Source organism: Myxocyprinus asiaticus, chromosome 7 (assembly GCF_019703515.2).
Source record: "Myxocyprinus asiaticus isolate MX2 ecotype Aquarium Trade chromosome 7, UBuf_Myxa_2, whole genome shotgun sequence".
Lineage (NCBI taxonomy): Eukaryota > Metazoa > Chordata > Actinopteri > Cypriniformes > Catostomidae > Myxocyprinus > Myxocyprinus asiaticus.
Window position 1 is genome coordinate 5699369 of NC_059350.1, and position 113132 is coordinate 5812500.

Below are 113132 nucleotides of genomic sequence, written 5' to 3' on the forward strand. Positions count from 1 at the left end.
CAGCATGTGGAGTCTCATGCTACTCTCTACGATCCACACACAACTTACCATGCACCTCTCAGGAGCACTTTTACAAAAAACACAATTGTCTTCCATACTAACTTTGAAATGCTGTACCACAAGTGTCTTAACCGGGTATTCTCGATGGACAATCGTATATGAAACCTCATTCACTTTATTCGTAATGCAGTACCTGTGGGGTATCATCCATATTTTGCTCCAGTCAAACTGTTTTTTAAACAAAGAGTTCCATTTAGCAGTAACAGCAAGAATATCTTTTGTTTGTTGAAGGGAACATAAAAAAATATGATTACAACCAAAGCATGAAAAATCCTAATGCAGGAAGTAAATTCTTTGACTGACTTAAATGGCACATCGTTATCACTCTCTAAAAGCCTCAACATTTCTTTGGAAATTGCATGAAATACCATGAAATATTGATTAGGTTCAACTGGGAAATAATGATGAATTCAGTATAACTAGTATATAAAACAACCTCTGTTTAACTCAAGTAATTCCCTTTTTAAACCAATTTTCATAAAATATTGTTTTGTTTTTAACCCTTATATACTTATTGTTCCAAATGGTGCATTTTTGTGGGGAGACATTTTTTATTTTTGATATTATGATATTTTTTTTTACTATAAATCTCCACCTTTGACCAGTCCCAACCAGTGGATGAATGTGAAAGTGAAAGCATCTTCCACACCACAATGTGGAAGTGAAAGTGGAGATTTATAGAAAAAAAAGGACTTAAATATTGATCTGTTTCTCACCCACACCTATCATATCTCTTCTGGAGGCATGGATTTAACCACTGGAGTTGTATGGATGACTTTTATGCTGCCTTTATGTGCTTTTTGAGCTTCAAAGTTCTGGCCACCATTCACTTGCATTGTATGAACCTACAGAGCTGAGATATTCTTCTGAAAATCTCTGTGTTCTGCAGAAGAAAGAAAGCCATACACACTGTGGGATGGCATGAGGGCGAGTAAATGATGAGAGAATTTTCATTTTTGGGTGAACTAACCCTTTAATTATTCATTAATTTTTGAAAATAGTTCCCAAAGCTGAAAAATTCAAGGGTCTTAAAAATAAAACCATGTTCAATTGTGTCGAAGGCCTTATTTAATTAAAAGTTTTGAATAGCTGTTCTTACTTCCAGAATGGATATTTCTTTATCACAGATGGCTTTAAACTCTTCGTCAATACTTTCCATGTTATGTTTTAAGGGCCTCAATAATAACCTATTTTGTCTTCAGAACATGCATTGCTAGAACATAATTGACCATAAAAGTCTGAAACATATTTGGAAATTATAACAGAGTCTTGTGTTTCATGGTCATTAACATTAATTGATTAAATGAAATGTATTCCCGTCATCTGTGATGTTACAAATTGCCTTAATAATTTCCTCTTCTTTTGCTTTATTGGACTTTGCAATTTATTTGCCTCTTTAAATAGCAATAAGTCTTATCCTGTACTTCATAAAGTCCCAATTTTGACAATACAATTTTGTTCGCTTAGCTTGCTTCCTATAAGTTTGTATTCTTTCCTTAATTTCAAGTTTAAAGCTATCACTTTTCGATAATCTATTATTTCGTTTCCAATAGGTCTTAGAGGCCTTATAAACATTTTGATTGTTCCAGTTAAAAAAAATAAAAAATCATTTAGTGATCAGTTAACACAAGTTAGCTAATTGTCGCCATCTTGCAACTCAAACAGGCTACTGATTGGCAAAAATGGGTTCGCACCCAAGGGCGTAGATTTGTCTTGAACACTGATCATGGTATAAATATTGGGGGGGAACCTCACCTCCATCCCCCTTGAAATCTACGCCCCTGCTCGCACCACTTTAAAACTTTCAAATAAAATTAATATTTCCATTGATTTGTTTATTTGGTAAGTAGCCAGAGTTGCTAATGTATTCAATGTATGTGTGATTGGTAAATGAGGAAGCAGGTCTACGTGATTTGCTTTATCAATGTAAACGCGCACACATAGACTGTGGCAGATTTAGTATGGATTTGGCGTGTTAACATTCACAAAACACACATATATTTGAAACATAAGCTAAATTAGACGATAGACGTTAGAAATGAAATGTTTGTCAAGTCGGAGCCAGACAGTGAACATTTAATAAAAAAAAAAAAAAAAAAAAGAAGAAGAAGAAGTGTGAGGTGACGTCACATGCGCCGAGCGTCACGTGGCGAGGATCAGCTGATCGTCATCGCTTCCTCACTGAGATTCGGGATGTTTTGACGGAGATATCTGCGAAAATCACTACCGGATATTTCTTCATGTGAATTCTCTTACATTTAAAGGTATTTCTATCTTACCCTTCCGTATGCTTAGGGGTGTATTGGTTTACTTTTGACCAGGGAAGGAACTGCGTAACTTTAAGTTGTTATGTTGATAAGCCCGTGATTAATTCTCTGAGATGGGTTTAAAGAGCATTATAAGAAACTTCAAATTAATTAATTAATTTATTGAAGGGGTATAGCAGTTATTATAACCGGGGGAATAAATAAAAATAATAATAATAATATATGTTTAATAAAAAATGTCTGCATTTGACTCGCAGATTAATCATCATTATTTTTCAAAAATAATTTCTGCGTGTTTTATTTTTAAATAATCCACGTGCATAAAGTACTGTGCCACTGTCAAGGTATGATATGGTAATACCATACCACTATATGGTCATAATTAGGGTGGCACAGATATACAATTTTGTGGCCATTATCGATAGCTGAGAATTATTTGTATTTATTTTATTTTATTATACCGATATTATATATAGCAGGTTTAAAAATTATGAGATTTTTTTTGTGTTGTTTAAAAAAAAAAATGTGTTAATACTGAAGCTCCAATCTAAAATTTGACATGCATAAAAGATGCAGAGACTGATGCCGATAATAATAATATTGGCCGATACCGATATTGTCACCGATAAATTGTGCATCCCTAGTAATAATGTCATCGAATCCAGCTAGTTTCTTCCACACATTTTCTCGTCTTTTTAAATTAATTTTATACTTTTATTGTCGTACTTGTCTTAAATTGTTTTTATGTAGTTGTTTATGCTTGCTTTTCTCTAAATAGTTGGGTGTTCCTATCTGTGAATCACATTGAGCATTTATAAATGTGACATATTTTATATAGATATGTTATTGTATATATTATGCAGATATTCATGTATTATTATTTATGACCGTGGTATTATCTGATTACCATATTCATATACACTTAAAAAAGAAAAAAAAATGATTTGATAAAAATTTTTAATTGAGATATCTTTAACTCAACTGCATAACTTTTGTATTTGTAATAAAATACAAATATTTGAAGTTTTATCATTTTAATTTTGTTAAACAGTTCAATTCGATGGAATTTTGTAATGAAATTAAAATTATTTTAAATTGTATATGAATATGGTAATCAATTGAAATGCTTGAATCTAAAAAACTGATTTTTTTCGAGTGTACTTTGGTACTTAAATGATACTGTAAATCAGAGGTAGACCGATATATCGGTTGAACCGATAGTTGTTTTGGAACTATTGGTTATCGTCAAAAATCTTTACTGATAGTTGCCCATAGTTTTTTTTATTATTATTTGTTAATGATCGCATGTTGATCATGTGTTTGCTGTATCTAAATCTTTCATCATTAACAATGTTCATAGTTTTATCCTTCATATTTTATTATTTTGATTAGATAATCAATTGTTCTAAATTGAAGCGAGGGCATGCAAAGAAAAAAAGTGACTATATGGAAACATGCCAACTTCATATCTTCTGAATAATAATAATTATAAAAACCTTATCTGGTGAATATATAGGCTAGAAATATATTTAAATACTTAAATATAGAGCTTTGTAACGGGGTCAAGTCTCTGTCATTTTCAAATACGAGTCCCTTGTGTGTTACGGTTAAAAGTCCTTCGTTATCCACCAAATCTTTTATTTTATTTTTCAGATTATTATTGTGATTTGGGTTGAACAATATACTGCATCTGGGATTTTATTCATTTTGGACTTTTGTAGCCTCTATGTTTGTGCCCGTCATAGTATGGAAAGATAAAAAAAATTGTAACAATCTATAAATCGATTTTAAAAACTATCGGCTGATTAGTAATCGTTATCCATCTTTTCCACCACCTTAGTTATCATATCGAAAAAATCCATTATCGGTCGACCTCTACTGTACAGGGCACTTCAAAGAATACCATAGAATCACCATCATGGTAGTGTCCAAAAAAAAAAAAAAAAGGGATTTCCATTGTAGTACTTTTACGTCTGGCATGATGCATTTTGCAGCTCTGGGTGTTTTGGCTTCTGTCACATTCTCTTGATGAATACCTCGGACAGTGAAGAGGACTCTTACAACGAGAGGTCCGCTCTGGTCCAGTCCGAAAGCCCAACCATACCCTCGTACAGCCAAATTAATGACATGTCTCTCCCTCAGGACACAGAACCCAAACGAGTAAGTGGACAATTCTCCCTCCTTTTCTGCTGCCTTTGTGAGCAAATCATTCTTTGAGTCCGGTTCTTTACAATGAATAGATCAACTATGAATGGTTTTTAAAAATCCTTATCAAGGAATTACAAACGACTGGTGACGTTATGGAAATCCAGTCGTCAAAAATTGTAGTATGCCTGCTCTACAAAACCTTGTTTGTGTGTATCTGAATCAACATTTCCCATTTTCATCATCCTCTTCCTCACTCTTGATTCCCTCAGCGACGGCCGGTCAGCTCAGAGTCGGGCGTGGTAGGACAGGTGGAGAGAGAGAGAGCAGCCACTCCTGATGGAGAGGAAGAGGAGCTGACCCTCAAATATGGCGCCAAACACGTCATCATGCTCTTCGTCCCGGTCACGCTCTGCATGGTGGTCGTCGTGGCAACCATAAAATCTGTCAGTTTCTACACGGAGAAGAGCGGACAACAGCTGTACGGGCTTTGTTTTGTTACCTTTTCTAACTTTTCTTCCATAAAGGAATATTCTGGGTTCAATAGAAGTTAAGGTCAGTTGATCGCATTTTTGGCGTAATGTTGATTACCAAAAAATAAATAATTTAGACTTGTCCCTCCATTTTTTTAGGAAATGCAAAAATCACTACCACCCCTGGAGTCACGAGTTCGAATCCAGGGCGTGCTGAGTGACTCCAGACAGGTCTCCTAAGCAACCAAATTGGCCCGGTTGCTAGGGAGGATAGAGTCACATGGGGTAACCTCCTTGTGGTTGCGATTAGTGGTTCTCGCTCTCAGTGGGGCTCGTGGTAAGTTGTGCGTGGCTCGCGGATAGTAGCATGAGCCTCCACATGCTTTGAGTCTCCGTGGCGTCACGCACAGCGAGCCACGTGATAAGATGCACGGATTGACGGTCTCAGAAGCGGAGGCAACTGAGACTTGCCCTCCGCCACCCGGATTGAGGTGAGTAACCGCGCCACCATGAGGACCTACTAAGTAGTGGGAATTGGGCATTCCAAATTGGGGAGAAAGGGGGATAAAATAATAATAATTGAGGTTACTGTGAGACACTTACAATGGAAGTGAATGGGGCCAATTTTTGGAGGGTTTAAAAGCAGAAATGTGGAGCTTATAATGTTATAAAAGCACTTACATTAATTCTTCTGTTAAAACTTGGGTATTACTTGAGCTGTAAAGTTGTTTGGCCATAACTTTACACTGAAAAGTTTAGTTAGCGATTTTATCACACTAAAATCATGTTAACACATTGTTTACGTCTTGTGGCTCTACATTTGATACAGTGAGTATTTTAATGTTTACAGGTTGGCCCCATTCACTTCCATTGTAAGTGCCTCACTGTAATCCAGATTTTTGCTTCTCTTATAGAAAAAGAGGGATAAATCTAAATTAAATGTTTTGTAGTAATCAACATTATGCCTCAAATGCTATCAATTGAGCTTAACTTGTACTGAACCCGGAACATTCCTTTAAATGCCAGTGTATGCATAATAAACTATAACGATGATTACAAATGAAAAGAGCACAAATTTAAATACACAGAAATTGTCTGATTTTCTTTATGGAAAAATGGTTCTTTGATAAATGTGTTAGTTGATTTTGGAACATGAGCGCAGTTAATCAGCCGATAGAACTGGGTAAAAATATCGATTTTCAGATGAATCTCGATCTCGATATGGATTCTTACATCTCTAGATTGATCTTTTACTCTTTGTGGAAACCCTCTACAATGACAGTCAGTTGTTGATGAAAAAGACATTGAATTCTAATCATACATAGCACGGATGCTCTAAAAAAACTCACTGGCTGATGCCGGTAGTCTTCAAGAGATGGTACCAATTTAGCACGTGTTCAACATATCAGTTTAAAAACTTGTAAATAGCTAAAATGATGCAAGTAAGCAATGAACATGTAAAAAAAATAATTAAATGCATTATAATATTTGCAATTTCAAGACATTTATTTATTGAAAAGCTACAATGTGACCAATATGATGAAAAACTAATGCTAAAATATAATTTGTAGAATTAATATTTTCATTTGTACCTAGAAGGGTTACCTATAAGGTCCCTTTATAATTAACAGCATTAGCTGAGAGAGAATTTCTAAGTAAAATGGACATTATTACCGAAATGTACCCATATGAATCGAAATCAGAACTTTTTGCAGTTCTGTGTTGGTGGCACAGATATTACACACTTCACCTTTTAAAAAAAGAGGAATTTAAAGAAGCAATGTCATGGTTTGTGTGTGTTTTGCAGCATATATACTCCGTTTGAAGAGGACCCGAACTCTGTGGGTCAGAGGCTTCTGTACTCCCTCCTCAACACCCTTGTCATGATCAGTGTCATTGTCGTCATGACGATAGTACTGGTGGTGCTTTATAAGTATCGCTGCTATAAAGTGAGTTATAACTATTACCATAACACTACAGTCAGGTTCAAATTCTGCAGACTTTTTCTGCATTGGTTTAGGGTGGGAAATCTGGAGACTATAACTAGACAATTATGTTCAAGTTAAATATTTTTAGATAATGTTACATTATCTACATAATTATATTAGCTACGTTAAAACATTGTTTTGGTCCTGATATATGCGTGCATTATTATTGAAACATCATCTACAGTGTGCAGAGTTTGGATGGTCTTACCATGTCTAACCATTTACTCTGTTTCTGTGTGTGTGTTTGTGCAGTTTATTCATGGCTGGCTGATTCTGTCTTCTCTGATGTTGCTCTTCTGGTTTAGCTTCATGTATCTGGGGTAAGACACTGCTGAGCTTTGCTTTTAGATCATATTACGACGTAACTGATCTTACTTTTGAAATGGCTTAAAGGGGGGGTTTCTGTTAAATGGAAGTAGATAAATGTAGTTAAAAATAATCAAAGGGGGGGCCTGGGTAGCTCAGCGAGTAAAGACGCTGACTACACCCCTGGAGTCGCGAGTTTGAATCCAGGGCATGCTGAGTGACTCCAGCCAGGTCTCCTAAGCAACCAAATTGGCCTGGTTGCTTGGGAGGGTAGAGTCACATGGAGTAACCTCCTCGTGGTTGCTAGAATGTGGTTCTCGCTCTCGGTGGGGCGCGTGGTGAGTTGTGCGTTGATGATGTGGAGAATAGCGTGAAGCCTCCACACGTGCTACATCTACGCAGTAACACACTCAACAAGCCACGTGATAAGATGCATGGATTGATGGTCTCAGATGCGGAGGCAACTGAGATTCGTCCTCCGCCACCTGGATTGAGGCGAGTCACTACGCCACCACGAGGACTTAGAGCGCATTGGGAATTGGGCATTCCAAATTGGGGAGAAAGGGGAGAAAAAATAAAATAAATAATCAAGGCATATTTTTCACAGTTTTCACTATATGAACACAAGAAAGAATTAACACTTTTTAAAAAAATTTGTATTAATGCAACAATATAACAAAACAAAGTAATAAACTGATACATTTATCTGCATAATATATATTTTTAAAGCATGTAAAATGCTACTGTATGTGGAGACTTCAATAAACATTAGTACGTTATGATCCAAATGAATCAATTGAAATGGACATTTTGAAAGAACTGATTTGCTGAAATGAATAAAGGTTTCCAACTCTTTCAGAATTTTAATGAGGTTGTTTTTATCTTTTTTTTTTTTTTTTTTTTTTTTATAACCATCTTTAGAAAGCTTTGTGGCCAAAAAAATACAAAAAACACATTAAAACCAGTGTGATATCAAAATGAATTTCAGTAACTAATCTTTTGTTTTTTACTGGGGAAAAACTTACAGTATGTTTTCATTGCATAAATTATCTCTATTATTTAAAAAGATCAAAGAAAATTAAATTCCTCATGAAATTACCCCTCAACTCTGGGGCATTTTTGGGCTGCCGCCTGCAATTTTTCACACTCAAATTTAAAAGAAATGTGTCTAATTTTTTAGCACTCACAGATGTGTTCGACCATAGACATTCAGTCTAATTTTTAGTTCATGCACCACCACCATTGTTTCATTGAATATCTCGGCCTCTGAGTGGACTAGAAGCTCAGTCTAGGTGTCATTATAAAGCTGGGACCCTCCCTGATGATGTGTATCATTTTACCATAGATAATCAATAACATATATTTCCGATGGTTTGCTTAGCATGCTGCTGGACTGCATATTTTGTTTTGGACATCTAAGTTATAACATTGGATTATTCACACAAGCAAGCTCACAGACAAGTAAAAAATCGCAAGTTTTTAGACAACTGCCTAAGGTAAAAGCAGATATAACGTTTTTAGCTATTTGGGGCTTACAGCAGCAGTAATCGGCGCGTAAATGAGACGTTTGTATTTGATGTCTTACAGAAATCATATTTCACTTTGTGATACTTTTGAAAATCTTTTGAACTGTGGTATTAGAGCAACAGAATAAACTCATGAGAATGAGAGCTTCAATTTGATATGTGATTTGTCTATTTACGTGCTATTTGAAATAATTTATATTCATATTAATATTTCTACCACATGGCCTCTAGGTGGCGTTGATTTGCGACGCAAATGTTTTCAGGCCATATTTTGTTATTTTAAGTAACATAAATGCAGAAGTGATGGATATTTGTCTGATGGAGTTCAGATTCTAACCTTTTAAACGATACCACAAATGCCTGACTTAAGTATTTGGAGACTTTATTTTAAGCGTAAACTTTTTTTTGCGATATAGCGCCCCCTTTTGGACAGAGTTGAAGAACAGATCTGTTCCTATGAGTAAAGATCTGCTTTGACTCTTATGTTGCTTTGAATGTGTTATGATTATAGTTTTGTTAAATTGTGCTGAACGCTTTGCTTTCCAGAGAGGTGTTTAAGACATATAACGTGGCCATGGATTACCCAACGTTAGTGATGATCATATGGAACTTCGGCGTCGTGGGAATGATCTGCATCCATTGGAAAGGCCCTTTACGGCTGCAGCAGGCCTACCTCATTGTCATCAGTGCTCTCATGGCACTCATTTTCATCAAATACCTGCCCGAGTGGTCGGCATGGGTGATACTGGGAGCCATCTCTATTTATGGTACACTTGCCAGAAGATCGAATGACAAACCTTAAACCTTAACCAATCTGCTTGTTGTCATGCTCTTTAGCATTTGTTGTTTTTGTTCTGCAGATCTGATAGCGGTGCTCTCTCCAAAAGGCCCATTGAGGATGCTGGTTGAGACCGCTCAGGAAAGAAACGAGCCAATTTTTCCTGCACTTATATATTCATGTATGTACTGAAAAATAAAACCTAGCACTCCAAGCATAAAGCAGCAGAGCAGATGAGTTTGCGTATAACACTGCGTCCTAACTGGGCACGATGCGGCAAGCAATTTGAATGCAAAACTACTGCGCAATGTTTAAATCTTCTGCTTCCTCTGATATGCATCAATTTGTACTACTTCAGCGGATAAATAGTCTACTAGTTCAATCAATATAAGTCTGCTCAAGATGGGTCATGTGTACTAATAAAAGCACTGTTTCTCTTTCTCAGCTGCCATGGTTTGGATGGTTGGAATGGCTGATCATAGTAATCAGGATTCAGGTCAGTGAGTATTTCAGTACTTTATAGAAGACATTGAAAGTGAAAAATAATCCCATGTAACCCAAATTGTGGTGTATAAACTATTGTTGTTATCTCAGCTGATGAAAGGCAGCACCCTGAGGGTGGAACCCGGCCACCGGAAGGGGTGGAGTCAGAAGATGATTCATCTCAAGGAAGGAGGCGACGGTATTTGGCAGAAGAGGACCTTGAGGAAGACCGTAAGTGGTTTCCATTACCTCAACGTTCCAAAAGTCATAACTAGAAATCGGAGAGCTTGACTTGTAAATAAGGTTCATATGTATGCAATGTCCCTTCCAAGCAATGAAGGCAAACTTAACAAACAGGTTTTACATTTCACCATTTCAGTACAACTAGAGTTACAGTATGCTGAAATGCTTGTTGGTTGACCTTCTCACAGGAGGGGTGAAACTGGGGCTCGGAGACTTTATCTTCTACAGTGTTCTGGTGGGAAAGGCAGCAGCCACAGGAGGAGACTGGAACACCACACTGGCCTGTTTCGTGGCCATTCTCATTGTGAGCATTACAATACATTTGTCATTTTTATCAAGGGCAAGATTGTTTTTAAAACATAGTGAATGAAGTGTAAAAATGAGGAATACACCGATATTAGCCAGGCCGATTATTTGCCAATAACTGTGACAGAAATCATTCCACCTAGTGTCAGTTCCAAAATGTACCAACAGTTTTGTCAATGGATAACATTCATTTTTTTTTAGTGAATTTTGAGTAAATATTGTGTAAAATAGTTACATTCAGCACATTTTCAGTATCTTACTATCATTAGTATCTTACATATCAAATTTACTATAAATAAGAGTAAAAAGAGACAGCACCCAGAAATATTGGAAACATTTTATTTTTTATTAAATTGAGCTAATTCTGTTTTATTTTATTTTTAATTTGGAGTAAATGTTGTGTAACATAGTTTAAATAAATTCAGCAAATGTTCAGTGTTTTATTTGCTATCATTAAATTTACTATAAGCATAAAAATAGACAGCACCCAGAAATAGTGAAAATTGTATTATATTGAGCTGTTTCTATTTATAGTGCATTTTGAGTAAATATTGTGTAAAATATTTGTTCATTTAAATTCAGCCATTTTGTGTACATTATGCTAAAATGTTATTTTCTGTAAATAAGCATAGAAAAGGTACCCACAAATATTGGGAAAAATGCTTTTTTTTTTTTTATTATTGTAATGGATGTTAGGATTAAGGAGGAAATGTCTGGCTTGAGCCCAACAGGGGTGTCTGTAAGAACACAGTGTCCAGTAGTGCAATTCCATCTGACCACTTTATTAGTCCATTAACGCAGTCTGAACAAAGCAGATGAGGAGGGAGTACATAATGTGTGATTTATTTCTCATGAACACACACTACAAACATCAGAGAGCTCTAGAGTCTCTCAGTCTATTGTGCATCAGTGCAGGCATTTATAAATCAGGACTCATTAGCACAATGCTGCAGTAATTGGTTAATCAACAGAGGGCGTATACAAATCAATAAGCAGCTAATTGGAAAGAAACTAGAACTAATGAGCAAATGAAATTAGAGCATATTAGTAAGGCAAACCAGGAAAAGAATTGTAAGCAATGACAAAAATAAAAGGAAATAATAATCTTTAATACAGTTATATTGAGCTATTTCTAATTTTTAAAAATTGTGAATTTTAAGTAAAAGAACATTTGTAAAATGTGAGTGTATTTGAGTATATTATTTGAGTAAATATTGTGTAAAATATTAGATCATTTAAATTCAGCAATTTTGTGTACATCTAATTTGCTATAATTAAATTTACTATAAGCGTAAAAATACACAGCACCCACAAATATTGGGTAAAATATTACATTTGTAATTATATTGATCTATTTGTACTTTTTAAGTAAATATTGTGTAAAATAGTATTTTATTTAAATTCAGCAATTTCGTGTCCATCTTATTTGCTATCATTAAATTTACTATAAATTATCGTTAAAATAGACAACACCCAAAATATTGGATACAAATTTAATTGAATTTTATTGAGCTATTTGTAATTTAATAAATAGTGAATTTTAAGGATATATTTGGTAAAACAGTCATTCATTTAAATTCAGAGATGTTGTGTAAATCTTATTTGCTGTCATTAAATGCACTGTAATTGAGTGCAAAATAGACAGCACTGACACATATTGGGTAAAACAGTCTGTTTTTTTAATTAATATTATATTGAGCAACTTTTTATCTATACATTCCGGTATGAATTATAGATTATTTATAACTGCCTCCTCAACTATCTTGGATTAATTTTTTAACTGAGCTCATTATAATGCATTGTGGTTGTATAATGCATCCTTTTATGCAAAGGATACATGTGATTCTGCCTTAAAATTCTTGCCAAAAGAAGGATCTTAGCTATCCATCTTTCTTTTAGAACAGTATTTGTGTCAGGACTGTGTTTATGATGCCTTAAGACGCTGCCTACATAGACAGCTCACTAGGTTTTGGCACACAGCTGTAGTGTCTATTGTTGTGGTTGTTTTGCAGGGACTGTGTCTGACGCTCCTCCTGCTGGCCATTTTCAAGAAGGCACTGCCGGCTCTTCCCATCTCCATCACGTTCGGCCTCGTGTTCTACTTCTCCACAGACAATCTGGTACGGCCCTTCATGGACAATCTGGCTGCCAACCAATACTACATCTGACAGAAACCCTCTCAAACACCGAGGACTCTAAGACAACACAATGAGTGCCCTTCAGTCGTTGTTTAAATGAGATTCAAACTTTTTTTAGTTCTTATGAACCTGACCTGGTTTCAGTCTGAAATGAGGAGCTGCAGGTGAGGGACTGGAATGTTGAAAACGTATCAAAACAAGAAATGCTGGTCGCACATTTGCATTTTGGTCTAATTTGAGCAGCTTTTTTTGTACCTTCTGACATGGTAAATGAATGTGTGACCAGCATCCAGACAGGTGTTGGGGAACTGTTTTTATTTCAGAATAAAAAATGACTTTTACTATATGAAAAAACAGAATGCTGCTAGACTCCTAAGAAAGAAGCCTGTACTATATGTGGCCTACTCCAAGCAGACGTGAGGACTTACAGCTGAGGTGGTTACAGCTTCAGTGCATAATAAACTAACAACACCAATGGAGTTTCACCTTTAATAGCTTCATTTTTAGGACTGCCAACATTGTAGCAGGGAAAAAGGCCCCATAGATTCATTATGATTTTTGCAGATAAAGACATGTTTCTGGATAGGGCCGGGAGATATATCAAATATTTACAATGATTTTGCTGGCGATATAAAATTATTCCACTAATTTTAATGCACTTTTTATTTGGCCTTCAAATTTCAAATCAAGCACAAAATGTTTCACAGTGTTGCATTTTGGTTGCAGTTTGGTTACACAGCAGAACAGTGTTTTAGAAACCACACCTAAAATATAAATAAGGAACCAAAACATGCTGTTCAGTTTACATTTTTGGATTACCAAAAATGATCAGTATCCAACCATAACTGTAACTTTGACAGAAGTTTAATTTCAGTCACAAAGACTTTTTAAGTTTATATAAATGAAAAAAATACCTACCTGGTAGATTTTTCAATACACATAAAAAAAATAAATAATATTTGAGTTTATTTTTAAAATTAACGCATTTCAATTTCATTACAAAATTCCATCAATATGAATTGTGTAATGTTTAACAAAATTAAATTAAATTGAAATAAATTGTAATTATATTGAGCTAATTGTACTTTTAAAAATGTTAGCATTTTGAGTAAATATTGTGTAAAATAGTCATTCATTTAAATTTAGCCATTTTGTGTACATCTTATTTGCTATCGTTACATTCTCTGTAAATAAGCGTAAAAATAGCACCGACAAATATTGAGTAAAATAATATATTTTTAAATAATTGTTTTTAAAATAGTGAATTTTGAGTAAAAGAAAATGAGTAGTGTGAGTATATTCGAGTATATTATATATGACTAAAAATATTTTGTGCTTTTAAATTATTTATTTTATTAAAGATTACTCGATTCAATTTTTAAGTGAATTTTGATATGAAATTGAAATGCATAAATCTTACATCTTATATATATATATATATATATATATATAATTAGTATCGCCTCAAAATATCGATATAACATTTTCACTACAAAACTAAAAAACAAATTAGGAACTTTTTATAAGGTTTTAAAATAACTATAAATGTTTTGAAAATAAAAGTAAAAATAAAATGTAAGTAAAAATATATTTCAACCAATCAGATTATAGGGTTAGGCTTTGGGCTGCACAACATGCATCTTATCAACCTATAATTTTCCACTTATTTTAATTTAAATTCATTCAGGAACATGTCCTACTTGGCAGAATGACTATCAATGATATTTTTGATTACGTGGATGAAAGGCACATATCAGTTTAGACATTTGACCAGATCTTGTATTTTGTAATCAGTACACTGGGAATGATGAGTCTCAACAGTCTATTTACATGTAGAAATACTTCTAGGCTGACCCATGGCAGGGATGCCAGCTCATGTTAGTCGTTTTTCTGTGCCATTGAAATTGCAAAAGAGCGCACAAGAACCAGAACACTTGTGGCATGGATTGCAATATGTAATATGTGGACAATAGAAGCTAGTTTATGAGTTTATGTCAACAGCGATGTGTATTTTTTCTTATGTTTAAGGATATCCCAGCATTTTACATTAGACCACATTAAAGAAGCATATAATTACATTTGGATACAAAGAGATAATCACTTAATCAAAATATAAATCTCCTCTTTTTGAGAAGTTGCCTAGAGATTGAGTAGAAACTAATTCACTGTACGAAGATCCCCTCTCAGGATTTTAAATCTCTGTGTCCATTTTTATCAACTGAATGAAAACTTTGGGGGAAAACAATATCACACTTTTATATCACATTAAGGTAATAGACCTCTTATGGAACTGCTGTAGTTGATTCTTTAAGTTTTATACTGAAGGAAGAAATTATATTTATTACAAATTAAAAATTGGATTGTTTTTATATGTTCACAGTTTAAATAGTTTCTCTCTCTTTTTTGGTTTGTTTAATATTGTCATGTACAGTGCTTGGTGTTGTGTAATAAAATATCAAGCAAATTAATCTGAATGAAGGAATTTTTGTCTTGTATCATGTATCTATTAAATTGTTTTATTATTATTATACATGACCCGAGCCAGATTCGAAGTCAGGTCACTGGCACATAAGCATCAGAGCACTATCAGCCAAACCACGTCTGTGATTGAAGTTTGTGATTTTTTTTTTTTTTTTTTTTTTAAGTTTTAACTTGCAAACAATCTGTTAATTACCCATTAAAACATACATCTCTGCTTGAACATGTTTATTTGAGCTTAAAAAACTACAGTTAACATTGGCAAACAAGCAATGTGAAGAGTGTGACACCATTAAATTTAAATTCACAACAACAAAACAAAACAAAACTCTACAAGTGTTCCGCTGCAGTTTTTCCACGCTGTGTCTTTAATTCCGCTCCTCAAACTGAGACTTGTTCTTCAGTAAGAATGCCGCTAAAAACTCTATGGGATTTGGAGGCCTGAGGAAAGACAGATAGCAAAATTAGAGGCAGGGTTTTTATTGACTGAGGGATGTGGAACTTTGTACAAAAGGTGCAATAAGAAGCTTTTCAGACACATAAAATAGACACCGATCAGCCACAACATTAAAACCACCAGCCTAATATTGTGTAGGTCCCCCTTGTGCGGCCAAAACAGCGCCAACCCGCATCTCAGAATAGATATTTTTCTCACTACAATTGTACAGAGCGGTTATCTGAGTTACCATAGACTTTGTCAGTTCAAACCAGTCTGGCCACTGGATGTTTTTTGTTTTTGGCACCATTCTGAGTAAACTCTAGAGACTGTTATGTGTGAAAATCCCAGGAGATCAGCAGTTACAGAAATTCTCAAACCAGCCCATCTGGCACCAACAATCATCCATGCGTTTATCTAATCAGCCAATCGTGTGGCAGCAGTGCAGTGCATAAAACCATGCAGATACGGGTCAGGAGCTTCAGTTAATGTTCACATCAACCGGGGGCCTGGGTAGCTCAGTGAGTACTGACGCTGACTACCACCCCTGGAGTCGCGAGTTCAAACCCAGGGTGTGCTGAGTGATTCCAGCCAAGCTTCCTAAGCAACAAATTGTCCCGGTTGCAGGGGTGGGTAGAGTCACATTGGGTTAACCTCCTCGTGGTCGCTATAATGTGGTTCTTGCTCTCGGTGGGATGCGTGGTGAGTTGTGCGTGGATGCCGCGGAGAATAGCGTGGGCCTCCACACGCGCTATGTCTCCGCGGTAACGTGCTCAACAAACCACGTGATAAGATACGCAGACTGACGGTCTCAGATGCGGAGGCAACTGAGATTCGTCCTCTGCCACCCGGATTGAGGCGAATCACTATGCGACCACGAGGACTTAGAATGCATTGAGAATTGGGCATTCCGAAAAAGAAATTTTTTTTCTTTCACATCAACCATCAGAATGGGGAAAAAATGTGATCTCAGTGATTTGGACTGTGGCATGATTGTGCTGGTTTGAGTATTTCCGTAACTGTTGATCTCCTGGGATTTTCACACACAGCAGTCTCTAGAGTTTACTCCGAATGTCGGCAAAAACAAAAAACATCCAGTGAGCGGCAGTTCTGTGGACGGAAACGCCTTGTTGATGAGAGAGAGAGAGAAAAAAAAAAAGATGTGTTTGATTTACTTAAAATATATATGTAGCACTTTTGCATCACGTTTTTAAAGTAAATTGAGCTTATGGTCATTTTATCTCAGCATAACTAGAAAACCTTTGTTAGATATACACAAAAGTATCAGTTCATTCAACTTTATTTACTTAATCAGTTTGAACAACTAATAGCACTTTGTTTCTACTTAAATTAGGCAGGTGCTTTGTTTCTACCTAATTTAATTGGCTCAAAAGAAAATTGATAAACACTTGAATCCCCACAGAAGTGCAGATAAAACTGGGTATTGACCACAAACTCAGTTCTGTACTTGATCGTTTCGAGTTAGTAGTACTTAAAATCTTAATTTTATGGATTTGTAAGCCAAAGAAGTTCAAGGAGCTCACTACTATTCTTTTACTTCATGTATCACTCTAAAGCGCTGGTCTACTTCTAGTTTGACGTGAGCGCTCAGCAGCTGCGTCCAGTAGAACGTGAGCCAGTCAAAGTATACTCCATATAACTGTGCGCGCATACACAGGCAATTGGTGCATGCACGGTTAGGAAAATCAGGCTGCACGGATTCAGTGCTCGAGCACTCTGCTAATGACGAGATTTGTCACGCATCCTGAGCGTCCGCGTCTGACCAAAGTATACTTTGGGCTTAAGTTAACATTATAAATTAATATTTTGTGTTGTACACATTAATGCAAATTAAGTAAAGCTAAGAATGTTATAAATATGTACGTTTCGGAGTAGAAGCTATTTATTTTCTAATGTTATGGTTGTTGAGTCAACTAATCATTTTTTTTTTTTTTTTTTTTTTATCAGTGCAACTTAACCACGGGTTAACGTCTTTTTTAACTTCAGGTTAAGGCCACTTTTAACCGTGGGCTATGCAACGTTTCGCTTGCAATTTTGAATGGGGGTTGGTACAGCTTTTTTAAAGTAAAGAAAAGGTTTAAAAGATAAAAATGTTTACAAACTAGTCCCTTATGTTTGGAAAGAACTTATAGGCTCGTGCAGACCTTTCCTTGGCAAGAACCGACAAGCCCTGCAGGAGGATCGGAACCACAGTCTGGTCCAGATACGCTCGTGTCGGGAGGGTCTGCAGGGTCTGGGGGTCCACCTTCTGTTTGCTGACTTTCTCTGCAGTCGTTTTCTCATTTTCAACTATTCTCTGGAGAGACAGAATGCAAGCGTATAAGTTCAACACAATCATAGAAGTTAAGCCTCATTCACACTGCATAATTCCCAGTTTTAAATGCAATCTTCAAGACAGACTTTCCAGCGTTTGGCATTTTATAGTTCACTGATCTTAGATGTTATGCATGTTAAAACCAAACTTCCACTGATGTTCTACCTGAATGTTTTCAGTGAGGCCGTATTCTGCATGAGGATTTTCTGAGATCTAAAAATGAACAAGAAGCACAATAATAACAACTGATAAACCAAACCAACAAAAATACGACTTAATGAAACAGTGTTACTTACAGGAGTGTGTCCTTCCATGCTCTGCTCAGCATCAGTGTGCTCTGTGATCAGATATTAAAATGTGAAAAAGTCACTCTTACAAGAGTACCATGGCAATACTATCAATATGGAAATCATAAAGTACCATGGTATTAACCATGGTAAGTTCTTCACCAGGTTATGGACCCATAAACACCACTATATTACACATAAGTCGTGCATTTGTGCATATAAAGTCAACAAGTATGAGTCCACAGATCTTGCTGCAGTCAATGTCGGGATTCAATGGGCCATACTGCAATAATTTCATTATTCAGATGCATCTCAAAAGCTATAAAACTCAATACGGAATATGATCACGAATGAGGTCTTAAAGTAATACAAGTGCTATCTCTGCACAATCTCTGAATGTAAAATACAGCACAAAGGTGAGAGAAATCACTCACCATCTGCCATAGTTTGTTGTTGGTTTCTACGCAGTTGACGTAGCGCATGCGCAAAAGAGCCGCGCTAGAATCATATTCGCATGAACAGTGAGTTGTCTCAAATAGGCCTGATGCTGATAATAATTCTACTGAACTGCGTGTTGATCAGCCCAGTATCATAGCAGGTTTATCTCCTTAGTAACCTTCTAATCTGGGCAAAATGACGAAGTTGTCGGAAGTATAAAAGTACAATACTTAGAATTCCTAAGAGCATACCTAAGCATGAGAGCACAGTACAGTCATGTAGCATTTCTTAAATGGACCTGTATAAAAAAAAAAAATAAACGAAACATATGACTTTATATTGTAAAAATGTTTCCAGTAAGACAAAAACACCATGAGGATTCGACTTTCTGAGCCGTAGAGCGCCCCCTATTTAGCAGAGATGGACCACTTCTATTAAAATGAATGGGAGAAATTGGAACGCCAAACGGTCAGTAAGGAAGGATGAAGACAGGAAGTCCCGCCTTACAGGTAAAAGAGCCAATCGCCTTTTAGATACAGATATCGCCTGTCAATCAACTCGAGAACACGCATGCGCATTAGCTATAGAAGCCGGGAAAATTGCGTTTAAATTTTAAATTTAAATTATTTTTTTTAGCGTAATGCGAGGTAAACAAGCATAATTCATGACACCAGTGTTGTCAGATTTTACTGCTGATTTGAATCGTAATTTTGACCAACCGTTTTGGAGATTTTGGTCTTTCCCCATTCAAGTAGATAAGAGCTGCACTTTCGTGACTGGAAATAACCTCCCGAGAGCGTCCAAAGATGGCCACCAGTTGACTCGCTAGAGAGACTTTGAATTTATTCAATTTTATTGCCTTATTTTTCTTATTTTATTTCCTCATTTTGTTTTTCTAAATAAATATTTTTAAATCTTGGAATATTTACATACGGAAGCCCTGAACCGCAAGGTGAAAAAAATAAATCAAAAATCAAAAATAAAGTTGAAAAAAATAAAAATAAAAACAAAAATAAAAATAGTGTCTCAGTTCCTTCCTGAGCCTAAGTCTTACATTTTTTTCTCTCTTCCTAAATGTTTTTTTCTCTCTTCAAAAAAAAAAACAAAAAAACAAAACAAAACAAACAAACAAAAAAAAATATATATTTTTTTTCTCTTCCAAATTATAAATTAATTTTTGAAGAGAGAAAAAAGAAAAAAAGACGGTGTGGTTGTTTCAAGGAGCACAATACTTGTTGACCCCTCTCCAAACATAGCACTTATGGTTGTGACCATAAAGCTCTATTTTGGTCTCCTCACTCCAAATTACAGTGTGCCAGAAGCTGTGAGGCGTGTCAAGGTGTTGTCGGGCATATTGTAACTAAGACATTTTTTAACACTAATATTTGCATGCAAAATGTGAAGATCTGTTTTGCATCCCCCAGTATGTACTATAAATGTATGTATGTTTCTTGAAAAATTAATAAAAATAAATAAATAAATAAATAATAATAAAACTTCACATACGACATAATTTGTCGCCCAGAGCGCTCAGTCCTACGTCATTAGCATGAGACCGTATTCACCAAAAAAAAACAAAAAAAACACGGCGACTTCCGCAATCGCTGTTAACGACAACAAACTGAAGAACCGGAGAACCGACATCACCAAGAAATAAAACTTTTCTTTAACAAACATTTGGTCCGTTATGGTATGGATAGCCCGAATCGGGTGAATGAGTTCTGGGGACGGAGCGAGACACAGAGGATCAGTGCGTACGGGAGGACACACCTGCGGACAGGTGTCTAACCGAACCGGCTGCGCTCCACTGGACCAGCTGCGCTCTCTTATCCGAACCGTGTACCGGCTCCCGGTGTCCCTGCTGCGGGCTCCCCTCCTCCTCCTCGTGTGGCTGTACCAGCCGATCCGCCGAAGCATGGCGGCCCGAGCTAAAGATGTCGGTTCCGAAGGCTGCGATGACACCGGAGAGCAGATCCGAAACTATCACAAACAGGCGTTTGAGTTCATCTCTGTGGCTCTGCAGATCGATGAGGATGACAAGGGTATCAGCCTTTATTACTGCCTTGATTGTGAACTGTGTGAAGTTCAGTTAGACTCTGTTAACTAAAAGTGCCAAGAAAATACTGTGGTACTTCAATGTTTTTATTTTATTTGATATGTACCGTGATAGTAACCAACTTCAAAGTACCATGTAAAATGTTGTTTTGTACGGCGATAATGATACCTATTTTGTGTCCAGTAATCGATAGGCAGAACCGATATTTATGTTTCATTTCTGCTTTTTGACCATAATAGAATAATTAGCCTGCCTTACAGCAATAATAATAAAATCAATAAATAATAAAAAAAAAAAAAAAAAAAAAAAAAAATACATTGTCAATGTTTTAATCATATAAATAAATGTAGTATTAGGTACAGATAAAACGATTAGATAGAAAAGTGTTAATATCGGTACAATAAATCGGTCAAACTCTAATGTGTACACTATGGTATATGAATATATTAATTCATTATTGAGGGCTATGGTTAGACTACAACAATAAAAGAAAGTGCATTGTGAATGTTTTAATAATAATAATTAAATGTATTAGGTACCGATAAACCGATTATGTAGAGAAGTGTGAATATCGGTTGAAAAAATCGGTCAAACTAGTAGGCCTAAGCCATCTGGACCATAGTATTCTTTGAAGGACCACGAAAAACTTGTTGTTGACGATGACAACAATACCGATTATCTAAATTTTTTGGTGTCGAGCAATCGATAAGCAGAACCGATATTTAAATTATTTTTGATTTCTGCTTGTTGATAACAATAAATTAATAATCATTAGATTGCAACAATAAAAACAACAAGCAATATGAATGCTTTAATACTACTACTACTACTACTACTATACTATTAATAATAATTACATTTATTAGGTGCCGATAAACTGATAAGGTAGAAAAGTGTGAAAAAATATATGTAAAAAAAAATCAGTCAAACCCCAGTGTAAATATTATGGTATATGAATATAGTAATCATTCAGTATCATGGTATTGTCATCTGTTACTGTACCATGGGACTGTCATAGTACTTTTTTGTAAGGTTTTGTAGGTATCTGGATAAATAGAAAATATACATCATTACAGCACTATAAAACGTCCTAGATGTTTCAGTTTGGGTTGTTTTTATTTTCACTTCATCTGTTCTGGAAGATCTGAGCTAAGCGGCAATGTTTGTGAATGACCAGGTTCAGCAGAGTTTTACCAACTCACCTGTGTCCCAAACAGCTTACCACCACCACCTAACCAGGTTGACCTGAGCCCCTCTAGCTGCTTCGACCAGATAGAAACCATGTCAAGTTGGATTCTCTTGTGAAGACTTGATAGTCATGGTCTTTAATGTTAAAAGAGCTTTGACTCTTGGCAGATCAGCCAGAATTCTCTAAGATGATGATCTGACCTGTGATCAGATCTTGGACCTCAGCCTTTATAAACCCTGTCTCAAAGCTGTCCTGTGATCAGTTAAAGCCCTGATTGTGTGATCCCTGGGATCAGTAGAGTGGAGAGGCCTGATTCAGGATGTCAGGGATTGCCCACATCAGCAGTCTGATGGAAAATGTGGACCTCACTCTGCTACGAAAGGATCTGCCTCAGTTTTGCATTTGTGTTATCATATTTTTGTATCATTGCATATGCTGATGACAATTAAGGCAACAGACATTAGGCAGCAGTTGTCGGGTAAAATTTCACCTGACAACCTGTCAAGAATATGGCCTGGTCATATTTCACTCCAAAATCAAATAAAAAAGTAAATAATAATTTTTAGCATTAAGACAACAAAGCCAATTTTACCCCCATTATGGTTATTTATTATTTAAATCGTAAAATATTTATACATCAGTTGTTGTACTGACATTTAATTATGCAGATTTAAAGGTGTCATGAAGTGCTATTTTTTTTATTATAATTTTATTATCTTCCCTGAGGTCTAATGATAATGTTATAAAAGTTTTTTTTTTGCACCAAAACAGTCACAGTTTAGTAATGTATGATCATTTTCCACCATGATTGGCTAACATCATACAGCCCCTAAATTCAGCTCAATCGGAAGAGAATTAAATGGACCTCAACATTATAAAACAAAATTGTAGGGTTTACACATAACGCACATCCAACACATTGCATCTGAATGTATTAAACTGTTCATCTCAAGCACAACTGTTAATACTGTTAAAACACCATAAACTATCAAACGGTCATGACATTTGAGATATTCATGAATGAAACGATTTGCTTGCGTTTTTAACTGCCCCATCCTTCAATAACAGCTCCTTTGCAAAGCTTGAATCGAATTTTGATGGTTCACAAGCAATCCATGCTGACATGAGCCACAAAAAATGAACACACATAGTCCAGAGCGGTGAAAATATGCATACACATACTGTAGGCGCACTGAGGTGCACGTCGCCCGAAACGCTCAAAGACGTCCATTGTCAAAGACGTCCTATGTTTACATACACCAACAATTAAAAATAGCGCAGATGAGTGAAAGAACACATCCATGATGCTTTTTTGATCAAATAAACTAGAGGCAGCAGCTGAATGAGAGAACTGCTTCTCCCTTTCAGAGTTGTAACTTAACACCGCGTTTTTTAAAAGCGGCAAGATACATAACAATGGTCAAAGAGTCTGTGTAGTTCATGTTTATATATAAATTAGTTCAAAATAGTCCAGATGGGTCCCCGTAGGTGTTGTTAGGAATAGTTAGCCACACAAGGCTTGCTCTCTTGACTTGAACTGCGCGTCAGTGGGCGGGGCCAAGGGTGCAATGACGCATGTTGTGGGATGTGTAAATACAAATGAGCAATGTGTCGATGACGTCATGAACAGACAGATTTCAAAACGAGACTGTAACAGTTAAAAGGAGGAGGTGGGAACCGGCTGAACAGTTGACATAAAGTTTAATGATATAAATGAACTTAAAACAACATAAAACATAAGGACACATAGACACACATGCCTTCTGAAATTTACAGTATGTTTTTATAGTACAGTTACCTCTTATATGTCTAAATATCGAGGTAAAATTGATTCTCCATTTCATGACCCCTTTAAATAAATAATTTTATTACAATTATTTGTTTTTACTGTATTACACATAAAAATACTATATTACTGTGATGAGCATTTAATGATAATAATCAATAGCAATAATGGGAAAAAACTCAAAAATGAGCATAAATTAAAGGATTACAACAATTTTTACAATAATGAATATATACCTTTATAATTCAAATAGAATATTAATATTGTTATTATATTACTAATGAGTATTGGTTCATGCTTAATTGTTACGAAAAAAATCTTGTCAGAATGCTGAAAAATCTTTATGTTTTTAAAATGACTGTTCCTTTTCCTAAAATTGTTGCTGTATGTGACCTAGACATGTTTTTATTAGATTAACTTTGTCATATCACAAGATTATGTTGTTTTTCACTTTGTAATGTCATTGCGTAGATGGTGTATCAGTGAACAAGGAACTCTGTTCAATACATTCATCAACTGATTCTCTGTTTTATGTTGCCCTGGGGCATATGGTTGGACCATGCATGACTTTTAGCATGTACGGTTTTATTTTAAGAGTGTCTTTTCTAGGGGGCCTGGGTAGCTCAGTGAGTATTGACGCTGACCACGAGTTCGAATCCAGGGCGTGCTGAGTGACTTCAGCCAGGTCTGCTAAGCAACCAAATTGGCCCGGTTGCTAGGGAGGATAGAGTCACATGGGGTAACCTCCTCGTGGTCGCTATAATGTGGTTCTCGCTCTCGGTGGGGCACGTGGTGTGTTGTGCGTGGATGCCGTGGAGAATAGCGTGGGCCTCCACACGTGCTACATCTCCGCGGTAACGCACTCAACAAGCCACATGATAAGATGCACGGATTGACAGTCTCGGACACAGAGGCAACTGAGATCCGTCCTTCGCCACCCCGATTAAGGCGAGTCACTGTGCCACTATGCCACCACTAGGTCTTATTGGGAATTGGGCATTCTAAATTAAAAAAAAAAAAGTGTCTTTTCCAACATGAAGGCCTATTGTCAGAAAGCTGGCCAATATTTTAGAGTTTTAAAATAGTGTCATCAATAAAATAATATATTTTTTGGGGAACAAAAAGGCCAATCTTTGATTGTGTAATTTACATTGATACTTTGAAACCCTGGTGTGCTGGTTTAGGATTTCATCAATAACATTCTGTATTTATAATCCATACAGGATGGAAAATGAGTGTTTATTGTGTCTAACCTGTATGTAATGTTATAGGTGATAAGGATCAGGCAGTGCAGTGGTACAGAAAAGGCATCACTGAGCTGGAAAAGGGCATCCGTATCCAGGTCACTGGCACTGGTGAGCTTATTCACTCATATTGATTTCCATTAGGGTATAAACAAACTATGTAATGTGTTTTAATTACTCTAGTAATTAAATGTTCCTAGTGTGAGTGTGGTTAATTAGTTAACCGTTTATTTCAAGACTGCATTGAATCTGCTATTAATGCTTCAATTCAGCGTTATACTATTTATGGTTTAAACTATTTCAAATGTTTTCAAAAACAGTGATTGCAAGAGATTTTTGTACAGGATTTGTAGTATTGGTTGTAATTGTAGTTATAAAAGTGGTGGTGGCGTAGTGGGCTAAAGCACATAACTGGTAATCAGAAGGTTGCTGGTTCGATCCCAACAGCCATCACTATTGTGTCCTTGAGCAAGGCACTTAACTCTAGGTTGCTCCGGGAGTATTGTCCCTGTAATAAGTGCACTGTAAGTCGCTTTGGATAAAGGATAAGTGTCTGCCAAATACATAAATTTAAATGTAAATTAACATGATATCAAAATTGTCTCTTGGCTTGAAAATTGAAAATTGGTCTTCAGTGACCTGGGACCTCATTCCACCCCCTGTACCTCATTCATTTTTTTAGTATTCCTCAACCTATCTCTTCTGAATAGTGTAACAAAAAAAAAAAGGGCAAAATTTCAAAAAATATATATTTTTTATAAACGAGTGTATAGGGTCAATAAAGACCCGAGATATGTATTAGTGTCACTTTTTTTTTATGCTTCCATAAATCAAATTTTCATGATTATTTCATATCTATATAGGATTACTATCACATGATATATATATATCTTTGTTTATTACAAGACAAATGAGTACTTTATTAAACAAATTTCTACTTTATCATGTAAATTTTCTGTGCAACGGTGGCGAATTATCAGTATTCCACATGCGTGTACACATACATATTATACATGCTGTTTTATACTCAATGTGGCGCTGATGTGTCAGAAATTGACTTGATATACATTTGACATTGGTATTTGCCGAACAATCAATGTGGAAGTAAATTATAGCAAGTGTAACACATGAACAGTATGATATGGTTATTGCCATTTGGGTGTACTAGTGAAATTATGGAAGTTGTGTGTCTATTTAAATTGCCTGAGAAAACACAAATGTGTAAATGATGTGTTCTGTGTAGCTCAATATGTGTTTGACATCCAGTTGAGTCTCATGAAATTTCATTGTGGAAGTTATGAATCCTGTTCTATATTTGTTGCATCATCTCTTTGATATATGAAAAAAAAAAACATAAATAGATCAGAATATATTCTTTTCTATTATTTTCTAATTGTCTTGAAAATGTGTTGAAAATGTTACACTATATTGGCTTTGTGAAGGATATATGTCCCGGGTTGCTAAAGACCCAAGTATGTAATAAGTAGGGCTGTTGATTTAACACGTTAATTCAGTGCAATTAATTATATAAAAAAAATTACGCTTTAAAAAAAATTCACGCAATTAATCATGTCCCCGGACCGCAATAAGGAAGATTCCTTCCATCTGAGCAATTCAAGTTTGGAGTACCACCTGTTTTCTCCAGGGGGCAGTAAGCGAAACTCCAGTTGCATATTCAAACACAGCTCGATGAAGCGCATATCTGAACGCAGGGATCTCAAGACAGGTTTTTAGAAGTTTCAAACTTCGTTTAATTTGACATAGCGACCTAAAAACTTTATATTTATGACGCAGGTGTACATTGACGCATCCTTAGCCAAGCCCTTATAATAAATCTTGGACTGATTGACGAATTCAGTTGCAAAATGGATTGCTGTGAACTGTCAGCCAATGATAGGCTTATGTTCAATAATATGCAAATAAACAATATTTTGCATTCTAAAGCCACTTTTTGTATTTTTTAATGCTTTACTTGTGTGCCTAAATAATTTAATGCATTTTAATAATCTGTATTATTTTTTATTATGTATATATTTTTTTATATTATTATTTTTCTTTATAATTATTTAAATATAACTATTTATACTTATTTAATCATATAGGCAAGGCAAAATTATTTTATCATATATTTAATTATTGTTATTTGAGGGGCTTTCTCAGCAAATATTTATGCATGTGATTAATTGCGATTAATTAATCGATATACCTTGTAGTTAATTTGATTAAAATTTGTAATCAATTGACAGCCCTAGTAATAACATTTGGCAAAACCACTTGTCTTCATTCTGGTGTAACACACTACAATCAGTGATCAGTGATCAGTGTTGAGTAAATTACTCAGTAAAAGTAATCCATTACAATTTGCTAATTCTCTAAAAAAAATTCAGATTACTATACTCATTACTTCATTGAAGAAGTAATCACCTTACTTTGAACTTTTCACAGAAAAGTTTGTTTTTCTGCTCAACTAATTTATTGTCGCATACAAGTCATGCATTCAACCCAACACGTTCTCCATGCAAACAGATGTACATATGAACATAATTCATGTTTTAAATGCAGTCTACATTGTATTATTTGAGAAATATGTGTAACCCAAGTAATGTACTAAGAACTGTAATCTGATTACAAGAATTTACACTACTTTTGAATGAAAAAGTTATTAGATTACAGTAACTAATTACTTTGTAATCAGATTACACCCAACACTGTTGCGATCCAGAAATCCGTCATCTTGCAGAAGTAAAATGGGTTGTGAACAGGGTTTCATGTTGACTTTAAAGCTAGATGAAGAAGCTTCTGTAGAACTTGGTAAAAGGTCTTCATCTGTCTGTTTTTAGGTGAGAAGGCTGACAGAGCCAGACGACTTCAGGACAAAATGATCAGCAACCTCAACATGGCCAAAGACCGACTGGCACTTCTGGGTAAGCAGATACAGTGAGTTCAGGAGGACATCTGGAAAAATCTAATACATTAACTAAAATAATCTCATTGTAAATTGGTTGTGCTTCAGTCTGGGGTTTTATTTTAGTGTGGAAAGGCTTGCTTTCTCTGCTGTTCAAGTCAGTTTTTAGCATTTAATGGTTAAGTGTGTAATTTCTGCACCTCTAGAGACACTAAACAGAACTGGTAAAATAACTAGATTTTTACATTTTCAAAATAAAGTGTGAGTGGTGATTGCACATGCAAAATTGCTCCCATGATGCTTGGTTGTTTTAGGCGGTTGCCAGGATGTTGCTATTGGGCTCCTAAAAATTACACCTTTATTGGATCAACTACGCAACGTGCAACATGCAGTATTCTTATCTTAACATTCCTCTCTCCATACTTTGCATTTGTTGTTTTGAATCAAAACTATTCTGCTTTGATTTGGGGGTGAAATGTTTGGCATGTTCTTTGTGAGATTCATCTTCTAATATCCCTGCTCATCTGCTTTTTGATTTCTTCTGGTTTTCTTGGTTTCTCTGTAAATGTCCTTTCCCTCTCGCAAAAGCTAAACTGGTGCCACCAGCAGAGGGCAGCTCTGACCCCGCTGGAATGTCTTTCTCCAATGGGAATCTGCGGCCAGGTGGGTGTTTCATCTGGGGTGGATCAGAGGATTCTGGGAAGTTTTTTTGCACCCAAAAAAGTCTTAATTTAGTTTTTTGGTATTCCACCCTTTCTCTGACCCATAGAATTAAATGTAAAAATTAGACGTTTTGTATTTGCTGATGTGTCTTTAAGACGCCCGCTTTGCATGTCACGTGAGAATGAACCGTTTTTACTGAGATTTGTTCCCTCATATCACCCAAAAATAAAAATTCTCTCATCATTTACTCACCCTCATGCCATCCCAGATGTGTGACTTTCTTTCTTCTGGTGAACACAAATGAAGATTTTTATAAGAATATCTCAGCTCTGTAGTTCCATATAATGCAAGTGAACTTTTAAGCTCCAAAAAGCACAAATATGCAGCATAAAAATATGACTCCAGTGGTTAAATCCATGCCTTCAGAAGTGATATGATAGGTGTGGGTGAGAAACAGATCAATATTTAAGTCCTTTTTAACTATAAATTCTCCTCCCTGCCCAGTAGGTGGCGATCTGCACAAAGTGTGCAAATTGACAAAAGCAAAAGAACTCTTAGAAGAGACGAGAGCTTAGGAAGGATGTTTAAAGGCTGAGATTTATAGTAATATTCTTACCCAAAGTGACTGCATCACTTCAGAAGACATATATTAAACCAATGGAGATGTATGGATTACTTTTATGCTGCCTGTATGTGCTTTTGGAGCTTCAAAGTTCTGGTCACCATTCACTTGCATTGTATGGACCTACAGAGCTGAAATATTCTTCTAAAAATCGTAGTTTTTTTTAAGCAGAATAAAGAAAGTCATACACATCTGGGATGGCATGAGGGTGAGTAAATGATGAGACAATTTTCATTTTTGGGTGAACGATCCCTTTAAATTGTTCTTTTGTTTCATGGGAAATGCCTTTTATTTATGTATAACGAGATTACTGCATGGAAAAGAGTAACTTTATTGATTGTTGTGTGTGTGTATATGTGCAATATGTGTTTGTAATTGCAGGCAGTGGAGCTGTTTCTAAAAAGACTCTCACATCTTCAAGTCAACCCCATTTACGACCCAAAAACCCACCCAAACCTCACAGCGCCCCTGCAGCTTCCCTACATCACACACCTTCAACCGGTCACACTGGCAGGATCGGCCCACAGAGCAATCAGAAGGTTAGTCCAGTAGGGACCAAACTTCAGGTCAGGTGCACATTGTAACAAAAGACAGATGATTTATTTAAAATATTTACGATATATTTGATATTTTGTTCACAACATAAAATTATCCTAGTACATCATGAATATCGTACTGTTTTTAATGCACTTTTGTTTTTGGCCATTAAGTTCCTAAAGAGTATGGTTCTTGTTCAGAACCGGTTCCATTTTTCAAAAGTACCGGAATCGTATTATTTTCATGACTTTTGGTTCTGATAACGCTTTCCGAACTTGCAATTTGTCACCGATGCGGATGTAACACCATACTTAAATACTCAGATTTGATATATCTGCTCCGTCAAAATCTGAAATGATCACATCTTTTGGCTACAGGCTGCTGAGGGCAGTAGATGCAATAACAATTGCATTTCTTATTTACAAATAATTCCTTCCCAAAAGTACTTAAAGAATTGTCAATGGAACCGTTAAAGAATCAGAATCAGAATCGTTAAGAGGATTCGGAATCGTTAAAATCCTTACAATTCTCATATCTACTAAAGTTGGACAGTTTTGCAAGTTTGACTTCTTTTGTAACCATGAGAGCACTATTAAGTGTATTACAAGTGTCTCTAATTTAAAGCCCATAATAATGCAGATAAAGTTGGTAAGCTTGATTCATTTCCAAGAATTCATTTTTCAAATTGTAAATTTCAGTGAACCAGTTCAAAGGTTCATTTGCATCGTCATTTAAAAAAAATGTTAATGGAAGTCTCAGAAATGGAAGTGTGGCATTTGTAAAATGTAATAAACATATATTTGTAGGTAAATATTGCTGGTTATTAAAGCAATATCACACAAGCAAGAGTGCTGTATGGCCCTATATCAGCACGGCTGTGATTCAGCCACAGTCATGAGGTCTTTTGTCACCAACTGTTAAAAGCTAAAATCTTTAATGTCACAGTCAAAACTGAAAAGACACACATCTGCGCTGCTTTTACACTTCAGTTTAGAACAGCACGAACACATGCGGAGTGATACAAACAGTAACATGTCCGAGCTCTGATGGTGTGAGATATCAGTGCTCTTGGAACGTCTCTCGTCCAATCAGATTCGATGACTGGAACTAACTGTTGTATAATGCTGTTTATAATGTAATGGTGCACATAAATAATAAGATAATTAAACAATATGATTTAAGTTAAAAAATTAAAAAGTATCAATTAACAAATATAATTAAGTGGAAAACATACCCTGTAATTTTAACTCAAATTTTACTGTATTTTACTTGCAAAATCACTTTTATGCCATTATAGAGCAAATACTTAAATATTGAAATATAATGAATATTGTCAAAACAAAGGCTGAAAAATATCAAGAAAAATATAATTTGTTCCCACTTTATAGTAGGTGTTTTTAACTACTATGTACTAACTTTAAAATACAGATAATACAATGTATTTATTGTGTAACTACATGTTGTTCTGCTAAATTCTCACAAGATTTGCATTTGCTGCTACTAGGGTTGAGGTACAGGTAGATTTAGGGGTGGGATTAGGGTAAGGATTGGGGTAGGATTAGGTTTAGGGGTACGTTTAACAGTGTAGCTACAGATGTAATTAAATGCAGGTACTTTAAATGTAAGTACAATGCAACAACATGTTTGTACATCAGAAGTACATTGTATCAAATGCTTAAGTACATAGTAGTTAAAGACACCTAATATAAAGTGGGTCCCATATTTTGTTTTAGCTATATGCTCAGCACTAGTTGATACTTATAATGCATTATATTGCCCACCAGTGTTGTAGTACTCGAGTCTGACTCGAGTCGCGATATTGATGACTCGTGACTCATCTCGGACTTGAACACTAATGACTTGGGCTTGGACTCGAGTATTGGGTGCATTCTGACTTGAAGGAGAGGACTCGTTACAACCGTTAACTTTTGCATTCTGCCCTATTATGGCTTGAGACCACATGCATGTCATGCCATGTACCGTTTGCGCAATAGCAATATCAAACATTTAAGTAACATTAAGAAAAACAAAAACTACAGAGATGGTATTGTTATTGTGTGTATGGTTTCTTGTACAATACACTTTGAAAGGCTGAATGTGTGTGTGTGTGTGTGTGTGTGTGTGCGCGCGCCTTTAAACTTAAAATGGCAACAGAATTGTGATTTTTTTTTTTTGCTTATTTTGTGACGTAGACAAGGACTCGTAACTCAGACTTGTATGCAGTTATTGGCGACTCGACTCGGACTTGAGATCTAGTGACTTGACTACAACACTGTTGCCCTCTTCGACAGGAAGTGTCCATGTAGCTGATCTGGAACTTTATGTTTGGGTGTGTTTGTTTTGTAGGGTCCCTCCGCAAGAGGTGCAAACAGACCTAACAGTAAAGCCAGCCACGCCCCCACTGCATCACCTCAGAAGAAAAGAGACATCAAGAACTTGAAAAATGTGGACAGCAAACTGGCCAACCTCATTCTCAATGAGATAGTGGACAGGTAACATCAGATCACTCGTGTAGTCATTATACATTGTTTTTAAGCACAACTGGAGCTTTGGAAACTTTCTAATTTTAAGCATTTGTGTGTGTTGCTTTAGTGGGTCTTCAGTGCGGTTTGAGGACATCGCAGGGCAGGAGTTGGCAAAGCAGGCCCTGCAGGAAATCGTCATCCTGCCTGCTCTACGACCAGAGGTCTGTCTGTTGCCTACAGTTGCAGAGCAACGGCGAAACTTATCGCATTAATACAGAATTAAATTGATGTAGGGCTCATCCAATCAGAATTAAGAGTTGTAGCTCTTTGTTTTATCCTATTTTAAATCTTTTGTTTTTAACTCAGTTGTTACATACTGTGAAGGTATGTTTGCACTGATGCCATACTTATCATTTGTTTTATATGTGTAATCTTTTGGTTTGCATCCATCAAGTTCCACATAGAAAGAAAAAAATGGTCAAATGAGAAAAAGTACTTTTCATTTGTAAAGAATGTAATCTTCTGGATTATCCAAATTTAGGCCTTAACACCTTAATTGATGGTAATTTAATATGTTAATATAGTATGTCTTTCATTGAATTTTCAGTGAAAAAAAAAAAAAGATTTATAAAAATAAAAACCAGAAATCTGAAAGAACAAATTGCACTCTCACAATATTTAAACTACATGTATATCTTGAGATTTATAATTTACATAGGTTACATGTTCTAAATAAAAAAAAAAAAATGTTTTATCTCCAGCTGTTTACTGGTCTCAGGGCTCCTGCAAGAGGTCTCCTTCTCTTTGGCCCTCCTGGCAATGGGAAGACCATGCTGGTAAGATACAAAATAACTCTTTATAGATTAATATTTGGATATTATAAGAACAGAACTATATTTTTGCCATTTCCTCACAGGCTAAAGCGGTTGCGATGGAATCAAACGCCACCTTTTTCAACATCAGTGCTGCCAGTCTCACCTCAAAATATGTGAGTGATGTTTAGATTATTATATACTATTATAGGATATTGTATTAAACCCTTTAAGCTTGGATTGGTGGGTCTGCCGAGAAAAAAATAATTATCAAAATGTAAATAGTCTTGACCAAAACAAAATAGGTATCGTTTTAAAGCTTAAAAGCTCTACTTCACAATGCTTTGAAATTTGCAGACAAATCAGAAGTGTTCCGTTTTGATAATTTATTAATAATTTTGCATTGTACACATTATAGTAATCAGTAAAAACATCAAACTGATCAAATAGCCATGTGTCATATGTTTGTTTTTACTCACAGACAAAAATATATCGAGTAATAGCTATAGAGTATATATCTTTGACATAAAAGTTACAGTTGAAGTCAGACGTTTACATAAAATAGGTTGAAGTCATTAAAACAAATTTTTTAACCACTCCACAGATTTAATATTAGCAAACTGTAGTTTTGGCAAGTTGTTTAGTACATCTACTTTGTGCATGACACAAGTAATTTTTCCAGCAATTGTTTACAGACAGATTGTTTCACTTTTAATTGACTATATCACAAATCAAGTGGGTCAGAAGTTTACATATACTAAGTTAAGTGTGCCTTTAAGCAGCGTGGAAAATTCCAGAAAATGATGTCAAGCCTTTAGACAATTAACTTCTGATAGGAGATGTACTGAATTGGAGGTGTACCTGTGGATGTATTTTAAGGCCTACCTTCAAACTCAGAGCCTATTTGCTTGACATCATGGGAAAATCAAAAGAAATTAGCCAAGACTGCAGAGAAAAGAATGTGGACCTCCACAAGTCTGGTTCCTCCTTGGGAGCAATTTCCAAACACCTGAAGGTATCATGTCCACCTGTACAAACAATAGTACTTGAGTATAAACACCATGGGACAATGCAGCCATCATACCGCTGAGGAAGGAGGCGCATTCTGCCTCCTAGAGATGAACATAGTTTGGTGCAAAAAGTGAAAATCAATCCCAGAACAACAGCAAAGGACCTTGTGAAGATGCTGGAGGAAACAAGTAGACAAGTATCTATATCCACAGTAAAACAGTCCTATATCGACATAACCTGAAAGGCTGCTCAGCAAGGAAGAAACCACTGCTCCAAAACCGCCATAAAAAAGCCAGACTACAGTTTGCAAGTGCACATGGGGACAAAGATCTTACTTTTTGGAGAAATGTCCTCTGGTCTGATGAAACAAGAATTTAACTGTTTAGCCATAATGACCATCATTATGTTTGGAGGAAAAAGGGTGAGGCTTGCAAGCCGAAGAACACCATCCCAACCGTGAAGCATAGGGGTGGCAGCATCATGTTGTGGTGGTGCTTTGCTGCAGGAGGTACTGGTGCACTTCACAAAATAGATGGTATCATGAGGAAGGAAATATGGGCAGAGAGGATCGTTCATTCTCATTACATATGGCCACCAGGAGATAGCGCCAAGGACATGACAAAGACTCAATGATTGCTCAAATGACACAGAATGGAACTGAAGGAGATCTTGTTACTCATGCCTGCATTTAAACCTTTAGTCGTTGTATTTGCATTGTCTGATTGTCAAATCAGAAAAATATGAAAACTTTTATTTTATCTTTTTTGTGATTTTTTTTTCAGAAGTTTCTTATGCTGTGTGTCTTGTAATTATAATAAACTATATCAGGGTTCCTCAATAGGCGGCCAGCAGGCCTCATCCGGCCTGTGAGAGACAAATGTTTGGCCTGTGCTAAAGGCATGTTCACACCAAATCCGTGACGATTTTGCAAGACGAACTTCCGACGAAAGGTCTATACACACACAGTGCGTAATAAAAGAAAAAGAAAGTAAAACGATGTCACCCAGTACAGTAGGCGGCGCTGTTGCTGTTCTACAAACATTTATACCAGTCTCATGCCCACACCTTCAGCTGTTATAGATTAATATACTGAATGCGGTTAAAGCATTAATTTACCTAATTTGGCATAACTGTTTCATTATGTTCTTTCCACAGTGTTGATGCATTCTGAGGAGTATACCTGTATAATCTGTGTTTTTATGCGAGTGAGATGAGTAAAGAGCGCTGTTGCATAAATATAAGTCCTATTTATATTTGCACATGTATTTTGCTATGAGAATATTCCAACTCCTGAAGTCAATTACTCTTTTTATAATGTCTAGATTCTCTTACAGCTTTCAAGCTACACCGAATTTGGCACAGACCTTCAGACTGTTCTGACTCTTGTCCCTAAGACTTTTCTAACTGATCGGAATTACGGTTTTTGAACAGCGGATGATCATAAATAGAAAAAATCCTTAAGATTTACATTAACGGAATGTTCAAACGGGCAAACGGAATGTTCATTCATTCAAACTCCAACTGTTAAAACATTCAAATGTAAACAAACACACAAACAAACCCTTTAATCTGCTTTAAGTCTCTCTCTGTATCTATCTGACGGTTTGTAGATACTGTATATCTAGTTGGCTGGCTGGCTTACTTTTGGTCCCTCAGTAGTGTATGTATACACATCAAACATCAAAACTAGTTACATTTTCAGACAAGCTTTGGCAAACCAACAAAGTTTGTCTGTCTACTTGAACATTGGTGTCTTTAATCATTTTACTGTTGCTTGTCTAAAAACATCCCTTACATGTGGTAAAATCACTGTAAAGCACTCATTCATATATCTGCATGGGTTTGTGTGCGTACAGGTGGGAGAGGGTGAGAAACTGGTTCGAGCTCTATTTTCTGTCGCTAGGGAACTGCAGCCATCAATCATCTTCATCGGTGAGAACTGTCAGTCAGATTCATTCATGCTTCAATAATAATTAATAATTTTCTTTATTTATCACACATTATACATTTGCACATATACAGTGAAATTCTTCTTTTTCACATATCCCAGCTAGGCTGGGGTCAGAGTGCAGGGTCAGCCATGATACGGCGCCCCTGGAGCAGATAGGGTCAAGGGCCATGCTCAAGGGCCCAACAGTGGCATCTTGGCGGTGCTGGGGCTTGAACCCCCGACCTTCTGATCAGTAACCCAGAGCCTTAACCGCTGAGCTACCACTGCCCCCGTGTGTGTTTCTGTATGTGTGATTAATGTTAGTTTTGCTGCAGATGAGATTGACAGTTTGCTGTGTGAGAGGAGAGAAGGGGAGCATGATGCCAGCAGAAGACTCAAAACAGAGTTTCTCATCGAGTTTGATGGAGTAAGTGGACTGGACTGAGAATCATCAGATCTTTTTTAGTGAATCAGTCAAACTGGCTCACAAATTGATCCAAATGATTCATTACAGAATCGATTTGTATTTTAATGATTCTTAAAAATCCTTATCCAGTAATGACTTGAAAAGTCATGGAAATTAATGTATTCAAATATTCAGTGCTTATTACTTGGACATAAATCCTGATTACATCAGTTTTTTCCATGCTGGTCTGTTATTTTGATATTAACTATTTAAGATAAAACCGCCCCTAAACAGCACATGACAAACGGTGCTTGGTCGCACACTGGTCAGAAGATTTAAAATGGAAGTAGTCTACATTATTTCTGCTTTCTAAGTGGGTGGTCTTGGCCAAAATAAGTTGCAATGTGAACCAGACTTTATGCCAATAGTTTGTGTGTGTGTGTGTGTGTGTTGTCAGGTGCAGTCAGGAGGAGATGATCGAGTGCTAGTAATGGGAGCCACTAACAGACCTCAGGAGCTCGATGAGGCTGTTCTCAGGTACCTCTGACCTCTACTCTGCCACTTCATAGTTCCCTCTAACTACACTCTCTAAATGGATTGTGATATGTTTTTTGTTTACAGGCGATTTGCTAAACGCATTTATGTGGCTTTACCTACAGAGGAGGTACTGCATACACATGCATTATGTATTAATGTAGTTTAGGTTTGCCAATGAATTAACCATGAATACAGGCACTAATCAGTTTGTGTGTATGTGTGTTTCAGACTCGTTTAAAGCTGCTTATGAACCTCCTCAGTAAACATGGCAACCCTTTAACTCAGAAAGAGCTGAGTCAGTTAGCCAGGTAAAAGCCAGCGTCATAATTATGTATGTTTATGCAAATGAGCATGATAAATATTAATGCTGGATGTTTAATATTGCATTTAATTTGAATGAGGCCGGTAACGATGTGTTTTTTTTAGCATGACTAAGGGTTACTCTGGCAGCGATCTGACCTCACTGGCCAAAGACGCAGCTCTTGGTCCCATACGAGGTGTGTTTGTATCCAATACAAATGTGACATTTGGTCTACTGCTATGTTAAGCTGAAAATTTAGTCATTACATCAAGTTCTGTTTTCCTTCTCTAAACAGAACTGAGGCCTGACCAAGTGAGGAACATGTCAGCTAAAGAGGTAGAGGATTTTTCACATCTGAAGATTAATCTACCTGTTTCTTAAAGGGATAGTTCACCCAAAAATAAAGATTCTGTCATCATTTAGCCACTCTTGTGTCATTCGATACTCATTTGATAATATTTTTAAGTGGAACACAAAAGGAGTTAGCAAGCAGAATGTTCATGCTGCCCTCTGGCATACAACAGAAGTGGATTGTGACAACAAGGACAAAAAGCACCTTCAAAGTAGTTCAAATGGCTTGTGTGCTATATATATATATATATATATATATATATATATATATATATATATATATCAAGTTTACTGCAGCCATATGATAGCTTTGTGTAAGGAACAGACTGAAATTTACATTGTAATTCATTAAAAATCTATCAATCCACCACAGCTCTGAAATCTTGAAATTTGTGGGTGAACTCTGTTTAAATTAATCTTCACTATGTTTAAAACCTGGCTATTCAAATATAGATGTTTATTGCTACATAATTTGTACTCTATTGCATAATGTAAAATAGCAGTGGTATACTGCACAGGATAGTTCACTAGTATTGCATTATGAACATCTCTTTTTTTCCTGGCTCCTGTACAGATGAGGAACATTCGTTTCTCTGATTTTGTTGATTCGCTGAAGCGTATAAAGCACAGTGTCAGTCCTCAAACACTGGATCAGTACGTACGCTGGAACAGAGAGTATGGAGACACAACGGCCGTATGACATCAACACGCACTTGTGATCTTATGGTCCTGCAGAACTATTTGAAGGAAGTGAACAATTCTTTTTAATCAAGATGTGGAATGAAACTCATGGAAGGTGTTTATATTTGAACTTTTTCAATACTTCTGCTTTTGCAGTGGAGACATTTGGAGCTCAGGGTGACAGTTTTGATTTAATTACACCCAGAGATTAAGATCTACAGCAATATGGACAAAAAAGCATGATGAAATGACGATTTGAGGCGCTTACCTGCATTTTTTGTTAAACTGTGCTTTTCTACAAAACTGAGCTCCTTCCTTACTTTGCACCGATTCATTTGTGATCTAGATAAAGCATTTGTGAACAACAGTCTGAAGTGTTGTGTGTGCTATATGCAGATGCTTTTGTTTGGTTCATGTGTATTCGTGTATCTGATGTGCATTTGTAGCTTTGTCTTTACACAGCCAGTCAAACAACCCAATTACTCTATGTGATTTACTGCCATTATTCTAAAGAATTTAGGTCTTTATTTGATCATTCAATATGGCAAACTGTTTGAAATGCAATGGATTAATCTTATTACACAAAAGTCCAGGTTAAAAAGCCCTTATTCACAGCAGCGCCATATTTGATTTTAGACGGAAATGAAAACGAGACTATTCAGTTAGTTGAACTGTTGTTTAAATGCGTGTGGATCGTACGGCTGACGAAACGCTGGTTAAAACATCTTTTCAAAACATTAAGTAGACAAAAACGCCAGAGAACACTATTTGTAAAAAAAAAAAAAAAAATTAGGCGTAATATTGGAGCTGTGCCATCAAAGAGACTATCCCTCACAACTTAATTCATTCCCGCCAAAAATAAATATGGCGCTACGTCCGTGAAGGTTTATAACGGGTCTGGAGTTATGCGTATAGATGATTAATGAATGCTTACTGAATGTATATTTTGATCAGAAGCTCTGCAGACTACATTTATATTCGGAGTAACAGACTTCTAGAGTTTTCCCCCGTTTACAGCCACTAGAGGGCATCAACTGCTGAGACTGTGTATGAATGTCTCCCTAAACCTGTTATCAATGAACTGTTCATAAAACTGAAATCAAGATAATGTAATGTAACGATTTTTTTTTTTTTTTTTTTTTTTTTTAATGTATGCAGTGATACATCAGGTAATGATTTGATTAATTTGTAAAGTGATTGATTACACATTCTTAAAAAAAAAAAAACTATTTACTAATGTTATTTACAATTTTCTCTTTCACTAAAAAATAAATATTATTTTATACTCCCTCAAGTAACTGGGGAGTCCTGATTATTAATTGAAATAAAAGACCAAGAACCAAATCACTCTCCCTGAAGGGAATATCTGTACTGTGTCTTTATTCAGCACAACCTTCATTATATGTTTTGATTCTAGTCTTAAAGGAATCATTTACCTAAAAGTTCATTTTTATTCCAAAACCTTAAATTGTAATTTATGTGGAGTACAAAAGGAGAAGTTACAGTTGTGCTCAAAAGTTTGCATACCCTGGCAGAAATTGTGAAATTTCAGGGCAGTGGTAGCTCAGCGGTTAAGGCTCTGGGTTACTGATCAGAAGGTCGGGGGTTCAAGCCCCAGCACCGCCAAGATGCCACTGTTGGGCCCTTGAGCAAGGCCCTTGACCCTATCTGCTCCAGGGGCGCCGTATCATGGCTGACCCTGCACTCTGACCCCAGCCTAGCTGGGATATGTGAAAAAAAAAAAGAAGAATTTCACTGTATATGTGCAAATGTATAATGTGTGATAAATAAAGAAAATTAAAAATTAAAAATTAATTAATTAAATTAATTAATTAAATTAAAAAAGAAATGTTGGCATTGATTTTGAAAATATGACTGATCATGCAAATAACTGTCTTTTATTTAAGGATAGTGATCATATGAAGCCATTTATTATAACATAGTTGTTTGGCTCCTTTTAAAATCATAATGATAACAGAAATCACCCAAATGGCCCTGATCAAAAGTTTACATACCCTTGAATGTTTGGCCTTGTTACAGACACACAAGGTGACACACACAGGTTTAAATGGCAATTAAAGGTTAATTTCCCACACCTGTGGCTTTTTAAATTGCAATTAGTGTCTGTGTATAAATAGTCAATGAGTTTGTTAGCTCTCACGTGGATGCACTGAGCAGGCTAGATACTGAAATCTTTCTTGGTCTACCTGACCTTCGCTTGGTATCAAGAGATCCCCGAATTTTCCACTTCTTAATAAGTGATTGAACAGTACTGACTGGCATTTTCAAGGCTTTGGATATCTTTTTATATCCTTTTCCATCTTTATAAAGTTCCATTACCTTGTTACGCAGGTCTTTTGACAGTTCTTTTCTGCTCCCCATGGCTCAGTATCTAGCCTGCTCAGTGCATCCACGTGAGAGCTAACAAACTCATTGACTATTTATACACAGACACTAATTGCAATTTTAAAAGTCACAGGTGTGGGAAATTAACCTTTAATTGCCATTTAAACCTGTGTGTGTCACCTTGTGTGTCTGTAACAAGGCCAAACATTCAAGGGTATGTAAACTTTTGATCAGGGCCATTTGAGTGATTTCTGTTATCATTATGATTTAAAAAGGAGCCAAACAACCATGTGATAATAAATGGCTTCATATGATCACTATCCTTAAATAAAAGACAAAATTTCACAATTTCTGCCAGGGTATGCAAACTTTTGAGCACAACTGTATGAAGAATGTTCACACTGCTCTTTTCCATACAACAGTTTATAGTGACCATGGGTGTCAAACTTTAAAAAAGGACTATAGAAGTAGCTCATGTAAATTGTTTGCAATATTCCTAGTCTTTTAAAGCAGTCGATAGATTTGTATGAGGAACAGACCAAAAAAGGAAGATTTTCAGATCACGTAACTGTTTTTGTATATTTAAAAAAAGCTGCATGCAGATTTTCCTTTTGTATTTCATGGAGAAAAATAAAAGCAAACGGGTTTGGAATGACATGAGGGGGACAGAATAATGACAGAATTTTCATTTTTGTTTGAACTATCCCAGTTTAATCCACAAACCCAGAACTGGAATCAGAGTTTTTAATCCCTAATCTCCAGTTTAACCATCACAGCTGATCCTTGATCAGTTCTTCAATTTCAAGATGACACTTGTATTCAGTGTTAATATTGAGTGAGCTACATAGCAGCAAAACTAGCAGCAGTCTTGTTAAAGTTACATCAGAATATAAAGTCCTTATAGAAATGGTCAAAATGACTTTATATGTCTTAAGGGATACTTAATGCTAATCATATGGACGGTTTCTCTCTCTCTCACACACACACACACACACACACACACGTGCCCTGTAACAGTCCAGTTGAAATGTTGTGCAACAGTTGTAGTTTGGTTGTGAAGGCCTCAGTGGTCCAGAATGCGAAGGTTTCCTGATACGATCTTGTTCTCTAGCATCGCTCCAGCCGGGATATCAATTCTGTCTCCATGATTAGCAATAATGATAACAGTACCCTGTTGTATAGAAAAAAAATTACGTTATACGTTATGTCAAACTGTACAACCTTTGTATACAATGTTGGTTTAGTCAATCGATAATCATTGCATCCTTTTATTGTCTTATTTCCTGGACTTCTATACCTTGAGAGTGACTTGTTTTCCAAAGGTAACATCTCCTGATACAGTCAGGTGATCCAATTCCAGCATGTCAGGAATGCTCTCAAACCTTTTCAGGAAGTCCCGAACCTAGAACACACACAAACACACACTTGCAAGGTTTAATAATTCAAAGCTTCTAACCATAGAAAGGATGTATTCCTTAAAGAGACAGTGTCCCATAATCGGATTGGCTCAGTGCTTACCTTTGTAAAGGAGCTGCCCAATTTGACGTGAGGTGTTGTGGGAAACTCTCTCTTGGGACTCATGGTCAAAGACCCCGCGTCCATGCTGTACAAGTTAGACATGACCAACAGGAGGTCAGAGGTGGTTTTGACAGGCAGGAAGCGGCTGCGAGGCACGTTGATGCCCAGCACGTTGTCAAAGCTCTTCATGGCAGCACCCACCGCAGTCTCCAGCTGAATCACATTCAGACCGCCATCTAGAGTCTGACACAAACAAACATTTCAATTCATTTACAATGCCCGAAATCACAAAGGAACTGAAATAAAGGCACTGTGAGCAAAACCAAGTGAAATGCCTTGCTTTCTACTGCCTACATAGGGAGCTGCCTTCTTAGGCAGCATCCTCACTGAAATGGAACCTCATATGTGACCGATTTGAAAGCTCTAAATAGGCAGCATCTCTGTGCATTATCCACCTTTTTCCTGAATGCGGAAGTGTTCCACAATTCATAATGGACGCCTGTTTCCGTTTTCCAGTCTCAAGCGTTTTCACTTGCATCGGTGTGTTCTTAGTGGATAATGTGATGTTTAGCGTCGCAATGACTTTTTTTACAGTGCCTCACTCGTCAAAGATTAAGGTGTGGGTGGATGACGTGAAGCTATGAACCAAAGTTAGTTACGTTGACATCATTAACTACTTTGCGTTGTTATGACAAGTTGAGCCTGAACTCATTTTTATTCCAACTAACACTAACATGGTTGTTGCTCTCCATCTGGATTGCTCGTATTGGTACAGTAGTTTCTTATGGAGAACGGAACCACAACAGTCCATTGGCAATTAGAATCATCATGCGCCGCCTAGTGGTTAATTAGAAAAACTGTGGATACAAACAGCACTTCTCATGCGAAGCACACGGTGACTCTAGAGTAAAACAGTTCATTTGTACATACACTGAACTCAATACTTTTAGATACTGAATTAACCTTGAAGGACACATGCGATGCTGCCTTAGAATTTGGCCAAAACAAATTAATTTCATTAGAGTCTGGCGTTAGCATGTTGCTAAGCTAACAACTGGATTCTCTAATAAGCATAAAAATACATAAATGTGTGCGTCAGAAAAACTGACGCAGTAAATAGACTATTTTTTAATACATTGAACTCTATACTTTTTAATATTAATTTTTCTTTGAAGAACATGTGATGCTGCCTTAAAATTTGGGACTAGTATCTTGCAAAGCTAACAACAGGATTCTCTTATAAGCATAAAAATACACTGAAATCGGGGGCCTGGGTAGTTCAGCGAGTATTGACGCTGACTACCACCCCTGGAGTCGCGAGTTCGAATCCAGGGCGTGCTGAGTGACTCCAGCCAGGTCTCCTAAGCAACCAAATTGGCCCGGTTGCTAGGGAGGGTAGAGTCATATGGGGTAACCTCCTCGTGGTCGCAATTAGTGGTTCTCGCTCTCAGTGGGGCGCGTGGTAAGTTGTGCGTGGATCGCGGAGAATTACATTCTATACGTTTTAATATTGAATTATTCAAGGACACATGCAATGCTGCTTAGAATTTGGCCAAAACAAATTGATTTCAATAAAGTTGGGCGCTAGCATGTTGCTAAGCTAACAACAGGATAACATCTGTATTCTCTAATTACACCGGACACAAAAATATTGAGTAAAAAAGTGAATTTTTAAATACAGTACATTGAACTCAATACTTTTCAGTACTGAATTCTCCTTGAAGGACACATAAAATGCTCCTTTATAATTTGTCCAAAACAAATACGTTTCAATAGAGTTTGGCGTTAGCATGTTGCTTGGGCTTGTTACCTTGGGATTCACAATGATTTCCATGTCCATCGCGTTCTGTTCGTGAAGTCTTTTAATGGCCGGTAGGCTGATCCACAGATTGTTGGTGTTGAAGATCTTGAACTTGGTGACAGATTTAAACTCATCTACATGAGCTTTGGGAACCTGAGCAATCTCCAGCAGCCTCAGTTTACCATCGTACTGAGTCAACGTACCACCCTGAAACAAACACTGCCAGTGAGCTTTAAAGGAATAGTTTATAACATTTCAGGAATTTTGTCATCATTTACTCACCCTCATGTCGTTTGGTTCAAACCCATATGTCATGTTTGGAGAATGTTTACACTGTTTTTTTTCCATAAAATGAAAGCAAATATTGACCAGTGGCTTCTAGTTCTAGTTCCTGAAGTGTCATAAATGTAGACTCTTGTACTATATTTCAAGTATTCTGAAGATATACGACGGTTTAATGAGAGGAACAGACCGAGAAATCTCATTCGCGAATGGTCAGTTTATCATCTGAGAACATCAAACATTGAGTGATGCGTCTTGGCGTGATATTTTTGACTATATGAAACTATCAGTGACAAACAACTTAAATTTCAATCTGTTCCTCTAACACAGATATTGTATGGCTTCAAAAGAGACTGTATATAGTCTTATGGACTACTTTTATTGTACATTTACTCTGCTTTTGTGTCATTTTTTTAAGCTTGACTGCCCCTGTTTACTAAATGCTTTCATTAAAATTGAAAACTGCTAACCTCCTTTAGCAGTCAAACAGGTTTGGAATGACACTAGGGTGAGAAAATGACAGAATGAGCTTCCTTCTTTGTGAACAATTGTTTTATTTTAATATTAAATCTCTAATTGTTTTGAAAATTCCTAATGTTTCATTCATTCATTCATGTTCACTTCCTCTGAACGTTTCGAAGACAAGGGTAGAATTTAAACTACCTTGGCATGCAAACCTCTCCCTCCCCCTCACCTTCACATCAGCTCTTGTCTTATCGGTGACCTCCATGACGAATTCGCAGCGTTTGCTGCTCGGCTGGCTCACCAGGTGGTTTAAGATATGTAGGTCCACCGTGGCGCCCAGATTATCAATGTTGGACACAAAGATGTACTCCTTCCCATCTGCAATAAGCTTGTCCAGCACACCAGAGTTGAAAAAGCTGGCGTAGATGTCTCCATGCCCGGGCGGGTACCAAGCTTCTTCGTTCTCACCCGTCAGGCCCATGTTTGTGGCCATGGGCAACAAAGACTCCTTATTGATCCTGGGATACCTGTGTCGATAGAAGTGAGGAAAGGTTAAAACCGAAAAGGTCTTAGCACCGTGGCCTAGCGGTTAGAGTAGAGTACCTGCTCTGGTTGAAGGTGTGTATCTTGACACGGTGATGTGTGTATTTTTGCAAGATCTTCTTGGTGTCTTCGTCTGTGTTAAAGGAATTCATCAGCACTAGAGGAACGTCTGCATTATACTTCTTATTTAAATGCTGAAAGACAGAGAACGCTATTTAGCCAACAAAGATCTATTTCTTAATTATTTGATTCATTTATAGTTGAACAAGGCTAGAAACGCTTTCAAATCAGAAGTACTCATGAATATACAACTACATCAAGAAGTGCTAGTAAGAGGTGGGGATTTTGATTCATTCCATTGAATCAAGTCTTTTGAATCTGGATTCGTTCAGATTCATTCACTGATTCGTTCAATTACTATATCTGCAAATGTCTTGTATGTGTTATAAGTGAGTCATAGAATCATTGATTCAGTCACAACCGAAACAATGGAAATAAACTACAACTGTTCGTTCACTTAAAAGGTTCGTTCAAAAAAAACATTCATTCATGAGCGAGACGCTACTATTGCCAGTTCATAATGGTTAAAAACTGCAGAACAAATAGCACTGCAAGAGAAGGCAATCAGGTTTTACTGATATTATGCAACTTTGGGGTAAACAGTCATTGACACAGACGGAAAATCTTTACCAAGGTCTGAAACCGCAAACAGGGTCTTACATCACCTTAAACAGATTGCATATAAGCCAGAGAAATGTTTGACCAGATGTACAGTAGGTAAACACTGCTTGCCACATCACCCACTTTCCTGAGTCCCATACAATACTATCATTCAGTTCTGTTAAATTGTAAATTTTATATGCAGGAACATTCACAATTTTTAATTATAACAATATAAATGTAAGATAATATCAGTCAGCATTGTCACCATTACTTAGAGTCCTGTTTGTGCTACAAACAGTTCATTTTATACACAGTTTGATTACAAAAGAGAGAGAGAGAGAAAAAAAACACAATATATAACCAAAGTGACTAGGGATGTCAAAAGTATCAGTACTTTGGTCGAGCTGATACTAAAAATACCTTAAACGCAGACAGTGAGCATAAATAAATGACGCTATCGGTGGGCTTAATTCATTCTTAGTAAATTGCCCAGTGACTGTGTAAACATAACCATTGTGATGTAATACCTCGATCTGCTGTACAGTCAGGTCCAGGAACGTGTTTTCATTGCGGACGCTGATGAGACTCTTGGGTCCTTTGCAGCCCATGCTGGTGCCTAGACCTCCATTGAGCTTCACCACAGCTAGTTTATTAAGACTGGACGCCACATCGGCAGGAAGACCCTTCAACTTGATCTTCTCATAGGGCTGGATCTGTTAAAAAAAAAAAGAGAGCGAGAGAGAAAAAATCATTTGAGAGCAGAGAGAGAGGTTTAGTCAAGATATATAATTTAATAATAATCTGACTCATTCAAAATTGAACTAGTCCAGATAGTATGGCTTCAGAAGACTTAAAATATAGTGCATGAGTCTTGAGGACTACATTCATTCAAATGTAATGGTACTTTTTTTTCCTTTTTGGAGCTTGGCAGTAAAAATCACAATCCACTTTCATTGTATGGAATAGAGCAGCTTGAATGTTCATCAAAATAATTTTGTATTGATGAGGACGAGTAAATAAAGACAGAATTTTAATTGAATCCATAGTACTTTAATGTGTTGAAGATTAAACACTGAGCTTTGGAAGATGGTCTGAAACAAGAGACCTTACAAAAGTATATCATCCTCTAAGTCTAAATGAACGCATAGTTTATCTAAAATATGAGCTGCTTTGATTGATCTCAGTCTGGGTGAGGTGTGCTTTTGATAAGTAAAGAGCTTTCTGCTTCTAACTGATGTAGACTCACCAAAAACCTGCACACACAACCTTTATTAGATGAACAAACCATAAATCAAAATAGCACAAAGTGGTCTTGTGTTTCGGGTTTCATCACAGCAGCAACTGTTGGATTTGTTTTGCAACTGTCAGGTCAGAAGTTCAATATCCAAAGACACTTCCCCCAGGAACTATAAACTCAATGGATCTAAATAACTTAAAGGGTCATTTAATACAAAATTTTCAGCATTATGTTTCTCCCTGAGGTCTACTTAGAATGTTAGCCATGTTTTTGTGCAACTTGTTTTGGTCATATCACCCCCAGTGGTCAATTTAACAAAAGTTTGAAGGCTAAGAGTAGATTTACCATTATTTACAGCAATTTCACTTTTAAACTGCAACCAAACCAACTGAAAAAACCTACAGTAAAATACTAAGTAAATATGCAAAGATAAGGAGTGTGAGATAATGGGTCACTTCCTGATTGCCTTCTTTACCAGAAGATTAATAAATGTTTTTTAGGGGAATGGTGTCGAACACCAAATAAAATGACAAATTTTGTGAGGTTTGGTCTAAATATCATCCACACCAATTTTTGTGAGGATTCAAATAATGTTGTAGGAGGAATCACAAAAAATGCTACACAAATCCGTTCAAAATGGTTGAAATGCTTATGGTGAACCTTGAAAAATGGTTAAACACAGTATTCTGCAGGCCCCAACAAATACAGGGAGCAAAGAAGTGGAAAAGACAGTAAAAAATAAAGCTGTATGGAAATAGAATTTAAATTTTGCATGAGGAATCAGAAGAGATACAATTTGGTTCAAATGTTTATTAGCTACAACCTACATAAAATTTGGACTGTTGGTGGCGCTAGACTGTAGGTTTGAGCGACTGGCCCCAAAATTGGCACCAGTATTATTGAGATACACACTATACATTGTGCCAAATTTCATAATGTTTTACCACATGGGCTGCCATATTCTCAATGTACAATAAACCCTTATTTACAATAAGAGGGTCAAGGAAAATTGAATTTCTTGTTCTTTAAATTTCCCCTTTAAAAGAAGAACACCCAAACGTACAGAAGTACAGTAAAGACTAAATGAGAATGCGTTTGGCTGAAGGATTTCACTCCAGCGTGCTTGGAAAAATGACAAGACTGCTTATTAGCCCACTACACACAAATACACACTCTTTCAGCACTCTGATCATCCATCCAACCAATCAGCACTTCTAGTATGTGAATTGAGATGGTGATTGAAATAGAACTGAGCCATTGAGAGGGCATGTTACACTTAAGCACTGATCTAGAAGCAGTCGTGACATTTATTTCGTCCTGGGTTGAATGAGTCTTGATTTATTGGAGCTGATTTCAGATCATTTGTTCTGGATTACTATGTGCTGTAACCTGAGTTTCACAAATGGCTGTGTGCTTGAATAGAAATGTCAGCCAAGGTTGTGGGATGCTGGAAGTGTTCTGCTATTCATAGTTTAACCTTCAGTGTGTGAGTATTTGTGGATGGGCCGTGGGTTATTTTGGGGAGGGGACCAGAAGAGAAATGTCACGGACTTAATAAACTGCCCACAAACACAAACACCTCCTCCTGCCCCTCTCTCTCTCTCTCCAGCTATATTGACTTTCACTCTTTCTCTCCTTTTTAAGGTCCCCAAAAAATTTAAATCTGAGACCAAAATTTGGAGGTATCATTTTTAAGCTACACTGCTCAGCCCAAGTAGTTGCACATGGAACACATGGAAGCATGCGTTCATCTGTCTTACCGAGTCTTCAGGTGGTCTCTGGATCTTGGCCCAGTCTACAGAAGGTCCTTTCTCCTGAAGGAAACGGTGAAAGAGTTTTGTGAAGCCCTCAAAGTCCTTCCTGGAGATCTGCAAGAGACACAATTCACACAAATCATTAATTACAAATCAAGTATTTACAATTTTTATACATTCTTTGGCTTGGTAAGATGTTGAGCTCAACATAATTTGTGTTATTTAGTAACAAACCGTGAAGGATGGTCCTGGAGAGTTGACATCTATACTGATAGAAAGTATATACTTTAATAGAAAGAATTATTTAATATAAAGTATTATTCACATTTACATTTATTTTCTTGGCATAACTTTCCCAACCAAAGTGACCAACAAGACGGTCAGTACGTTTAGATGCACTTTGATTTCAGTCAGACTAAAACAATGATTCGTCTTTTTAAATCATCATGTAAACGCTTTAGTCCGACTGAAATTGTCCTTTTTCGATTTTCTGAAGTCAAACAGACCTAGATAATGTGTTTCGTTAATTGGACCACAGTTGGCCTTGGAAATGTGACATTGCATAAGGTTGTCGAAACAATGCCATGATGAATGCGCACCGTAAACAAAGCTAAAGGTGGTCCAACGAAATATTAGAGTATCTGACTTTTTTTTTGGCCAGGCAGGGTATATAATGTCAAATCATAAAAATAAGAAAAAAAAAAGTACATTTTTTTCAGTAGTTTCTTAAGCTGGGAGTCTCAGAATGTATCATAATCTATATCATACATTTTCTTTTTAAAATTCTTTACAATGATACCAAACACTTGACCCTCTCGAGTTAAAAGCCTTTAATTTTGGGTATGCCACTAAAACAGGACATCTTTAAAAACACCCTCAGAGCTAAAGGGGTTAAAAAATCTAGTATAAAACACATTTGCCAATTAAGTTCTTAGAAATGTAATCTTTTTCATGTTGGTTTCATACATTTTTGAAAAAAGGTTTATGCAGTTTTCAACAAATTTGAAATTCTGATTGAATGACCCTAAAACTTTCTGTAAAAAATATTAAAGATTTTCTTTACACACTGAATAGTATTTTCCAAGGTATTTTTTATTTTTTATTACTGAACTTCTTTGAATGAACTTATAATTAAGTTTTCACCAATTTAAAAAACAAAACAAACAAAAAAAACATTCTGGACAGTTACACCATCTTAAACCAATTTTGTTTTTTTGTGCATTTAAAATCGTTTAACGCACACCTAGCCGTGGATTATACCGCTTATACCATGGTCACTTGCTAGCATTCATTAGTTAAAGCTGTCATAAATTAATGCAGCACAAATTTTGACTGGAAGAAATATATATATAATTCAGAAATTAAAAACATAAAATCAAAAAAGCTGTATTCAACTCATTATCTGTATGAATTGCATTTTTAATGTATTTTTTTTAATAAATTAATTTGATCACAAAAACAAATTAGCATTATGTCATTAACATAATTGACCCTTGAAACAATGTAAGTCTATGGCATGTCCTCATTTAAATAGGTAAAAGTGTCTGTGTATGCATGTGGTGATAGATTTGGGTACATATGTGAGCTGGGGGAAAACACAGACATGCAGTCAAGGACAGCAGCAGCACTGGTGGGACATGTTTGTCACCTCCACTCAGAGGTGCAAAAACCATATATGCAAGGTATGCAATACATAGGGTGGCGCCAGCGGCTCACTAAAGGTGGTGCAATCGGCCTCCTCCACCCCTCCAACATCAGCCCCCCCCAAAAAATTTTGTTTTGCATACCCGCTCGGAAATGTGTATTTGCGCCCCTGCCTCCACTAATCACATAGTTTGCAGAGCAGTAAGTCTTACCTCCACCTCCGGTGACTTTGCAGTGGCCAGAAGTTTCTCCAGCTCTGTGTGCATTGAGCACTCATGCTGCAATCTCTGCTTCTCCTGAAACTCTGTCATACCTGCATTAGGGCCACCTCTATACAGATCTACACATAAACACAGGGAAAGAAAGACAGCATTATAAAACTGAGTTTGTGGGGAATACCTATAAGCCCTTGCGCTTGAATAATTTAAGCATGTTTGTCTGGTCAAAACAAAGGAATTTATTGGGGCATTTAATTAGTTGTTATTAAGAATTCGTAGAGATTTTAGCTCTTTTTAATTATTATTGATGTTGTTTTACTGTAATAAGATATTTTGTGTAAAGTCAACATAGGGTGATTATTGTTACCTTTGGTGTTCAATCCATGTAATTTTCCCATGAGCAAATGAATGTGTGTAGCTGAAGTGCAGCTTTATTTGCACTTCTTTGGGGAATCAATTGTTTAATGACTGACCATCAGTCGTTATTTTCTTTAGAGTCCATTAATTTAGGTAGAAACAATAATATTAAAAGTTAATTTGAAACCACATATGCTACAGATATTTCATGTAACATACCTTTTTAGTAAATAAAGTTGAATGAACTGATACATTTGTAGCTCTAACAAAGATTTTCTAGTTGTGCTGACATAAAAAGGATTAGTTGAATTTACTTAATTCAACTACATGATGCGAAAAAAATGCTACATACATATTTTAAGTAAATCCAACACTTTTGTTTTCAGTGTGGTGTGACAAAATACATGTTAAAAGTACAATTCATATTCATATTATTAAAATTGCATGCATTTTAACTGTTTAAATTTTTTTGAAATGTCCAAAATGGTTTTAGATTAAAACATTAAATTATATTATATATATATATATATATATATATATATATATATACATATATATATATAAACACCATATCGCACTAGACGACACAGCTTGAAAACGGCTTGAAAATTTATGTCAGCCACTCAGAAGACACTTAGGACATTGACTGCCTTTGCTGGTGTTAAATTAAAATTAAATAAGTTAGGTTGCATCAGTTTTCCTGTTGGCACATGCCACTTCCTCCCAAATTACAATATCAAAAATGCAACACAAAGAACCATATTAATACCATAGTGTTCTATGACATACATTGTAGAACCATGAAATACCATGACAACCATGATATTACTGTCTGATACCATCACTATACCATGGTACAAGAGAATTTTTAGGCATGAATAAACCAATTACCAGTGACAAAAGACATGATCAGGAACTTTTTACGAAGATAAAAAAAAAAAAAAAAATCCAAATATATAATAATCCTGAATGGGTGTCAGCAACGCAGAACGGTCCAAACTGAACTCTTTTCTTTCTATGTTTCTGGATATGGGACTGCCGATCTACTAAAACGAGACTCAAGTGCTCATCCGCAACTGAACCGAACCCGACAAGAGCCTCTGTGAAGTCAGATGAGATTTCAGTGGGTCTTTGCGGGAGACAGACCGTCATGCACGGGACACCCGATCGGGGCTTTGTAACGCACCGCTGATGGAGACGCGCAGAGAGAGAAAGAATAGTGCAGATCCCCTTTAATAAACTCCAGCACTGCCCACCCATCACGTCACGACCACAGGAAAAAGTAAATATGCTCGGAAACGGTGGAATTATAAACTGCTACATGACGTGCAACACGCACTGTGCGCTTCAAGGGGCGTTCACACAGTGGACGTATTTTTGCATTCAGCCTGCGCTTTGGGCGTCTGAAAAACGCAACACTCCTGCGCGAGACGCTGAGAAAAAAATAAAATAAAAATAAAAAAACACAGGGCGACGCGGTCAAGGACGTCCTCTCGACGTCTGTCTAGCACGTGTTTTCTCAGGTAAAACAATAGGAAAACCGCACATACGGACGCAAAAACGCGTTCTGCGTGGTTTTAGTTTCACGTCTATTGCGTTCCGTTTGTGATATTTAAAATATATATTATATATATATTATTGTAAACTGCTAACACATGTCAGACGACGTCTTTGACTGTTGCGTCGCGTCTCACGCCATGAGCATTGCGTTTTTAAAGGGGTAGTTCACCCAAAAATGTAAATTCTCTCATCATTTTCTCACCCTCATGCCATCCCAGATGTTTATGACTTTCTTTCTTCTGCTGAACACAAAGAAATATTTTTAGAAGAATATTTCAGCTCTGTTGGTCCTAACAATGCAAGTGAATGGGTACCAATATTTTGAAGCTCTAAAAAGCACATTAAGGCAGCATAACAGTAATCCGTAAAACTCCAGTGGTTTAATCCATGTCTTCAGAAGCGATATGATAAGTGTGTATGAGAAATAGGTCAATATTTAAGTCCTTTTTTTTTTTTTTACTATAAATTCACCTCCCTGTCCAGTAGGTGGCGATATACACGAAGAATGTGAATCACCAAAAACGAAGAAGAATGTGAAAGTGGAGATTGATGGTAAAAAAGGACTTAGAAGATGGATCTCTTTCTCACCCACACTTATCATATCACTTTTTTTTTTCACCCAATTTGTAATGCCCAATTCCCAATGCGCTTTTAAGTCCTCGTGGTCGCATAGTGATTCGCCTCAATCCGGGTGGCAGAGGATAAATCCCAGCTGCCTCCGTGTCTGAGACCGCCAACCCACGCATCTTATCATGTAGCTTGTTGAGCGCGTTGCCACGGAGACATAGCATGGCATCCATGCACAACTCACCACACGCCCCACCGAGAACGCACCACATTATAGCAACCACGAGGAGGTAACGCCATGTGACTCTACCCTCCATAGCAACCGGGCCAATTTGGTTGCTTATGAGACCTGGCTGGAGTCACTCAGCACGCCCTGGGATTCAAACTAGCGAACTAGCAAACACCAGGGGTGGTAGCCAGTGTCTTTTACCACTGAGCTACCCATATCATATCACTTCTAAAGAAGTAAGGGATAATACACGGCTATGTGTGAAGTTGTATCCCGCTTATACCATGGTCACTTGCTAACATTGATTAGTGAATGCTCTCATTAATTAATGCAGCACAAATTTTGACTGGAAGAAAAAAATTAAGGTTAACTTCATCCAGGTTGTTAGATCTAGAGTTCTGTCCATTCTAAATCAGACACAGAGATAAAGTAGTGCGATAATATAGTTTTTTGGAGACCAAACACTCCTTAAAAACTGTTCATTTAAATAGTCAATCCAGAAATAATAATAGCTACATAATGTAGAAGGGTTGGCACTCCTGAAAACATGTAATATTGAATTCCTATTCGTTGTCATTTTCACATTATTGAGGAAAAAGCGCCGTTGCTGATGTGACAGTTGCAAAAGTTGCACTTACTGTTCATGATGTGGAGAAAATCATCCAAAACGCTCTAATCCGGTAGACTTTGACCTCTGAGACATCCAGATGGTATCCATTAAGGCTGCACAATTGACTGAATTTAGAATAAAATCGCTATGTGGCGTTGCTCGATTTCAAAACAGCAAATGGCTGCGTGTTATAAAACAGTCACCATTTAGAGCTTCAGTCAGCGATGTGTGATCGCAGGGCGCCCTCTATAGGCACACATGTCGAGTAAAGCAGCCATTTTAAATGAATATTTATCATATTACAATATACATCATCTTGCCGGACAGCAAAAGACGCATTTGATGGTCCCGGTTACCTTCTCTCCACCCAGCGTCACAGTTGATGTAAAGATGACACTGCATGACTTGATGATGTTGTTTAGTGACGTGATAGTTAATCTCAGCTCCGATACTACGTTCACGGCTTGAGTTCATTTGAACAGAGGCATAAAACTCTCGTAATATGTCATTATGGAGAACAGCGAGTGATTAAAACTGACTGGAACTACCTGTGCATTCAACGGTTTAAACTGCACACATTCCAGCCAATCAGAATCGAGTATTAGAACAGACCATGGTATATATAGAATTAACCACTGGAGTCTCATGGATAACTTTTATGCTGCCTTTATGTGCTTTTGGACTCTCACTAGCATTGTTTGGACTTACTGAACTGAAATATTCTTCTAAAAATCTTTGTTTGTGTTCATCAGAAGAAAGTCATACACATCTGGGATGGCATGAGGGTAAGTAAATAATGAGAGAATTGTCATTTGTGGGTGAACTATCCCTTTAAGATGGTAAAATGACAATTAACATACCTATAAACATGCATCTGTTGATTTGCAAGCGTAAACAGTCAACAGTTACGCTAATGAACTGTATTTTTTTGGCTGAAAAATCACTATGACTATTATTATGAGGAAAACAACTATTTATTTAATATTGGTGTCTTTTTATAATGTTTGGACAAGCAGGTCGCCCAAGTCTTGCCTCTGTGTTACAAGAAGAAAATGCTATATCACCCTCAAGTAATAGTTCTCTAGTAACATCCGCCTGACAACAACCGTTAACGCTGTAAAATTACTGTAAAGTACTTATTGAGACTTTTGAGATATGTGAGATTATTGCTTTATAAAAACGTTAAAAAGTGTCTCGAAACCTCTGCGTTGGGTTCCATTTCTTTGCGCTCCGTCTATAGCTGATTTTTAAAACAAACAACATGATCACACGGGAAGTCCGCGTGCTGTTTCCTAAAGTTCTGGTACCCTATCCCGATTTCGGCTAAAGAAAAATCGGCACACGCTTGCCGATTTTTATGTGCGATCAGGCTGACACAAAATGTATCCTGAGTGAACTGCCCCTTACGGTCAAGAGAACTATTACATGGGGCCGTGAACTCAGCTTTTTCTGCTTTCACTTAGACCTAACTGACAGGTTTGCTTGTCCAAATATGCATTAAAAAGCATGGGGACCAAAGTAACAGAACAACCTCCTATCTAGCCTTTATGAACTTTACCATATAAAAACTTCAAAGACAACAACCCTAGCAAGCAAACACAAGCACACAGCGCACAGATAGTGGGTTTTGGGTGGTTGGGCAACTATAATACTCAAACACATCTTAACAGCAGACAGGCTTGTTTGCGTATTGTTGACAGCACATGCGAGGATACTCACACGTCCACTGCTCTGCACGCTGTGTCAAGGGCGAAAGAGTCACACGAAATTGAGGTGTGGAAATAAAGTTGGTTTGCGGACCAATCAGAGCAGGAGGCGAACCGGCTCGACCAATCAAATGACTGAGAATTCCGTTCCATTTTTCACCGCGTTTGTAAACGGAAACAGTGTGGATATGTGAAACAGCGACATCTTGTGGTCATCACTTGGACACTCGTAAACAAGTGAGACTTTCCTATGGCGTTGCAGCCCTTAATAACTGGAAGATTTTTTTTAAACTAATTTCACTCACGGGGAAATGTCTAACTGATTATATATATACATATATATCAGTTGAGCAAAACTAGAAAAACAACAACAACATGTATTCACAATAATAATTTAAAAAAAAAAAATTCAAATTTAATTTCCAAAACATTTGCTGGCCTGTAAATCTGAATTCAAAGGTGAATTAAAAAGTTTCTGGTTTTCAACGATTGTTGAAACCCTAGATAGAAAAGTAAACTGGTTTGGCTTCAAAAGAACTTTAGTATGGAGCTCCATTTTTAAATATCTATAGATGTGAACTTGCAGGAATTCAATGTACATTTAAAAGTGTAAAATACCTTTTTCCTTTCTTCCTGAATCCATATATCCACTTAGTAACATCTGTTTTTGTGTGAGAATGTCACATAATCCAAGTGCACAACAGATATTCAATTTCATGTGGTCTTTTATTGTTGGATGACAAATGATTGTTAATTTGGTCAGGACAACTATGTGTGTATTTGAATCAATGGACATTTTCTCCTTCAGGTTTTGCTCCAGGCACTCAAAATAGAGGAAAAGTTACATTGCAGACATTTCTAGTTTCATTAATAACTTGCAAAGTGGTGCACACACACACACACACACACATTGAGACTTTCATCCACACACACACACACACACACACACACACACACACACACACACACACACACACACACACACACACACACACACACACACACGGTCAGCTGTGAAATCTACAGGACTTTACAGTCGGGAATTTGGGGATTTGGAAGCATCTAACGACTGCCGCGTTGTTGTGGTGACATCGAGTCACGCCCCGAGGAAGGTGAGCGCCGTATCTCTCTCCTCTACCAGCTCAGCGGCAGTGGCGTCCATCTTACCGCGGGAAAAATCGTTGATGGCGAGTCCATCAACCACCTTCCAAGCCTTATTCTGTTGGGGTTCACACAGACACACACACAGAAATGCTTAGTTTTGCAATAGAAACTTTAACTTTTAGACCCAGTGCTGTGATTTCAGCTAGGAACACATTTAATGGTCATTTTTAATACAGTAAAGATTGTTTTAGGGGTGCATTATGACCAAAACTGTATATGGTACGAGTAATTTTTTTAGGGCAGTCATTTGATAAAAATGTCTAATTAATTACACGTGCATATTAATTGAATTAATCACATACATCAAAATTTGCAGAGAAAGATCATTAAATAAAAATAATTCAATATATAATGATTAAATAATTATATATTATATACACACATACAATTATTTAAATTATATATTTACATTTAATATTTTTATATATAATATAAATTCATATAATTAACACTTTAAGCTCTGAAGGTGTTTTTAAAGATTTCCTGTTTCAGTGGCATACCCAAAAAATTAAACGCTTATAATTTGACAAAAAAAAAAAAAAAAAAAAAGAAGAGGAGGGTCAAGTGTTTGGTATTACTGTAAAGAAGACTTTTCAAATTTTTAAATTATATACACCGGCGGCCAAAAGTTTGGAATAATGTACAGATTTTGCTCTTATGGAAAGAAATTGGTACATTTATTCACCAAAGTAGCATTCAGCTGATCACAATGTAAAGTCAGGACATTAATAACATGAAAAATTACTATTAAACTACTTCAAAGAGTTCTCATCAAAAAAAAAAATCCTCCATGTGCAGCAATGACAGCTTTGCAGATCCTTGGCATTCTAGCTGTCAGTTTGTCCAGATACTCAGGTGACATTTCACCCCACACTTCCTGTAGCACTTGCCATACATGTGTCTGTCTTGTCGGGCACTTCTCACACACCTTACAGTCTAGCTGATCCCACGAAAGCTCAATGGGGTTAAGATCCAGAACACTCTTTTCCAATTATCTGTTGTCCAATGTCTGTGTTTCTTTGCCCCCTCTAACCTTTTCTTTTTGTTTTTCTGTTTCAAAAGTGGCTTTTTCTTTGCAATTCTCCCCATAAGGCCTGCACCCCTGAGTCTTCTCTTTACTGTTGTACATGAAACTGGTGTTGAGCGGGTAGAATTCAATGAAGCTGTCAGCTGAGGACATGTGAGGCGTCTATTTCTCGAACTAGAGACTCTGATGTACTTATCCTCTTGTTTAGTTGTACATCTGGTCTTCCACATCTCTTTCTGTCCTTGTTAGAGTCAGTTGTCCTTTGTCTTTGAAGACTGTAGTGTACACCTTTGTATGAAATCTTCAGTTTTTTGGCAATTTCATGCATTGTATAGCCTTCATTCCTCAAAACAATGATTGACTGATGAGTTTCTAGAGAAAGCTGTTTCTTTTTTGCCATTTTTGACCTAATATTGACGTTAAGACATGTCAGTCTATTGCATACTGTGGCAACTCAAAAACAAACACAAAGACAATGTTAAGCTTCATTTAATGAACAAAATAGCTTTCAGCAGTGTTTGATATAATGGCAAGTGATTTTCTAGTACCAAATTAGCAATTTAGCATAATTACTCAAGGATAAGGTGTTGGAGTGATGGCTGCTGGAAATGGGGCCTGTCTAGATTTGATCAAAAATGACTTTTTTCAAATAGTGATGGTGCTGTTTTTTTACATCAGTAATGTCCTGACTATACTTTGTGATCAGCTGAATGCCACTTTAGTGAATTAAAGTACCAATTTCCTTCCGAAACAGCAAAATCTGTACATTATTCCAAACTTTTGGCCGCCAGTGTAGATTATGATAAATTCTGAGACTCAGACTAAGAAACTGCTGAAAAAAAAATAAAACTTGAGCCAAAAATTTATTTTTCAGATTTTTCTGATTTGACATTATATATCTCTGGGTGTAAATAAGGTAGCTCCGAAAAACTGCTTGTATTTTGTTCCCAATCATGTCATCTATACCTGACAATAATCTTGTGTTGATACGACAAAACAATCAAAAGTTAAAGCATTACAAATATAATTTATCCTAATGTCCAAAAGCCTCTCCAAACAAATAAAATATAATAATTTTACATAAGAACTAATTACACATGCAAATACAACAATGACTAAAGGTTTGCAAAGCATACAGACATGATTTTAATAATGAGATTTCACAGAATGAGTGCCATTAGACTCAATGACGCCATCTCCTGGTGGCCATATGGAACATTGTGCTTCATGTGGATTATCTAATGATCTATGCATCCGATTATGTTGTTTGTGGGCTCCTTTGAAAGATAATTGCCTCCCAAGTAATGGTATGTAATATTTTATGTTCCATTTATTTTTTGTGTAGTTATTAGCTGGTTGTATTCTACTCTTTGAGAGCTTTCCAACAACATATGACACCTGGCTATTTGATGAGTTTGATGTTTTTACAGATTACAATAATATACACAGTGCAAATTGTTTTATAAATTACCAAAACGGAACACTTGTGATTTGTCTGCAAATTTCAAAGCACTTGTTCAGTTTTGATCATAATGCCTAGATGCATTGTAAAGTACAACTTTTAAGCTTTCAAACGATACCACTTTTGTGTTGGTCAAAACTGTAGTTAGTACTATTTTGAGAATATTTTTTTTGCCCATCCGAGCTTAAAGGGTTAAAATACATTATCATTGTGGCAGATTAGCCAGTAACAAAATTGGCTTTAGAATGCAATATTTTGTTTATTTCCATATAATTGAACATAAGCCTCTCATTGGCCTACAGTCCACAGCAATCCATTTTGCAATTGAATTCTTCAATTTGCCCAAGGTGGACTTATTAAAAGGGCTTTTCTAAGGATGCATCTATGTACACATGCAGCAGACGGACGCATTTGGAGCATCTCAGTTTGGTTGCATCGCGTTGCCTGTATAACTTGTGCTTACTGACACATGCTGACTGAGACTTGTAAAAACATGAAGGTGGTAGAGTACTTCAAGCAAACAGTGTTGGGTCATTTAAAAATAAAAAATGTTAATCAGATCACATTACATTCTAAAACACTTTTCTGCTCAACAAATTCAAAATAATGTATATTTCTTTTTGTTCATTGATACAAACAAGTCATACACTCAGTACCTCACATTTCTCCTCTACTATGACTCATTACGGCACCACAATGCATGTACTGTACATAAATAATATATTAGAAATAAGCATTTTATTGTTCATTTAGTTTTTTTTGCAAGAAATTAAAATCTGTACACATACCCACTTTTATAGGGTATGTTGTTGGTTTAGGAATGAAGAACTTTAATATGTCAGCTATGATGAAAACAAACCTTGATCATAACGGGGAAAGAGTACATGAGGTCATCAGGAACTCCATAGGAATTACCAGATGAAAAGACACCCATAGACACCCACTCGCCCTGATCAGAGACAGAGAAAGAGATATATTTAGCACTCAATAGTCTGCTGACTACAAGATGTTGGCATTTGACCCTTTTTGAGGATCTACTGCATTCTAATGACAAAAAGCACCAGGCTGATCTCAATTCGGGTCCAAAATGAATTGCATTTTAGCCTATCTTTTCTACAGTGACTGTAAATATTCCGTTGCAAAACTGGAATTCCGGACACTCATGGGATGTGTAAAGTGCTCTTGGAGGTCCAGACTCACTTCAGGAGTGCCGAACCAGATGTCTCTCATGTGGTCACAGATGGCTTTGGCAGCTGACATTGCGCTGGAGAGCTTCCTGGCCTTAATGACAGCTGCACCTCTTTGCTGCACCGTCTGATTAAGAACCAACCATTATAGATCATTGAAAAGACTTACTGAACAGTAAAATGAAGCTATAAGGGCCAAAGTATAGTGCCAAGATCTTTGACTTACGGAGATAAAGTCACCCTTCAGCCAGCTTTCGTCATTTACAGCATCTAAAGCTGCCATCTCCTTCCCGTGATGGTTCACTGTAGCGTGGTGGACATCTGGGTACTGAGTGGAGGAGTGATTGCCCCAGATAATCACGTTCTTCACACTGTCAGAGGAAACGCCAACACGCATCGCCACCTACAGGCATGGAGGAAATCTGACAATGAGCTGCACTCAATGACCTGCACTCAAAATGGACATTTACCAAAACAAAGATACCTGGAGGAAGGACTAACAGTTTCGTCTTATAAAGCATATTACATTTATATATTTTGTTCCATAGCTCATTTCCATCAATTCATTGGGATATCAAAATATAAGAGCTGTCCGAATTAATGCGTTAATCGCATGCGATTAATTTAAAAAGTTTAACACGTTTATTTTTCGTAATTGCGATTAATTACTACTGGGTAGCTCAGTGGTAAAAGATGCTGACTACCACCCCTGGAGTTCTTTAGTTCACTAGTTTGAATCCCAGGGCCTGCTGAGTGACTCCAGCCAGGTCTCCTAAGCAACCAAATTGGCCCAGTTGCTAGGGAGGGTAGAGTCACATAGGGTAACCTCCTCGTGGTCGCTATAATGTGGTTCGTTTTCGGTGGGGCACATGGTGAGTTGAGCGCGGATGCCACGGTGGATGGCGTGAAGCCTCCACACGCGCTATGTCTCCGTGGCAACGCTCTCAACAAGCCACGTGATAAGATGCACGGGTTGATGGTCTCAGACGCGGAGGCAACTGTGATTCGTCCTCCGCCACCCGGACTGAGGCGAGTCACTACACGACCACAAGGACTTAAAAGCACGCTGGGAATTGGGCATTCCAAATTGGGTGAAAAAGGGGAAAAATAAAAATAAAAAAAATTTCAAAACAATTGCAATTAACGCATTTACTGTTAATACACCATAAACACTTGCTGGGAGGGCGGAACCTCCAACATGAGTCATTACAGTGACAGACACACCACAACAGCGCTTCCCTGTCAGTGATAAAATGATGGAGAAAGAACCTCTTAGTACAAAACAGGCCTAGATGGGACTTGTGATAGAAATCAAGTATTTTCAGTGCATTTTAATTACCACTGAAGCACGCAAAGTCTTAACCATCACTCCACTTTTCCCGTGAAGTTCAAAGCGGCGCTGGATGCTGGCGTTGTTTGCCCTCCTAAGCACTCTTCTCTACTAAAGCTTTGTTCACAGTGCAGGAAAAATCAGATTTATTCTCAAATCCTTTCTCATTTATACTGACCGCTATATGTGGACAGATCTGATTTTTTTCTGTTCAGACAGCAGTCGCTTTTACTAGCACATCCACGTTAGCTGTCATAGTAACAATGCGAACTTGCATATTTACCATGTGTAAGAATTTATCAATGAGAGTTTACCAATGGATGTTTTCATGAGGGCAGTATCAAATATTATATTTGTCACAGACAACAGCTTAAAAAACAAGAGAGGTGGCATATGCAATGTTTATTGCTGCTAGGGTTCACAACGGTCCCGTTTTAGCTGATCTGTCCCGTACTTTATCCCATAAGGGACACCTGTTGTCCTGTATTTTAGCGGGTAGCGAAGCATCCCGTACTCGCGTGCATCATTCAAAACCTTATCCCGCTGTGGTGGCTTGCAGCCGGTGTGTGTTACCGCACCTTAGCGCATCTCTTTGGGTGAGTAAAGTTAATATCCGTATTATTTTAGAGGTTTGCACTGCTTTGGCTGCCCTGTAAAATTTACATGACACATGGGTGCGCTCCATTGAGAAATGATCATCCCAATGCCCTATTCCCCTCATAAACTTTACCTTCCACTGTCAGAGGGCTGAAAGGTGTTTTAAAACAGTAATTCTTAACCGCAATTTTGGGCTTAAAGCAAACACTAATATACAATAGAAATGAGGTAAAAACAAAAAAACAAAAAAAAAAATCAAGGCATGTTTTCAACACTGTTTTTCACCTAAATAAAAAAACTAAAATTAGTCAAACAATGCGGCCTGTAGGAAGGGTAATATCCAAGTGCATTAAAATTATTGCAATATTCACAATATGTCGCTTAATTTTATATTGCTTGCAAAATGTAGCCACTGCGATGGAAATTAAAGAAAGCTCAAGTTACCTGTGTCTCAGGAAACACAAAGATCAGACAGACTGAGTTAAAGAGTAACGACTGAAAGGGAAAAAGACAATGGGTTTTAGACCTGAGAGCGAGCCCTGTTATGGTCCAGACGGGTCAGACAGGAGAAATTCTCCTTAGGAATGGAGGGAGCAGATTTGGAGGCAATCAAACAGTTGGTGTTGGCTGGGTTTCCGACAACCAGCACCTAAGGAAAAACATTTTTAAGCCTATATATATTCAATAAATGTTGTATGTTAAAAATCAGTTTCAATATATATAAGATATTTATATAAAGATATTTATATAAATAAAGATATTTACTTCAGGAACCCTGTTGTAAGGTACAAATTCTTTAACAGAAAAAAAAAAAAAAAAAAATCCTCAGCCAGATTACAGTTTAGCCTGTGAGGAATTTCAATATTCTGTGTTTAACAACTTTAGTCTTACAGAAACAGATTCGTGCAATGCAGCATTAACGGTTGCATTTAGTTTTCACCTTGACAGTCTTCTTGGCATACTTTTCCAGTGCTTCACCTTGGGTTTTAAAAATGGCCACGTTAGCCTTCAGCAGGTCCTTCCTCTCCATGCCCTCTTTTCTGGGCATAGAACCCACCAGGATGGCAGCATCAAGATCTTTAAAGCCCACCTCAACTTTATCAGTGGGAATCACCTCTGTGGAGGGAAACAGAGAGAAACAAGGGGGTACAGAAAGACAAAGAGATTTGTAGAGGATCTTTAGAGACTATTTTATACATGATTTACTGAACATTGAAACCATATTTACAGTTGACTGCTCTAAAAATCTTATTTGTGACCACAAATTCAAATCTGGTGCGTTGACAATACATGCCAAAACCGAATGAGGTTTCATTTTTGGGAGAACTATAACGTGATACTATGCAAAGCAGTATCACTTTTATTTTTTTTAAGCTATTTTCTCAAATGAAAAATAGTTCATAATGCATTTTAATTTCTCTTTAACAGTGTAGGTTAGAAAAAGTATGTGAACCCCTAGGCTAATGACATCAACAAAAGCTAATTAGAGTCAAGAGTTCACAAATCTGGCATTCAATTGATGAAAAGAGATGGGAGGTGTGGGTTAGAGCTACTCTGACTTATAAAAGCACTCAAACATTAGGAGTTTGCTATTTACAAGAAGCATCTGCTGATGTGGATAATGCCTCACAAAAAAGGTAACTTATAAGACCTACGATCAAAAATAGTTGCTTTGCATGAAGCTGGAAAGGGTTACAAAGTTATCTCAAAGAGCTTAGATATTCATCTGTCCACAGTTAGACAAACTGTCTATAAATGGAGACAATTTAGTACTGTGGCTACTCTCTGTAGAAGTGGCTGTTCAGCCAACTCAAAGGACACACCGCAGAATGCTCAATGAGGTAAAAAAGAACCCTAGAGTGACAGCTAAAGACTTAAAGGAATCACTGGAACTGGTTAACATCTCTGTTCATGAGTCTACAATACGGAAAACATTAAACAGGCATGATGTCCATGGCAGGACACAATGAAGGAAGCCACTGCTTTCCAACAAAAACATTGCTGCATGCCTAATGTTTACCAAAGACCACCTGTACACTCCACAATGCTACTGGGAAAATGTTTTGTGGACTGATGAAACTAATGTTGAATTGTTTGGGAAGAACCTGCGGCACTACGAATGCCGTTAAAAAGGGCACCGCAAACCAACATGAAAAAACATCATCTCAACGGTGAAGTACGGTGGAGGGAGTATCATGATTTGGGCTGCTTTGCTGCTTCAGGGCCTGGACCGCTTGCCATCGTCAAAGGAAAAATGAATTCCCAAATTTATCAAGATATCCTACAGGATAATGTCAGGGTGGCTGCGCACCAGCTGAAGCTCAGTAGGAGTTGGCTGATGCAGCAGGACAATGACCCTAAACAATAGAGATGCTGTGAAATGATCTCAAGAGAGCCGTTCACACCAGACATCCAAAGAATATGGCTCAGCTGAAGCAGTTCTGTAATGAAGAATGGTCCAAAAATCCTTCTGAACATTGTGCAGGTCTAATTCGCAGCTACCGGAAACGCTTGGTTGAGGTTATTGCTGCCAAAGGAGGATCGACCAGTTATTAAATCCAAGGGTTCACTTACTTTCCCACAGCACTGTGAATGTTTAATGGGATATGTTCAATACAGACATGAAAGATTATAATTGTTTGTGTGTTGTTAGCTTAATCACATTGTGTTTGTCTAAACTTGTGACTTTGATGAAGATGAGATCACATTTTATGACCAGTTAATGCAGAAAATCAGCTCATTCCAAGGGGTTCACATAATTTTTCTTGCCACTGTAAATAGTGCAAAAGAGTAGCAGTTTTATAGCAAATCAGTACTGATTAGCATTCAAAGAAAGATGATTATGATGATGATTGGGGAGGTACATATTCTACAAAAGGGCCTAAAAAAACAAATTTGGTACCACTGTTCTAGGGTCAAAGGAAACACTACTTTTAAACCTAAGTACAGTTTAGTTTTAGCAAGCAAGAAAGGACAGTATGTGATTGAACGAGTGACATAATTCACTCCTATCATGGTCCAATCACCTAAACTGCACACACTAAAACATTTTTACAATCGTACCTAGACTAAAATATCTCCAGAGGATGTGCTCACATTATCTCCTAACGCTTTCATCTCTCATCGCCATAAATCATCATTTATCAGGCTGTCAATATTTCCTGAAATGGCTCGTTGCATTGATAATCTTCAGAATGACAGTTAGAGAAAGTCTATTTATCAGAGTGGACCTTCAACCAAAGCTCAACTTTTGCGATAGAACTTGTTCTTTGGACTCCTCCCCTCCAACCTCCATTGTTGTGTCACCATCACGTTTCTGATTGGTTCCTGACTATGAACGGCATCCTACAGTTTAAGCCAATAAGATGACTCGAGGCTAGTCACACCTCCCCGCTCATCAAAAACAGTGTCCCAAACACTCATTCTGCGCTGCTCCTGCAGTGCTATTCTGCAGAATCATGCTTGCTCTTGTGCATTTTTAATACATTCAAGATGTGGATAGAGCAAGCGTGACTATAAATAAACCAAATTACAGGGAGAGAGAGAGAGAGGAGCCAGTTAAACCGGTTTTCACTGGAGTCCAATGACAACAGATCCAGGCATATCTTCCCCAACCTGATTTTGATATCAAATGTCCAATGATAAGGTCCAAATTAATTAAAGGATTAATCTTCATTCATTCTGTCACACACTGTATCGCTGAAGTGATTTCTTTTAAAGAGGATTTAAAGAATATTTCACCCAAAAATGAAGATTCTGACATTATTTACTCCCCTGTTGCCATTCCAAACACATATGCTCTTATTTTCCTTGGAACACAAAATGAGACATTCTGAATAATCTTCTTTACGCTGCTTAGTTCATAGTGACCACTTCTGTAAAGCTCCAAAAAGGACAAAAAACAAAACAAAAATGCAACAATGTAGAGTCTGTATATTCCAAGTCTTCTGGAAATGACTGAAGGAAATTTGCATTATTATTCACTAGCTGCAAAGGGGTATATTCTAAGTGAAAATCAACCAAAATGTTGGTCTGTTCCTCACATAAAGGTATCGTGTGGCTTCAGATTACTTGGAATACAGTGTTTGAGCTATATAAACTATGATGATTGTTTTTTTATGGTGTTTTCTGGTCCTTTTTTAGAGCTTTAAATTGTAAAAGTATGGAAAAGAGGGAAACAGATCTGGGATCAGGCACAGGCATCATAACCCTCACCCCTCAGAAGTGGAAGAGCACAATCCTGCAGTTCCATGACAACACCATCCAGCACAGGCAACATCGGAGTGATATCTAACAGAACCAGGATGATGGGCTGAACAAAAAGACACATAATAACGTTACAAAGCATCAGTCACAAAACAGGCTGTGTTAACATTGGAATACTTATTTACTACTTTCTGGACACTGCACAGTTAAAATTGTATACTGTCTTTTAATTTTTAAAAATAGTAAGTGAAACAGTAGGCACAATGCAACGTTTCAGTAGTGTGCTACACTGTTGTCAAACAACTGGTCAAATAATACGGTTATCTTATTATACTGTAATTCTACAGACATTATTTGGTGTTTTTCTAAATTCCCTAAACAAAGACCAAAATTATCAACTGTAACTCCTCCCAGAGCTTTCAAGCAACATCTACAAAATTTGGCACAGACCTTCATACTGTTCTGACTTGCGCTGCTTTGACTTTTCTAACTGATCAGAATTACGATTTTTTGTACAACGGACATTCCAATCTGCAAAAAATCCCATAAACTTACATTAACGGAATGTTCAAACAGGTCAAGTCTATTGAAACTCCTACAGAGGCAAAAATTCAAATGTAAACAAACCCACAATAGGCCTTCTTTTGAAAATGTATCTTGTTTTCCCCCCCAATGTTTTGGCCTTCCGTTCACACCAAGACGCCATTTTTGACAGCGAAAATGGAGCTTTCCGAAAACGCTCTCCCAAGTGGATAAATTTGAAAATGTCTTCACATTGTAGCGTAGAGAGTGAAAATGGAGATATCTGAACACGAAATGATGATGTATTTGTCGTCATGTGATCCATCCAACCCAAAACTATCAATATGGTGGCCCATGTTGTAACAGCGTTGTTGTGCATGATATTCACTTTGATAGTGTTGTTAAATATAAATATTACTTTGTACATCCTTCACATTGCATTCCTTCAAAGGCGATGGGATGTTTACTCGGCACTGCTGTCCGGCGACGGAACACAAGGTCAATTGCATTTCAGACCGTACATGGAATGGCGATTTTTCGCATGCGGAGTAAGGGGATTTAAGAGTTTTCACACATTTTACTGTGGACAAGCAACTTGTGGAAAACACTTCAAATGGCAGTGTGGAAGGAGAGCATTTCGAAAATGAAAACGCTGTTTTCAAATGTATCTGGATTGATGTGGACGTAGTCTTAATTTGCTTTAAGTTAAGCTCTCTTTCTTGTATTTTTCTCTTTTCCTATCTATCCATCTATCGATCCATCTATCTTTTTGACATTCTTTCTGTGCGTCTTTCTGACCCGATTGAGCCTATAAACTTTCAGACATCAGGCCAAGACCAAAGTCTGTCTAGACAAACTTTTCCAGCCTACTTCATAAATATTGTAGTAAATATATATTTTGCATTGTTATTTTGCATTTTGATAGTGCTATCAAAAAATGAGTTGAAATAGAGATGTTTAAAATTATGGCCATGACCTACTACAACTGGCAAAATTTGCAGTATAAGACCTATAAGGCTCTGTTAGGAATGGAATACTAGATTACTGCTTGCTGCATGGTATATATACAACATTTTCTTTCTAAACAGCCCATTTTTAAAATACAGCATGTGAAACAGTACACATATGCAATGATAAACGTTTCAAACAGCAGTATGCTACATTGTTTTCACATGATCTCACTAGTGTGAGTATCATGTCCAGGTGTCATTCAAATACATTTTTCATTTTTAAATTCAATTTTGTCTACAAAATTCTCAACTTTTGGCTGTCCGATCAAATGATAAATCAAAACAAGATGTTAAAAAGTTACAGCAGTAATTCCGGTTCATTTATCATCACACTGGAAATAAAAGGTCAAGTTAAGTGCATCGGACTGTGGCATTTAGTATTCCGGTGTGCTTTGGTGTATACTGCACTTTTTGACAAGTGCAGTATGTTATCTAGAGTGTAGAGTTTTCCATGCATACAGAACATTTGCATACTATGCAAAGTATATACAGTATACTATATACTTCAAAAAATAGTCCAAACTGTATGCAAGAGTGCTATATACTAACAAATTAGTAACAGAGGGACCAACAGAATAGCATATTTTAATCACACATTATTATATAACACAAAATCATGGTTTAAAATACCTCATTCAGTTTTCTCTACAAGCAGTTTTTCCCCCAGTGTCCCATTACGCAATAACACAACCTGTCGCCATCTTACCTGGTCCTTGCCGAACACATCTCCTTTGGCAATGCTGTACAGCAGAGAGTAAGCGATCTGTCCGGCTGCGCCAGTCACCAAAACTCGGATCGGTTCGGCCTGAAATGAGACAAAAAAAAAAAAAAAAAACCACTCATAAACAGCATGACCTATTTCACATGAATGAAGACTGACATGGCATCACAAATCAAGTGCATTTGTAAAGGTAGGTAGCTGTGCAGTGTGTAAACCTCCCATGCTGGAGACCCTGGTTCAAATCCCGCTCGGAGCAGGTCGAGCAGGACTGTTTACAATGGTGACCCGGATGGGAGTGAGGTTGAGGGGGTGAGTGTAACTGCAGCCAGCTGGTATGTATCTGTGCAGTGTATAACCCTCACTCCCCTGACCTCAAGAGGTGCACTAGCAATGAGGCCTTTAGTCTCCTAAAGGAGACCACAGTTCAAATCCCACTCTGAGCGGGTTGAGCAGAACCAATTACACATTTGTCATAAAGTTCAGAGGTTGCACATCATTTGTTTCAGCAAATGGGCACAGAACGTTCCCCTAACGTTAGTGTATGGTTCCAAATTGGATAATGTTTTAGGAGCCAACTTTTAACGTTTTTGGAACGTTCTTTTTAGGTTTTCAAACCAAAAACTAAAGTTCCCATAAAATTATGTAAAACAAACAAGATTAATTTAAGTAAATCCATTAATGAATGAGATGGTGACGCAATTGATGCGCTGAGCGAATCGAGTCACGCGACACATTGTAGCGACGGTAACTTCGGCATTTCATCTTCTATTCATATTATATACAAATTCCACAACTTATGTAGCTAAATCTTGTCTGCAAACAATGATGCCTGCATGAAGTTACACCCACTCCACAACAGCGGAAATGCCCATTTAAAATCATTCACAAAATATATTTGATATTACAGCTCTTATGCGCAGATTTCAGAATCTATATTTCCTCCAGAAGTGTTCACATTAAACTAGCCCGCCATCTTATGCACAAACTTGATTCATTCTACAATATACTACAGCTCTAAAATGGATGGATCCGGGTTTCTCACCATCTTTCAATCGTGATTGTGCAGGTTCAGATGTGCGCCAAAGACGTGCTGCTTTCCAACTCAGACTGTCACTGAATGGAGGGTCACCTCTACTCTTGTATGGAAATGTCATACGGTTTGCATTGAGGCATAAAAACGAGATGTACACTGGGATATGTAGTTGACTTCTCAGTGTCTGCTGCTCTCCTCCACCAACCAGCTCTCAGAAACGAACACATTCCCCATGAACGTCCGCTCTGACGTCAGCCCATCCTTCACGCCCACACCACTTCCATATATGGGCAAAACGCCAAAAAAAAAGCTCGTAAAAAGGTCGAGTTCAGAAATTCTGCCTTTGTACTGGCGATAGGTTTAGGTTCCTGATTGGTTCTTGAACACTGAACGCAGGTCTCCGACACGAACTTATAGAACTTCTATCATATGTAAAATGCAGGCACGGCATTAAAAAATAATTTGCAAATACAACATATAGCACAAGAAATATGTTGTTTTTGTTGGTTGCCAGGATGTTATTCAAAACACAGCTCATTGTCCTTTCTTTTGCCCCTAGGATCATACAATATATCATGCTCTACTGTTGATACAAGGGCCTCAAGTTGCACCAGAACTTTGAAAAACTTACAAAGGCAGCATAAAATTAATCCATAAGACTCCAGTGGTTAAATCCATATCTTCAGAAGCAACATGATAGATGTGGGTGAGAAACAGATCAATATTCAAGTCCATTTTTACTATAAATTCTCCTCCCTGCCCAGTAGGTGGCGATATGCATGAAGAATGCAAATTGCCAAAAACAAAAGAAGAAGAATGTGAAAGAGAAAGTGGAGATTTATAGTTAAAAGCACTTAATTATTGATCTGTTTCTTACCCACATCTATCATTTATTTTCTGAAGATATTGATTTAACTACTGGATTACTTTTATGCTGCCTTTGTATGTTTTTATGACTTTCAAAGTTCTGGTCACCATTCACTTGCATTGCATGTAACTACAGAGCTGAAATATATTTCTAAAAATCTTTGTTTGTGTTCAAGAGAAGAAAGTCATACACATCTGGGACGGCATGAGAGTAAGTAAATGATGAGATCATTTTCCTTTTGGGCAGAAGTACTTTCCGTACTTTCCAGTACTTGAGTACATTTTTCAGATGTTTCTACTTTTTTAAGTATAAATTAATAATAGTACTTTTACTTGAGTTGATTAAAAGTTAAGTATTCTACAGTTATATTTCACCACAATTACTAAGTACAAAATAAAAAAAAAAAAACATATTTCTGAATTTTTGGGAAGAAGAAATCGGCAAGTTATAAGTGCTAAATCTGTTTATAAACTAAAAAGTGCTGTACACCGCACGACAGAATCCCGCAGGGCACAGCATCATGAGCACAGCAGCTTGTATAAGCTGCCGCCTGTGTCCTCTCTTCCCTAGCAATGACAACAAGACTTTCTGCCCTGTCACGATACAAGAACTGTAATACGGTGATTTTCTGCATATTTTATTCTGGAAAGGAGCTGTTCATTCAGGTACGAGGGAACCATCTGAACACGTTTAACCACTGATCAAACTTTACTTATTTTTAAGGTAGGCAATGTTTTAACTGTGTCAAAAAATATGTGGGGATATCTTGTTTACTTGCTACTAAATGTCTAAAACAAACTTTTAAATACCAATAGTGTAATAAATTACAATGCCAATAATGCTGGAAATTAACAGGGACTCGGGGCAAAAATAACGCAGAAATTGACAAAAATATCCCCGAAATTCAAAATATGGGGGCAAAAAATGCCCACGCAATGAGTTCCCATGTTTTGTTAATAATATCTGATATTGGGGGCCTGGGTAGCTCAACGAGTATTGACACTGACCACCACACCTGGAGTCGTGAGGTCGAATCCAGGGCGTGCTGAATGACTCCAGCCAGGTCTCCTTAGTAACCAAATTGGCCCGGTTGCTAGGGAGGGTAGAGGCACATGGGGTAACCTCCTCGTGGTCGCTATAATCTGGTTCACTCTTGGTGGGGCGCGTGGTGAGTTGTGGGTGGATGCCGCAGAGAATAGCATGAAGCCTCCACACGCGCTATGTCTCCACGGTAACGTGCTCAACAAGCCACGTGATAAGATGCGCGGATTGACGGTCTCAGACTTGGAGGCAGCTGGGATTCGTCCTCCACCACCCAGATTGAGGCGAGTCACTACGCCACCACGAGGACTTGGAGCACATTGGGAATTGGGCATTCCAAATTGGGGAGAAAAGGGGAGAAAAAAACAAATATCTGATATAATTACAATTACATACATTGTGATCTTCTTTTGAATTTTCACTGAACATTATTTTTTCCCACTGTCCGGTTCCTCGTACCATTGCGCGCACAGACGGGCTCTCCACTTCTATCAATCCGCATCAGTTCGGTATTGTACTCCCATGTTAAATTCCGAAACTGTTCACCCCTCTTGATCAAAATAAACTGTCCTAGTGGGTAACACTCACTAGTGCTTATGGTGCTGTACTGTACTTCCCTGCCCTGTGCTGCTGTTTATCTCTCTGAAAAGCCTTACCTGCTAGAGGCCAAAAGTGCACAAGGGATGGATGTTATATAAAGAAGGTATGAGAAATCACAAAACATAATGTAACAAAATGCTACAGTTTACTTAATAATAATATATCAATATGTTAAATAACTATAATGTTAATTAAGACTTTATTAATACAACTGTAATACAATAATACATTTTGCAGAGTTATTCTGGTGCAACTTCACAAAACAAACAAGGTGCTTGGAAATAAAAAAGTAAAATTGAAAAGCAAATCCAGCAGCACTTGTGGAGTGGAGAATAATTCTGACTTTATTTTGCCAACGCGTTTCGGCATCTAGGCCTTCATCGGGGCTAAAACAATACATGTGAATAAAAGATTTTTTCAAATACAAACAAAGGCAGAGTTCAAATGAACAAACAACCAATCAACGGGCTAGAATGAAATCACATGGTATAGTATCTTCCATTTATATCACAGTGAAAAGGTAATCAGTGATATCTTCTTGTCTTCTTGTGAATTGTAAAAATGTTTCTCATCTAATAAAAATACATAAAAACATAACCAAACATTTTGAAAAATACATGAACAATTGTAATATGCATAAAAGAATGATAAATAAAGAGTTGATACAATTAGGAAATATTTATTAACTCTTTGTTTATAACTCTTTTTCAGTTGGCAAGTTGATAACAGTTTGCTTAAAAATCTCATGCCATATCTGGATAATTGCTGCAATATCACAGAAGATAAATTTCCTCCTCTATGATATTGCATTATATTAGTTTTGTATAGTATGTTAACTTAGCCAAAATACTTGGACATACGTGAATGGGAATAAACCTGAAATAAGAATGTGTTTCAGTTACAATGCACATTATGTAGTTTAGAGATGATTTAGAGACATTTAGAATGTTACAAATGGCTATTTCTATTGAAATAAATGATTTGTTCTTAACATTTTGTTTGTCCAAGAATCCTCTTGCAGCAATGCAGGTCTTTGGCATTTAGAAGCAGCTAGTTTAGGACCTGTGAGGAGTCTGTTTCTCAAACTAGAGACTGGGATTTACTTTTTGTTGTGCATCTTGCCGTCCACTTCCCTCTCTATCCTGGTTAGAGATTATTTTTTTTAAAAACAGTAATGCATGGAATAGCCTTCATCTCTCTAAAACAATAGACTTCAGGAGAAAATACAATTTCAGGAGAAATTTGTTTCTTTTTGCCTATTCTTAAAACCAAAATTTGACTTGCAAGTGTAAAACAACTTGTAAGAATTCAATACCTCAGCAAATGGGGAAAACCATTTTCAATTGTTCTAATAATAAAATTTTCTTGAGTACCAAATTAGCACTTTAGAATGCTTTTGTAAGGAATAGGTGACACCGTATCTGTTTGCCATCACGGGTAAAGAAAAAATGTAATACATACCACTTAAAACCATTATTTCAAACCGTAATAATAATTTGCAATTCATGATTTTGGCAGTATTTTTGATCAATTTAATGCATCTTTGGTGAAAGGAAGCATCAATTTATTTCAAGAACAAAAATGTCTTGGGGCCTGGGTAGCTCAGCGAGTATTGACACTGACTACCACCCCTGGAGTCATGAGTTCGAATCCAGAGCATGCTGAGTGACTCCAGCCAGGTCTCCTAAGCAACCAAATTGGCTCGGTTGCTAGGGAGGGTAGAGTCACATGGGGTAACCTTCTTGTGGTCACAATTAGTGGTTCTCACTCTCAATGGGGCGCATGGTAAGTTGTGCATGGATTGCAGAGAGTAGCATGTGCCTCCACTTGCTGTGGGTCTCTGCAGTGTCATGCACAGCGAGCTACGTGATAAGATGCGCGGATTGACTGTCTCAGAAGTGGAGGCAACTGAGACTTGTCCTCCGCCACCTGGATTGAGGTGAGTAACAATGAGCACCTACTAAGTAGTGGGAATTGGGCATTCCAAATTGAGGAGAAAAGGGGATAAAAATTAAGAAATTATAAAAATAAAAATAACAAAAATGTCTTTGTGCTCTAAAAATGGAAGCGTATTTACTATATATAATATCATTTTCATAAAGTAAGTTGTAACGCAATTACTTGAGCAGCTTTTCAGCAAACTACTTATTTACTCTTACTTGAGTCATAATATTTCTCAGTACTTCTACTTGTACTCAAGTGAATTATTTCTTCAGTAGCAGTACTTTTACTTAAGTTAAAAAAAATCAGTACTCTTTCCACCACTGATTTTAGGAGATATATCCCTTTAATCTAGTTGTTTCATAGGCATTTCACACTTTAATCCTAGTATTAGGCCACTTTTATAAGTTTAAAATGGGGTTAGTACTCTTAAAGGATTCATTCACTCACCCAAAAATCATCACTGTGGTTGAAGTCATTATAGAGCTTATTCAGAGTAGTGCTATATTTGATTTTTAACGGGAATGAAAATGAGGCTTATCACGTCAAAACTGATCCGTTGAGGTGCCATTTTTTAATTGAACATAAGCCATGAATGAGATTTGTAAGCTGTGGCGGAGGGGAAGGTTTTTAGTGAATAGTGACTTACATTTCGGCCTGTTCCTCATACAAAGCTATCGTATTGCTTTAAAAGACTTTGAATATAGTGCACCAGTCACACATACTACTTTTTATTGACTCTTTTGTCCTTTTTGGAGCTTGGTAACTTTCGTGTGAAGTATTCCTTCATTATAAGACCATATTTGAGCAAAAGAAGTGCTAACCCTGAATTGCAGTGACAATGGTATTACCTACTAACCCAGGGTCAAGTAAGTGTGAAACATGAAATAACCCATGGTTTTAAATGATGCTGGATTAACAAATTAAACTGTGAAAAGCCTGTTAGACTCTAGGGTTACCTTTGGATCTGTGCCAGGACTTCTTTTTTGTTTAAGCACAAACAATGCATTATTATTTTGCATTTTACTTTCATTTTCCTCTAGCATCAGGCTGCTAGGCCTATTGTTGTGATCAGCTTAAATACAGAGCCGTTTAAAGCAAAGCACTACAGATCACCCAAGACATTGATTCGATATTTAACCCTGTTTGGGACAGAGTCACTTCAGCCAAGTTAACATTGCATAACATGCCGTGGAAAGGGTGGAGCAGCTCCAACAAAACGGGTGCTAACCATGGTGCTGGACACAAAGCATCATAAATGATCAAAAAGGTCGCTGCCCTCCCACCGTACTTAGTTTTCACCTCATGCATTATAAATAAGACTAATGCATGCCAAATCAACCTACTACAGACATTTTAAGCGACCATATATATGACGAATTCACTTGCGTTCATGATATTTTAATGCAACCTATTGTTTTCAAACCGTACACTCGCGGTCGGTCATTCATGCAGCATCGTAGGCTACGCTTGCGCTGTCGAGGAGAGGCGTCTTACCTGCGCCGAAGCCGCGCGCACCACAAAGTACATAGCCGACAACAGGGTAAACATTTTCGAGCAGTTTGTCCCTCGAGGTGTCCAGTCGAGTCTAGTTTTTCCCCAGAACGCAGAACTAAGGGCTTTGGGACGCGTTCAGATGCAAAGCGATGTTTCAGGTAACCTGAGATAGACAGACAGACAGACAGACAAGAGTCGCTTTGCTGCCGCTCTCGTATGCGTCGCGTCGCGTGCGTCCAATGTTTTTACTATCCGTCACACTTCGACAGTGCATGTAGTGCGGTAATGAGTTTTGGGAGACAAAAACAGCGCCACATCAACTAATCGTTCTACCATTTTTGATCACAAGGGCTAAATTTACGGGGCGAAGAGCTGTGAAATTTGGGGGTGACGTCAGTGTGAAGGACTGATGCTGCAAACTAAGTGATTTCCAGATGAAAACACACAGATTCGTTTGATACCAGTTCTTTGTCGTGTTATGAAAATATGGATAGATAGTCATTTTCTTGATTTCAGTTGTGTGTGCAAATGTTTAAAGAAAAGAATGGCACCCAAGAATGGGATCTCAGAGCTCAAGCCCAGTCCTGTGCTCGAGCCCCTCCATTTTGGACAGCAAGCCAAATCCGTTTACTTTAAAGGAATAGTTCACTTTCTTTAGAAGAAAATTCTCTCATCATTTACTCCCCCTCATGCCATCCCAGATGTTTATGTCTTTATCAGCTCTGTAGGTCCATACAATGCAAGTGAATGTGGTCCAAAACTCTGAAGCTCCAGAAAGCACATAAAGGCAGCATAAAAGTAATTCATAAGACCCCAGTGGTTTAATCCATGTCTTCTGAAGCGATCCAATTGGTTTTGGGTTGCACAGATAACAATGTAACTCCTTTTTCACTTTAAATCTTGCCATTTCAGTCTCTAGACATGATCATGATTTCAAGCTCAATTACACTTCCAAGTACTTGATGAATGAGCCAGAGATCTTCTTTACTGAGATAACAACCTCCGCGTATTTACCATAGGAGAGAGCGTAACGGTTAACTAGTGTGTTACAACAGTAAGTCAACAAATAAATGGGGAGAACTGTAAAATGACACCTACCTGTCACAAAATCATCCATGACATCCCTCATAAAACAGCTATTTTATCATTGTAAACTCCACACATAGTTCATTCCAAATGGATTGTTTAGTGTAAAACATGTTGAAGATTGGCAGACAGGCGGTCAATTCATTAAGTGATGAACTGTTTCCTCACAAAAGCAGTTTATTTAGCATACTGAAGCATCTCCTCCATAGTCAGTAATTTTTCCAACAATTGTTTACAGACAGATTGTTTCACTTTTAATTGACTATATCACACTTCTAGTGGGTCAGAAGTTGACATATACTAAGTTAACTGTGCCTTTAAGCAGCTTGGAAAATTCCAGAAAATGTTGTCAAGCCTTTAGACAATTAGCTTCTGATAGGAGGTGTACTGAACTGGAGGTGTACCTGTGGATGTATTTTAAGGCCTACCTTCAAACTCAGTGCCTCTTTGCTTGACATCATGGGAAAATTAAAAGAAATCAGCCAAGACCTCAGAAAAAACATTGTGGACCTCCACAAGTCTGGTTCCTCCTTGGGAGCAATTTCCAAACGCCTGAAGGTACCACATTCATCTGTACAAACAATAGTACGCAATTATAAACACTATGGGACCACGCAGCCATCATACCGCTCAGAAAGGAGGAGCATTCTGTCTCCTAGTGATGATCGTAGTTTGGTGCGAAAAGTGCAAATCAATCCCAGAACAACAGCAAAGGACTTTGTGAAGATGCTGGATGAAACAGGTAGACAAGTATCTATATCCACAGTAAAACGAGTCCTATATCGACATAACCTGAAAGGCTGCTCAGCAAGGAAGAAGCCAATGCTCCAAAACTGCCATAAAAAAGCCAGACTACAGTTTACAAGTGCACATGGGGACAAAGATCTTACTTTCTGGAGAAATGTCCTCTGGTCTAAGGAAACAAAAATTGAACTGTTTGGCCATAATGACCATTGTTATATTTGGAGGAAAAAGGGTGAGGCTTGCAAGCCGAAGAACACCATCCCAACCGTGAAGCATGGGGGTGGCAGCATCATGTTGTGGGGGTGCTTTGGACAACAAAGTCAATGTATTGGAGTGGCTATCACAAAGCCCTGACCTCAATCCGTTAGAAAATTTGTGGGCAGAACTGAAAAAGCATGTGCGAGCAAGGAGGCCTACAAACCTGACTCAGTTACATCAGTTCTGTCTGGAGGAATGGGCCAAATTTCCAGCAACTTATTGTGAGAAGCTTGTGGAAGGCTACCCAAAAAGTTTGACCCAAGTTAAACAATTTAAATGCAATGCTACCAAATACTAACAAAGTGTTTGTAAACTTCTGACCCACTGGGAATGTGATGAAAAAATAAAAGCTGAAATAAATCATTCTCTCTACTATTATTCTGACATTTCACATTCTTAAAATAAAGTATTTATCCTAACTGATTTAAGACAGGGAATGTTTTCTACAATTAAATGTCAAGAATTGTGAAAAACTGATTTTAAATGTATTTGGCTAAGGTGTATGTAAACCGACTTCAACTGTATCTGAATATTTTGTAATTAAATTAAAATATTTTGTTTCCATACTTATAATCAACAACCAAAAATCAGTAGTTTTATATATTTCCATTATTTTTCATTTGATTACGTCATTCGCAATGCTTCATAGGACTTTAGTCCCTTCCCTCATGAAAGATGGTAAATACACAGTTTTGTACTGTCATCTTTTTGTCAGATTTTCAAAAACTTTTGCTTCAAATGAAGGCTTATAATGTGATTAATCTAAAAGCTGGTTGGTTTATGGCTATAATGCTTTTATGAGATCCCTTTGGAAAAAATGAATGGGAAAAACTTATATCTAATCACAGCAACCTAATTTAAACAGCTGCCAAAATAGTACCTGACATGTTTCAACTGGACAAGTAATTTTACAGAGGATGGATGGGAAAAACAGGATTAGTGCCCTGGCATGCTATGTCTTTAAGGTTTTATACGTTTAAGGTTAAATCTTATTCACAGTAGTGCCATCTTCAATTTTTGACGGGAATGACATTGAGGCTGTGAGGGATAGACTAACAGTCTCTTTGTGGGGCTGTACTGTTATTTGAAGTGTTTTGGATCGCTCCACTAAAGAAACATCGGAAAAAAAACATCTTTGCATGAAATTTTAGTTGGCAAAAAACTCCAGAAAACATGAGATTTGGAAAATGTGATGTGATCTAGCAGCTTTATACAGCTTTACACAGTTCATGCCATTGAAGAGACATTTATCTCTCACAGCCTTGTTTTCATCATGTCTAAATTCAAATATGGCGGCACTACCGTAAATAAGGTCTTGACAAACATTCTAAGGTGTGCAATTGTTTTTCAGCAAATGTACAGCTATTAAGTAGTTCCAGGTTTTGACCGCATAACGGCTATTTCAAAGGGCTATACCACAGCAAAATAACTTCATAAAACAAAGACATTTGCTAAGTAAATTGGATAAGAATACGAAACAAGTTAAATAATATCAGAAATTAATTTTAATATCTGTGGAAAGCACCCTTGTGGTCTCTCTCTCACCATCACCCACACTCACACACTGGATAATGGATAATGAGCAGGATAATGAGCAGTCAGGCAGTCATTTTCACAAAATAAACACCAACAGATCTTGGATTTCAGTTGTTCAACAATTATTTCTTTTCACATAATTACATAATTTCAATGCAAATCTATATTTTATGTCCATTTATTTATTTATTTTTGGTTAGTAGCCGTGTAATAAGCTTGATAATGTACAGTCAGCCATTTGCTATTGCAAAATAAACCCCATTCAGACTTCGTGTCGGGGTCCTGGTCACCCTGTAGGGGTTTATTTTGCAATAACAACCATCTGACTGAACAATATTCTTTACATAACATATCCAGCAATGGTCCATTGTCAATTATTTCTTAAATAAGCAACTATTGAACATCCAAATGTAAGGTATTATGAAGTATGTCATGAGGGTCTCTATAAGAAAGAAAATGTGTGATTTTGCAAAACAACCTAATTTTTTGATAAAACTATGAAAGAAGACTAGTTGCTGGCCTGTTTTAGTGAACCCGATCAGCTAAAATGGGCCACTAAGTTTCAGCTAAAATGGGCCAAACTGACTTATGAGATATAATTTGATGGTTCCTTTCATTAAAACTGCTCAAATAGTATTGAAAGAATCCAAATTCAAGTTTGAATGTTATATTAGTATTGTATGAATGCGATATCCATACTGTGAATGTGTTCAAATACACACAACCATCTCACACAAACACTCACAAACATTTATGCCCATTTGATTACAACTGTAATGAGTAAAAAATAAATTTACACATAAAATGACAACTGGAAAGAAATTGCATTTATTTCCCTGATAGCACATGTACATCGCCCAGATGTCTATTTCATATGTGTGTTTACGTCTGAAAGACGTATTTTTAATGTTGTGTGGTCATCTGCAATGCATCTATTAGACGTATGTCAATAAGTAAGTCTCGGATGTCAATAAGACATTCAGCAGATGTCTTTGAGACGTTTATGATTAAGAATGTTTGTAAATCTGATCTTTTTCAGATGTTTAGAAGATGTAAATTAGATTGTGATGCATTCCAGATGAAAAGATCTAAAACAGACATCTCGGAGATGTACATGTGCTATCTGGGTTTATTACATTTGTCAAGACTGCTTACCATCCATGGGGATACTATATGAAGTCTTAACAGAACATTACAGTATTTGAAATAATTGTAGAGCACATTTCTTTGTTCACAATGTTGGTTTTGCTATACTTTAGCTAAACGGATGGCCCATTTTACCTGAACACAGCTATGGTGACATGGAGGGGTACTTTTGACATTAAAATAGCTCTTGGGCTTAAACAGTTGCTTTTTGTTATATCTTTTCAACATAAAATGGTTGAAGACACCTGAATTAACAAACAAAGAGTGGTCTGGAAAATGTGCATAGACATTTCAATGCTATACTAGATGTTCAACTGTAGTGAGCACAACAGTGCGCCACATGATGGCGGCAAAGCACCTGCCTCAGAGGCACATGACAGCCTGGTGGCAACAAGTCATCCTCTTTAATCATCAATAAGAAGATGTACACATATTTGCTTTCATCACTTTCCATTCAAAATATTGTCTATTTAATGGCAAAAAAAAAAAAAAAAAAAGTCTCTGAATTTTTTTAAAGCATATAATTTCAACAGATTATTGAGTTACCTTGCCTGTGCCCTATGATGAGTACTAAAGACAGCATTCCTCACTCAGCACATCATTGACAACTTATGTTCATTAGATAGCCTAGAGCCATTTTAGGAGTGACAAGCCATAACCTGCCCCCACGCACTACCCTACTTATTTACTTATTCACAAATTACACCGTCAAGTTGCTTTAATGAGCATTGCCATTTTGTCTGGACAGTAGGAACGAAACCTTTGTTGTCAATTATGGACAAGTTGAAGAAATGTCTGGGACTGTCAGACATCTCCAATCTGTCTTAGTCCTTCTCATTTCTCTTCTTCTGTCAGTCACAAGAAATGCCCAGAAGAGAGCTGGAAGAGCTGTTTTCAGTAGTTAATGGGTGTGAGTGACTTGTTTCTGTACTCTGCCTGAAATTACACTAGTGACAGGGGCTATCAGTATTGGATTAAGGCATGCTGGGAATGTAGTTTTATTATCATATTTTAAGAATCTATTGCATTTGCATACAAGTTCCCAAAGCATAGTAAATAGACAGACATCCAAGGGGGCGTTCACACAGGACAAGTAAATTTAGAATCTACCACAAGGTACATTTATAGGCGCATTAACTTAACGTTACTCATGTACAAGCTTAATGTACTCTAGAAACAATTTCCTCAATTGCACTACTATATTTCATTCATTTCTGCTTACATTTGCCTGCAAGATTTCATCTCAGGGGAAAGTCTTTTTTTTTTTTTTCAGAAACCAATTAATTTGACATTTTCTTCAGTATATGTAGCATTCATGTAACTAATGGCTAAATCACTTCTAAAAGTCAGCACAAGTATGTCTTCAAAATGTCTGTTTTAGATCTTTTCATTTGATAAGCATCTAGCATCTGCTATTCATCTTAAAAAGATCAGATTTACAATCATTCTAAATCAGAAACGTCTCAAAGATATTTGCTTAATTTCTTATTGACATCCAAGACATACTTTTGCAGATGAGTAAACAATGTAAAATAGACATCTTCCAGATGTAAACTGGGATTAGAGTATAACACAAGTGTCTCGAGATACATTTTTAACAATTGATGTAACTTGACAAAAGAACTTAAAAAAATTGTGGCACCCTGCACAAGACATCAAAAACACAGTGTTATGTAATGCAACGGTCAAAGACATCCGTTTAGCATGTTTACATAGAAAAAATTCATGTGAACAGCCCATTATTAACAAGACACAGCACTAATGGAAGTTTCTCAAAGTTACCTCTCAAAAAAGCAGTCTTTTGTTGACTGTAGGTAAATATCCACTTTATTCAAAAATTGGTTTGTTTTTCGTTTTCTGAAATATCCCGATGCTGTTTTAATGAGTGAGGAACTGCTGCAAATTATTCAGTGAGATAGCAGTCCAAACTTATCGGACTGAATAGCCAATCGAGACCTTTTTGCGAACCGGTCTGGCCAATTCGCTGAAAAGAACCGATTCAATAAAATTCTTTATTTGTGAACTGGGCATCACTAGTTCTGATTCTATACAGCAGACTGAAATTGCTTTATTTTTTTAAAAGGGACTTGACTGGACTCGGGGTTAAGGCCGAGTCAAGACTTGTTCGAATCCGAGTCAAGACCGAGTCAAATTGCTCATGAGTCCATGACAAAACTAGCCGTGTTTAGAAAAATTTATAAAACCTGTAATTCACTACAGACACCGTATCTCCAAGTTTCCCAGTCGTAATTACGACTTGAGGGGTCGTTCATATGCAACTTCCCAGTGGGAAACTCGTATGTATGACCAAGGCCATGTAAATATGGTCTGAGTCCGGTCTCGAGTGCTACAGCACTGGCTTACTCCACCCCCACATGTATCTAATTGGTCCATTGTTTTAAAACTGCCATTGCAAAACTGCATGTCAAAAGCGTGACATACAGTAGCATCTTAAAAACATCTAAAGGTATCTGATAACTTCTGCCATATTGCGAACTTCAACCATCTGCTCTCTCTCCAATACCCCGCCCCCCAAAGGCGAACCTGAATGTATAAAATGATTGACAGGCAAAACTGCCACATTTTCTAATTGGTCTGGCAAAAAGCACAGACCAGCCCCTTGAGTTTATGTTTCTTTGACCGGTTTAACTATTCAAGACACCTATAGAGAGCAACAATACCCGCCCACTATTTCAGTTGTCTTGGTTTTGGATGTTTTTTTTACCTTTAATTTTTTCTAATGGTATTTCATAAAAATAACCCCTTCATAAAACAGTTATAAGCCATGAACCACACCAACCAGCTCCAAGGTGAATCACAAAATTACAAACTTTGATTTGAAGGAAAAAAATATTGGGATTCATGAGGGCATGAATCCCAAAAAGCATTGCGAATGACGCAATCGAATGAAGAATTATAGACATGTTACATTTTAAGTTTATTGCAAAATATTCAGATATATACAAATATATAAGTATTGTAGGGAGACCGACTTGATTGGGCGGATGCTGCAGACCTCATTTGGTGCACTTTGTTGGACGCGATTCTCAGATTGGTGGATTTTCTCTGCTGGATCATGGGTAGTGTAGTACTTCACCAGAAATTCTGCTAATAACATTATTATTATTTTTTTAAATATAGTTGAAATAATGTAGACTGATGTCTTCAACAGAAGCATATATCATCAATTAACAACCTCTGAGCTCACGGTAGGTCTGTCTTTAAAGGTTTATAAGTTATCGTTAAAAATCAATTCGCCTATGGAGAAAATTAATGACATTTTTACTTATGGAACCAGACTGTTGCGCTCTATTTAAGTGATATCTTTCAGGTTGTAGCAACATTTTATTTGTGATATTAGAAAAAAAAATTGCTTAGCTCTGAAGGTGTTTTTAAAGATTTCCTGTTTCAGTGTCATGGCCAAAATTAAAGGCTTATAACTTTACAAAAAAAAAAAAACAAAAAAAAAACAAAGAGGGTCAATTGTTTGGTATAATTTTAAAGGAAACTCTTTTTAATGTTATAGATTATGATAAATTATGAGACTCTCAGCCTAAGAAACTGCTGAAAAATCACAAAAAACTTGAGACAAAAATTAACTTTACTAACTAACTTTAATAACTACTAACTTTACTAACTAACTTTTTTTTCACTTATTTTTCTGATTTGAGATTATACACTCACTGAGCACTTTATTAGGAACACCTGTACACCTACTTATTCATGCGATTATCTAATCAGCCAATTATGTGGCAGTAGTGCAATGCATAAAATCATGCAGATGCGAGTCAGGAGCTTCAGTTAATGTTCACATCAACCATCATAATGGGGAAAAATGTTGGTGCCAGACGAGCTGGTTTGAGTATTTCTGTAACTGCTGATCTCCTGGGATTTTCCTAGGCACTTTATTAGGACCATAGCGTTCATAATAAAGTGCTCAGTAAGTGTTTATCTCAGGGTGTAAATAAGGTTGATTTGTTCCCAATCATGTCACCTGTAACTGAGTAAAATTTTGTGTTGATACTACAAAGCAATCAAAAGTTATAGCATTACAAAAATAATTTATCTTAGTGTACAAAAACATCTCCAAGTGTCCAAAAGCCTCTCCAAACAAAAATAACATAATAATTGTACATAAGAACTATATACACATGCAAACAAAACAATGACTAAGGGTATGCTCTGGCCCAAAAGCATGCACGCATGAGTAACAAGTACTCATTCAGTTCCATTCTGCGTCATTTGAGCCATCATTGAGTCTGTGTCATGTATTTGGTGCCATCTCCTGGTGGCCTTATGTAATTACAGTGAATGATCCTCTCTGCCCATATTTGGATGACTTCCACCTCTGTTTGCAGCGATCTGAATCCTATTACGAATCCTAGTACTACATGATTTCTGATGAAGTCGCATGATCCAGGAAAGCTAAAGTGTGGATTATTATTGAATGATCTATACATCTGATTATGTTGTGTGTGGGCTCGTTTTAATGGGAATCCTCATCTCTAAGTAATGGTATGTGATAAATTATGTTGTGTTTATTTTTTGTGAAGTTATAAGAGAAAACGTGGCTTAAAAGCAACACCTGTTTACATGAAACATATGTCAAAGACATATTTAGCTATTACTCACTATATTTTTGTAAGTCAATAAAACAAATCTGCTGGTTGTATTCTACTCTTTGAGAGCTTTCCAAATGACATATGACTCATGGCTATTTGATTAGTTTGATGTTTTTACAGATTACAATAATATGGACAGTGCAAAATTATCAAAACAGAACACTTCTGATTTGTGTGCAAATTTCAAAGCAGTTGTTCAGTTTTGGTCATAATGCCTACATGCATTGTAAAGTAGAGCTTCTAAGCTTTAAAACGATGCCGATTGTGTGTTGGTCAAGATTGTAGATATTAATATTTAGATAACCATTTTTTCTCGGTGGGCCCAATTAGAGCTTAAAGAGTTGCGTCCTGTGTGAACAAGCCTCAAATTATTTTCATCATTGACGAGCACCATTATCAGGATTATGACATCTTTCAAAGATATTAGATTTATTTCAAATAATGGACCAAATTTGTTGCCGTGGAGATCTGTAGGAACTGTAGGCATTCTATCCTTGACACACACTTGAACCCTGAGCTTGTGATCAGGCCTGCGATTGGCTGGTTTATCTAGAGCACGGCATGACTGGAAAAGCTGCCTCACGAGCTCTACATGAGCTGTTTGTGCCACGATGACACTCTGTTTCCTTAACTTATAACTTTACAGCTCACGCAGTTCAGTCCTGCTGCTATACAACACAACAGCTCTGTTTCAAAACCTAGTGAAGAACCTTGTTTTCTACTGTACTGCCTTCTAAGCATTAGGCAGCATTCGATCTGAAATGAAACCTCATAAGTCTGATTTGGAACGCACTTCATGCGGCAACTCAACAGTATTTACACTTTGGGGGAAATCAACCTACAAATGTCTTTCTTATAGTTGTCTCTGTATATTAAGATAGTAGAAAGAATTTTAACATCGAAAACAATTACACACTTCTTGATTTAAACTTAGCAGCATCTGTCCATTGAAGGAAGAGTATGGAGGCCATGTTTGCTCTCATCTGACATGGTTCTTTTACATGCTTTAGAATCACTTTTACCAAGAGTTCATTTAAAGGTAATACTGTATGTGCGATCAGTATCTTAATACGGGTACCACACACACAAATACATTCCGACAGGGATTAACAAACAGAAGCGGGATTTGTATCTTCATCTGGATTATATCGTAAAGCGACTGATAAACTGATAGGAGATGTCCATGGAACACTGAAGGAACAATAGGTCCTGGTTTTGTGTTGGATTGGATGTTTTCAATACTGTATCAAACACAACAGCTCTTGCAGACATCTCGACGTCTCAATGTCAGTGTTGAAATTCCTGCATTCACCTCTCCTGACACGAAGATTGGAAAGGTTAATGTGTGAAAGGTTAATGTGTGAATTTCACAATTGTAGTCACAGCTGTAGAGTGACATTGACTAAAATCTTAGCAGGCTATTATTGTGTCTCACCAACTGACTATGACCTTCAGTCAAGTTTGCTATTAGTTGATATTTTGATCACAAAGTCTAGACATGAATCTTATGGATTTTCACAGTGTTAAATATATACATTTTGTGACCTGTAAACAGAGAATGTATTCTTCACTCTTGCTGTCACCAGAATGACGTGTGTGTGTGGTTTACGAGGACTTTTTTTTAGGTTACAAACTGGTAATTACAAGGGTATTATGCTATAAATGTGGCTTATGAGGACATTTCTAGTGTCCCCATAATTCAAATTGCTTAAAAAACATACTAAATTATGTTTTTTTGAAAATGCAGAAAGGTTTTTGTGAGGGTTAAGTTTAGGGTTAGGGTTAGGGGTTAGAATCTATAGTTTGAAATCATTATGTCTATGGAGAGTCCTCATAAGGATAGCCGCACCAACACGTGTGTGTGTGTGTGTGTGTGTGTGTGTGTGTGTGTGTGTGAGTCAAAAGCTTATCTGACCTTTAACTGGAACATGAACTCTTCAACTCATCATCGGTACTCAGGTGTCAAAGAAGGTTTTTTTTTACACACACATACATGTGCTAGCATGTACACATGAATACATGCACGAATACACACACACACACACACACACACACACACACACACACACACACACACACACACACACACACACACACACTCATACAACAATACATACACAAACATAAACAGAGCACATGGGGCAAACCTGCCACCAAAAGGGACAAAAAGACCTCCAAAATTTCAAATGTGGGGTCAAACATCACCTATAATTGCCCCTCTGTTTTATTTGTACCACCTGATTTAGGTATTAACATTTTAGGCTTAGTTATACGAACGACCCAACTAATGAACGAATGAGCGAACAAACAAACTAGAAAACTAACTACAGTAAATAACAAGACAAAACATACACACATACACAGAGTCACAAATGAACACAGGCATGTTGCAAAAATCCACACCAAAGGTGAGAAAAATGTTATAAATCACTTATATTTAAAAAAGTTAATATTTGTAAATAGTAGTTGATGTTGATTTAATCTGATTGGTAAACATCTAATTAATAAGATTGTACATTTATTTCAATGAATTAATTGAATTCATTAAATGATGACAGAGTGATTTATATGGTTAGAAAAATGACACCCTCATAAACATCAAAAATGCCCTTGAAAGGCATAGGGGTTAAATAGTGCCCCTTGAAAAGTTCATTTCTGACACAGATACACACCCACTTATGTAATAAGATCTGTCATGTCGTCCTTATTTTATTTCGAAAGAGACACTTGATTAGCCACTAAACACTTGCTCTCTCTCACACAAACACTCATTCGCTGTACACTGGCGCCGCTCTGTCCCTGTGTACGGCAGAATGGAGATCCAGTGCCATTGGGTGTGGTTGTGCTGCTCAGCTTTGTGATCCTGCCCTCCTCATCAGCCGTTTCTTTATCTCCTACATGTCTCTTTTCTTCTCGTCTCCCTCCTTCAGAGCCCTGCAGAGAGAGCGACACACACAGAGGGACTGTAACTCTAGAAGGCAAATTAGTGTGATGCAAATTGGGGTTGGCTGTCTTTTTTTTTAACACATGCAGGAGCATTGAAGTGATCACTCAGTCCAACAAGCAAAACACCCCAGACAGAAACTATTCTATTCTATTCTATTCTATTCTATTCTAACTCCTCCTTCAGCTTCTAAGCTACATCTTCCAAACTTGGCCTTTTTTTACATGGCTTGCTATGTCTACTTACTAACTAAGTAACTAACGAACGAACAAATGAACGAATGAATGAACAAAGAAATGACACAGCCAACTAACTGTCAAACTATCTAACAAACCAACCAAACGTTGAACAAACTAACTAACTAACTAACTAACTAACTAACTACTCATGAACTAACAATCCAATGAATGAACTAATGACCTAATTAATGAACTAACTATCTAACAAAAAAACGAATTAACTAACAAACGATTGAATACACTAACTAACTAATGAATGAACTAACTAACGGACTAACTAAAAAACAAACTAAAGAACGAACTAACAAACTATAAAATACCCAACGAATGATCAAACAAACTTACAAACAAATTATAAACTAACAAAAAGCAAAGGAACGAAGAAACTGACGAACATACAAACTAACAAATTAAAGAACTAACGAAGGAACTAACAAATGAATGAAGGACTGAACATAGAAACTAACTTACAAACGATCTAATGAACAGATGAATAAAATAACGACTAACTAACTAACTAACTATTAAACTAACTAACTGACTAACTAATGTACTAACAAACAAATGAATGTACTAACGAACTAATGAACTAATTAACTAAGACTTACTAACTAACTAATGATCTAACAAACGAATGACAAAACGAACGAACAAATGAATAAATTAAGTTAATGTCTAACTATCTATTCATCAACATCTCTGCAACTGCCTAGCATTTAACTGACTAACAAACTAACTAACTAACTAACTAACTGACTAACTAATGTACAAACAAACATGAATGTACTAATGAACTAATGAACAAATTAACGAACAAACTTACTAACTAACTAATGAACTACCAAATGAATGAATGAACTAACAAACGAATGACAAAACGAATGAACAAATGAACAAAGTTAATGTCTAACTATCTATTCATCAACATCTCTGCAACTGCCTAGCATATAACTGACTGACAAACAAACAAACAAACAAACTGACTAACTAACTAACTAACTAACTGACTAACTAATGTACTAACAAACATGAATGTACTAATGAACAAATTAACGAACAAACTTACTAACTAACAAATGAACTACCAAATGAATGAATGAACTAACAAACTTATAAACAAACTAATAAAAGAATGACAAAACTAACGAACAAACTACCTAATAAAAACAAACAATCGAACAAACTAACAAACTTACTAACTAACGAACAAACTAACAAACGAATGACAAACCGAATGAACAAATGAACAAACTAACAAACTTACTAACTAATGAACAAACGAACAAACGAATGACAAAACGAACGAACAAATGAACAAACTAACAAACTTACTAACTAACGAACAAACTAACAAACGAATGACAAAACGAACGAACAAATGAACAAACTAACAAACAAATGACAAAATGAACGAACAAATGAACAAACTAACAAACGAATGACAAAATGAACGAACAAATGAACAAACTAAGTTACTGTCTAACTATTTATTCATCAACATCTCTGCAACTGCCTAGCATCTAACTGACTAACAAACAAACTAACTAACTAACTAACTAACTGTCTGTCTGTCTAAAATATCTACAGTATAAGCAATATCCCTGCAACTGCCTAGCAATCATTTAGAACACCTTAGCAACTGCTTAGGAATAACCTAACAAGCCTCCTAGTAATGCTCTAGCAACTGCCCAGAAAACCCTAGCAAACACCGAACAAACAATTTGAATATCTTAACTGCCTAGCATCTGCCTAGCCTCCAAACAGAACACATAATCAGCACCCTAGCAATCCCCCTAAACACCTTAGTAACCAAGTAGCATGGCATATATACAATAATAAACTACATAAGACCTACATAAGAACTTCAAACTACTGTAACCTTCAAATTGTTTTAAACTTTCAGATAAGGCTTTGTCAGGACGATATTCAAAGTTAATCTTAATAAAACTTTCATTTCTTAGTTTCACTTGTTTGCAGTTTCTAGGATGAATGGAGTTGCAGTTTACCTTGCAGTGCCAGCATGTCTTCACGGTGCCAACACAATGCCATATGCAGTGTAAGTAAGTGTTTGTATTCAAGACTTCAATACTCCTCTCATCCAGGGCTTTGTCAGCTGTCTCCTCCTGGCAAGAGATTTATTTATATCCCCACTGAACAATTGTAAATATTACTTCAGGCAAGGAAAAAGATTAATCGAAATGTTTATAGCTGAAATTATTCAAAAATAAACAACTGAAGGGTGTGAGTAGCTAATTTAAGAGAGACTTTAAAAAGCTGAAGATGTCGAGGGATTTGTGTTGCCCTGAATGGTGACTGACTAAAGTAACACACTGCATGTATAGGGTTAAAAGAATAAAGGAAGATATTTCTAGTACAGGTGAATCTAGCAGCCACATAGTGGAACGTTTTTTTATTTGGTCTATTGACCTGTTCATTCCTGCTTCTTGCAGTTTTTTGAACACTTGCTTGAACAAATTGGTATTACGTGATTTGCAACGGTCTAGTCTTTTGACCATTTTCAAATGTTTTACAATGTTTAGCACAAACTTAGTGTCGCCGACAGACCAATTTTGTTACCTGCGCCATGTTTCTTCAACTAGAGCTACATTTGCGTGCGTGAAACGTCACTACGTCATTTCCGTGTCTGTAATGAACATGCGCAAAAAGTCCCAATTGCAGAAGTGTTTACATGGCTAATATTTTCCTGTTGAACGGATTATTAAAAGGTTTACACCAACCTTTTTAATCCAATTGAAATTTAAATCAGTTTAGGCCTGTTTATTTCGATTGACATGGTTACATGAGACTTTTTTATTTGGTTTGAGCAACTAATCTGATTATACTAGGGTTATTAGGGTCCAGTGATTTATTTCACATACAACCTATTTGTTTTCAGATAAACATATTTGATAACGGGCTTCATTTAGAGACAATATTATAAGGTGACGTTAATCAAATTGCAAAATTTGTGCCATCAAACCTTTTATTGTTGTTTAGGACAACTGCAACCAAGCAGATTCATCGTCTTTTCTCGGTCTGATTGAGATAAGAGTGTATCCACAACACAAGACTCATGAGGGCCGTAATCCAGATTACTGTTAAAGTTTTTTTCGTAATCGTTTTGTTTGTTCAGTCATCAAAAGAGATCGATCACATTTTAAAACATTTAAATTCTCTGATGCTCCTTTCTTCCACTGGCATTGTGGCTCTACTGATTCTAATGGCTAGATGCTGATAGAGGAGTAATCAAGCCTAGTATATTGAGATTGGACCAGGAGCATGACAGTGATAAGGCTTATTCACCCCCACCGTTGGCTTTAGATCTTAGCTCAAATCCCTTGAATTGAAAAGCTAGCGAGAGGAAAGAATACAGTATAAACTAAGAGAGGGTGAATCTCACAAAATCATGTCCAGGTTCCATTTTCACCCCAAAATCAAAAGAAAAAAATATATTTTGCATAATAAAAGGAGGCCTATTTTTAGGATCATTAAGGTTGTATGCATTGTGACACTATTTTAATGACAATTAACCACATTTTTTTTTTCTGCCAAATTGTTTCTGTAATGGGTCTGGCTTTTTTTTTATTTTATTATTCCTCTAAAAATTTGAATTGCAGTTTTCTTTTTATTACAGTTTTAGTACCGTTTTTTATTTAATTTGTTTTAAATTTTATTTACTATTTTTAAAATACTGTTTCACTTTTTATTTAATTCTGCATAAATAAAGGGAAGTTCAACAAATAAATGATATATAAATACTAGTCCTTTATCAGTTATATATTTAACAATAGTAATATATGTAACAATATATATGTTTTGTGTTACAGTAATGAGAAAGCGATGATTTTACATTACGGTAAGTAGATTTAGGGGAATAAATGTGCTCAATTGTCATAAAAATAATGTCCCAGTACAAAATATTTTAATGGGCCTACAATTAGGCTTACATTTTTTAAGCAAATAAGTAATTGCTTAATTCTTTCTATTGATTTTGGGGTGAAATATGACTCGGACATGTTCCTGAATGTTTTAGGGAATATTTTCCTTTCATTATCAGCATTCATTTTTTAATCTTTAATATGATGATTTCTGTTTCTAACTGTATTTTAACTTGATCATAGTTCAAATATATATATATATATATATATATATGGCTCCTGTAGCTCAACAGGTAAAGCATGGCGCTAGCAATAGCAAGATCATGGGTTTGATTCCCTGAGAACACAAATTGATAAAATGTATACACTGAATGCACTTTGTAGCTTTGGATAAAAGCATCTGTTAAATGCATAAGTATAATATAATAGATAAGTGCACTGTGACATCGTCACTTCTTCTACAAGTGTGTGTATCTCTCTTTCCTCTTACACATATATCTAATTAAAGTGTGTGTTGTCAAACGGCTGATCTATAGCGTGAAATCATCTTTGCGGATCCAAGGCCTGGGAGAAAGACAGAGAAACAGTGAGAAAAGAGACAGAGACTTCAATCGAATCCAGCTGGGACGGTTGTTTTCATTGTTGCTTGTATTAGCTGTAGTTTAAGCCTGTTTTCTGCTTAGAGCTGCAGCTTTTACACAAATGTTATTGCGAGCTCTCACTGTGCTCATCACCTGCTCTGAATACTGAAGCCAAACACTTGTACGCAGCTCATGAAAACTTTACTTCGCTATCATCATACACTTATAAAACTCTAATCAGCATTGAAAATGGAAGTAAACACTAGGCAAGGCACCACTGTATTAAAATTCTCGTCTTTTTATTTTCCACAATGTACTGCAGTTAATTTGAGCAATTCAACTAAGTGACTACATTTTAGTTTTGTTTTGTAATTTCAGCAAGCATTAGATACACAATTTTTAATCTTGTAAAACTTTCAGAAGAATTTAAGATTAAAGTTTGAAAATCTCTCTTTGAGTTACACTGACTACAGTAAAATGTGTAAAAAACAGTGATGACGCCATCGTGATTTTTGCATACTGAATTGTGACTGGTCTTTTCTTTATCCATATAAGGGTGTTTCTTCAACTCCGGACACTTTTAGCACTATGGATTTCTATAAAGTAAGCTCTGGTTAAACATATATATATATATATAAATATAATTTAAAAAAAAGAGGATCAAGTGTTTGGTATAATTGTAAAAAATAACTAAACAAACAAACAAACAACAAAAAAAATATATGATATAGTCTATGATGCATTCTGAGACTTTCAGCCATAGAAACTTCTCAAAAAAAAAAAAAAAATCTGAGCCAGTATTTTACTTCCCCCCCTATATTTTTCATATTTGACATTATATATCTCAGGGTGTAAATAAGGTGGCTCCGAAAAACTGCTTTAGTTTTGTTCCCAATCATGATAACTCGTGAGTAAAATGGTGTGTTGATTTGACAAAGCAATTAAAAGTTATAGCATTACAAAAATTATTTATCCTAGTGTCCAAAAACCTCTCCAAACAAATAAAACATATTTGTACATAAAAAAAACTAATTACACATGCAAATTCAACAATGACTAAAGGTTTGCATAGCATGGAGACATGATTTTAGTAATGAGATTTCACAGAATTAGTTTCACTCTGTGACATTTGAGTCATCATTGAGTCTGTGTCATTTACATGGCGCCATCTCCTGGTAGCCATATGTAACATTGTGCTTTGTGTGGAATATCTAATGATCTATGCAACTGATTACCTTGTGTGTGAGCTTGTCTGAAAGATAATCGCCTCAAAATAATGGTAGGCCCTATGTGATATTTTATGTTCCATTTTTTTCTCGTGAAGTTATAAGCAAAAACGCGGCATACAAACAACACCAACATAATTGTCAAAGAAACATACTGAGATATTACTCACTATATGTTTTTGTTTGTAAGTAAAACAAATAGGCTGGTTATTTTCTACTCTTTGAGATCTTTCCAACAACATATGACACATGGCTATTTGATGAGACTGATGTTTTACTGATTGCAATAATATGTAGCATACAGTGCAATTTTTTTTGGAGACTTGATTTGTCTCCAAATTTCAAAGCACTTGTTCGTTTTTTGTTGTTGTTTTTTTCCCCTTTTCTCCCCAATTTGGAATGCCCAATTCCCAATGCGCTCTAAGTCCTCATGGTAGCGTAGTGACTCGCCTCAATTCAGGTGGCGGAGGACGGATCTCAATTGCCTCCGCCTCTGAGACCGTCAATCTGCGCATCTTGTCACGTGGCTTGTTGAGCGTGTTACCATGAAGACGTAGCGTGTGTGGAGGCTTCACGCTATTCTCTGTGGTATCCACGCACAACTCACCATGCGCCCCACCGAGAGCGAGAACCACACATTATAGCGACCATGTGGAGGTTACCCAATGTGACTGTACCCTCCCTAGAAACTGGGCCAATTTGGTTGCTCAGGAGACCTGGCATGTTGATATGAACTCGTGACTCCAGGAGTGGTAGTCAGCGTCAATACTTGCTGAGCTACCCAGGCCCCCCTCACTTGTTCAGTTTTGATCATAATGCCTGCCTGCATGTACTGAAAAGTAGAGCTTCTAAGCTTTCAAACAATACCTATTTTGTGTGGTCAAGACTATAGTTGTTAATATTTTGATAATTTTTTTTTCTTCTTCTTACCAGCGCTTGCAAGGCAGCAGTTTCTGTCTGGAAATGCAAAATTTGCTTACATTTTATAATTAGCTAGGAAACTATTGTTAGAAGACTCGTGTACATTAGATATCTGACTTGCCACCAAATTTGAGGTCGGATGCATCCTAATCTAGTCAAATTGCTCAGGGACAGGGCACCCACAGGGGTGTGCAACCCGACCCGGGCCCGACGGACCCAAGAACCTGATGGGTTTCGGGCCAAGTTTGGGTCAGTTTTTCAAGTAGGACTTCGGGTTTGGGTTGGGTTTGGATTTGTATGAATGAAAAAATAAACAGGCTTACCGAACTTGTCTCACTCACAGACACACGTGAAAGGACGAGTTAGGGGCCGTTCACACCGAATGTGTTTTTGTGCATGTCTGTTCTGTTTTCCCATTGTTTTCTTATGTAAACATATGCTGGACGAATGTCTTTGACATTTGCACTGCTCTCGCTTTTTCATCAGCGTCTCGCGCAGGACCGGCACATTTTAAACACCATGTCAAGTTAAAAAGAACTTCAAATTTGTAAAAACAGCATGTTGAGACCCTTGCGCTCTGTTTCATTCACTGTGCTGCGTCTAGATTGTTTTTAGCGCAGTTGTCACAAATATTCAACAATCTGAACAAGTTCAGGCTGTAAAGAGTGGGCTGTTGCATTGTTTCATATTATTCCAGATTGTTCTGCACCAAGTGAAGTTTCAGCAAATAAACGGTAAGGCAATGCTTTTTTCCCCTTCTGCTCTTGTGTACTAAGGGACTGCCGTGCCTTGATAAAACTGTGTATGTTTATTGTTTCGGTACTGTTAAGAATGTTGCCTATATGCTTACATAAATTACAGCCTATTGCAACAGTACTTGCTAGGAGAAGAAATTAGATAGTAAGCGATTTTGGGTTTGGGTCGGGTTCGGGCTTAAAATCTGATGGTATCGTTCGGGCCGTGTAAGGTTGGCCACACAGTCTCTGGTAAGGGTCAGGTTCGGGTTTCATTTTAAGGCCCGTGCAGACCTCTACACAGGGCACCCGTCCAGAGCTGCAAATGTTAGTAAGTCAAAGCCATGAAAACACCAAAGTTAAATGAAAACACTGTTAAATTCATGGCAGATTGTGTAACGAGTGATAGCGAGACAAACAGACCCAAATGCAGAGGAACAATTCAAAGGATTTATTTACAATAAATATGAGCATATGGCTCCACCATATGACTGAGCGGGGAGGGATGACTGAGAAGCGTGCGCACCGTGGCAGCGCAAGGGGCAATCCATGAAGAATGTGTTCGTAGAATGAATGTGTGCGTTGTGAAAGTCAGTAATAGATTCTTGGAATCCTCCATTGAAGCTTAGTGAGGTGCAGAACGACTCCCAGCAGGGTAGGGCGATCTAGCTCCTGACACGTGGGCAAAGACAAGGTGTCCTCCGTGGAAACCCAGCTGACACGCAGAGAAATGGAAGGCAACCACACACCCGACACGCGGGCAACCAACAGATACATGAGACAGGACCAACTAGGCAGAAAGAGTGAGGTTAGTTACTTCACACCAAACAGCTTACTATAATGAAGCACATTCAGTCAACACTGAACTACAAATAACACCATTCAGTCAACGCTGAACTACATTTAACACGAGGGGATTAATATAGGCATGAACAAACAAGGGGCAGGTGCCACTCGCCAGCTGAAAGTTGCCATGATCAGCATTCCCATGGAAACAATCTGGGTTCCCATGAAAAGGCTGATTCTGCGTGCCAGCGGCACCTGAAACATATGGGGGCAAAATGTCAACACGCTTGGAACAAAACAAACAGAACATGGAGCATGAGTGTCCGGATCCCGACACAGACCAAAACCGAACCAGACAGGAAGTCAAGATCCAGACACCATGCCCCGGACACGAACAAGACAGACCGAAGAGCGCAGGGTGGTAACTCACAACCGGACCCTTGCGTTCACACAAAGAATATACACGAAACACAAGACAGGCAGGGAACGATGATGCTATGGTCCCGCCAGACCAAAACCCAACCTGACAAGGTAACAGGACCGTGACATCACCAGATACGCACGACGGTAATTTGCGCACGGCAGTAACCCACAACCGGACCTGTTAGCTCACACAAAGACAGTACACGAAACACAAAACAGAACATGGGGCGATGATGTCACGGTCCCGTCAAACAAAAACCCTTCCTGACAAGGTGACAGGATGCCTTTTGAGAAGCCAACATGGAATTTGTGCCCATTTATGTTTTATCATATTTAAATCCTTTCCTAATGATTATGCAGATTTTCACTCAAAATAAGCACAGAAAATGTGCCAAAATTATAGCCTTATACACAAACTACTTATACACAAACTTTCACTGTATCCTCTTACACACACATGTGGAACATTCCAAAGACAGCAACAGTTCTACTTGAGCACCTCTGAGAACACCACTGCGGTGTGCCCAAATTGAAAGGGAGGGACCAGGACCACCAAGCATAAAAAAGAGAGAAGGCATCAAAGAGGGACAGAAACAGGGAGGGTGGCACCCTTAAAAGACCCCATCTTCTCTTAAAGAAGATGAGAGAGCACGAGTGACGATGGAGAAAAAAAGGAGAGAAACAAATTATTAACACCTCACTGACCACTTTAAAGAGGACAAAAGGAGGGAATGAGAGAAGAGCAGACACTAACGTTTCACCGCTTCACCCAACAGGGCTCCCACCCATTTAATTTAGCCACTGTGGATAAACTGACCAGATCAGTGTGTGTGTGTACTTGTACTTACTGAAAATATAGGTGTTGGTATTATCAGTACTCAGACATTGTCTCTAAAAAATGGCATCGGTGCTTTCTTAATTTCTTCTATAAACATCATTCTTTCACATTCAGCACTTTTATAGAGTTTAGATTTGAGCTACACTTGTTTAGCTAAGAGAACTCATCCTCAAACAGGGGTCAGCAACCTTAGGTGCGCATTCCACCATTGGCACATGGGGTAATCATTGGCATCTGAGGCAGAGAGATTAATATCACACCATACAGTAGGTATTTATTTTATTTAGTTGTTTATTTTAGAAATGTTTAAGTCCCTTGCATTTTTATGCCAAATTACCAGTAAGATCCAGTGCAAATAATGATGTAAAAACAGTAAACGATGAGGTGATAATGTATGCATGGGTGTTTAGGGCACTTTAAGCACTGTGGACTTCTAGACAGTAAAGTCTTATTAAAACATTTTTTCACACTCTCACTACTTTTTTTATTTATTTATTTATTTTAAATTTCATAGCTAACCTTTTATGTATCTTAAATACACACAATGAAATAATACAGTGGCAAAAAAAAGTTATGTGAACCCTTTGGAATTAGCTTGTTTTTCTGCATTAATTAGTCATAAAATGTGATCTTAAGTCACAAGTATAGACAAACAACAATGAACTTCAGCTAACAACACACAAATAATTATAATCTTTCACGTCTTTATTGAACACATCTCATTAAACATTCACAGTGCTGTGGAAAAATTAAGTGGACCCTTGGATTTAATAACTGGTCGATCCTCCTTTGGCAGCAAAAGCCTCAACCAAGTGTTTCTGGTAGCTGCGGATTAGACCTGCACAACGTTCAGAAGGAATTTTGGACCATTCTTCCTTACAGAACTGATTCAGCTCAGCCATATTCTTAGGATGACTGGTGTGAACGGCTCTCTTGAGGTCATTCAGCAGCATCTCTATTGAGTTGAGGTCTGAGCTCTGACTGGGCCACTCAAAAAATGGATTTTCTTTTTTGAAGCCATTCTTTAGTGGATTTACTTTGATGTTTAGGGTCATTGTCCTGCTGCATCACTCAACTTCTACTGAGCTTCAGCTGGTGCACAGCCAACCTGACATTATCCTGTAGGATATCTTGATGAATTTGGGAATTCATTTTTCCCTCAATGATGGCAAGCGGTCCAGGCCCCAAAGCAGCAAAGCAGCCCCAAATCATGATGCTCCCTCCACCATACTTCACCATACTTTTACACCATACGTAGTGCTACATGTTATTCCCAAACAATTCAACATTAGTTTCATCAGTCCACAAACCATTTTCCCAGTAGCGTTGTGGAGTGTCAAGGTGGTCACTGGCAAACTTCAGGCACCCAGCAATGTATTTGTTGGAAAGCAGCGGCTTCCTTCATGGTGTCCTGCCATGGACACCATGCCTGTTTAATGTTTTCCGTATTGTAGACTCATGAACAGAGATGTTAACTAGTTCCAATGATTCCTTCAAGTCTTAAGCTGTCACTCTAGGGTTCCTTTTTTTTTTTTTTTACCTCATTGAGCATTCTGCGGTGTACCCTTTGAGTCATCTTGGCTGGATGGCCACTTCTACAGAGAGTAGCCACAGTACTAAATCGTCTCCATTTATAGACAATTTGTCTAACTGTGGACAGATGAATATCTAAGCTCTTCAAGACTTTATAACCCTTTTCAGCTTTATGCAAAACAACAATTCTTGATCATAAGTCTTCTGAGATCTCTTTTTTGCTATGTATGGTTCATGTCAGCAAATGCTTCTTGTGAATAGCAAACTCAGAATGTTTGAGTGCTTTTTATAAGTCAGAGTAGCTCTAACACCTCCTATCTAGTTTAATTAACTGGATGCCAGGTTTTCAAACTCCTGACTCGAATTAGCTTTTGTTGATGCCATTTTGTTGAAGCCTAGGGGTTCACATACTTTTTCAACCTACACTGTGAATGTTTCAGTATGTACAAGAACAATACAATAAGTTGTGTGTTATTAGTTAAAACTGATTGTGTTTGTTCATTATTGTAGCTTAGATGAAGTTCACATAATTTATCTTGCCACTGTATTTTCACACTATTATTTTCATACTTTTTGTGTGATTTGGCAAAAATATAGCTTGATTGGAAATTACACCCAATAAAAATATTCTGTTTTCTTAAAACAGCACTTGTGTCATATTTCATCTTAAGCATGCTCTTCACTGACACTTTGGTCGACTTGGTTTACAAGCACACTAACTTCATTCACTCTTTGTTTAGTTATCATAGTTAAACATCTAATAATTTGAATTTAATTAATTAATTATAATTGTATTTATTTATCACACATTATACATTTGCACATATACAGTGAAATTCTTTTTTTTCACATATCCCAGCTAAGCTGGGGTCAGAGTGCAGGGTCAGCCATGATACAGCGCCCCTGGAGCAGATAGGGTCAAGGGCCTTGCTCAAGGGCCCAACAGTGGCATCTTGGCAGTGCTGGGGCTTGAACCCCCAACCATTTTTATAATGGATTTTCAAAGTTTAATATAAAGTCTGGTTCTGGGACAAAGCTAAAACATGCAAATCTACAGTATATATAACAGGCATTTGAAAAGTACCAAAAATAAACTATGAAGGATGACGAAGGCATGGTAAAAAGTTTGCAATTGAGTTTTAACGAGAACTTCATACAGCAAAAAGAAATCTGAAAATCAACCTCTGGGAAGTGAAAGTGCCTGAAGTTGAAACAAACGTCCCTCACATTTTCATGACAAATGATCTCTTCTAGTATACACCAGTGCAAATGATGCAGCAACCTTACACAGTAACCACCTGTGTATACTGTATATATATATATATATATATATATACACTACTGATCAAAAGTTTGGAAAATACTTGACTGAAATGTTTCTCATGAACTTAAAAATATTTTGATCTGAAGGCGTATGCTTAAATGTTTGAAATTAGTTGTGTAGACAAAAATATAATTGTGCCACCATATTAATTTATTTCATTATAAGACTACAATTTAATTTAAAAAAAAAGTTTTTGAAATTGATGACTTGGACCAAATAATAAAGAAAAGCAGCCACTAAGTGCCCAACATAGATGGGAACTCCTTCAATACTGTTTAAAAAGCATCCCAGGGTGATACCTCAAGAAGTTGGTTGAGAAAATGTCAAGAGTACATGTCTGCAAATTCTAGGCAAAGGGTGACTACTTTGAAGATGCTAAAATATAACACAGTTTTGATTTATTTTGGATTTTGTTTAGTCACAACATAATTCCCATAGTTCCATTTGTGTTATTCCATAGTTTTGATGACTTTACTATTATTCTAAAATGTGAAAAAAATTATAATAAAGAATGAGTAAGTGTTTCAAAACTTTTGACCGGTAGTGTATATATATATATATATATATATATATATATATATACACAGACACATGAGGTTACTGTGTAAGGTTACATTTAAAACTATGATAATATGCCATAATGACCATATATTAAACATTAAATGAAGATTAGACATGGTTAAAACTTACTCAAAAACTCACAAAGCACACTAATTATGCTTCATGAAGCAATGTTTCTACTGCTTACCCCCTCTGAACACCTTTGATTCCTGGACCAGAACTTTAGACGTCCAAAGGTTTTGCTAAAATATTCTGACTTAGGACCATAAATAGTCATAGAATGGGTTTGAGTGGCCCTCCAGACCTGTGGCAGATGAAACCTCTGGGTTTGTTTATGCTTGGCCAGTTTTAATCCTGCATATCTCTGCTGTTGCCCTGAGCTGTCACTCAAAGTCTGACAGCACCCAAAGGCTGCCCTGAGATCCTTTTACACTCTTGCTCAGACACGCATCACAAAGCAAACACACAACACGCTTAGCTGTAAACACACTTGGGCTGTGTAGAGAAGAGCTCACATTCACAGGGGGCAGGGTTATTGCGTACTACTGGATAAAGTCTAAAAGTTTGAACGTCAATGCGTGTGTCTTCTGAAAACACACAAACAGTTCGAGGTCGAGGAAGAAATGGCCGAAGGGATGTCTCAGAGTTTAGCCATAAGGGTGGTATTTGCCTCTTTGACCCATTAATTTGCCTGCACATCATATAACAAGAATCTCAACCTTCTCATCTCCACAACATTTGGACAAACAAAAGTGATGGACCAACACTGAGCTAAAATGTTGTTTAAATCTCTTCTTTGTGGAATAATTATGACATCAACAATTCTTGGTGAAGTGTGTAATTTCAGTGCCACTTGTGGCACCAAATGGAAGTGTTGGGTGTAATCTAATTACAAAGTAATTCATTACTGTAATCTAATTACTTATAAAAAGTAGTGTAACGTATAACATTTAAAATTATTTTAATCAGATACTGACTTTCAATTAAGTTAACTGCTTAAAAGTACATAACTTGGGTTACACATTTCTAAAATAACTACGTAAAACACATTTAAAACTTGAATTAAGTACATATGTACGTCTGTTTGTGTTTCTGTGACAGCAGAAGGGTTTGCGCCCTAATGAGAAACACGGAGAAAAGGAGAAAATATATATACATTATTTTGAATTGGTTAGGTGGAAAAACTGATAAAGAAGTAACTTAAAAGTAATGTAACATTTTGGGTTAAGTAATCAGTAAAGTAATCAGATTAAAATTTTTAGAAAAGTAAGAAGTAATGTGTAAAGGATTACTTTATTTGAGTTACTTACCCAACATTGAGATACTGGACTATCTCTCTTCGGGAGTTTAAACCCGTTAAGATATTCAGAGTATGCAAGCACTAAACGCGCACAGCCCGATTTTTCTAACCGCGCGTCTTTAAATATGCAGAATGTGCATGCGCCTGGAGTTATTTCCACTAATTAGTGGGCCCACAAGGTGGCAACACTTACATTTTGAGCCATTGCTGTCACAAAGAAGCACTAGAAGAAGATGTAATCGCCTCTAAACATCAGAAGATGACGGTAATAACAACAACAGTGGATGTGCATGGTATACTTCCATTTGGTAAAAATTCCATTTTGACTCGAACGCTCAGCGTCTGTGTACAGTCGAACGCGAGCCAGTCGGAGTATACCATGCGAACAGGTGGTTGACTCTTGACTTGCACATCCACTGTTGTTGTTTTTACCTTCAACTCCTAATGGTTAGCGGCAATTACATCTTCTTTTAGGCTTTGTTGTGACAGCAACAGCTCAAAATGTAATTGTTGCTACCTTGTGGACCCAATTATTAGTACTCCAGGTTCATGCGCATTCTTCGCGATCAAAGACCCATGGTTAGCAAAATCTGGAGATTTTTGTTTGCTTTCATATGATAAACTATTTTGGTACTGTGTTGGGTTGCCGCTTGATATCTAATGTAAAATCTGTATCCTGAAGCAAAACCAGCTGAGAGCACTGTTTTCCATAGTGCCAAGTGGGAATATTATGAAGAATCACACGTGTGTAAATGATAGGGAGATGATTTTATATGGTAAGAACAGGTGTTTGGATTACTTGGGTCCAATTTAACCAGACAAGAGCATGCTCAGAGATTAGTTCAGTTTGTTTGATGCATTTGCACCAAATCCCGCGATGTTTGCACCATGCGGTTACAAGACAGCGGGAATCCACTGGGCAAACAAGCAAACACCGCCGTCCGTTTGTGTAACCTTATTTACCCAGGTGCATTGCAAGCAGCCTTGAGGTATCTGTTAATTAAAATCGTGATTTGTTGTTTTTTCGTTGGATAAATAAATTCACACATCGCTAAGAGCCACTGATTACTGGTTGGAATGCCAATACGTGCGCATCAGCGTGTTTATATGACTTTATTATGTTTGCATGATTTGTAAGCTTTTTTGTTTGTTGTATAAGTATAAGCCCCCGTTTTCTTCTTGCCCAAACTGACTTTTTTATTCCTTTATTTACACACTGAATCAACCAGGTTGCGCATGCGCTGGATGGCGGACGTGAAACCGTCCTTTAAGCTGACCTGTAACGTTTTATTGTGAGAATCATGAAAGATGATTATGAAATGTAAAAAATTTATAGTTATAACTCTGAATTTAGATTGCATGAGTGCAGTGATTTTACCACTGGGTTCCTTTTACAAAACGGCTGCAACAGCAAGATGACTAAAATACACCAACGTTCAATAAATGGACTATATTAATTACATTATACATCGTTTGTTACATTTATTAGTATTAATAATAGGAATGAACAATTAGCCTATTCCATCTCATTCTTGGGATTCAGTAATAGGCCATTTTAGTCCCCCTGGCTTTTTTTCTTTTAAAGTGGCGGTTCGCTAAAATGAAAGTTTAAAAGCTTTTTACAAGATGTTGATTTGTCGATTATAACGAATTAAAATAATTATTGACAATCTTTATCATAAAAGAATGTCTTCTTTCTATTTAATACCAAACATTTTGCCATGTCCCCGAGACACTTCACTTAATTTGTAGCTACCTAGAAAATAGCTAATAAAATGTGCACTGTCTATAATTTTGGTCATAAATGTAAATATTTATTTCCAGTGAGGGGGTTGAGTTATTCACTACACTTATGAATATTCTAAAAAAAATAAAAAAATAAAAAATAAAAATTGAATAGTCAATATATTATTGGCCTACATTACAAATATATTTATGCTAAAAAAAAAAAAATAATATGTGGGTGCAAGTTGTGATGGGGTTGAGATGAGAGTGTGAATGCTGGATAGCTAATTAAAATGGGAACACAATTAAAAATCAATATATATTTGCAGAGGACAGACTGACATGTTAAGGGCTAGCACAAAAAAGTTGGGGTTTTAGTTAAGAATCTGAATTTAAAATATTTTTAACAAAAATAATGAGACCACAGACACACAACTGGACTTTTTGTAGCTTCATCACATAAACATAAGAAAACTCTCATATATGTAATATTTGTAGTCACTGAATTGTTATGAAGGACACATAAGTAGTCGGTAGATGTTTATTTCATAACCAGTATTGTGTAGAATCATTTTCAAAACACTTTCATTAAGTCCGTGACGGGGTTGAGAACAAAAAGTGTAGAAAAATAGAAAATCTGAGGTGGGAATAGGCTATTTAATTTGTTGAGTTATTTGCCTAAAGTTGTGAAATATTCAGACAATTAATCAAATGTAGTAAAAAAATAATTCCAAGTTAAAATATCACCGAACCCCAAGAATTACCCAAATAGTGCATTAGTTTAAGGGGCCGTTCACAAAAAAAGCTAAACGCAGCATCACGAATAGAACAGAATGCAACTGTTGTTTTTTAACAGCTGGCGTTCTTTTTTAATTTGACACGGCGTCTAAAAGACGCGGCGCAACGGTCAAATACTTCCTTCTAGCATATTTTTAGATATAGGACAACAATTGAAAACCATCGCGAATGGACACAGAAACGTGTTCGGTGGGAACAACCCCTAACGCTGTTTACGACGCATCAACGCATCAATACAGGCATGCGGTACAACAACGTCATCTTAACGCGACAATCAAATTGGAATTTGGATTTACATTTAACTTTATTACTTGGCGGAAAAGTAGTTTTTCTGATTATTATTTTTTAATACATTTATCTATTTATTAAGTTGGTCTTTTATCATATTGCTTTTGCCGCCGTTTTTCCTTTAAAAAAAAAAATACATAAAAAAATCGAGGTTAGGGTGAGGCACTTACAATGGAAGTGAATGGGGCCAATTTTTGGCGGGTTTAAAGGCAGAAATGTGAAGTTTATAATTTTATAAAAGCCCTTACATGAATTCTTCTGTGTATTATTTAAGATAAAAATAATATATATATATATATATTATAAAGGAAAGGTGTTGTTCCTTTTTTTAAAAAAATTTTTAAAGAAAAGGAGGGACGAGTCAAAATAAATTTTTCTGGTAATCATCATTTTGCCACAAATGCTGTCAAATGAGCTTAACTTGTATTGAACCCAGAATGTTTCTTCAGATTTAAAGAAATTTAAGGAATTACAAAATCCACAGTCTGAAAAGTTAAGATTGACCACCATTGACACTTTTAGCACAAGGCCCATATAAAGTTATTTGGTAAGTCAAAAAGAAATTAAAAACAAATTGGCTCAAGTTTTAGCTTATATTTATTAAATGTACACATGCAAATTTGTTTTTACATTTCACAGGCTCTACCTTGTCCCTTGGAATGAAAATCGTATAACATTATTATTGCCTTCATTATTTAAAACCTCATGTGTCTCCAGTCTCATTCATTCAGTGCGTCATGCCGGGAGTGCATGGTTTCTTAAGAAATTTATACTAAACATTTTTGTCCAATTAAGGCGATGAACAACCCACCCTAATTTTGTGGGAACACATTTAATGTTTCTTGAGGAATATCAGTATCTTTTGAGAGAAACTTTGGTAAGGGCCAAACACTGGTCCCTATAGCTCTTCTGAGTCATTCCCCTGAAAGGTGGAAAAGGTTGGCACAGAAAGTCACCTCCCAATGTCATCCTCTAGCACCCTGTGGTGTCCAACAAAGTCTGTAATGTTGTGGGAGGAACTTCTCCGAAGGTAAACAAACAAGCAAACTTAAGGAAACAACATTAACAGTCTTTAAAATGGTCCTTACAAGACCTGAAAACGCCAGGCTGCCTGGTCTTTGTAGTCCAAGCAGTCTGCCGCCGCAGAGCTGAAGTTCAGTTTCCATGACGATGCCACAGCAGCTTGCTCTTTGTAATCTTTATAATCCAGACAGTCTGTGGAGCTGAAAGGCAGCCCTGTGCCGCCGTAGCCCTGGTGAGGGTGGTGTGGGTGTGGGTGCCCACTGCTTTGCCCGATGTTGTGAGGGTGATGCGGGTGGTGACATGACACTGCAGTGGTGCCCGCCATGGTGCTCAGCTGTGTGTGATTGCCGTGCGGGTGGTGATGGTGGGCATGGCCAGGCATGGGTGCCAAGTAGGAGCTGCAGTCCATGCCTCCAAAATAAGAGGCAGTGTTTGAGGTCGGGTAGCCCTGGGCATAGCTGGGAGCCTGGTTGTAGGGCATAGGATATGACGGCACTCCTGTGGTACCTCCACTGCCTGAAATGGCCCTCTGCATGCAGGACGCACTAGCTGGGGGAGAAATGTCAGGGAGGGAGGATGGAGCAGGTAGGGGCGAGACTGGAGCGGGACTCCAGATGGAGGAGACAGGTGTTGTTCCTGTGGAAGAGCTGCTGATCAGACTCACTCCACTAAGACCAGAGGGGTTAGTGCCTGAGGAGGAAGAGGAGGATGAGGAAGTTGAGTTGTTACTGGAGACAGCTGGAGGAGTGAAGTGACCACTGCTTTCTGACCCCGGGCTTTCACGGGACGGAGAGGATTTCTTTTTCGCTGGACGGATCTTTGAACTGCTGCTGCTCTGCTGTTGTTGCCGACACTTTGCCCTTCTGTTCTTAAACCACACCTGTCAATACACATGTTCCACAATTAAACCCTTAGAAGATCCAGTGATCTATGCTAAAATATCAGTTACAAGAGCTCATGTCGAGAAATAAACTCTTATATAACTATTAGAACTTTCCAACTGAAATGGAAATCTGTGTGAGCATTTGTATACTACTACATGGCTGCACATCACTTAATCAAATGTGAAACCTGACCATGTTTGCTAATCAAACCACTAAGATGTCTATGAACTCAAATGTCAGGATTAGAGGTCGACCAAATAGTGGATTTTGCCAATACTGATAACAAAAGTGGTGGTTAAGGCTGATAAATGATTAATCTGCCGATAGTTTATTTAAAATACATTTATAGAATGATCAAAGATATATATATATATATTTCACCATATTAGGTTTATTGATGAGGAATAAAAAAAAAACTATTGGAAACTTTTGGCATAGATTTTTGCAGATAACCGATAGTTCCAAAAAGCAATTATCGACACTGATTAATCGGTAAAACCGAGATATATCGGTCAACCTCTAGTCAGGATCTGGACAGCTGAAACCTGACCATGTTTGCTAATCAAACTAATAAGATGTCTATGAACTCAAATGTCAGGATTATAGGTCGACCGAATGTGGATTCTGCCGATTCGATAACTAAGGTGGTTTTAAGGCTGATAACCGATTAATTGGCCGATATGTTTAAAAAAAAATGTATAGAATGATAAAATATTTCTTAGTCTTTCCTTACTATGACGGGCACAGAAATTGAGGCTACAAGAGTTCAAAATTAATCAAATTCAGTAATAACCAGAAACAATAAGATTTGGTGCATAACGTGGGACTTTAGACAGTAAAAAAAAAAAAGAGAGAGAGCCATAAATACACTGGGGAGTTTTATTATAAAAATGACAAAGACTCGGCTCTGTTACAATGCTCTGTGTGTATTTAACAAAGCTTCAGCTTTTTATAGCCTATATATATATTCAAATAAATATATATCGGAAACTTTTGGCATATATTCTCCGATATATCGGTCTGCCTCTAGTCAGGATCTGGACAGTTGAAATCAAGAACGCTCACCTGCACTCTTGACTCGGGCAAATTGATTTTCAGGGCCACTTCCTCGCGCATGAAAATGTCCGGGTAGCGCGTCTTGGCGAATAGATTCTCCAATATGTCCAACTGAGTGCGAGTGAAAGTAGTCCTCTCTCTTCTCTGTTTACGGGGATGTGCTGCAGCAAGGAAGACAACAGAAGTTACTAAAAGATTCTTTTTAGATCAAGTCTAAAAAAAAAAAGTCTTACCCAAGACTGAAATGTTTTGCTACACAGAGGCACTTCAAAGCCAAGGTATTGACCAAAATGCTTTTAAATCAGTTAAATATTGCTATGAATAAATATAAAAAAAGTAATTGAACCTACATGTAGCCTACTTTGATGGTTCTTGTAAGGAGAAAAAACATTATTTAGCTTAATGCTAAAATCTTTTGTGTAAAAACTTAGCATGAGTTTATCTTCCAAAGATGTGTTCTTACTGGGGTATCCTACAGAGGGATGGAGGAGGTCCATGGTGGCCCCGCTGAGCCCCAGTCCGTTCATGGCATACGGGGACTGTTTGAGATATGACATCATCGTAACTTGAGCTTAGGAGGCAACGGCGCTTGAGCCGCAAAATTCGGATTCTTCTTATCCGAGACACCTGCAGCAAGAATCGATTAATAAAAATGTGTTTTGTTTCCCCCAAACATTATCAAAAAGAGGACCACAAAAATGCTATTTTAATAACTGGCTTAATAAAGCTGTGTGGCAGCTACATATAGTTGGCTATAAAATTACATGAAGTTGTATATCACATAATGCAGCATCAGAAATAGGCCTAATGTTTCAAATAAATTCCTTAAACTTAATTGTAAAAACATTTACGATACAAAGAAAACGAGAGCGATCAGTCGGAAATGTTACTAAAGTCTTGCCTTTCATGATCTCTTTTTCACACTCGACTAATCAAGGGCTTCAAACACTAATTGGCCGTTTACACGTCATGCCCTGTTAAGCGTTCTTGGTGGATGCAACACCGCAAAGTGTTTGATCATGTCTTTGTGCTTACCAAAACATTTTTAAGGGTCCTAAAATAGTGGAATTTACTTTGTAGTAGTTTTAACCTAACAAAATGATAAAAAGCTGATTTAAAGGCCTAAAAAGCTCAAATATAAAACATCTGTTATAGGCTATATATATATATATATATATATATATATATATATATATATATATATATAAAATAATAATAATTATTATTATTATTATTAAGATCCAGGCTTGATCCTTCTTACTGAATAAATAAATAAATGTGGGCCTACATATAAATATATGTTTATAACAAATAGGTTTTTATTTGTAGGCTATAATAAAATGCTCGTTTATACCTTTTTAATCCGTTTAGAAACGAACAACCACCCAATTATTTCCTAAAAATTCTGTATTATCGAAAAAGTCAAGCTTTGAAACATTTGTCGGGATTCGGGAATGAAGGGGTGTTTTATTTATTTATTTATTTATTTTTTAACGGAGAATGCACGGAGGCCGGTCGGGGATAAACTCGTGGGTTTATGCGCATTTGGAATTATTTGGGAGGACCAAACTTTGTTTCGCTGCAATTGTTGTGAGGCAATAGTACAAATGTATTAAGACAAAAGTTCGGTAAATGACATGTTGCGCTTTTTCTCCGCTCCTCATGCCTATGAACGGCCCCATTAATCCCACGCTGAGGACAGATAACACGGGCCTAAAGACTCCACTGTAATTCCACAATCGAGGTTTAACTATATGTAAATGGCCCGTGAGTGTGCAAATTACTCTCCATAGCCATTTAGATTAGACCCAGAGGGGACTCCATTTGCAGAAGAAACCTTATTAACTAAATAACGACATGGTCCCCTAGACTCAAACTTTACTTTTCTTCCTTCACACCGGCACGAAAAGTTTTGCGGTAATTACGATTACAAATGTAGGCCATGTTTGTGCAATTATGTAATTCATATTACAGGTTTAATACAAGTTAAGCTCAGTTGACTGCATTTGTGTCATAATAGTCTATTGAGTACCAATAAAAATATATATTATATATATATATATATATTTTATTTTATTTTTTGTTAAAAAAAAAAAAAAACCAACAACATAAAAACAAGCAAATATCTGGGTTATAGTAAGGCTCTTACAATGGCAGAAAATGGAGTCAACTTTGGGAGGGTTTAAAGGCAGAAATATTAATCTTATAATTGTATAAAATCAATTTTATTAATTCTTATGTGGATTATTTGAGCAGCAAACGTTTTTACGGTTGTAGGTTTTACGGCAATATGTCGTCATGGCAAAGGAGTTGTAAAATTAGGTATACCTTTACACCTTAAAGGTTGGTAAGCGATTTTATCACACTAAAATCATGTTAACACGCTTATTGTTTACGTCTTGTGGCTATACTTTTGAAACAGTGACTATTTGAACTTTTACGGATTGGCCCCCATTGACTTCCATTGTAAGTGCCTCACTGTAACCACGATTTTCCTTTTATTTTTATTTTATTTTATTTATTTTTTTTAAAGAAAAGGAGAGATGAGTCGAAATAACCTTTTCTGGTAATCAGCATTTGGTCACAAATGCTGTCGATTGAGCTTAACTTGTATTGAACTCTGAATGTTTCTTTAACAGGTCAGATTTAAAGACATTTAAAGCAAATCCATAGTCTCAAAAGTTAAGATTGACCACCATTTCTTTCATTTTCAGCCTGACACATTTAGCACAAGGCCCAAATAAAGTTATTTGGTAAATCAAGAAATTAAAAACAAAATGGCTCATTTTATTTTATATATTTTTTTTTTTTAGCTTATATTTATTAATTGAACAATATATTTGTGGTCAACATTATGCCACAAATGCTGTGGACTGAGCTTAAGTTGTAGTGAACCCGGGATATTCCTTTGAGCAACACATACATATATTTTTAAATAGATTTAGCAAACGAAAATTGTGTTTTGTGTCTCTTTAATTATTCCAAAAACGACAAAAATAGCTAGCGTCTGCTACAATAGTAAATCAGTACTTTCTTTCACATTTAGTGACAATTAAAACTGACCTGCGCTGAAATAGATAGAAACAGATGTTTGAAACATTTTTGCTTTACCTTTTTATTCTTGGTCTTCAGTTCTCTTCTTTGAGGTCCGTGTAGAAATCCACAGCACCAAGAATCACCTCAAGTCTTGACTCCAGCTGATTGTGTGAATTGCAGCAAAAAATTTGCCACAAACTTCAGAACTAGTTCCCAATTTCGCCACAAACTCCGTTATCAAGTTGCACTCAATCAAAAATCGGCGCCCAAAAGGAGTCAATACGTCAACGTTGGTCTCCACGCGACAGTGCTGACGGATTGAGATTGATCACCTTCTTGACGCCCTGTCCTTCTAAGAGCAAAAGACACCTGCGGATCCGCCCACCGCAGCCAATCAAAAGTCTCGCCCTCCTTTACAGACGACTGGTCTGGCCAATCACGAAGGAGTAGCGCGCATTAACTCCACCCCTTTCAGTGTGACGAAATATTAACCTGCCGTGTGAATGTGCGAGTCTTTCGGGGAGTAAACAGTTTGAAAACACGTTTAATTCGCGGCTTCATTAGTGTAACGCAGCAGGACAGTTAATGCACACGATAAGAATCGAATGTGTAAATTGATTTGCCGTTTGTTCTGTTGAAAATGCGTCATTTTACTGATACGAGCGCTGACTGTCAACATGCATAAAATAACTTATCAATTACAATGCTAAAAAGAATAAGCATGTTTGGATTCGTCTATGTAAAGTAATACATGAAGTTGCATGAGAGCGTATTTGTTTGAGGCTAAAGGTAAAATAGTTTTCTAGGATTTGAAACAAAGCTCTCCAAAGCCTTAAAGGAATATTCCGGGTTCAATATAAAAGTTGAGCTCAATCAACAGCATTTTTGGCGTAATATTGATTACCACAAACATTTATTTGAACTTGCCCCTCCTTTTCTTTAAAAAACCCCCAAAAATCTGGGTCACAGTGAGGCACTTACAATGGAAGTCAATGGGGCCAGTCGGTAAAGGTTAAAATGCTCACTGTTTCAAATGTATAGCCACAAGATGTAAACACTATGTGTGTAAACATGATTTAAGTGTGATAAAATCACTTACTAACCTTTTCTGTGTAAAGTTATAGCCAATTTTACAACTTTGTTGCCATGACGATGTAATGTCAACAAACCCTAAAACCCTCAAATTATGATTTAAACAATTTTACAGCTCAAATAATTCACGAGTTTTAACAGAATCATTAATGTAAGTGCATTTATAAAATTATAAGCTTCACATTTCTGCCTTTAATCCCTTCAAAACTTGGCCCCAATCACTTCCATTGTAAGTGCCTCACTGCAACCCAGATTTGTGCTTTTTTATTTAATTATTTTTTTTTAAAGAAAAGGAGAGACGAGTTGCAATACATTTTTGTGGTAATCAACATTTTGCCACAAATCCTGTCGATTGAGCTTAACTTGTATTGAACCCGGAATATTCCTTTTTTTTTCTTTTTCTTTTTTGTCAGGCTTGCACCCTCTTTCATCTACGTTTTGTTAAAAATGTATATCAATTTTCAATTCACTTAAAAGTGTGGTGCAATCAATTATTTGCTAAACTTCAACAAAAGTGATTTTAAGAAACAGTGCTTGAGTGACATTGCAGGCCTACAGAAATGAGAAAAAAGTTCATAGAGAAATTAAAAATATTTACAATGATTGATCAAAAGTAGCCTATAGCAGGCTATAAACATTTATCCGCTGTATAAAGCCTACT

General features: G+C 36.9%; 6 protein-coding genes across 8 annotated transcripts; 2 read left to right on the top strand and 4 right to left on the bottom strand.

Annotated features, from left to right (window-relative positions):
* The first annotated feature begins 2198 nt into the window (after positions 1 to 2198).
* On the top strand, positions 2199 to 15187 carry LOC127444057 (presenilin-2-like). Its single transcript, XM_051703222.1, has 11 exons — positions 2199 to 2324; positions 4322 to 4487; positions 4745 to 4953; positions 6753 to 6894; positions 7186 to 7253; positions 9312 to 9532; positions 9626 to 9724; positions 9989 to 10039; positions 10138 to 10257; positions 10458 to 10573; positions 12588 to 15187. The coding sequence occupies exons 2-11, from the start codon at positions 4356 to 4358 to the stop codon at positions 12741 to 12743; spliced, it is 1314 nt and encodes a 437-aa protein (XP_051559182.1). The 5' UTR covers positions 2199 to 2324; positions 4322 to 4355; the 3' UTR covers positions 12744 to 15187.
* A 131-nt stretch (positions 15188 to 15318) lies between these two features.
* On the bottom strand, positions 15319 to 19455 carry LOC127444061 (protein dpy-30 homolog). Of its 2 annotated transcripts, none has more exons than XM_051703227.1 (5): positions 19407 to 19455; positions 18259 to 18299; positions 18128 to 18175; positions 17793 to 17944; positions 15319 to 15632 (listed from the first exon to the last, which is right to left on the bottom strand). In XM_051703227.1, exons 1-5 carry the CDS (start codon positions 19432 to 19434, stop codon positions 15560 to 15562), a joined length of 342 nt encoding a protein of 113 aa, XP_051559187.1. In that variant the 5' UTR covers positions 19435 to 19455; the 3' UTR covers positions 15319 to 15559. The 2 variants fall into 2 exon arrangements, with proteins under 2 accessions (XP_051559187.1, XP_051559188.1); XM_051703228.1 differs by lacking the exon at positions 19407 to 19455 and adding an exon at positions 18684 to 19063.
* Positions 19456 to 20237: 782 nt separating this feature from the next.
* LOC127444053 (spastin-like) lies at positions 20238 to 39527 on the top strand. Of its 2 annotated transcripts, XM_051703215.1 has the most exons (17): positions 20238 to 20729; positions 24990 to 25073; positions 27803 to 27886; positions 28456 to 28530; positions 29534 to 29691; positions 32036 to 32181; positions 32282 to 32375; positions 32916 to 32990; positions 33071 to 33142; positions 35834 to 35909; positions 36243 to 36334; positions 36771 to 36850; positions 36935 to 36977; positions 37079 to 37158; positions 37277 to 37347; positions 37447 to 37487; positions 38077 to 39527. In XM_051703215.1, the coding sequence occupies exons 1-17, from the start codon at positions 20402 to 20404 to the stop codon at positions 38200 to 38202; spliced, it is 1725 nt and encodes a 574-aa protein (XP_051559175.1). In that variant the 5' UTR covers positions 20238 to 20401; the 3' UTR covers positions 38203 to 39527. The 2 variants fall into 2 exon arrangements, with proteins under 2 accessions (XP_051559175.1, XP_051559176.1); XM_051703216.1 differs by lacking the exon at positions 28456 to 28530.
* Positions 39528 to 41211: 1684 nt separating this feature from the next.
* Positions 41212 to 52257, bottom strand: LOC127444054 (UTP--glucose-1-phosphate uridylyltransferase-like). The gene is made up of 10 exons (XM_051703217.1): positions 51903 to 52257; positions 50649 to 50776; positions 48799 to 48906; positions 46329 to 46514; positions 45199 to 45332; positions 44825 to 45122; positions 43858 to 44055; positions 42048 to 42290; positions 41827 to 41931; positions 41212 to 41700 (listed from the first exon to the last, which is right to left on the bottom strand). The coding sequence occupies exons 1-10, from the start codon at positions 51916 to 51918 to the stop codon at positions 41593 to 41595; spliced, it is 1524 nt and encodes a 507-aa protein (XP_051559177.1). The 5' UTR covers positions 51919 to 52257; the 3' UTR covers positions 41212 to 41592.
* A 4133-nt stretch (positions 52258 to 56390) lies between these two features.
* On the bottom strand, positions 56391 to 76078 carry LOC127444059 (malate dehydrogenase, cytoplasmic-like). The gene is made up of 9 exons (XM_051703224.1): positions 75890 to 76078; positions 68895 to 68993; positions 66666 to 66762; positions 63391 to 63566; positions 62977 to 63099; positions 60750 to 60926; positions 60537 to 60650; positions 60196 to 60285; positions 56391 to 56902 (listed from the first exon to the last, which is right to left on the bottom strand). The coding sequence occupies exons 1-9, from the start codon at positions 75941 to 75943 to the stop codon at positions 56780 to 56782; spliced, it is 1053 nt and encodes a 350-aa protein (XP_051559184.1). The 5' UTR covers positions 75944 to 76078; the 3' UTR covers positions 56391 to 56779.
* A 30044-nt stretch (positions 76079 to 106122) lies between these two features.
* LOC127444058 (homeobox protein OTX1 A-like) lies at positions 106123 to 111564 on the bottom strand. Its single transcript, XM_051703223.1, has 4 exons — positions 111455 to 111564; positions 108807 to 108970; positions 108353 to 108504; positions 106123 to 107283 (listed from the first exon to the last, which is right to left on the bottom strand). The coding sequence occupies exons 2-4, from the start codon at positions 108901 to 108903 to the stop codon at positions 106465 to 106467; spliced, it is 1068 nt and encodes a 355-aa protein (XP_051559183.1). The 5' UTR covers positions 108904 to 108970; positions 111455 to 111564; the 3' UTR covers positions 106123 to 106464.
* Positions 111565 to 113132: the final 1568 nt, after the last annotated feature.

Bases quoted from the DNA above. Each gene is read 5' to 3' on its own strand.
- LOC127444057 (XM_051703222.1), top strand. From the start codon at position 4,356: ATGAATACCTCGGACAGTGAAGAGGACTCTTACAACGAGAGGTCCGCT. The intron at 6,895-7,185 runs GTGAGTTATAAC...GTGTTTGTGCAG, and splicing joins ATAAGTATCGCTGCTATAAA to TTTATTCATGGCTGGCTGAT. The intron at 9,725-9,988 runs GTATGTACTGAA...TCTCTTTCTCAG, and splicing joins TCCTGCACTTATATATTCAT to CTGCCATGGTTTGGATGGTT.
- LOC127444061 (XM_051703227.1), bottom strand. From the start codon at position 19,434: ATGGGGAAAGACCAAAATCTCCAAAACG. The intron at 18,300-19,406 runs GTTGGTCAAAAT...ATCTGATCACAG, and splicing joins AGACCAAAATCTCCAAAACG to AGCACACTGATGCTGAGCAG. The intron at 17,945-18,127 runs GTAGAACATCAG...CTGTCTCTCCAG, and splicing joins GCCTCACTGAAAACATTCAG to AGAATAGTTGAAAATGAGAA.
- LOC127444053 (XM_051703215.1), top strand. From the start codon at position 20,402: ATGAGTTCTGGGGACGGAGCGAGACACAGAGGATCAGTGCGTACGGGA. The intron at 20,730-24,989 runs GTATCAGCCTTT...GTAATGTTATAG, and splicing joins GATCGATGAGGATGACAAGG to GTGATAAGGATCAGGCAGTG. The intron at 36,335-36,770 runs GTAAGTGGACTG...GTGTGTTGTCAG, and splicing joins TTCTCATCGAGTTTGATGGA to GTGCAGTCAGGAGGAGATGA.
- LOC127444054 (XM_051703217.1), bottom strand. The intron at 48,907-50,648 runs GTAAGACTTACT...TGTCTCTTGCAG, and splicing joins CAAAGTCACCGGAGGTGGAG to ATCTCCAGGAAGGACTTTGA. The intron at 46,515-48,798 runs GTAAGACAGATG...TTTTTTTAACAG, and splicing joins AGAGACCACCTGAAGACTCG to ATCCAGCCCTATGAGAAGAT.
- LOC127444059 (XM_051703224.1), bottom strand. From the start codon at position 75,943: ATGTTTACCCTGTTGTCGGCTATGTACTTTGTGGTGCGCGCGGCTTCG. The intron at 63,567-66,665 runs GTGAGGGTTATG...TTCCCTCCACAG, and splicing joins TGCTCTTCCACTTCTGAGGG to AGGTGATTCCCACTGATAAA. The intron at 63,100-63,390 runs GTGAAAACTAAA...GTTTTTCCTTAG, and splicing joins ATGCCAAGAAGACTGTCAAG to GTGCTGGTTGTCGGAAACCC.
- LOC127444058 (XM_051703223.1), bottom strand. From the start codon at position 108,903: ATGATGTCATATCTCAAACAGTCCCCGTATGCCATGAACGGACTGGGG. The intron at 108,505-108,806 runs GTAAGAACACAT...TCCTTGCTGCAG, and splicing joins TCCCTCTGTAGGATACCCCA to CACATCCCCGTAAACAGAGA. The intron at 107,284-108,352 runs GTGAGCGTTCTT...GTGTATTGACAG, and splicing joins TGCCCGAGTCAAGAGTGCAG to GTGTGGTTTAAGAACAGAAG.